The sequence below is a fragment of the Epinephelus fuscoguttatus genome, linkage group LG3 (genome assembly GCF_011397635.1).
Source record: "Epinephelus fuscoguttatus linkage group LG3, E.fuscoguttatus.final_Chr_v1".
NCBI lineage: Eukaryota > Metazoa > Chordata > Actinopteri > Perciformes > Serranidae > Epinephelus > Epinephelus fuscoguttatus.
The window spans coordinates 45,893,869-46,038,047 of NC_064754.1; the positions used below are offsets into that span (position 1 = coordinate 45,893,869).

Consider the following 144,179-nt stretch of genomic DNA (forward strand, 5'->3'; position numbering starts at 1 on the left):
TACTACATACTATATACTACATTTTGGCAATATCAGTACATACTACTAGTATTGTATGCGGTTTCGGATACAGCCTTTCTGTTGAAACGTCTGTTGTGTACTGGTGCTGCCATCTAAGCTGGTTGATTAAACTTACTAAAAGGACATTTGAGAGTGCTGGCGTTTCTCCCTTTTTCACTGTTTTTGGCCGTGCACCTCACAAGGTGTATTTATTTTGAGAGTTGTGCAAACTTCCCTGCTCTGCCGCGTTTGGGAGGAGCCAAACATCACCGGAAGGACCCGAGTAGTCCTGAGGGAACACGAGGACAACAGAACGGCCCGAAAGGCAGCTGGGCTGGTGACACACCTGTGGAGTGCCTCAAACTTGCTCTACAGTTATGACAGCGTTAAGCGGAGTATCGTCATAAATAGCCTACCCTTTTGCCCGGACATGTCCACTTTTCACGTCCCGTCTGGGGCGTCTGGGGTGGTTTATAAACTGATGATAATGTCCGGTTTTCCGTGTGTTTGTGTGTGCGTGTGTTAGAGTGCGGCACGGGCAGCATATTTCTGTCCGAACCTGAACCGAACCTGAATATTATTTAATGACCAAAGCACTGAGTTTGTGTCACACAGTGGTTACAGGCTATTTAATAGGCCGGGCGTGCGCCGTGGGTGCTCAGCTGTGGAGAGGGAGACCTCCGTGTTTGAGACGGGAGCGGGAGGCGCGAGGTCCGACGCTTCTAGCGAGAGGAGAGGGAGAAATAAAACAAAATAAGATAAAATAGGAAAAACCTCTCTCTCTCTTTTATTTAATTTTCAGCGTTTAATCAAGGTGGAGGCGGGCGGCTGGAGGTCCGAGACTTCCAGAGAGGAGAGAGGTAGAAACAAACAGCCAATGTGTGTCTGTGTGTGTTATGTTCAGGTGTTGTCACGTAAGTAACAGTGCCCAGGCAATAAACAGGACAGACAATAGGATTTTATTTGTTTTTACATTACATTTTCACTGAAAGCTGACCGAATCTGACCTGAACCCGAATACAATGTATAGCTACATTTCTGACCAAACCCGGCCCAACCCGTCGGGTACCATCGGGCTCGGATCGCCAGTCTAGTGTGTGTATGTGTGTCCCCTATCTATTGGGGCCTATCTGAATTTCTGTCTTTGAGAGATATTATTTTGTAATATAACTGAATTTTCTATCCATACATATCAATTTTAAATATATTGAAATTATAAGGCATCTTTGAGTAAACTGCGAGTATCATTTAAGTAGGCTATGTCGTGGCCGAGTGTCCTCTTTTTTGGAAATCAAAATATGGTCACCCTAACTATAATACTAATTCCTGTTCCACATGCATTTCGTGGTGGCCATGGGTTTGATGTGATAGGTCAGAGGGTGTCCATTTAATCAGGCCTACATGTACATTAAGACATATCTGACATGATTTCACTAAATCCAACATAGAGCCAAAATCCAGTGTCTCAGCTATGTTCCCCCTCATCTTGTGATTCCTCTCTGGTATTTTCCATGTGAGTGTCTTTGAGGCCATCAGAAGGCGAAGGCAGTGGGAAGGGTGGTTGGCTGTCAGGTGATTGACTGGGTGATTGTGAACCCGTTGGCGACCCTGGTGTTGCAAGGTTCACATCTCGGCTGCTCTTCCGCCTAATATGAGCTCTTAAACTTCTCCCTGGCACCATCAGTAGCCCTCCTCCTTCCTCTACCAGACCGTCAAACAGTGCTCCCAGACTCTGTCGTATTCTCACGCTGAAGTTTGGGCAGCTGAAGGCGTACAGAATGGGGTTCAACACAGGATTCAAGAACGCAAAGGTTGTGGCCAAGGGCAGCCCCACCTCCACCAAATGGAGATATTCGGGCCAGTATTGTGCTGTTACCTCAATGATGCAGAAGATGTGATAGGGAGCCCAGCACAGTACAAATGCTGCAATCACAAATGTTACCATTCTGGTGAAGCTCTGGGACAGCTGACTGTGATTGGTGTGATTAGGGGTAGTAGGGGACGAGGTAGCAGGTGTCATGGATAAACATGGCCCGGAGGCCAGAGGCTTGAGAAAGATATTAGTGGTTTTTGTGGTTGTGGGTGTATTTATAGCTCCTGATGCCCCATCTTTGTTTGACACAATCAGTGCATCAGTGAGCCTGCCAGCACTCTGCTTCCTCCTCCTGCTCCTGTTCCTCAGGCTGAAAACAAGTTGGATGTAGCTTCCTGCAATCACCACCAGGGGGAACAGGAATGCCAGCAGCAACTTGGAGATGGCTGTTGCTGCCTGCCTTACTTTACAATCTCTCTCCAGAGAGGATGAATACAAGGCAAAATTATGATAGCACAGTTTCCTCCCATCCAGTTTCTCAGTCACTGAGCGAAACATGAAGTAAGGTAATGTATTAATTGCTGCCCACAGCCAACCCAACACACACACCTTCCATGCTCCTGCTACTGAGCGGTGATTCTGGCTCCACACTGGCTTTGCCGCCAGAAGGCAGCGGTCCAGTGAAATGGCTGCCAGTAGGAAGGCTGACACAAACATGTTCACAAAGAAGATGGAAGCCTGTATTTTGCAAAGTAGGCTGCCGAGCTCCCAGCTGTGTGAGGAGGAAAGGTAGAAGGTGAAGAGGGGCAGCGTCAGGGTTGCAAGGAAGTCAGACATGGCCAGGTTGAGCACCCACACGGAGGCCACTGTGCGGCGCTGCAAGCGAAAACCAACCACCCAGAGGACAAGGGCATTCTCCAAAATTCCCAGGCAGGAGACCAGACCGTGGATGCAAACCACCACCAAATTGGCCTGTGTGTTATTGTTGAGTTTGTGCTCCTTCATCATCTGCAGCAGGGGACAGAACAGCTGTCCCTCTGTGACGGCTGAGGTGGGGGTCATATCTGACATTTTTGCTCTGACAGAAAAAAGACAGACAAGAAGAGAATGGAGAGTGATCAAAATCAGTCAGGGTTTGGAGGTTCTGGTGCACACATGCTTGTTCTTGTTTGAAAGCTGTTATCTTCTGTGCTGGTGTCTGTCTATGCATGCTGAGTGGATAAGATTTGCAACAACAGTGGTGGTGTTGATGATGGTGGTGATGATGATATGACCTATAGACATGTCTTTGTCAGTAGGCAGCTGATAAATCAGCACTCCCTTTCCTCATATACAGTGACTTAATGTAATGAGTTCTGTAATTGTCTGACTTGTTAATCTTTACTGATCAATTACAAATCTACTGTGCTGCTAAGGAAACAAAATAAAACCTTATCATATGCAATTAAGGTGATAAATGTTACAGCTCAAGTTACACTGCGCATGTGCAATCCCCCCATGTTTGAGCCCGTGTCTCAGCCTTCTCTTGAATAGCCTGCTGTGCGTCAACCTCGCCGCCATCTTGGGGAGGTCACGGCTGGCTGGCTAGTACTGTTGTGTATGGAGATAGCCTAAGTCTTCAGCAAACTTGGCATGCTCACTCAAAAGTCTCAAAGTGTAATTGGGTGCCGGTTCAAAAAATTATAGCAAAGCAGAAAAACCCAACAGTACTCACTAATAAGTATAATACTTTTTAATATAGTGGATTGCACAGCAGCAGTCTGTGGTTTGTGGGCATGTGTCCCTTTTAACAGAAACCAACTGATTCAGATTAACATTAAAAACAATTCAAATATGGATCATTCATAAATGCAACCTCAGTGATACATCGAATAGTCTAAATATAATAAAAAAAATAGAATAATAGAAAATCTTGAAGCACAAAATACAATACAAAATCAAAAGATAGCGCAAAAGTTTCTTATATATTTTTTATATTATGTATGTATATATATATATATATATATACATATATATGTGTGTGTGTGTATGTACATATATATATGTACATATATATATATATATATATATATATATATATATATATATATATATATGTACATATATATATATATATATATATATATATGCAGAGAGTGCCTTAAAAAAAACCCAAAAAGACAGGCAGGCCAGAGCAGACCAGGCCACCGGGGAACTCCTCCGTTCTCCTGTGGTCCAGTCCAGGCATGTTCTCTGGAAACTCAGAGATTTACAGTACACTGTCCCTTTGATGTAAGAAACATGTCAAATTCTGTTCCTGTGGTCTAACCACATACCAGCTTGGGCAACTTAACTTACTTGGGTAATACAGTCAGCGTGTGCTTTAGAACCAACTGAGACCAGCATGCTGTTGTCAGGTTTAGTGTTTATCTATGTGTCTCTATCAATCTCTCTTTCATTGAGATAAGCACTCTCTACGTCTCCTCCTGGACTACCAGGACACATAAATGAACTGAAAAGGAAAGTAAAAATCAAACCTTATTTGTCAAGATGCTGTTTTTTAACTTCAACTCTATCTCCCTTAATGGATAGCAGTCATGATGAAAAGCCTATCAGCACAGACTGTATCCACAGCAGTGTACTTATGTAACTGCAGCCATTATACCATCAAACCAAAGTTTGCCTGTCACCGAAGAGAAAAAAAAAACAGTAAGCATGGAGCTGGCGGCAGTGGAAGCACTTGGTTGTAGGTTGCACTGTTTCTTTTTTTAAATTCCTGAAAGACCTGTTAGCTTTGAGCTTGTGTGTTGAAACACACAGCTCTGAATAACAAAGGAATCTTGCTCTCCTGTTAGGGAGGGTAACCTTTGGCAGTGGAGGGCTTTAAATGACAGTTAGTTTGGCTGATAACAGTTGAGGGTGTATCACTTACAGTAGCCTAGTTTGTCAGCTATGCTAACACAGGCTAACATTAGCAGAACTAATACAGAGATGTTTGTCTATTGTGTCATCAAGCCTAACCCAACTGCACAAATATGTATTGTTTTGCAGTGGCACAGAGTGTGCAAATAAAAAACCAAACTGGCAGCAAACCAGCCAATAAAAATCCCCGGAAAATGTGCAACAGAGAACTAATAAGCAAATGTGTAAGAAACTACATTAAACACTTTTAAGTGAACAACCAAACCAAAAAGGAAGACCTCAAAAAATAAGCATTTTTTCTGTTTCCACTGTGAAAAGTTGTGGATGGTACCAAGGGAACAGTTCCTCACCATCCCCATTATTGGTCACCCCTCTGGTGGGGTACCTAGCACACAGATCTGGTACTAAAAGGTGGAGCTAGAAACACTGCAGTCCGTTGATTTGTCAATAGAGAATGATCACTCTTGCCCAGGGCTGAGGTGTGGCTGGTTGTGAAGCTTTTGTACCCACTGTTCATACTGTGCCAAGTCTTACATACATTAGTAAACTGTAACTATAAAATTAAGGGATGTTTCGCTGCCTCAATCTAGCAACAGCTGTTAGTCTGAGAAAAAAATAACTTAATTCACTGGGCCGATTGCCAGCAACCTTAAAGGAGCTATATGTAAGAAATCTAAAGCAAATAGTCATAAAATCCTCCTAATATGTCACAGAGACTAAGGAATAATGTTCATATAACATACTGATCTCACCGACAACAATAGTACAGCCAGAATATTTGCATCTAAAAAATTTTTTTGCAGTCTGCAAATCATGTTTATGTTTTGAATTTGTGTTTTGGCCTTTTGCGCCACCCACCGCCGTCTACCAGTCACGCAGTCAGTAGAGTCTCAGCATCAGTTAAAGTTACGACTGAACTACAGCAGCATGGCAAGCAGCATTAGCAGTGTCCTGGTACATAGCATTAGCAGTCTCCTCCGCTGTATCCCGGCAGCAGCATTAGCAGTGTCCTGGTACATAGCATTAGAAACCGGCTCCTCCTCAGCTGTATCCCGGCAGCAGCGTTAGCAGCAGAGAAGCCAGACTTGCTCGAACGGTCCGCTGGAAAAAGATCAAGGACGCGGTGACGCGGCCCTGCCATGGTAGCCACCCGTGGGCAAACAAATCAGTCTCCAGCATGCCGCTGTCCAGCAATCTCGAATCTGTAGGGGAGTTGGGGCGGACAAGAATCGCGGCAGTATTTTGAATTTGAGTGCAGTAACTGTTTTGGCCACATTCTTACATACAGCGCCTTTAAAGGCTGAACGCTTACTTGTAATGTTACTCAATGCATGAGCTGACAACGTGAATCCATCAGCACAACTTCAATTTCAATATGACAACTTTGATCATTCCATTCGTTTTTATTGTCTTCATGGGATGACACACTTTTAGTAATGAGTAGATCCTCAAGCATTTAAAAATATATATTAATTTCGACTGGATTATGTGAACTGCATTTATTCTAATCCTCACAATAAACAAGGTGCATATTTAGTTTAGTTTAGTTTATTAGTTTATAGTATCGTGGACAGTCCCAATTAATTGACTGTAGAAATAACAGTAAAAAGAGCAGCTTTAGCCAACATGGCTAATATCCAGCTGTAGTCCCCAGCCTGACAATAGGCACCCTAAAAAGAACAGTACATTACAGCACATTCATTAAAAAAAGAGAGAGTTAAGAGTGAAGAGAAAAAGATAGATCAATAAAGATAAAAAAGAACAGTAAAACATCAATACAGTCATGCAGAGACAGCACATATAACATAACCAAGACATACAGAAGTAGCACATGCTTCCATCTGTGTCACCAGTGATGAGGAAATACAGTGAGTGCTGGATGGTTGTAACATTTGAATGTTTTAGTAGTGAGTATGTGTGTGTGAGAATAGTAAGCCGATGACTGTTGAAAAATAACTCCGCTGTGCGTCAGGGTTCCATTCCCCTGTCGGGAGTTATTTTTCAACAGTTACCGGCTCACTAGACATTATCCCTTACGTGTCTACGGTTGTTTGTACTGATACTGTACATATTGGTATAATTTACTGTGAGTTGTTTGTACTGGTACTGTGCATTCTGGTATAATTATTTGCATTACTATTTGTTTTTTTCTTCAGATAAAACTGATAATTGTTGCTCAGTCTCTTTACTCATTTATTTAGTAGAGTGTCCACACACTTTCTCATTCTACATACACATAGAGGTATACTGGTGGCTTTACAGCCTACATTTTATAGATTATCTCTGATCCCCACGGTCAGTTTGGTCGTTGCGACAGTGCGACACAACACCACTGATGCTAGGTGGCGTCAAGCTAAAAAAACCCCGAATCCTATCTGTTGCCTCTTTAAAGTCAATGGGTTTATTGAATGGATTTTTGGTTAGGTGCCTGAAACAAGGTCTGTGGTTAACTCAAGTTTAAGAGACTTTCATGTTTTGTTCTACAACGTAAAATACACCAGTAAATACCCCATTCGTGAACTTTGAAGCTTCTATGTGTCTTAAAAAAGGCAATAGCTAACAAGTGGCTAAATGATACGACAGAATTTCCTCACACTAACTTGTGCTGAACATGTCTTTACAGTCTTGTTATGGTGATGATGTTATGCTATGTGTCCGTAGGGTAGTTCTAGCCTATCGTTAGCTTTTTACTTCTGGTGATTGCATTTAGGCTACAATAATCATGAAAGTGGTGTTCATTTGTGAAAATTATTTGGTGGACCAAATATGTAGTATCATACATGTCTGTTTGTCACAGATCTTATTTTCTGGCAATAATCAAAAATCCAATGGAAAAATGCCATAGGCTTTTTAAGGAAGGAACCAGTGTGATGATAACTTCCGTGTTGGCCTACAGAAAAATGTCATCCTTGGTGGACTCTATATCTGGGCTGGACTAAACCATTTTGCACCTCTACAGAGTGAGAGGGGCCTCAGAGAGCTTACACTATTCTTTATACAAAGTATAGTCTGTCATCTGATTTTTCAGCCATTTCTAAAGTAGTTATGGCACTAATTACTTAGAAATACCAAAATCTGTAAACAATACCAAACTTTCCTCTGCTGGACTCCTCACCATCCCCACCTTACGCCTCAGTACCACGGGTGCCCGAGCCTTCAGCTGCTCTGCACTCAGACTCTGGAACTCACTTCCCACACATAAGACAGTCAGACTCCATCACATCATTCAAATCCCAACTCAAAACCCACCTGTTCAAACTGACATAATTCACTCTAAAGGCCCGAACATACTCGGGCGGAACGTATGCGGAACGGACTCTGCGAGGAATGTCCGAAGTCATTTGGGCTTTCATAGTCGAGCGCACTTCCGCGTTGTAGTTTCCTGTAAAAATGCCTGTGAAAAATCCCCGCGATGTGAAAAATACATGCCGAGCAGTCACTGGTGCGCGGAGCGGAGTCCGTGTGGTCGTAAAATCTGAGTTTTGCGCGCACAGGGCTTGCGGATGTCCGCAGGCTTTTGTTTTCAAGAAAATATTCATGTGGAGAAAAAAACAAACACACAAACAAAAAACTCAAGTGTGTGCAAACTTCTATAACTCAATGACAGAAGCATTGGAGAATGTTGGAGAAAACAACTTCAGACAATCACCTTTCAGAGACCAAGCATGACCCTGTACACTTGGAGTTGCAGACATGCTTTGAGTCCATGTGGACCTCCGCGGAGTCCGTTCCGCGTACGTTCCGCCCGAGTATGTTCGGGCCTTAACTGGACACTGTGCACTACACTTGTTCTTATGTTGATGTTTTGTTTTAATGATTTCTTACTGATCTTTTATCTTCTATGCTCTGTACAGTGACCTTGGGTGACTTGAAAGGCGCCTCCAAATAAAATGTATTATTTTCATTTGAGGCTTTTCAAGGGCCCCCCTCCTACTGGGACCCTGGGTAATCAGTCCCACTTTCCCCCTGACACCCCTTTTCTGAGCAGTTTCTTGACATTATACCATGTTTCCACCAAACACTTTCTTTATGGGACCACTGGAACCAAAAGTAACCCTTCAGATATGGTACCTAGACCCTAGGTCATTTCGGGGTTTTAGGACTCATTCCTGGCAGACGCTATAGGATTCATCTCTAAACACAGCCAGAGCTAAGTGATGCTCATGAGGCTGTTGGAGCACCAACACACACTATCATGTCTTTCCCCCAAAAAAGGCAAATCCCTTTTCCAAAAAAGAAAACAAAGAAAGAAAGGAAAGCAAACTGACTTTGTAGGAAAAATTCAAATGGTTTGTGATAGAGACATGGATCAAGTGAGGTAGCTTGGGGGGCCCACTGAGACTGCTTATGCATGGGGCCCAGAATTTGGCACTACACCACTGGCTCAGAAAATATGATGTAACACAAAGAGAGCAGTGGAGCTTAGTTCAGAGTCTGTGACCTAGAAGGAATTTTGATTTCCACTGCTTTTTCCCACTGATCTTTTTCGGTTGTAAGTTCTTATTATTCGTACCACTGCAGAACATATTTTCAGGTGATTAAAACCTCTTAACAATCTGACGGCATGGCCGCTGGTTGGTCCAGTGACTGATGCTTCTTATAGCCAGTGAACTTCTCAGCTGTAAGATGTGCATTTTTTTTTCAGCATAGACTGTTATAAATGCACAGAAATGATAAACAGATGGCTCTTTTCTGTCTCACAGAAAAACTCAGATTTTCTTATTTAGATTTTCTAGAAGTGTTTTTATATACATTAAGGTCCTAAATAGACATTATGTCTCGATTGTTGTGTTTTTCACTCTAACTCACACATTCAGTACATTGTTTAATCCTCCTTTTTAATAAAGGCGCCTGGACAAAACCTTAGAAAGTGATATTATTATCTGCTTTCATGCTATGATCCCTTTCCTGTTCCTATTCATCTGCAGGCTTTTGTTTTCAAGAAAATATTCATGTGGAGAAAAAAACAAACACACAAACAAAAAACTCTAGTGTGTGCAAACTTCTATAACTCAATGACAGAAGCATTGGAGAATGTTGGAGAAAACAACTTCAGACGATCACCTTTCAGAGACCAAGCATGACCCTGTACACTTGGAGTTGCAGACATGTCATCATTTTAGAAGGAAAATCTGCCTATTCAGATGTAGTGTTTCTATTGTGTTCTTGCATGATGCCATGGTCACACACTCAGCCACATCCCCTTATACTGACTGCCTTGATGAGGTAAACACAGCACTGTGTCTGCACATGAACACAGACATGTGAGTAAATATATCCATGACACATCACTGATGTCATCGCTCTCCCCCTCAACTGGAAACTGCATATATGGTCACTAATCAGAGGAGTTTTTCGTACTTCCTCTGCTTTTCCATGCTAAAGATTTTTAGTCCCTCTTGATACGTCAACATTGTGGGCGTATATTTGTCTCCATATTTTTTTCCTCCCTGCCTCTTGTCTGGCACCTCCCAGAGGTTGATACCATAAACTAAATAGTACTTTTTAGGCAGGAAGAGATTGCTAATAAAGATTATATTTCCGTGATCATGGAGTTGTGTATAAATTCTCACTGGGCTGACTTAAAGGGGAACACCACCTAATTTAGAATTCCAGTATGTTATTTCCATGGCCTGGGAAAGTTAAATCAGTATTTGTGAACATGAGCTACTCTTTGTCAAAGCCATATAAGGAAGTCTCAAACTTGTGATATCATCAAGTATTAAGTCTGGAGCTGCTCCATAGACATTGACTGGAGACTGATTTTGTGGATCCGAGGAATGTTTGTTTTCTTTTTTTATACCCAAATGATCTTTATTCTTCTGTAGTGTTCTCAGTTCTGAAACAGAAAACGTACCCATATAGACCAAATCACAATGTTTATTTGTAACAATTTGTGGGCAGAAAATCCTTGTGTTGTGTACTCAGTAGCTACTCAGCAAACACTGTCTCAGTTAGTTTGATTTTAGCCTCCTAAAAAGGACCACCAATGAAAAAAAAAATCTTTATTTTCACCACTTGCTGTCAGATAGTCTTTTCTAACTGGGAATTGAAGCCGTTATATCAAAGCCACCAGACTCCACTGACACAGCAGGAGCCAGAGTGTGTATTTAACCTTGTTGTTTATTATTTGGTTAGGCTGCACACATTCGTTTGGTCACTTTCACTTTCAGTAGTTGTAATTGGCACAGGGGTGTGGTTTTCATTTTACCTGTATATTCACTGGCGTGGCGACTCTTAGACAAAGATGGTGAGATTTTGGCTCTGATATTTTCTGTTTAACGTAATATCACATAACATAATATTTCATTTTATCTCATTTTGCCTTAGTCGTCCCAGTCGTTTGTTTAATATACCACCATAAAACACATCTCTGGACTTCAACTGCCAGTTGTCTACCTGGAAGTGATTGTTGTTAGCACATCACAGTGATTAGGTCTATAACATTCCCCTCAGTGCTCAGTGTCATCTATAATATTTTTTTCCCAATTCATTGTCTATGGAGCAGCTCCAAACTTTATACTCGATGATATCACAGATCTGAGTTTTAGCACACTAGTTTTTAGATTGGGGAAAAAGTTGTTCATGTTTACTAATATTTTTGGACTGTCGTAGACCACAGGAATAACATGTACAAATTTAGAAAGTAGGTGAAGTTCTCCTTTATGTGCCTGGAGAGAGTGTATACACCTGTAGCAGTGCCCTGTCAGGTTTTGTACTAAATCTCTATGTCTCTACTTGTGTCTGACACTCTAACTACTCCTTATGAGTTGCTTTACTATTTGGTGGCCTTTGAAATGTAATATAGGCCATCAACTGGCATTTTATTAGGCACACGTGCCACATATTTACTCTACCCTCAATGGTATTTGAGGTGGTCAAAATATTAGAAACACAGCACAGCAATACAATACAATACAATAGCAACATAAAATACAACAGTTCAACTTAAAACAGTTTCAACAACAAACCAAACAGTATAGGATTTATGGCAGGGCTCTATTATTAGACTGCATATATGTTCAAGTAGGTGTACATAAACTGACACCAGAGTGTATATACACATCAATAAATGATTCTAGTTAGCCAGTGATATCAGCCAGTCTGATCATAAATTCCTAATGCGAGATATATTCAGAGATTACCAGTGAGACAGGTGGTGACAAGAGACAGTATCTTATGAGAATCTAGTCTACATAAAAAACAAACAATCAAACAAAACAAAACAAACAGAGCTGTTTGTGTTGTAGAGCTGTAAATCACATACCCTGCTAGCACCTTTTGAACGGAAATAAGCACCACATATGACTATGTACAATACTCCCATGTTTGAATTACATGATATGAAACTAAAATATAATAGAAAAAAATATACCTACTGTGGGAGTTTTAGAACAGCATGGAAAAAAAGTAGATCTGCGACACACGTTAGGTTATATTCACAGAGCAGAAAGACTCAAAATGCTCTGCCCTGTCCTGCTCCTCTTCGCCTTGCTGTCACTGACAGTCATCCCTCCAGTTCCTGTCACTTTTTAGGCTCTGCTGTTATGGACACACACACACACACACACACACACACACACACACACACACACACACACACACATTCCTCCCTTTGCCCCACCCTATGAAGACAAGATATCTGATAAGTGAGGGAGCATGTGAACATGGATTGATTTGACTGAAATTTGCATCCAGACAGATATTTGGGAAACAGAGAGAGTGTCATTGGGAATTTGCATATGTGAAAGAGACAGTTGTAACCCAGAGTGATATATGATATCTGGATTATGACATTGTCTGTTCTACATGACTGATCACCACGCCTCGGCTGGACTTGTGTGAACAAGTTCCCCTGAGTGGGCTGTAGTTTCCATGATGATTCACTGCATCAGCACAAGGTATGTCAATCTATATACTGACACATCTTCACCCTGATATCCTCTGTGCAGTTAACACAACAGTCATAATCCATGTTTAACTACAACATTCAAATAGGACTTATTTAAAAAAGACTTACTTGTCACAGCAGCACAAGGTGTTGCAAAGGTCTCTGTCACCATCTAGTGGTGAACATTACTCAACACATTTTATAAAGGGATAGTTTGCATTTTTTAAGTGGTGTATGAGGTACTAATGCAGAAACAGGATGGAGTTGTGGATGGGGGTCAGCAACAAAATGTATTTTAGCCACGTAAAAAAACACCCACCTAAAATATCAACCTTTTAATCAGACAGCCTGTTCAGATGGGCACAGGCTTCAGTTCCTCATCTATGTCCCCGTCAAAGCCACCAGACTCCACTGGCATAAACAAAGTAACTGATCAAGGCAGTGCTGGATCAGCAGCTCCTTTGTTTAGCAATGTTAAATCACTGTTTTCCTAAGTGGAATCTGGCTTCAATCATTTTCCCGTTGGAAATCACTGTCTGACAAGATAAAGCAGTGAAAATACTCCAAATACAACATAAACTTAAACTGATAAAATTATAATGTTTTTTAGGTGGGACTTTAGTTAGGTGGCTAACATACATTTTGTTGCTGACCCCTCTACAGCAGTACATTACTAAGCTTCCTTGTCAAACTCCAGCCTGCTTCTCCAAATTGAGGGCGTGCAGACTGACATCTACTGTATGTAATACGCTGACTGTGGATAAGAACCCCATACAACTTCACTTTAAAAAAGTATGAACTATTCCTTTAATGTGCCTGTTTGGTGCACTTCCACAGCGGAGATCAAAAATGTTGAGAGATGACAAACCATACTGTTAATTGGTGGAAGTTTTGTTTTGTTTTGTTTTGTGTTATGTTTTTACATATGCAAATTAACATAGTAGTTGTGGTCTTTATGTAAGTGTATGTAAGTTTAGTCCATCAGTCAGTCTATGCAACCATAGGTAATTTGTCACTTCAAGGATAAAATGATACCTAAAAACACCCAGGACATAAATTGTGTCACATGCACCATTGACAGATGATGAAATCAGCAGCAATTTCCCAGACAGAGGTGCACACACATTTTGGTGACTGATTACAGGATTTTATGTAGCTACTCCTCATCTCATTGATTGCAGCTTTAAAAATGCAAATGGTTATTAATTGTTTTGTTATCTGTCCAAGGCATACCCAAAGTAAACTGAAAGCTGTACCTGTTCTATTTTTTGTGCATGTACATGCATGATCTCATCTGGAAGGTAACAGATGTTCTTTCTTTAACAGTCAGAATCACTGTAGGTGCTTCTGTTATTGAGTTATGTAAGTTTCAACACACTCAATTAAAAGGTTCTTTGTTATCTTCACCTGAATATTTTGCTGTTGCAGATGACTAGAACTAGGACAAATTAGCTGGAAAACATAAGGGGATCAAATCATGAATCCTCACTTTGTCTAAATTCAGAGTAGATAACAATATCACAGAAAATACATTTTACATGTTTTTTTTAAGGTTTTGTCCAAGCGCTTTTCAAAAAAAGAGGGTAAAACAATTAACTGAATCTGTGATTATGAAAGAAAAACTAATGACAGACACTGATAGAAATATCTATTCAGGATCAAAAACACTTTTAGAAAATCTAAATGAATAACAAAGACTGAAGAGCCATCTTATTTCTGTACATTTATAAACAAAAAATGTATATAAAAAAAAAAAAATACTCAAAATGCACATCTCCCCAGCAAGGAGAGTCATCAGCTATAAGAAGCATCAGTCATCAGAAAAACTGGCGGGCTGTCAGATTGTTAAAACACCATCCTGTTTGAATGGACTGGCTTGATTATTATTTGTTTGAGAGAGAGAGAGAGAGAGAGAGAGAGAGAGAGAGAGAGAGATCAACTGCTGTGTGAGCTAGACTGACTTTAAAGCCACCATTACTGTGTATTTAAATGTTAATTTTAATACTTAATATGAGTTTAGAAAAGACATGTTCTCGAAATCTACCAAATGCAGGGACCCAAGTGAGCTCAAAGAGGGGTGAAGTACTACATCCACTCAAGAGTGAAGTGTCTGTGTTGTGGAGTTGTCTGCTAGCCTAGCTTAGCCTGCTAGCTAGCCTACTGGCTAGCTGCTCCCCACCTGGTCATCTTACCTATTGCCAGGTGCCGTGTGCTGTGTAACTCCAGGTGGTAACGCCATAAGCTGCGAGCTGTCTTTTGCTTGCTGTCTGGGATTCCTGTGCCTGCTTGGTTGGACCACTGGCTAACTCCAAATGCCACCAAAGCCAAAAGTGGAGTTAAAACCAGATGAAGAATATGTCCTGCTCGCACAGGTAAACAAGCTACTCCAACAACAGAAAAAGATGTTCACTGTGCTACTATAGCAACAACAAGATAACTTTAAAGGCTTTGTAAAAATCATCATGGACTCAACAAACACAAGACTGGATGTGATATTGAAAGAAGTTCAGGTGATCAAAACAAGCATCCAATTTACACAGAAGGAAGTCGACCACATCAAAACGGACAAAGCAAAACATACAGAACATTGCGATGCGATGCAGTCCAACATCATGAAGATGTGACAGTCTAATCTCTGTAACGGATGAGATGGAATATTTTGAGGGACAATCAAGAAGAAACAACCTGGTCATCAAGAAAGCGTGGAGGTGCTTTGGCTACAAATACATCTGCCTCATTTAAAGCCAATATTGGTTGGCTGTTGTTACAGACCACGAAGTGCCAATAATATTTATCTCAGTAAAATCTGTGACATGTTAGACTATCCACCTTATTTTCAAACACGGAAGTAAATAGTGATCAACTTCCGTGTTTTTGTGCGTGACTTCCGGTCGGCCGCTTTCCCTCATGCTTTTCCCTTACCGGAGCTCTCCAGTGTACCAGCAGAGAACCTGCAGAACCGAATCAGCAAGAAAACATGCTGGGCTAAGCCTCTCTACCTGAGCAGCTGAAGCTGCGGCTCGCACCCTCGACACACAGACGGTGCTTCTGCATGCCAGCCAAACGTGTGCTCAACTGTGAGAAATAAATATGTGAGGTGTACACTGCTTCTCTATCTTTTTTTCCCTTTTCTTTCTGTCAGCGACATACACTCCTAACACAGGACGGGTTGTTTTAATTGACTTACTTGATCATTAAGCCATAGTGATGCGCAGATCGGCTCTGATAGCACCCGAATCAGCATGTACGCATCAACCATCCAGCCGTTACAACATGATTAAGCTAGCAAAGCAGTTTTGTGTTGCTGTGTGTGGTATTTATTCAGTTTTGGGAAAACTGAATAAATAGAAAGCATCAGTGGCTGCAGCTGACAGGGACAGCTAACAGCAGCAGCAAAGCTAACATCAGGATCGTCATCTGTTTAAAGCCTCCCATTGTTGGATACGACATGAAACTACTCCAGTTAGCTCAATCATGTTGTAACTAAGACATCCGCTGGAAAAAAAAAAATTTTTCACAGACCATTTATTGAGTTATTACAGACACTGCTAACGGCTAACAGCTAACGGTTAGCCCAGCTAATCTACGATAACCATGTTATTAATTACACACAGAGAAAATACTAATGTTTGTTCAGTCATTGTGTTTATAGACTTTACAAACATCAGATTAGTCTAAACGGTGACATAGTGACGTGAAAAATGTGATATATACATATATAGAGCTAAACTCAGCAAGGTAAACAACAAGGCGATTCCCATTTACACAGTGGTAAGAGTGCTGGACCGGAAGTGTCTCACAAAAAAACAGAAGCTGGCTGCGTTCTGTTTTGTCTCCATGTTTCCGTGAGGATAAAAATTGTAAATTTAAATTGACAGAGTAAACATAAGTGAGGTGGAAAATAGAGGATAAGGACTTAACCAAAATTAACCACCAGGTGTTGATGGACTTGACGGGAATCTTCTTAAACTGGGCGCAGACTCTGTGCTCCAGCTATTTGTCATATTATTAATTTAAGTTTCAGTGCCTTTGTCCACAAGAATGGAAAAGAGCCAAGATAATTTTCTGGATCAAATAGTCGTCCTATTAGTCTATTGCCTGTGTTCAGTAAAATTATGGAATGCATATGAACAAATTCAAATCTATCTGTTCATAAATAGTTTGGTTGCAGATTTCCAGCATGCTTACAGAGAAGGCCACTCAACAGCTACAGCTCTGACTCAAATGACTGATGACTGGCTTAGGGAAATAGAAGGAAAGAAAATAGTTGGTGCTGTTCTGTTTGATTTCTCAGCAGCATTTGATATCATCATAAATTATTAGAGAAAAAAACTGGAATGCTATGGCTTTGATGAGTCTGCTTTATCTTGGTTTGAGAGTTATTTAAATAACAGGACACAAACTTTTTTCTTTAATGGCAGTGTGGTGTGCCCCAGGGGAGCTGCCTTGGATCTTTACTGTACAATATTTTTTACCAATGATTTACCATTCGTCTTAAATAAAGCTAAAATAGCAATGTTTGCGGATGATTCAACAATATACCTGTTCGCACTCACAACCAATAAGTTAGATACTGTTCTAAATGTTGAGTTGCAATCAGTAGTTGAATGGGTTTAAAGAAATAAACCGGTTCTGAATATATCAAAGACTAATAGCATGGTACATGGCTCTAACCACACCATCAATACAAATCCAAAGTTAAACCTCAGAATAATGATGTGTTTATTAATCAAGTGCATAAAACCAAGCTTCTGGGCATCATCATAGACAACAAATTATCATGGACAAAACATATAAATAAGATAACTGCTAAAACAGGATGTGTGATCTCTGCGATCAGAAGACGTGCGACATTTTTAACACCAAGAGGCAGAAAACAAGTCACTCAGGCCTTAACATTGTCAAACCTTGACTACTGCCCAGCAGTCTGGTCTAATGCCACAGCAGAAATGATGAAGGAATTACAAATGATACAGAATAGAGCAGCACGCATAGCACTCCGTTGTAATTATAGAATTAATGTGGTTACAATGCATGAGTCTGAATTGGGTATTTGTAAAGGATAGATTGCTTTAGTCATTATTACTATTTATTAGTAAAGTCTCTGTCATGCAAATTCTGTTAATTTTATATCAGAACTCATCTTTCAGTACAGAAAAACATAATTACATAACTAGACATGCTACTTCAGGGAATTTCACTCCACCGAAAGTCAAGACAAATACTATCAAACGAACAGTCATGTACAGAGGGATGTATGAATGGAACTCACTCCCCAGACACATTACACAGAAAAACAGTAAAACTAGATTTAAATTATTGCTAAAACAGCATCTTTTTAATAGATACAACTAAACGTGTAGGAGCCAGTTATAATGAACATAATAAACATGCTGTGTATATATATATATATATATATATATATATGTATGTGTGTGTGTGTATATGTGTGTGTGTGTGTGTATATATATATATATATATATATATATATATACACATATATATGTGTGTGTGTATATGCTATTATTATTATTATTATTACAGCCTGGGATAAAATTCTGACAGTGTCAGAAATTTGGGATGATCATCTCACTGTGTGACTGCTGTTACGACCTACGTCTACTAACCAACCAACAGAAATGCAGCATGAAATGACACACTGGCGCTAAAAACAGACGGATAACAGCTTGCCATGGAGGCAAAACACACTCAAGGAAATGTGTGGGATTCCAGCAAAGAGGAAAACCTTGTGGTTGTGGCAGCAGAGGCCTTGCCTGTATGATGTGTCCTCCAGCTCTTACCATGACTGCGTAAAGAAGGAAGAAGCATGGAAGGAAATAGTGGTGGAGTTGCAGCTGCCAGGTGAGAAACCTAGCAGCTAGCAAACACACACACACACACACACACACACACACACACACACAGACACAGACACACCACAGTATATAGTGCCCACAAAACTATTTAATAATGTGACCCTCTATGCTGTGCTTCACAGTTGGAGAGGTAATAACCTGTGCAGCATCCTTGCGCACTCAGTATGGGAAGCTGTTGCATCGTACGTCATAGCCTGTGATTCAGTAGGCGCTGTCAACGTACAGTCTGCATACATCAAACTCGACATCATACCCAAGTTTGCAAGGGCGTAGGTTTGATTTTCACACTGGTAGGGACATAAAAGTGCTCCATGGCGGCAACCTGTACGTTGATGATTTTTTTAATGCAATTGCACGTCATGTGAAACTGATCACTGCTTTATAATGCATATTTAGACATCTACACTAAATACAAGAATGTCTTGGTTAATGTATTCTCTAATGTTATCAGTTACATGAATATACACTGATAACTTCACCACATCTGTCCGTATGTGCTTCCCAGGGTAAACTATAATAATAACAATAACAGGGCTTAACTTCAGTACCAGCCTGCGGTCTGCAGTTGGGTTGGTAATAGTGATCCAAATTGATATTGATATCGGGTAAAAACATATATTATTATGCATGAATCAATATTTTTACTTACCCCTAGTCACAATGCTGAATCTCACTATCAACATATATCCTTCATGATTCAATCTCACCTGTGAGGCTCTTGTCTCTCCTCTATCTCCCGTCTCTCTTCCATTTCCTTCTGTCTCTCTTCCTGCCTCTCCTCCTCCATCTCCTCCAGTCTCTCTCCTACTTGTCATCTGACAAAAAATATATTGACACAAGACATGTGAACAGTGGGACAATCTGAGATGCAACAGTCACAGATTTTGATTGTTGTAGCCTGAGGAAAACATACTGTATGTTACAATTGTGTAATTCATTAAAGAACATCTGAATGTATATAGGCTAAAGAACAGCCATAATGTCATAGGGTTGTCAACGAATATTCTAAATTCGAATTTAAATTCAAATTTGAAAAAAAATGGACCTTCGAATGTGAAAATTGATATTCGATTGTGGAGAAAAACAAGAAAAAAAAAAAAACACCACCGCAGCTGTCCTCTTTGCGAGTGGCCGTTGGCATCAGACGCGCATTTCTCCAGCCTGGTCGACAAGTGGTTCTGCTCCCAGCTGTTGTCTCCGTCACCCGGCTTGACACATTCGCTCGCGGCTCACGCAGAAAATAGACCAGACTCCGAAACGATCGCTGCAGGGCGCGAGCTGGTCATGGTCCGGCGCTTCGAGGCTATTCGCAGCGCTTCCGCAGGCCCCCAAGAGTACCTTGCTGCAGTCAAGATGGCCGACTAGGGCGCCGCCATACATCCAATCCATGCCGGAAGTCACAACCGGAAGTTGGTTAATCGCCGCTCGATCCCGGAAATATGACCGAGCTAAAACAAAAATAAAAGCTTAAAAAAACACGTACGTTTACACATAAAATAATTTTATGCATTTTGTGCAGTTACATGTTTATCTGGCCGACAAGGCGCCGCCCCATACATCCAATCCATGCCGGAAGTCACAACCGGAAGTTGGTTAATCGCCGCTCGATCCCAGAAATATGACTGAGCTGAAACAAAAATAAAAGCTTAAAAAACACATACGTTTACACGTAACATAATTTTATGCATTTTGTGCAGTTACATGTTTATCGTAACGGTATAAGTGACTAGTTAATTGTCTCGCCACGACTTTATAGGCTACTGTAAAACTCAGAAGTTAGTTAAAAGCCTACAATAATATCACTAAGTTATAATGCTAACGTTTCATGGATTTAACTTTAATATCAACGTTATGAATACGAATGTAAATATTATGTTTGTGTGGTGGTGGCCACACACACACACACACACACACACACACACACACACACACACACACACACACACATTCACAATAGGACTGAAGAATAACTAAAGTTAAATTAACTGAATTTTCAGATTAAATAAACTGAGATTTAATAAAAAATGAGAATTTACACAACCAAATAAACAGCACTTTCAGATTAGGCTGCAGTTGCAACATGCACACATGGTCACAACAAATGTCATACTTTCACATTAGCATATGGTTAATATTAATTTATGTTAACAGTAAAAAAGAAGGCACTGTAAATCATTGGTGGTACAGTGTAAGGGTTGTACTGCCCAGACATTATGCATTAATCATATGATCCTTCCTTTATCTCCTGGATCACAGATTACCTGAGAGGAAGCGCACAGTATGTCAGGTTGGGGAACTGTGCTTCTGGGACATTAATGAGCAGCACGGGGGCTCAACAGGAGACTGTCCTGGCTCCATTCCTGTTCACACTGTACACAGCAGACTTCAAATACAACTCTGAGTCCTGCCACATCCAGAAATACTCGGACGACACTGCCATTGTGGCATGTATCAGGAATGGGCAGGAATCTGAATACATGGAACTGATAAAAGACTTCAGTGACTGGAGTCACAAGATCTGTCTCCTACTGAACACCTCAAAGTCCAAGGAAATGATTATAGATTTCTGCGGGTCCTATCACCCTCTTCAGCCAGTGAATACCTGTGGGATGGACATCAAGGTGGTGCCAAGTCATAAGTATCTAGGTGTACACCTGGATAATAATTTGGACTGGTACCTACACATAGACGCTCTCTACAAAAGGGGCAGAGCCGCCTCTTTTCTTAAGGAAGCTCAGATCTCTTGACATCTGTAGTAAGATGCTGCAGATGTTTTATCAGTCTGTGGTGGCAAGTGTGTTGTTTTATGCTGCAGTCTGCTGGGGAGGAAGGAAAATTGTTGTAGATTCATGGTGTATTAATCTGCCTCTGCTACAAATATCATTCAAACACTGTGCAGACACAGCTCCCCACACCCCGTTTGTTCAAAGGCACAGAACAGCAGCTTAGAGAAATGACTTCAATCCTGCTGGTTGTATTTTCATCCACCAGGGATCTTCAGGGATGGCGGGGACATCATGGGCAACACAATGGCGCCAGACATTTGTTACTGCAACAGAACAGGCATTTCCTGGGTCTAGAGATGTGTTCATTATCCAGTTTAGCTATTAAATGAATGCAATAATTATATTTTCCTATTGTCAGTCTTCTGTTAATTCTATTTTATTTCTGGAATCCAATAAAACACAATATTACACTATCATACTGGCAATAATAACTTCACTTGGAGTTCTCTTTTTTGTAAACAACGTCTTTACTGAGTTCAATCATGTCACAGCAGCTCAAGCTGTACAGATAGGAAGGAGAAAGTGACAGTAGGATACTTATAAAATTAAGCTAAAAATCAGAACATTTGTATATACATATCAGAATCAAAGATATACAAATATAACAAATATAAAATATTAAGTACTAAATGGGCAGGGCTATACACACAAGACTACTTACAGTATATACACCTTTCACTTGTACATATATATGGGAGAGATATGGATATATGTGCAGGATAATTGTGTACAGAGTTGTACAATACACACATGGTGTGTAACATTAAGAATAAAAATACTAAGCAATGTACATACTAAGCCATGTAAGCAATGTAAACTATGTTTACATTTACGGATTGCACAGAATATTAGCAGCGAGATTTTACAGTGCGATACACAGTGAAATAAATATTGCATAGAGATAAAAACAGTGTAAACATACAGTATTGCACGAGGTAGGGAAGTAGAGTTATACAACAGACATAACAGTGCTACATTAAGTCGTGCACATGTGTAGAAATGTTTGCAGGCTGCAAGTATACCTGATGAAGGTCGTTCAGACCGAAACGTCGTTTATTCAATAAATCAAGACAAAGCGAGACAGTGTGCGGGAGTCTCCCTAATTGTTCTTCGAGTTGAATTTTCCTCCGACGCACCTGTCACACACTCAGGTGTGCACAGATTTTTTTTTTTTTTTTGATGTTTTGATGAACATACCCTTGAAATGCACTGCATTTGCCTCATGATTCGCCAAGTGCCTCTGGATGACACTTTCGTTTTTGGTAGTGAATCTGGGGCAGAGAGGACACGCAAACACAGATGGCGACACGGTTGTGCACTTCAGCCTGTTTCAATTATAGAAGGGTGCATCTGGAAGAAAAGAATATATCAGAATCAGAATCAGAATCAAAAATACTTTACTGATCCCCGGGGGGAAATTGTTAGTGTTACAGTTGCTCCTATTCAACAAAGACTGTAGTATAATATATAACATATAGAAATATAAAATGTACAACACAATAGAATATATGCAACAATATACACAGCAGTGGCAGACATACTAGTGTAAAAAAAAAAACAAAGTGTCGTTGCCATGGTGACATGATTGAAGGATGGATGAGGATGAGGAGGGATAATAATAATAGCATGTGAAAACTCCTTTGGCAAATAACACGGCCTGAGTCCAACAGCCAACAGTTCTATGTCCGGTCCGGGCAACAGATATGTTCCTTGATGGTAATAATAAAGTGACCAGGATCACACGAACTATATATACATATATATATATATATATATATATATATATATATATATATATATATATACATATATATATTTTGCACCCTGAGGTATTTTATTTGTATATAGTATGTAAATATAGAAACTGTGTAAATATGTGGGTCTGCCAATAATTTATTCTTTTTTTTGTAAAGGGTCCTAACAGTCCTACAGTAGTGCCAGGGGCAAGGTATGAGAATGCCTCCTTATTATCAACCATTGTTTGCATGTCTGTAGCCTGAGATTTAACACGTGCTCTGTTAAATTTACAGGTAAAGTGCTGATTGCCGTTCTGACCTACTATTATATTTGGATTTTGTTTTTAGTAGTTGGAGTACATGGCTAACTTATAACTCTGTTTTTTTGTTGTAGTGCTGCAGCTGGTGTTGGCCTGTGGTCACAGGAGCAGCTGGTGCAGTGGGAGTTCACCTGTCGATTTGTGGTGTTATCCTTTAAGGTTTGCTGTGGCACTGGTATTAATTTGGGTGTGTTTCTGTTGGGGTAAAGAGGGTTTATTTTGTTTTCTAGTTTTGGCATTTAATTATTTCTTGTTTTGTTCACATATAGTACACTGCCAGTGCACCAGCCTGCTGACCGGTGTGCCACCACCACCTGCAGCGAAATATTTGACTTTTTTTTTAACTTTTTTAAATTGATGTTAGCGACCCTCCACCATAATAAAACAGCCTGTTACGGCATTTTGACCCACACTGACTGTTTGTATCTATTTATACACACACATACATATATATGTAAGAAATAAATATGCGCGTGTGTGTGTATAGGGTAATACACACACCAAAAACGCTGAAAAAATTGCCATACGACTTTGCGTACTTTCTTTGGCTAAACTAACGTTAGCCCAGACCATCGAGTCAAGCGGAGAAACAGCCTTTACGAGACATGACACTCTAATTCTTCGATGCATCGCATTTGTAAATAGCACGAATTACATCTTAGAAACCATACCACACTCGTTGGGTGATAATTAAAAGATTATTTTTCTTACCGTTCTCTCGTTCTCTGAACACAACCCGCTAATCAGTATGGCCGCGGAATAAGCAAAAAATTACACGAAGAAGAAACTTCCGCTTGGGACTTTCCAACTTTCCGGTATAGACTAGATATATGGCGGCGCCCTAGTCGGCCATCTTGACTGCAGTTGGGTCCCTCTCTCCGCAGGCGGTGTGGCCACGGTTTTTTTTTTTTTTTTTCTCTCTTTATTTAACCATTAGAAAAAGGATAATGTACAACATAACAAGGCAAATATCAATTATTTAACATCTTTCAAAATGCAAAGAACAGAACATCAGAGATACAAAACACAAAGACAGCAAACAAAACAAAAAGAGTACCAAATTGAGTAAATCATAAATTAATCATTACTGAGTATAATGCAAAAAATAATAAATAAATAAATAAAAAAATTAATAATAATAATAAATAAAATGATGTAAGATGTAATAAGGCTGAATGGCAAATTTAAAATATTTATTCATTGCCAATTAGTCTACAGAGGTCTTTTGCATGTTTGGAGTTTATACTTTTAAGGGACTTGGTGTAAAGTTGAATTTCATTATAGTAGCCAATAAAGATGGGTGGGGTTTTAATAAATTTAGCTTTGTGAATAAAAAATTTTGCTAAAATAAGTAAAACATTTATCATGAGGTCCAATTTTGTATCTTTTAATGACACTCCAAAAATAATACTCTTGTGATCTAAAACAGGCATTGTTGTGGTTTTCCTGCTTAACCATTCACTAAATTGTTTCCAGAATAACTGTGTATGAGAGCATGAAATAAAAAGATGCTCTGTTGTTTCAATATCACCATTGCAGAAAACACACACATTGTTCTCAAAACCAAATCTTAGTCTTAGAAATTCACTGGAAGGGTAGAAATCATTCATTATTTTGTAGTGGATTTCTTTTGATTTGGGTGGAACTGGGTATTTAAAGAACTTTGTCCTCAATTTGGATACCACTGATTGGTCAAACAGATTCAAAATACTATTTCTAGACGATTGGGCAGGGTATAATTCGTTTGTTAAGATGGATCGTATGAATTTGTTTGAACATCTTTTGTCAAGAAAATGAAATTCATTAATAAAAAGTGTGGGAAGATGGGATGGGGACTGAGAATGCAATAATGTATTTTTTGCTAAAACAAGAAATGCTTTGGGTATGGCCTTGATAAGACAATTAAATTCTGTGAGGTTGCAGTTAAAACTGAATTTATAACAAAGCTCATGATAGGCAAGTATATTTCCATTTGTGTCTAATATGTCCATTATGCACCAAATATTTCTGTCCATCCAGTTCCTATAAAAAAAGGATTTTCTTTTGTGGAGTATGTATCTGTTGTTCCACAATGGTGTATTGTGAGGTGTAAAATTGTGGTTGTAAAATAATTTCCAAAAAAGTAAAACCTGTCAGAGAGGGGGGGCGAGCGAGAGGTCCGCGGTCGTTTATAACGTAATGTTATAGATAATTGTTTTATGTGTTTTAATGTGTAGGTATGTAAATGTTTTTAAAGACGTTTATGTTGAAATAAAAATACCTACAAGTAGTTATGTTTCCTTGTATTAATACACATACAAGTATGTTTCCTTGTATTAGTTTGCCCTCTTGTGGACATAATGCGGAAAAAAAATATTCGAATGGTTCGAACCTATGAGTTATTTTTAGAAGGAATATTCGAACGTCATTTTTGAGCAATTTTGACAGCCCTATAATGTCAACACAAGTTAGTCAGCTTCATCATGTTAAACATAAATAAAATAAATCAACAAAAATGTAAATGCTCCAAAATCATTATAATACAACTGTGTGCAAAATGTTGCACTTACACCAAATATCTATTACATACATATGACAGTGTTGGTGTTTTTACTGGGAGCAGTGGATCTCTATTCTCCTAAGTGTCTCCTTCACACACCATGGATGCTGAAGACTGTCACTGAAGGAGCTATTATTCATAGCCTTTACACTTTATTTATTCAGACTGTTTCTTATGGGGTGCCATTTGTAAAGTGTCTCACGATGAAAATAACATCAACATTTTGCCACATTTAGCTTCAAACAATGTTTAAAAAAGTATTGTGATTTTTTTAACATCACCTTTTACCACATTTACAGCAATATTTGTTAACTTAGAAATATATTAAATAGTTAAATCTAAATATTAAATGTGGCACCTAAATGTTAAATGTTAAATCTAAATATTAAATCTAAATCTAAATCTAAATCTAAATGTTAAATCTAAATATTAAATCTAAATCTAAATGCTAAATCTAAATCTAAATATTAAATCTAAATCTAAATGCTAAATCTAAATCTAAATGTTAAATCTAAATGCTAAATATAAATCTAAATATTAAATCTAAATCTAAATGCTAAATCTAAATCTAAATATTAAATCTAAATCTAAATGCTAAATCTAAATCTAAATGTTAAATCTAAATATTAAATCTAAATCTAAATGCTAAATCTAAATCTAAATGTTAAATCTAAATGCTAAATATAAATATAAATATAAATGTTAAATCTAAATATTAAATCTAAATCTAAATCTAAATGTTAAATCTAAATGTTCTGGGTGAAACTAAATATTTAGCTAATATGCAAATTCACACTGCCGGTCACCAGAAGTACCAAAATAAAAGCTCGAGATGGTCAGACTGTTTATAGAATCAAATAGCAATTAAAACCAACTTATCGGAAATGGACACTTGAACATACATTAGCGTGATAATAACTACCTAAAATAACAAGAAACGTGTTTGGAGAAATTTTATTTGACGTGTACTTTGAGTTCTTAGTGTCCCTTCGGAGGGATTAACAACCTAAGCTAAACTAACAACCGTCAGTTCTTAGCCCCGTTAGCAGTGTCTGTAATGACTCATTAACTCTTAAACGGTCCGTGAAAAAAATATTTTTTCCAGCGGATGTCTTAGTTACAACATGATTGAGCTAGCAAAGCAGTTTTGTGTTGCGATGTGTGGTATTTATTCAGTTTTGGGAAATCACGATGTCTAGAAAGCACCAGTGGCTGCAGCAGCAGCAAAGCTAACAGGACGTCATCTGTTAAATGTCTCCCATTGTCGGATACGACATGAAACTACTCCAGTTAGCTCAATCATGTTGTAACTAAGACATCCGCTGGACAAAATATTTTCTTCCCGGACCGTTTAGTTTTTGTGAGTAATTACAGACACCGCTAATGGGGCTAACAGCTAACAGTTAGCCCCGCTAATCGACGATAACCATGTTATTAATTTCAGACCGTGATAGTAATGTTTGTTCAGTCATAGTGTTTATAGGCTTTACAAACACCAGATTAGTCTAAACGGTGATACAGTGACGTGAAAAACGTGAGATGTGCATATATATATGTAGCTAAACTCCGCTGGTTTTCTACCCGGAAGTATTTGTAAACAACAAGGTGATTCCCTCAGAAGGGACACTAACAACTCAAAGTACACATCAAATAAAATTTCTCCAAACACGTTTCTTGTTATTTTAGGTAGTTATTATCACGCTAATGTATGTTCAAGTGTCCATTTCCCCCGATAAGTTGGTTTTAATTCGTTATTTGATTCTATAAACAGTCTGACCATCTCGAGCTTTTATTTTGGTACTTCCGGTGACCGGCAGTGTGAATTTGCATATTAGCTAAATATTTAGTTTCACCCAAAACATTTAGATTTAACATTTAGATTTAGATTTAGATTTAATATTTAGATTTAACATTTATATTTATATTTATATTTAGCATTTAGATTTAACATTTAGATTTAGATTTAGATTTAATATTTAGATTTAGATTTAGCATTTAGATTTAGATTTAATATTTAGATTTAACATTTAGATTTAGATTTAGATTTAGCATTTAGATTTAGATTTAATATTTAGATTTAACATTTAACATTTAGGTGCCACATTTAATATTTAGATTTAACTATTTAATATATTTCTAAGTTAACAAATATTGCTGTAAATGTGGTAAAAGGTGACGTTAAAAAAATCACAATACTTTTTTAAACATTGTTTGAAGCTAAATGTGGCAAAATGTTGATGTTATTTTCAGCGTGAGACACTTTACAAACGGCACCCCATAGTTTCTATCATGTCATCTTACTACAAACATTAATGTGAACTGTGTCATCACTACATGACATCTATGATTGCTGATGGAGCATGTGAAGTGGAATTTCATGTTCTCTGGCTTATAATATTGATCTAATAGTTGCCAAACTTAGCTCAGCTAGTATTAGCTCGTTAGCATCTCATTGACTAGCAAATAGTTGCCAAGGAACGCCATTCAGTTAGCCTAACATCAACAGGTGTTGGCAGAAAATACAATTTTTTTAGCTTATTTACTGAAACAACCGACTCACCGTTCACACTCGGCACTCCGGTGTGGAGCGCTAACGGTGGCGCGCGTGTATGTTTTGTTCCTTCACGAACTGCCATGAGCTGTACGGTGACGCGCACCCACAAAGTCAGTGGAGAGAGCGGCGCTAGGGAGGACCAATCACACGTTCCCAAAATAACGGTAGAGCCAATCGATGAGCAATACGAGATTGGAGGCGGGACGTATGGTCGACACCAACTATTGTTAACCCTTTGTGTACCATATTGAGTGGACGCCGACAGCCAGTGTTTATACTGGTAGTGGTCTCACTCACCAGACCTTTCTCAAGAAAAGAAAGGTCTGGCTGGGCCGACTCTCACTTTAAGATTGGACAAAAAAAATGCCCCGGCTTTTTTTTTTTATTTCTTTCAGCCAATCACAATCGTTCTTGGCGGTGCCACAGCAACGGTGCGCTTGCAAAAATATTGCCAGGGGGAAACAGGTTTTGGTGTAACACGCCCACAAAAATATCGCCTACAGGACGCAAGCCATGGCAGAAAAATGGCTACATCCCCGCAAGATCAAACACCGCAAAAGTTAGTAAAGGACGTTTGTCAACTATGTGACACAAGTCACAACAAGTTGTGGGGACTGTGAAAACTGCTACACAACCAGAGGTGGTAGGGTGGGACTTCAGCTGGCTCATTCCGCCCAATGAGAGGCTGATCTATGCAGTGAACTTCCGTCCACTCAGACTATATTGGTAGGGACAATACAGAAGGGGCTGAGTAGGGACGTGTCCGTACCATCCCTACCCAATCCTACGCCTGTGCAAGTTTGATAGATCCATGTGGCACAGTGTAGCTGCACTAAACTTATAAGCTTGCTAAAATCTTACAGTCTGTAGGAAGTTTTAGAGACTTCTCCTGGCTCTGATTGGTTGTTTTCATCCAGGCGTGGTGGATTCTTGTAAATGTCATTACGTCCCGACCAGTAGCCAGAGGACCCTGATTGTTTCACAGATTATCTGTCTCATGCACTAGTACTACTGTCAGGATATAGTATCAGTTTCAGCAAATCTGACAAAAAGTTAATTAATATAATAGTTACCTATTGAACCCATCCATCCATCCATCTTCTAACCACTTCATCCTCTTGAGGGTCGCGGGGGGGCTGGAGCCTATCCCAGCTGACATCGGGCGAGAGGCAGGGTACACCCTGGACAGGTCGCCAGACTATCACAGGGCTGACACATAGAGACAGACAACCATTCACGCTCACATTCACACCTACGGACAATTTAGAGTTACCAATTAACCTAGTCCCCAATCTGCATGTCTTTGGACTGTGGGAGGAAGCCGGAGTGCCCGGAGAGAACCCACGCTGACACGGGGGGAACATGCAAACTCCGCACAGAAGGGCTCCCACGCCCGGGATCGAACTGGCAACCCTCTTGCTGTGAGGGAACCCTCTCGAACCTTTAAAGCTAATTTAACTTACTTGTGCTACAGCTTTGCAAAAATCTTTAAAAATGTTTTGACATGAAGTAAAGTATACAAGCCATAGTATGTTAACTCAGCACAAAGAAGCAGAGGGAAACAACACCGTTCAAAAACGCCACCTTGGTCTTAAAGTGACATGATTTATATTATTATTTTGCAAACAGGTCACCAATAACCAGCTGGATTTTTTCAGACTGAAGAATCTGTGCAAAGATGATATTTTAACTGTCAGGACTTAATGTTGTAGCCAGAAATCTGTCTGCCAAAAAGTAAGCTGTCTGTGTTAATGCACAGTGAACTGTGTGTTTTTATAAAATACAATTTGTAAGTGAGGCTTCTTTGGAGTTGTTGAAGGCCATCTTTGACATAGTGAAGCTAATGCTGGCTGCCGCTGCTTTCATTCTTTCACTTCGAAGTCTGTATTGGTTATAGCTTTTTTTCTCCTTAAACTCTGAGTAAGGCAGCAAATAAGAAAATGTCCCTTTATTGTCATTTCTACTCTTGGCTTCTGTTTGCTTTTGCCTTTGCTCTTTCATCTTCTGCTTATTTCCCCCTCTTCTCTACATGTTTCTGTTCACATATCAGTTCCTTTCCAACCTCAATGTGCTCTGCCATTCCTTTCCACCCTGTAAGCTCTTTGGACTCTCAGATCTGGGAGGAGATTGAATTGGTTTCTGTAGATGTCAACAGATTTTTGAGGCAGGGCATCTTCCAGGAATGTTATAGGAAACTACACCTTCTGGGCAGCTGCAGTAAAACGCCTCCTGCCCTGTCCAGATACGTGGCTGCACCTGGGCACACTACCATGACTTGTCTTATACAAAGGCAAAGAGTTTACCTGAGAACTGGGAGTGCTTGAGTACATTAATTATAGAGGATTCAGTCAGTACAAATGCGACATGAGTCATCTAACTACCTTCTATAAGCGCCATACTTTCATTTTGTGTTGACTTTGTTTGAAATGTTATTTTTTAAATAGAATGACAATGTTCATGCATTTAATGAATATTGTAACTGAAACTATAAAGCTTTCTCAGTGAAATGATTCATAAGGCTCAGATGCATCAGGTTGTGTTTCAACATTTACCATTAAAAATCTGGAACCTCAAATTACATTTGTGGCTCTATGTGTTATACCGGCAAATAAGCTAGAGTGATTTCAAAGAACAGTAACAAATTAATTTTACATCAGTCAGCTGACACCTGGCCTCCTAGTCCATTTTGAAACATGTACTGTACATCGACAACCACAGATAATAAACTCATAATAATAAACTTTATATAGCACCTTTCAAAACATAGTTACAAAGTGCTTTAATTTGAAGAAATTCCCTCAATTTGGTCTTGTGATATTACATTCTTGAGAATGGGACAAAGGGACAAACAATCCAAAAACATCATGCAACAGATGGCCACGGCCATCTGTTGCATGGAGGCATAAAAAGTGGGCTTAAAAGTGATTTAAAAGATGAGGCAGGGTTTGTGGCCTTCTCGGGCAAGTCATTCCAAAGTCTAGAAGCTCTGACCACAAAGGCTCTATCACCTTTGAGAATTAATCTGGACATGGGAACAACAAGGAGCGTCACATCTGAGGATCTCAGGGTGCGAAAAGGGACCTAGGGCAATACCAGATCAGATAAGTAATTCAGAGTGAGGCTTCTCGGGGCTTTGTAAGTAATCAATAATACCTTAAAATCTGTTCTTAAAGCAACAGGTAGTAAGAAAGTCATGTTTTCAAGACAAATCCTGGCAGCAGAATTTTGGATAAGCTGAAGGCAGGAGAGAGAATTTTTAACTGATGCCAGAGACTAAGGAACTACAGTAGTCTCACTGAGTAGTCATGAAGGCATGGATCACAGTTTCCAGATTTTTGGTGGAAAGAAATGGTCTAATCTTTGACATGTTTCTGAGATGATGAAAGCAGGATTGAACCATTGATTTGACATGTTTGTCTAAGGTTTTGATTGAAAGCAATACCAAGATTTCTGCAATGCTAACGCCGTTTGATATTTGGGAGTTTGCACTATCTTGACCTATGATCACAATTTCTGCTTTATCAGCATTTAGCTTCAGGACATTTTATGACATCCACTTGTAGAAGTCATGAAAGCAGTTTAGCAGGTTGACAGTGTTGTGGTAGTTGTTTGCAGGGTCACAGCTCAGATAGATTTGAGTATCGTATACATAGAAATAGAAACTGATATACCTACATATAAGGTGGCTGGGAGGGAGCATGTTTATAGAAAAGAGAATTGGACTCCGCACCGAGCCATAGTGGACACCTGTTGCAGCTGACCTGGCATTTGTGGTCTGTGTTAAGTGCACTGCCACAGTTCCACCAATACCTATCCAGGATTCCAGGCGGTCTTAGAGGATATCATGGTCAGTGGTATTGAATGGTGTGCTTAGCAGGACAACACTATGTGCCACATAGAAGTGGTATGTATCACGTGAAAGCTGGAGACTGAAGATTAATTTGAGATACAGCTCAACACTGTGTCAGGTTTCTCTTGTCATAAATCGGTAATAAACTTTGCATTCAGATATTGAAGGTTTAAGGCCCTGGTGCACTTAGGCCATGGTCAGCTGACAGTCAGTGTTGGGCTGTCGATAAATGTCTGTCGCCCTAGTTGGTGCAGTGTGTCCTGCACTGTTGCCCCTCGCCAGCTATTTTTTTCTTTTGGTCAATTTCAGCATGTTGAATCAGCATCGGCGGAGCCCCTTGGTGAATAAAATCACTCTGATTGTTAGTTCAGTTGAGCACACAAGAAGAGAAATGAAAGTGAGCAAGGTTAAAAAAAAAGGCTCAAATCAAGTGGGAATGAGACCAAATCAAACTTGTTACATAAGGTAAGATTGTTTTTCTTTTCAGAAATTCAGCTCTTTAACAGAAGCATTTCATTTCCCTGGAGAATGGTAAATGTGCTCTGTTCTTTCAGTTGGACTGTCTTGTTAGTGTGCTGGTCGGACCAATGGGCAGTTCCCAACTCGGGTCAAGACAGTCTTGCAGTTTCCCTTTCTGAATGACTCAAACAGATGACTGCCATGTGCTGGTGTGGAGAGTTATTCCCTGTCCCACAGGTGCAATATGTACATGCTGGTTGGTCATCTACTGTAGTCTTTGTGATGTGTTTATGTGCTACTTTTTGGCAAAGACACAGCAACTTGAGGCGACGTAATGGGGTGTTTGTCATTGCTAGCTCTCTAAAGTCTGTTTGGTGTCTCTGGGCCTTTAGAGTTTATAGGTGCTTAGAGCATAATGATAAAAGTGTATGACAGCCATTCATGTGCTCAATTAAGTCTCACAAGTTGTTGCAATAATTTGGGGGTTAATACCATTTGTGACAAAGTTTTGGTACTAAATTTAAGCATGGTTTACACCTCGAGAATTGATGAAAAATGGTCAAAATTCCTTCAAAATACCACATTAGGACAGAAAGATCTTAAGAAACACCACAGTAAAATCCATGCTGTGATTTGGGATCAAAAACTTTTGATATTTGGAGATTTCTGAGAAATGCATTTTTCGGCAATTGAATGGCGAGCACTTCTGTTCTGTAAACTGCTGAGAAACCTCCTTATTGACAATATACCTACCTATCCTCTGAATGTGCAGGGTCACTAGATTGTAGCTAGTTCTTAAGTTTTTGACTGTACTTTGACTGTACCCATTTGTTATTGAGCTATACTGGGAATATATTTCAGCAAGTGAGGAAAGAAGTGGATGAGTACATGCTGAAAGTCTCAACAAATGTAATCAGAATGAGGTGGTGGTGGACAAAATGTATTTCATATATGTTTTGGGTTTTTTTAACCTAATTTTGATGCATCACCTTGTTTTTCAGACATTATGCAGTTCACTCTTTATTGCTGTTGTTTTTAATGTTACAGGTGTGGCAAGCAATGATGTCAAAAAGGTGAGTAAACCATTTAATGGCATATTTATTATCATTTTACTGTTATTATGTTTTAAAAGTCTGACAGTAAAGATAACAAATCTGAGAAAATGTCAGACTCTGACCTTAGAGCAGTAAGGACTATGAACCATCCCAGAAAGGACTTCTCGTGTTGAAAGCAAGTGAAAACTGTGTTACTTAAAGTCTAACCTCCAGTCCTCCACCTCTAACTGGACGGGCTGAAAGAATTTATCAAGTAATTTCTTAACTTGCCCCACCTTTGTTTGAGCCGTCCCAGCTAAAGTCTTTACATTCACAATGTGGTTGTTTTATGGTATTGTTCATTTATAATTATTTCAGTGTGTGTCACTGCACTGAGTTATAGTAAAGCAGTTCCTCAAGGTCTGACCACATTTAATGGTGTTTCAATAATGATATGTTGTGCAGTGAAATCAGATTACAGCTGCATAAGACTAAAAATGACATATTGAGGAAGATGGGGCGCGCACACACACACACACACACACACACACACACACACCTGGTCTTTTTCAAGTCCCCACCCTCTACCATGTAGAAATTACTGTATATATTCAGCCAAAGCACAGTGGTGGGGCTGCACAAAACACTTAAAGAGTCACTGGAGTCATCATTACAGCTGAGAAACATCAAGGTATGATTGTATTTTGAAGTTCAGTTTTGGTCATTTAATCCTCAAGGTGTTGACAACTGTTTTTCACATTGCTTTAGACATGTTGAAGTCTCTGAAACATTTAAAACCATATATTTTAAAAAACAGACATTTAAAAAACTTTTTCATAATATTACAACAATAATAAGTATAAATATAGAATGAGCAGTGTCTTTAATCAGAGTGTGTATTTCTTCTGAAGGGAAAAAATGAATCTGTATTTACTAAGCAGCATACCAGTTTCAAGATATATTGATATTGATATAAAAATTGATGGTTATCGTACCATCTACATTTGCTTATCTATGGTATTGAAAAAATAATGCAACTGGACAGAATTTACCCTTTATTTAGTTATTTTCTGAGAGAAGACACATACTTTCATTAACAAAATGGCTTTGATTTTCAATTATAGTAATACAATGTTTGTTCAACCAACAATAGCCTGTGATACTGAGAAACTGTGACTGTGATTTTCTGAGAGAGTTGTAGTAATGTGAAAATCTCATTTCGTTGCAACCCTATGGAGTACTTGTCTGACATCATTCAAATAGTTATGTAAATATATCCACATTTCCAGAAACATTTGGTGATATGAGTATCCAAAATAAGAACACAAAGCCACATATGGGATGTATATGGAAGAAAAGGTGTTTCATAAGTCTTGTAAACGTGTGGAAAAGTTTCATACCTGTGTGAAAAAGTTTTGTATGCTTGCATTCAAATCCATGAATTTGTAAAAAATATTTGAACAAATGCATTTTATTTTTGAATCTGTACAGAGATCCGTAGCTGTGCATGACATTTTGTGAACAAATGAAAAAGATTTGCACAATTATGAAAATATTTTGCAGAAGTGAATCAAATTTTTACAGTTACAAAGTTTTTTTACAGTTACAGATCAAATTTTCACAGGTACAAAAAAAATTCACAGGTATGCATCAAATTTTCACAGGTACAAGCAAGTTTCAAAGGTGCAAAACAGTAAACACAGAACTGAAGCTGTGTGTGTCAAAACCTAAGTCCTACAGTTAGGTACAAATCAAATCTGCAAGTACAAGTAGTTTTGACTTTAATTTGACATGTTCCTGTGAATAGCCAATCAGGATGCTGAGATTGACATATCATTTGACTATCCAATCAGGAATATAGTTTTACCATCCAATCACAGAGCCAGGAGGGCGGGCCTTCTATGCTGGGTAGTATACTTGTCAGGCTTTTTTACATATTGTGAATGGATGGTTTATAAATAACTAATACTTTAAGAATGTAGGCTAGTTTTACTTCTTTACACTAAAAGAAGGGGAAAAATTGGAATGTGTTATTTATTGGTTAATATTAAATAGATTGACCAGACTGGCTAACATCTGATCAAATTGGGCAGTATGTGGCCCATGAACTAAAATTACTTTAGACATCCATGGTGTATGTCATAAAAAAAAAAAAAGGACAGAACAATTCATTGTGAAATCCCCATATTGCAGACATTAGAATTGCATTCAGGTAAAATCATTCAAACTTTTACTGTGACTGACAAACACCGTAACAAGTAGACATCCAGTTTGGTTTTTTGCTGTGAATTCTTGTTGATCTGTTTGTTATTTGTTTTACATATTATGACCTTTGTGTCCCTGTTTTTGTGTTTTTTAATGACCTGAGGTCTTTTTAACATCGTGCTGGAGGACTGCAGTTGAAAATTAGCCTTTGGCTAACACCGACACATTTACAGCAATGTTCATTAATGTGCACTGTCCTCTAAATAAATAAATAAATAAATAAAAATAAATAGATAATGGTTTTATTACTTTGTTCATAACTGACTGTACAGAGTTTAGTGTGTTGTAAAGTCCTAACAGTGTATCTTATTGGAGAGACAACAAAACTGAGTGAGTTAGTTTTAGTGCATTACAAAATGTCAGAATGCAGGAACTAACATTTCTTGCTGGATGTTGAAGGCAGAAGTAAATTTTAGGGTATGCTGTCTGTGAAAATGTGCTTAAAGATATTCTAGAATGTTGATTCAGTTCCTAGGTTGATTACAGACTGTCAAGTGTCTGAAGGGAAATTACAATGTCACACGACAACATTGGAAGAGCTAAATGAAAAACTTTACATAGGTGAGGTGAAAATAAGAAAAAAGCAAGCTGTAGGATTTTGACAAATATAAACATGAACCCCATGTCAGGTATCTTTCTACACAGGTATGGAACATACAAGTATGCATGCACAGGGTATAGTCATTTAGTCAGGGTTTAGTCATTTATGAAGTCATGTACAGGGACATAAAAAAACAAATACAATGCAGAAAGTAAAATGTAAATAGCAGATGTGAAAAAAATTCAATTTATTGAATTAAATGTAAACTGTACATTAAATTATCATGATGTGTCTGACAAGGGTTAACTGCATGGAAATGGGTATGGAGACATAGGTTGGCCTTTACAAGCACAGTATCCTATGTAAAAACTGAATTTGAATTTAAATCATAAATATTCATACTACCTGCATGAAACAATGCACTGTAAACAAGTATATACTGTACAAAACTGTTGTTCATGTCAGCCATAGAAGGCCCGCCCTCCTGGCTCTGTGATTGTATGGTGTATATATATATATAGATAGATAGATAGATAGATATAGATATATAGATATATAGATAGATAGATAGATAGATATATCTATATATATATATATAGATATAGATATATATATAAATTCTTTTCATATTTAATATTTTTCCTCATTTCCTCTTATTTGTTGTTTTTTTTCTTTGTGATGGTGATATTTTTGAATTACAAGTCCTTTGCTGTCATTTATCATTTAACCAACATGATAATTGATATCTAATATTTTTTTCTTTTCCTACAGATTGATCATGACTTCAGTGCTGAGCATAGCTCTGCTGACTTTAGTCCTATTAGGGCCCACAGTGGCCTTTGTCCCCATTGGAGGTGGGGCATCCACTCATGTCAGCATTACAGGGACGGCTCTATTGCAGAAGGTGACAGAGACATGTCGGGCAGTGGCTGAGGCAGCTGGTCATGAGTTCAAACCCACGGTAGGATGGAAGATAACAAGACAGCACAAACACACACACACAGTCAGACACAACAACCATAAAAACTCACCATGCACAATACTCTCACATTCACCAACATTTTAACCCATTTTAATACATAGCCTTTGACCTCTGACTACAGGGTTCATCTCCTGAAGAGCTGGTCCAGGCCTGTCTAGGTCCCACAGCAACAGGAGAAGTGTCTGGTGCCAAGTTTCACTCTGCTCTTCAACAAATCTATACCCAGAATGGACTGGTAGACCGCGACTTTGTCAACAGGTTGGATACAAGATACCAAGCAAAACTGTTATCTAAAAGCAATAAAATAACAGGATGGTGTGTGTTGCTAAGATTTTGATTTCAGATGCTCTTAAACTTGTGAAAATTCTGTCAGTGCTCAACACCACTTCAACTCAGAGGCCTTTCTGGGGGGACGTGGCCTAATCATGGAGGGTATGGCTGCAATTAAGGCTAACATTCGAAAGGAGAACTTCCAGGCTGCCAGGGAAACACTAGGCAGAGTCCTTCACACACTACAGGTGAGAGGAGTGGAGAGAAACAGCTAGGCATAGGAAGGTTAAAGGGCAACAAACAGGTATATAGTGTATATACTGGATGAAAGAATGATAAGCTTAGAGGAGGCAGACTGAGCCAGAAAGGAGAAAGGCTTCTATGATCTGTATAATTACTGAACATGAAATCATAACTCTTTGTGTGTAGGGGTAAAAAGGTGTAAATATGTGTGTTTCCATTTACTGTCAGGACTTCTACAGCCACAGTAACTGGGTGGAGCTGGGATACACAGAGCCATACATCAACCTCATACGCCCAGACCTTCCTCTGGAAAACCTGGCAGGTGTGTGTGTCTTTGTGTGTGTCTGTGTCATACATATAGGAATATGCATATATTTCTGAGGGTTAGGTAACATATGATGAGAAACTATATCCATATAACTGTATGTAAACCTTTACCTGGGACTCTGGGAGCACACCTATAGGCCAAAGAGCAGTGTGTTGTTTTGGCCACAGACCATTTACCACCAGCGTGGAACAGGTTCCATTCTGATTCATGTACCAAATTTTAAACAGTTTGGAGCATTCTGATCAAAAATAAATTGGTTTGGAATCCAAGAAGTTGGTTTCCAGCTGCAGCCAAAAAAATAGAAGGTGTTCTTTGACCTGAAATGCAAATCATGACGACGTCATGTCACATTCTACAGGATAGGAAGAGAGGTGGAGCCTTGCACTATTATGTGCACTATTATGTGCAAGGCTCCACCTCTCCTAACCTGTAGAATGTGCAAAGGAAGCGCACTGGGCTTAGAAGCAAATTTTTGTAGTGGCCAAATAGTGGAAATACAACTACCGAGTCTGTCACGTGATGCCATTGAGCCAAAAACACTTTTCCTATAGACTAACATTGTGAAAGAGATGTCTGTAAATCAGTGGATACATTTTTTAAGCATTACAACCCTTATGAAATGAATAATTCAACCATCATGATTTAATACATACAGACTGAGAACATTTGGAAAGCCTAAAAGAACCACTAGATTAAATCATTCTATCCCCATTCAAGTTAGTGGAACGCTAAACCTAAAATATGTGGCTGGAAGTCTCTAGTGTGCCTGCTGTATGGGGCAGATGATGTGGAAGCAGCACAGATGATCTGGGTAATTTCATACAATGGAAATTGAGCTTTTTTGGCTTCAGCTCCACAGAGCAACTTTCATAGGAATGAACAGGGTCCCGCCTCCAATGCTGTATCCAGGTCTCTTAATACATCTACATATTCTACATCCTCCAGGGTTTCCAGCAAATTTATTTATTTGTGGCAGCCCACCATGATTAAAACATTTGCCGCCACAAATAGATTTTCTATTTTTGGAGCTGGACCGTTTATTAGGAGCACTATTAGAATACATAAACGTAGAATAAACGTGGGTGGCAGTAGCTCAGTCCATAGGGACTTGGGTTGGGAACTGGAGGGTCGGCTGTTTGAGTCCCCTGTCCGGACCAAATATGGAGCATGGACTGGTGGCCAGTTCACCTCCTGGGCACTGCCGGGTGCCCTTGAGCAAGGCACTGAACCCCCAACCGCTCGGGGGGCCTGACCAAGGCAGCCCCCTCACTCTGACATCTCTCCACTTAGTGCATGTATAGGTCCTGTTTGTACATGTGTGTGTCTTTCAGACCTGTGTGTAATTGACATGCAAGAGTGAAAACATTGAATTTCCCCTCAGGGGGATTAATAAAGTAGTCTAAAAAGTCTAAAACTTTGCATTCACTTGCAGCAGCTGCTCCTCTCTTCCATTGATCTGATCTGATCAGCTCTGAACAGATTGAAATGAGCCCATGTGCATCTCGTATGCCTTTTGCTTGTGTAGATGTCGATACCGCCACCTGCAGTGACTGTGCCAGTGGAACATGCCCCAATTCCATCCTCCCCAACATCTTGAAGGAAAAGAAACTCACATCAGGCTACATGGGAATCTTCTCTGCTGCCAAGCCCAAAGGTATCAGTGACAAACATGTCTGCAAACCATATTCAAATACTGTTTCCACTGGAGCCTGTGCATCATGTTTTAATGCCCTCAAGGAGAAAACAAACTTTCACAGCTAGTTTATATAAGACTTTTATACATGACTTGACAAACACACCATGATGGAAGGAAAACAGACAAAACTAAAAGATAATTTACTCACTCCATAATATTATTTAAAACAGGTTAAGCAAATAATATATAAGTTTGCTAAAAATGATCATTTATATAAGAGACCACATATAGAATGAAGTCAATAATTAATTGCAAACAGGAGGAGGAGGAGCCCAGTCCTACAACCTAAAGTAACAGTTTGGCATTTTGGTAGTTATACTTATTATTTCTCTCAGATGTGAGAGTGGTGTCAATCCTCTTATCTACTTTTATCTACTTTAAATTATTCCTTCAGTGGCCTACAAATCTAGATATTAACCAAAAACACACATCACCTCTATAACTCAGTTGACATTCATATGTAAAAAGTCTACCCAGAAAAACAAACTTCAGTACATAACAAACACAACCCCACCATAGATATCAATTTGACCTATGTCTGAGTTGGACCCCCTCCCCTCTGCCCTGTGCCAGGTAAATGTAGCCATGGAGGTGCAGGTGACCTGACCAGTGCAGTTAATCCTCGCGGTGGCATCAGCAAAGATGAGCGCCGCTCCGACAACATGGCCCTTCACAACGCCGCTGTGAATGCAGCCACGGCCGCCAGCCTCCAACTGCTGCAAGACATCCGGTTAGCTGCTGGGGACAATGACTTTCTCAGGTATGACGTTCAGAAACGAAAAATATCTCTATCTCCATTTCATCCTGAATATCAAATCTGTACTTTATAATTTCACTGTCCGGACTAAGAATAATGATTAGGTTTATCTAACCTTTAAGTCTTGCACTTCTCTTTTTTTCTCACAGAATGATGGGGATTGCCCGCTCATCCGTCGTGTGCTTTGTTATTGACACCACTGGCAGTATGTCAGATGACATCGATGAAGCCAGGGCGGTTGTTTACAAAATCATTGACAGCAAAAAAGGAACACAGGATGAGCCATCCGAGTACATTCTGGTGCCTTTCAATGACCCGAGTATGAACTCTTCTACTTAATCATTGATCATGTCTATAAAAACCATCAGTGATGTTAGACTCCTGGTGATGTCATAAGGCCATAGAATGTTAAAAATGTAATGCTTCCCTGTATAGTTATAAAACTAGTTATGTATAAGTGTAACATCTTACGTAAAGTAGATACAGCAAACTGTGATGCATGCATCTGTCATATGCATAGTAGTTCTGTAGGATGACAAATGGTTAAAAAAAAATTCAGTCCGAAATCCTGTAAGCCCGGGTTAGTCTTTGTGTTTAGCTCATAGACTGTATGTAAAGATGGATGAAGCATCTTCACTGGGCCCGCAGGAGGTGTACCAGGCTTTAAAGCCAATATTCATAGTGGCCAAACAGTGGAATTGCAACTCCCAAGTCCATCATGTGATGCCATTGAGCCCAAAAAGACTTTTCCCATAGACTTATATTTGGAAAGAGAAGTCTGTAAATCAGTTGATAAATTGTTTTGAGTGTCACAACCCCCACGAAATGACTTGTTTCACTATCAGGGTTTAATCCATTCAGACTGAAAACAGGAGCTGCAAGATTAAATCATTTTATTCCATTCAAGTTAGCAGAGTGCTAAATCGGAAGCAGACAGCTCGGCCAGCAGAAGTCTTTGGTGCGCTTGCTCTATGGGCCCGTTGATGCAGAAGCAGCGCTGATCATCCAGGCACTGTCATACAGTGAAAAACGAGCACTATTGGCTTCATGCGTCACTGAGTAATTTCCATAGGAATTAACTGATTCCCAAGTTCGATGCTGCATCCCAGTCTCTTCACCCACTTTTCAAAAACGAAGCCAAAATATTTTGGATACGGCCGCTGCCATCTTGCACCGGTGACATCATTTGGAGTCAGATTCTCCATAGTGTTGAGTTTCTGCCCAAACAACCATCCGACCAATTGTGAGCTGCACCCCTGGTTACGAGCACGCTGATTGGCACACATAGCTGTTGATCATGACACCAAAGCCCATCTCAGTCAGGAACACTTTAGTCAAAGAAAACTTTATTTCCATTTGCAGTATTATATTTGGCAGTATGGCTCTGTTCTGTGGCCTCTATGCCTTTCCTCATGCCTGTGCAGAAGGCCTCTTTCACGGGTCTACATGGAAAGCATAAGGTGGAGAGAGCACCTCTCTGTCCTTCCACATGCCTGCCTGGAAAGCCTTAAGGCAGAGGAAGCAGCAAAAGTAGGCAGGCCAGAGCAGTTTAAATGGGGCACCCTGAATGAGATTCCCCAATTAGTTGCATAGAAAGGAATCGTGTGATCCATTAGCTGACTCCCTTCCATCAGTCAGCTCCTCCATTAGTTGACTGGGCTACTTGAGATCAACTGATGTGGCTGGGATGTGAGCTGAGCTTGACATTGTGTCCTGCCTGAACTAATGCTATGCTCAATTTTTATAGCATCAAATTACCAATAAAAAACAAACTTATCTGAAAAACAAACACTTGAACATAAAGCAATGTGATAAGAACTACCTAAAATGACAGAAATCATCTCTGGGAAAGAATTATTTTACATGTTCGTTTGTTAGTTTGGCTTATGTCCCATCCTCCCAATACAGAGGGGTTGTCTTTATGACCTTCACTTTTGGGGAGGTGTCATGTCATTTATATTGTTTATACAGTCTATAGTTTAGCCCCTTACCTGTGCTTTATATGTAGAGTTTGGACCGATGATCAGGACAACTGACCCTGATAAGATGAAAAGAGAAATCTCCAAGCTCACTGCAACAGGAGGGGGTGATATTCCTGAGATGTGCCTGTCAGGACTTCAGGTAGTAGAACTGTGATATTGTCTAACCAGGGTGTTTGTTGTCTGGGGGAAACCTTTCCAGATATTTCTGTTGATCCTTTAAAGAATATGGTGATTGAGAGTGAACTGACTAAGTTCATTATTTTATTTCTCCAGTTGGCTCTCACTGGTGCCCCTGCCTCCTCCCACATCTATGTTTTCACTGATGCTACAGCCAAAGACATTGCCCTCAAGGACACTATTGTCGCTCTCATCAGGAGCACCAAATCAACGGTAAATACAAATACTGACTGACACACAAAGCTTTGCTATGTTCATTCATTTTACTAAGCCTAAGTGAATTGAAATTGGGATATACAGTGCGTTACAATCCCCATACTATCATACTATATAGTATGTCAGAAAAAGATTTAATATGTCCCAATATATAATATGTCCTCTGCACAGCGGACAATACATCACAACAACTGAGCCACAAACAGATGACAGCTTGACATCTCATTGACAGCTCACTGACAGCTGTTTGACACCTGTCTGAAGTCGCAATGACAGATGACAGTGCATTAAAGTAACTAATGACCAGCTGAATAGTAATAATAAGAATATTCATTGTTTAAGTGAACAAAATAATCATAAATATTACAAACAACAACAGGACATAACTGTAAAAATAACAGACAGAGAAATGCAGATGTAATTTCGCCTATGCAAATATAATATGTGCAAATCTACAGTCTGTAGTTAAACTACATTCACTGCAAAGTAACAACAGCAGAGCTCTCCGGGTTGATCTCCATCTCTGGCATTTCGGTAAGTGGCGTTTTATTTCTAAGGTGACAGATATAAAAGCAAGGGTGTCAAAGTTCAGAGCGTAATGTTATGAGAAAGTAGTATGTCCCGATTGTGTGCATACTGCGTACAGTAGAACATCATTTTTAAGGGCAGCTGCAGTACCTACTAAATGTAAAAAGATAAAGTATGCAATTTGGAACGCACCCATAATCTCCAAATCAAATGACCACAACAGGTATCATTCTTCATGACCGGGGCCAGTAGGAGGCGCCGTCGTTCCCTCAGAGCCGGCTCTTTTGAAGACTACAAGAGTTTGGCTTTGGCCTCTGGAGGTCAGGCCATCCAGGTGTCTAAGAAGCAGTTACCTCAGGCCACAGACGTCATTCTTGACACCTCCACTTCAGCTCTGGTAAGACTGTGACATTCTGTGCTATCTGATGCATGTAACAGGTCTTCAGTGGTTGGCGCAGTTTGAAAAGTAAAGCAGTAAATCATCATGCTCTCCTTGTTCTCCCCTCTCCCTCAGGTGACAGTTGTTCAGCGAGCAAGAAACCCTGGGAAGCAGGAGACCTTCCCCTTTATGTTGGATGAATCTCTGAAAAATATCACCATCTACATCACAGGGACATCCATTGCTTTCACACTGACAAGCCCTGCAGGTATCTCACCATTCCAGTTTAAGGCAGTAGAAATGTTTGAGACTCATTTGGAGTCCTTTTTCTTGCTGAGAGTATCACTGTGTTACATATTTATGACCAGTGTATGCATGTTAACATTCCAGGTGTGAGCCAGAGCCACAGTGAGGCCAGCGGTAAACTGGGGACCATACAGATAGTAGGAAACCTGAGGAGAATTCGTCTCCACGCTGACAACCAGGCAGGCACCTGGAAGATCAACATCAACTCCAACCAACCATACACACTTAAAGTCACAGGTCAGATAGACACTGTTCATTATACATGCTCTTTCTGTACACAAGCCCTGTTGAATTTGCGTATACACTTTATTTATAGATTATAGGAATAGTTCAACATTGTAAGAGATATGCTTATTTGTTTTTGTGCCAAGAGTAAGATGAAATGATCAATACCACATTCAAGTCCATGTGGTATATATAAGGCAACAACAGGCAAGCTGCTCAGCTAAGCATAAAGACTGGAATGGGGGAAATAGCCAACACATTCTCAACCAACATGCTCTCATTCCAAGTCCTCACATATCAACCAACCAACACTGGGACGTCATCAAAAACACATGGTTAGGTGTAGAAAAAATCATTATGGTTTGGCTCTACATTCATACAGGAAGCGAACACCAGGCCCCTGGGTGAAAGTCAGGGGTTTGTTGGACCCATCCACCACCCCTCACACCTGCCATATAGGGACTTTCAACCTGACTCCGTCCAGCAGCGTACCCTAACACCACAAAATGTTATGGCCAGCTGCGTAACAAATTGGCGCCGCTAGTCAGCATATCATACTGTTGCAAAAGGTGGCTTCTGGCATCAGGTGTCTGACACCAAAATCACTGAAAAAGTGGCAGTATTCGATGACTTTGGAATGAGAATGGACTGGTAATGAACACCCAAGCAACAGTCACTCCACTAGATATAGCACTCGTCAGTGCCCTGGATAAACGTTCACCACCACCCTTACTGCATTCACCACCACCCCTCCCGCCCACCCAATAGGGACTTTCTAGCTCCTGTTATTACGTTGTTACCCACAGCATTTCAAACTGATGCCTTCCTGTGGCATATCATATGGCTGCAACAGGCAGCGTCTGGCCACATTATGAATTCAATTCAATTCAGTTCAATTTTATCTATAAAGCCCAATATCACAAATCACAATTTGCCTCACAGGGCTTTACAGCATACGACATCCCTCTGGCCTTTGGACCCTCACAGCGGATAAGGAAATACTCCCCAAAATAAACCCTTTAACGGGGAAAAAATGGTAGAAACCTCAGGGAGAGCAACTGAGGAGGGATCCCTCTTCCAGGACGGACAGACGTGCAATAGATGTCGTACAGAACAGATCAGCATAATAAATTTGCAGCAATCCATATGACAAAATGATACATAAAGAGAGGGAGAGACAGAGGGAGAAACTGACACAGAGAGAGACCGAGAGAGACAGCGACGCAGGGCAGACAGTAATGACAATAGTTACAATAACATTCATTTTAGTAATAATAATAATAATAATAATAATAATATCAGTAATTATGGTACCATATGCTTAAGTATATATTACTATATAATAATATATGTATGTCATAATAATAATCATATGTGTATAATAATATTAGAAGAATGACTACTAATAGTAGCAGTAATTGGAGGCATCAGGCAGGACCACGGCAGCAGCACAAGCACGACCCACGATCCAGGCATAGAATGTATAGAAGTATGTATAGAAGTCTTTATTGTCATTGTGGCAGAGCAAACAACGAAATTGGAGATGCAACTCCGCTTGGTGCATAGTAAGCATAGCTGCAATATGAGGGAACCTGTGAGACAGTGGAGCACAAATGTTCTGGAGAGGAGGCCGAGTTAATGACATGCAGTAGAGCCGAATTGGGAAATGCAGAAACAGGACACATATGTTCAAATCAAGAATAACCAACTTTTCAGAAACTAAGGAGAGAGAGAGAGAGAGAGAGAGAGGGAGAGAAGGTGCTTGGTGTATTATAGGAGATGTATTATAGGAGGTCCCCCAGCAGACTAGGCCTATGTCAGCCTAACTAGGGGCTGGTCCAAGACAAGCCTGAGCCAGCCCTAACTATAAGCTTTATCAAAAAGGAAAGTCTAATCTTAAATGTGGAGACAGTGTCTGCCTCCCAGATCGAAATAGAGAGATGGTTCCACAGAAGAGGAGCCTGATAGCTGAAGGCTCTGGCTCCTGTTCTACTATTGGAGACTTTAGGGACCACGAGTAACCCTGCATTTTCAGAGCGCAGTGTTCTGGTGGGATAATGGAGTACTATGAGCTCTCTAAGATATGGCGAAGCCTGACCATTTAGAGCTTTGTAAGTGGGGAGAAGGATGTTAAATTCAGTGCTGAATTTTACAGGGAGCCAGTGCAGAGAAGCTAAAACAGGAGAAATATGATCTCGTTTTTTTTTAAGTTCCTGTCAGTACATGTGCCATCACGTTCTGGATCAGTTGGAGAGTTTTATAAGACTTATTAGAGCAACTTGATAATCCCTCTGTTTATCCTACTGCCATGACAGATGCTGTCTGGCCAACTGGCGGCATATCATAACACAGAAAAAAAATGCCTTCTGGCCACGTTACAAACTGACGCTGCCCAATGGTGTATCATATCACTGCGAAAGGCAGCTTTTGGCATCGTTTCTGACGCCGAAATCACTGACAAAGCAGCAGTATCTGACAACTTTTGAATGAGAATAGGCTGCCTGACTCAGCCCCACCCTGAGATTGCAAACTTAAGAAAGTTACTGCTCGCTGTCAAAAATGTGTCCACCACATGAGCCCTTGTGAAACCGCTTATTGTAGTTTTTAAACTCTGATGTTTGTACTGACTGTTTTCCCCTCTGTCCAGTCTCTGTGCTAAGCTATTAACTAATCAGATATGAGCAGTCACTTCATATTTACTGAGCAGAAAGTGCTATTGATCTTCTCATGTCACTTTCAGCAAGAAATCAATTACAAGTATAGGATTATGTTTTTTGATCAGTAGCATAGTTTGTATTCATTTTCATTGCTTTTTGGTCCAGGCTATTCTGCTTCTATTGTCAAAATAATTGAGCATGAATTATTACACAGCTGTTGGCCAAACCTTGTAAAGACTTGTATGTATATTTACTGTAATTGTGCTTATGTTTCCAGGTCAGAGTACTATTACATTCATCTATGACTTTGTGGAAAGCTTCAAGGGACCTCACCCAGGTTACGCAGTACTCAGTGGGCGTCCACAAGCAGGTACAGTACCTGCAATAAAGCAATTTTACTGTTTAACAACAGTAGCACCTCATGAACTGTACTTGTACAGGCTCAAAGTAATTATAACCAATGATAAATATGAAGGTGTAGAATTCCTGTTGGACCTTTTGAGATGTTTGGTAGCAGGGATTTATATCTTTGAATGCATCCATTTCCAAAACTATCCTTTGTTAGAGTTAAATCAGTCAATTGCTTTTGCTATGAAAATGAATTTTCCTCGTGTTCTTCCCCCTACCTTACTTCCTCACTTCTCTCTTCTGAAAACCCAGGCCACCCAGCCACCCTGATGCTCTCATTAATGGGTAGGAAAGGTCCATCCTCCATCACCATAGGACATGTTGCCCTGGTAACTGTGTCTGGTCCTGAGACTGTTAGAAATGGCACAACAACTGACCTCGGCAACGGAGACATGCTGGTGACTGTTGATGCAGTCCCTGAGGGGGAGTTTGTGGTCATCCTGAAAGGGACTGACAAAGTGTCAGACAGTGAATTTCAGAGGCAGTCTACCACCCAGATGTCCGTCTCCAAAGTGAATATCCAGGTCGGTCTCTTCACGTCCTTCTCACAACATTTGTTTCTATATTTGATTTAAAATAAGACAAAAGAAAGGTAACATGTTTATAGCATGTAAAAACAATATCACTCTTCTTCACCTGTTGTCTTCCTTTGCTCTTCACTCCCATTTCCCTCTAGGCTGTGGTAAGCAGCAGTGTGGAGCCAGGAAAAACCTTCAAGCTCCCCTTCAGTGTCATGACCCAGGGCTCTGGTGGTCAATACTCCATCAGCGCCAGAAATGATAGAAACTTCCCCATGTCCTACCCAGACAAGTAAGGGGAAGCAGCTAAAACCACTTCTTTTGTTAAACATGCTTATCAATACTGACATGTCTCTAAAGGCCTTAGCACACTGAGTCAGTTTTTTCAGATGCGTTTTTTTAACTGTAAAAAAAAAAATAATGCACAGACACCTTGCACACTGAGTCTGATGTGTTTTTTGTTTTTTGTTTTTTTTGTTCTATGTGTTGTGAAAATTCGCAATGAGACAAAAAGATTAGACATTTCCTCTCTTCTCCACTGGAGTTATGTATCCGTCACCACTCCTTTGCCCTCATCATCGTCCACCTGAATGTTTTTTTTAAAGATATTTTTTGGGGCATTTTTAGTCTTTTATTTGACAGGACAGACAAGCGTGAAGGGGGGAGAGAGGGAGTGACATGCAGCAAAGGGCCACAGGCTGGAGTAAAACCCAGGCCGCTGCGGCAACAGCCTTGTACATGGGGCGCCTGCTCTACCACTAAGCCACCGACGCCCCGTCCACCTGAATGTTACTATCTGACCTGTTTAATGTGAGCTATCTGAGTTAAGATGGCTGTGAACCTCCTCAAGCTTCTTAATATTTCAATTAAAATGCCGGGATTATTCACAGTAATAGTTCCTGTAGTCATAGAGTGTACTGTATCGTTCTCTCTTCCCTTGACAGGCTCTCCTTGACAACTGGACAATATACTAATGCTACTATGACCATTACACCACCTGCCAAGACACCATCGGGCACTGATGTCACACTGACTGTTGAAGCCAAGTCGTCCAGTGGTGTTGACTCCAATTATGTCGTTTTGAGATTCTCTGTTGTTACCAAGGTAAACAGATGCATTCAGGATTACACAGTTGAGAGTGAAAAAAGAAAGATGGATAATACAATTGCACACTTCTTCAAAAGGTATACAAGTAGGATACAGATCTCCCTTGCTGTGAGCCTGTGATTTATAATATATTTCTCACCTTTCTCTTCCTGTTCTCTGTCCAGATTACTGATTTTGTTCAGCCTTTGTGTGAAGTGTTAAGCGTGCTGTCTGATGATTGCCCTAAAGACTTGTCTCAGTGTGGACCTTTCCAGTGGGAGCTCATGGCCAACCTTACAGATGGAAACGGCACCGGGATAGAGCGCGTTTCCCTTCGACAGGGCAGTGGAAACCTCACAACCACCTCCTTGAGTGCTCCTATCATTCAGGCCAACTATACTGCCTCCTGCTGCTCCCAGATTGTTGAGTTTGTAGCTGTAGATAAAGTTGGAAATGTGGGCAGGTGCCATCATTCTATTGTACCTTCTTCTGGCCCTCCTGCCTTAACCCTGTCACTGCCACTGTGGTTGTGCCTGCTGGTATCTGCCTTAGTAACAAGGTTCTAATGGGTCTAGGAAAGGTTGCTCACCTATCTTATGTCTGTCAGGTATTGGATACACCCTTTACCATTGTTAATCATTTAAAATGAATGTCTTAATGGTGATGGTCATCTCATCACTGATTAGGAGATGGATGATAATTTGCATTTAAGTTGTCTGAAATAAAATATTTATGATTTTAAAAAAAAGTGCATGGTTGAAAATGTTTCTGATGTTGTAATGTGTCAGTTTTGCTGGCAATAATCGTCTTTGGTGCTGATAATCTGAGCACAAAGCAAGAAAACAAATTCCTTTTTAAAATCACATTTAAACACATTAAACAAAAAAATATGCATATACAATAAATCATCTTCTATGGAGACATTTTTACATCATGTAATAAAAATGCAAGTTGTTGCTCAAGGCAAACCAAAGGCTCCTTTATTTTCAGTGTAGTACATATTACATTTGGCATGACTTGGTAGGTTTTGTTAACATTGCAGATAGATAGATAGATAGATAGATAGATAGATAGACTTTCTCTTGGAGGAATAAAATTAAACAATGATGTGCTAAAACAATGTAGGGGTCAAGCCTAATTCGCAGCAGTTTTTATGCCTCCACGTCGGCAAAAGCTGTAGCCGGAATATTTAATTCAAAACTTTTTTTCAGTTGTTGTCTTTACTTCATTACTCCACTTACTCTTAAGTATGATCCAGAAATACACACTTACATGCTGCTTGAAGAGGCTCTTCCCAGTCACAGCTGTCTGTTGGGGACAAGCACATTGCTTGCATCTCTGGAGAGACCTTGGTTAAAAAAATGGCCTGAATAATTAAAGAAACGTAATATCAAACAAAATAACAATAACCAAAAAAAACCCCAATACTGCAAGGTATTAAATCATAAGCTCAAATCATGGCTCAAAAAAATCTTACTTTAATTAAATACTGGTCAAATTGTGCGCAGAATCAAAATAGTGAAGACTGTATGTCTATTAACTCTATTTTCCAGACACACCCAATTTATGTAACTGCAAGATGTTTAGGGACCCGACTATACAGAATTAATTTAAAAAAAATGGCACTGCTCCTTTCTCCCTCACCACAATTTAGCATAAATTTGGAGCGTTATTTGGCCCCCTTTCTGAGAAAATAGCTCAACACAGTTGATGTCAACAAATGCCTTTGGTCCTCTAGTTTAATATGATACCCGTGTCTTCACTGTAGCTTTAAAAGTGACCCGATACAGCACACTTCATTTGCTAACATTAGTCTGCCTCACCTCTCACCATCACAACCACCATCATCACCACCCTGACTTTTAGGAGCCCCTGAGTTCTGCTGTGGCATCCTGACTTTGCTAGTCAGGCACCAGTCCACCTCACATCTGTGCTTGTGAATGCTCTACATCGCGCATCTGACCCCCTCTGTCAAATAGACTGCACCATTTCACAGTACGTGCGTGGGGTGGGAGTATCAGATGGCACAATGAAATACAGTTATTGTGTAAATACATATAACTTGTATTGTCAGTGATATGTCAGTAACTAGATTGTTGTACTAGAGCCAGTTTAAACCAGATCTTTTCATGCTAACTTACATGTTTTAAAGGCATCTGCATATTTTGAACATAATAGAGCTCAATCAATCAATCAATCAATCAATCAATCAATCAATCAATTTTATTTATAAAGTCCAGTATCACAAATCACAATATGCCTCAGAGGGCTTTGCGAATTAAAATTGTAATTTCTAATAATGACAAGCAATATTTATGGGCATTCCTTATTTACACAAGCACTATGAGCAGTCAGAAGCAGGTGTAGATTTTGTTAGTGCCTAGGGAAAGATTAGATAACCTATTGATGAATGCCGAAATACACATATATTTCCTTCTGCTAACAGTTAACACACAAATTCATCCAGCTCACGTTTCATGAATGAGACCTAATATCTCAAGAACACCTTAAGGGAATTTCTTCAAATTTGCCACAAACATCCACTTGGACAGAAGAATACAGTAATTGAAATTTGGTGGTGGAAGGTCAAAGGTCAAGGTCAGTGTGACCTCACAAAAGATGTTTTTGGCTATAACTCAAGTATTCTTATGCTAATTAAGACAAAACTTCACACAAATGTCCAATAGGCTAAAATGAAATGATAACATTTTAGATCCAAAAGGTCAAAGGTTAGCTTCACTGTGACATCACAATGTTCTGCATAAAACACTTTCTGGCCCTTACTCAACATCATATCTCAGGAACAAAAGTGGAGACATTTGGTCAGATACTTAATTGGTGACTCTAATCTTGAAACTGTGCTGACTGTATAGATCTTCTGTGTGAACCATCCATGTTTTCACAGACATGGAAAACTAGCTGTAAGAGAAACCTGGCTGGTGCACTGAAGCATACAACCGTGAGGCAGTAATTCTAATTACTAAGATAAAATCTTGCGTAGAAGTGTTCTGGAAAAACAAGTCATCAACATTCCATTAATTTCCACTGTACTAGAATGGTGGTAGAAATATCAAGAATGTATTTTGTGTGACTTTGAGGGAAACAACCTTGACTTCTGATTGAGCTACCAACAACCAATAATATTCTTAAGATATGAGCCTAACTTTATTAGCAGTTATTGACAGCAAGTTTAACACATTAACTGCAGGACGTCATTCTACGTTGATCTAAAACTAATCACAGCTGTGTCACAAGTCTACGTGACAAAGCATGGGCGGAAATGTTTGTACACTTACCACAGTTAAAGGCATAGTGCGCCCAAAAATGAAAATTCAGCCATTATCTACCCACCCAAATGCCGAGGGAGGCTCTGGTGAAGTTTTAGAGTCCTCGAAACACTTGTGGAGATCCGAGGGGGGAGTGGGTAGCAGCACAACTGCACACCTAATGGCTGACGGCGCCCCAGATTAAAACGTCCAAGAACACTTATTTGAAACCACAAAATATCTCCATACTGCTCATCCTTAGTGATCCAAGTGTCCTGAAGCCCCAACATAAAAAGCTGTTTTGAAAAATGTCATTTGAACTCTGTTTTTAGCCTCATTGTAGCCTGCTGCTCTAACTGCCCGCGAGGCCAGTGAAAGCACGTGAACACATGAAGGCGGTGCCCATGTCTCACAGTCTCACATAAGCGCACACATGTCAGCTCAGTGTACAGGGAGGCAGTTAGAGCTACAGGCTACAATTCTGTGTTCTTGGATGTTTTAATCTGGGGCGCCATCAGCCATTAGGTGTGCAGTTGTGCTGCTACCCACTCCCCCCTCCCCAAGTGTTGTGAGGACTCTAAAACTTCACCAGAGCCTCCCTTGGCATGAGGGTGAATAGATAATGGCTGAATTTTCATTTTTGGGTGCACTATCCCTTTAAGATATCCTGAGAAATTAACTGTGAAAATAGTACTGATTCTATACGTGTTGTCAAATCACATTAATAATCTGAAATGAAAATATTTTTACTGAAGGAAAGACACAATTGACCAATATTTGCCAAAATAATTTGAAACAAAAAATCACTGTCAAAAAAAAGGTGGACAGCAGGGAGTTAGTTTGACAACGCTACATTTATTACCCGTTTTCTCAAATGACAGGGCCAAGAAAATATACAACTTCACTTAATAGCAATCAAATAAATGTTAACTCAAAATATGTACAATTTCTCAAATGAGATTTTAGAATTCGCACAGAATGGTCTGCAGCAACAATTGTTTAGATGTAGCCAACACATTGAAAAATGGAACCAAGCTTTGACCATGTCCTTCAGAGGGGGGGAAAAGACCTATCAAAGCAATAAAATTTGTAATACAGCACACTTATTGCCATTTTGTTACATCAGTGAAAAGCAATGCTATGAAAGAAATAGAAACATCAAAAATTTACACTGTATTCAAATTATTGACATTTTTACAGTTAAATAATACAAGTCAACTAATTTTCACACTGGAACAGTTTAAAGCGTCACAGTTATGTCTTGTGAACACTGAAAAAAGGGAATCATGACATATTTGTTTACTGATATTAGATACAGGCCATTTTGATTTTGGTAGCTATAGAACTAAGGAAAAAAGTCAATAAATGGTTGAACTTTCTAAAGTAATATAACAGCAGCAGATTTTGATGATACTCTTACATTGTGGGTTACTATGATAAACCAACAGAATAAAATGTAAGACAGTTAAAATGTCTAAAACAGATGTTCTATGTACATAAATAAAGACTTCAGGTTCGTGTCAGATTACCTTGCAGTTTTCACTACGAATACAAAATCTATTACAGCCTGTGGCTGTGTGCACAACGAAACTGCATCTAATATTTGTGTCAAAATGTTTGGATGCACAATGTTTTTGTTTTAATGGTTCTGACGTTCTCAGTCTTGCCAATCAAAAAAATAATAAAGAATTATTAGTTTTATCTAAAATTTGCATTTACCATGTGAGGGGAAAAACTTTTACAAGTGTGTATTCTCAGCCACCAACCAAAGTTGAAGACACTGTCAGAGATCATCATTGTCATTCATCTCCCCACTTTTCTCTACCCTGTAAAGAGTGCATATTACCTTAAAGAAAAATGTTTTAAAGATTTGTTCAACATTAAGAAAATGCTCTTATTTGTGTACATGCTGAGAGTTACCGCTCTCACAGCTGTGCTTTAAATCTGGAGCTGGAGCCCAAAGACAGTTTAGCTTAGCAAGACTGTGAGCAAAGGGAAACTGCAAGCCTAGCTCTTTCCAAAGCCTCTAAAGCTCTTTAACACATTCGCAATTTACACAAAGCTTTAGAGGTGCTGCTTCCAGTCTTTTACACAGCGCTATTTACCATCTTGCTTCAGCTCCTTATTTAACGCACAGACATGACGCTGATATCTATCTTCTTCGATCAAACTCTCAGCAAGAAAGCCTGAAAGACTGTCTGTCTTTTTGTCCTTTGTATATCTCAAGAACCGTTCATCCGATCTACTTCACATTTGGCAGGTAATTTGCTGGGTGCCCAAGTACATGCATTGTCAACTTGGGTGTGATTTGGACATAAAACATGTTCGATATTAATAAACTTTAAATAAACAAGCAAACAAGAGGTCTGAGGCTCTGTGCAGAGGCAGGGGCGGGGGCAGGGCTTCATGGATGTGCCGAGTCGAGCACGTCTTGCTGAGTGTATTTCCCAGGTGTTTCTGACCGCGAATAACCGTGATCCTTGGTGTGTTTTTCTTTGCCAAACAAACTTATAGCACCAGTAATTTTCCTGCTGCTAAATATATTCATGCTCTATTTTATAACCGCTGTGGTTATGTCAAAACTACTGAGTAAGACACCTATGTGGAAAATAATACCACAGCTTTGTGTATTTCACCCATGATTCTGTCCGTGAGTAGCTGCAACTTGGGTGCATTTTTCAGGGGTGGATTTAGGGATTTGGAGCCCCAGGGAAACACGGTCTTGCTCTACTCTACACCCTTACTCTAACTTGGAATGTTGGTAGTGGCAGTGGTATAAGTACTCCAAACTTTTTTTCTGGAAGTAAATCTTTTAATACCCCACAGTAACTCTTACATTCACATTATAACTCAAAGTGAAAAGTGAAAGAGAGGCCTTATCGGTGATGTACTAACATTGACGTCTGTTAATGGTGGAGGTTTCAATTCTAATAATAATACTTATGAATAATACCAGTGAACAATAATACTTTGTATTTAAAAGGTCCAGTGTGCAGGATTTAGGGGGATATAGTGGCAGAAATTAAATACAAGTAGTTTTTTTAGTGTATAATCACCTGAAATAAGAATTCTTATGTTCTGTTATCTCAGAATGAACTGTTTTTAATCTACATAGGGAGCAGGTAATCATCTACAGAGCTCCCCATGTTGCACCACCATGTTTCAATAGTAGACCAGAGTGAACAAAACCAAACACTGGCTCTATATAGGGACATTTGCATTTTCCCATCCGCCACCTTGATCAACAGCCACTCCGAGAGCGTCGGATAAACGGTTGTTTTTTTTTAAACCTGAAACTGGTTTATTCAGTGTTTTTACCTGTTTAAAACAGCTGGTCCGATTGTTTTGGAAGAGGAAGAGACCTCTACAGATAATGTAGGTCCTGGTAAAAACCTCCTTAACGTTTGGATCAGAAATAAGGTGAGCACATATTAGGTTTTCGGAGAAAATTGGTGAGCAAATATTTACAGGTGCTGGGCAAGCGGGCCGTCTGCATAATACCGAACGGGGTATGAGAAACTCATTTGTAACCCGAAACTGCTTTATTTGGCTCCTGATACAAAACCTTGTTAACAATGAACTCTGAAGAAATTCTAGTCAGGAGAAGTTTTAGCTAGTTGCAATCTTCAATCCTCACCGCTACATGCCACTAAATCCTCATAATTCTTACACACTGTTCCTTTAATTGATATACTCTGAATTTGCAACGTAAACGGTAACATGTCTCTGACAACTTTAAGTAGTATTACAATGTTTTCCTCTGAAGTAGAAGTACAGAGGAAAACATTGTTATAAGTGCTTTGAGGGCTTTTTGTGTGTTTTCTTGGGGTGCATTATGTCAGAAAAGCAACTTAATTTTTCTCATTTCTAAATCTCATAATAAATCCATGGCTGTTTTGGGCTCAGGAACGTCACTCAGTATCCGAGGAAGCACAGTGTCGAGTGGGATGCTGTTTGGATGAGCGGTTCTCGAGAAAGCTGCCAGCAGCAATACTACAGGCCACGTAATAGTCCCGTCTGAACAGGCATGTTATGAAAGGGCATTGCAATATTTTCCTTTAATGAGGAACTATTCCTTTAAGCCTTTATAAAATACAACATAAAGAAATCCTCTGATTAACACAGCAGCGAAAAAGATTGCAATTCTCCGTTGTGTTTGTTTTACAAATATATTACAAAGAAGAGAAGAAAGAGAAAAGGAACCCTTCTGCACTGTGTATTCACATAATATACCTCTCTTTATAAAAGACATTAATGTTCTCAGCGGAACAGGGTGGCCTCTTAGATGTCTCTCACTGGATTTTATGTACATTCCTAACATGCTTTTTCAGGTGACCTGACTGTGTGAAATGCTTGGGGCAGTGTGGGCAGGAATGTGGTTTCTCCCCTGTGTGGATATACTTGTGCCTTTTCAGATTATTGAAGTCTAAAAATCCTTTCTCACAGAATGGGCACCAGTGTCTCTTCTCCCCATTATGCCACCTTAAATGCACATTTAGTTCTACCCTCCTTGCAAATTTCTTTTCACAGAGGTTGCAATGGAATGGTTTCTCTCCTGTGTGCATGCGTATGTGGGCTTCAACATCTCGTCTTGTAAAGAACCCCTTGTTACAGATCTGGCAGATAAAAGGTTTAATCCTGCTGTGCACCATCTGGAGGTGTTTGGTGAGGCTAAAACTATAGACAAAGCCCTTCCCACACTGTTGACAGATATGGATCCTACCATTGCGATGCACCCGCCCATGCCGTTTCAGACCTTTTGAATCTGGGAAGCTCTTACCACAGAGCGTGCACGAGAAAGGTCGGCGACCTCTGTGGAGACTAACGTGGCTTTCCAGGGCTGCGATGCTGCTGAGGACACGACCGCACTCCCCACACTGGTTTTTGAGGAGACGCCTTCCAATGACTGATAAAGGCTGTAACGGTGATACAACAGGTGGTGCTCTGACAGGTATGGGGAAGAGGGAAACACTTGGGGGGTAAACTGCTGTATGACTTTGGGATTTTGGTGAGTCTACCTCTTTCGTTGGAGGTAAAAATGAGGACCTCTTTCCCCCTGCAGGAGGTGTTTTACTTGCTACAACTGTAGGAGGAATCCACACAGCTTTAGCTGTACATTTTCTCACAGCCTCACAGCTAGCACTGTTCTCTGCTGTCTCACTTATTTTAGATCCATTCTGCAATTTTGATTGACTAGAATTTTGCACTGTAGCTATTGTTTTGTCTTTTGCTGCTTTTGTTAATTTCGTAGCATTCACCCCTCTAGAATTCTTTTTAGGACCTGCATCATCGTGAATTAATCTGGGTTTCTTAGCAGGAGTTGACTCCCCTGTCTTTCTAGGACTGTTACCATCTTCGGCCAATTTAAGCCAAAAAACACTTGAAGAACTAGTTTCACTCGTGGCTTTTTTAGCACTAGCATCATCAATTGTTATGTTATACATAGGACTGAAGGAAGTGGATTCCCTTTTAATCTCCTGTGTGACAGAAACATCTTTAGGTAAGGTACATCTCCTACGACAGAAAGAAGTTGATTCGTTGCTAGACACTTCGGGGCTCGTACCTTTTTTACTTAAAGTAGACGTCCTTGGATTAACAGCAGTAGATTTAGTCTTTTTAGGACTAGTACCACTAGTCCTCTTAGGGCTCACAGAAGTGGTTTTAGTACTTTTAGGGCTTGCACCAGTTTTTGGGCTAGCACCATCTCTAGGTGAAGTACTCCTCCTAGGATGCAGAGAAATGTTTTTGGTCTTTTTAGGGCTAGCACTTACTTTAGTTGAGCTAGACTGCCTTGAACACACAGAAGTGGATTTTTTATTTTTAAGGCTGTCCCTGTCTTTCGTTGAGCTCGACCTCCCTGGACTCACAGGATTGGATTTTTTATTTTTAGGGCTGTCCCTGTCTTTAGTTGAGTTAGACCTCCTTGGACTTACAGAGGTAAACTTTTTATTTTTAGGACTGTCCCTTTCTTTAGACGAGCTAGACCTTCTTGGACTCACAGAGGTGGATTTTTTAGTTTTGGAGCCTACACCATGTCTACCTGAACTACTCCTCCGAGAACTGACAGAAGTGGATTCACTAGTAGGCTTATACCTCCTAGGACTGACAGAAGTTGGTTCACCAACAGTCCTCTTGGGTCTAAGACCTTGTTTACATGGTCCAGATTTCCTAGGACTAATGGAAATTGGGTCATTGGATGTCATTTTTACTGATGTAACATCTTCAGCTCCTGTTTTTTTTGGGTTGATAGGGATAGGTTCTCTAGCTGTGTTTTCATCATTTGGACTGTCATTCGCTAATCTAGTTTGCTTCAGTTGTACAGTGGGGTTCTCTGTTTCTGTGTGCAGCTCTGGATTTGTTTCAGTTCTTCTAGCTTGCGCATGAGTTCTGAGATGACTTCGGAGTCGGGCCACAAGGGTATTTTTCTGTAACCTTTCCTTGTAATTGGGGCTGGTCACCAAACAAGAAGCTGTGGCATCTACAGAATCATTAGAGGAGGCCTATAACAAAAAGGAAAGAGGAAAAATAAATTAAGTCATAAATACATGCAGAGCAATCACAAAGCAGCGTTTCCCATAGAAGTAGACTGTATTTGTTGTGGTATTTGATGGGGGTTGCATTACCAAAATACCTTTTTGGGGTCTTGCGTAACAGGTGACACTGCCAGCTGTGCCAGGAACTGGGCTTTAGTCATCTGTAAATGAGGGTCACATGTGTCCTTGTTGGTGATGGACGTCAGATGTATGGGAGGGTCATTTGGTAATGCACAATCTTGCACTGAAACGTTGTCCAAATGAGGTTCACCATCTGTACCAGATACATCTGGAGGTTCAGTCAAGCTGACTGAGTTGGCTATTCCTGAGTTCTCAAAGACTGGTACTGACACCTTGGGTGGTGTAGATGGCCTGCTGTTCGGTGACTCTTCCAAATTACTGCTGTTTTCAGAGGGCAATGATGCCTTCTTTTGAGTATCATTTGGCTCTGACATCTGAGAGGTATTTACAGACAGAGCAACAGATGTTCCTTTTAAATTGGGACAAATGCCAGTGGTTGATATGACTACAGGCAAAGGTTTCTCTTGTGCAGTACCTTCTTTCAAATTGGATTGTGTTTCAGAAGATCCATCTGTAGGCAGTTCTGAAACCAAGACTGCTTCTTTGGCTGATACTGGAAATGGGAGCCTGGTTAATCTGACCACAGCAGAAAGGTTTTGTTGAGTGGTCATTGGAGACACTAGCTCAACTGACATGTTCACACTGGAAAAAGTTTCTGTTGGCGTTTCAGAAACAGAAGCAGTTTGTCTGGGAGATTCCAAGTTGTCCAATGCATTCGGTCTCTTTAGAGTTGATATTGTGGCTATTTCATCTGAAGTGGTTTGTGTATCCACAGCATTGCCTAACTCCTGTGATAAAGAAATCAACTGTGGCGATGACACCGAAAGAGGAGCTGATTTGGTGGACTCCTGCTTTGCTGTCAAAACAATGGCCTGTGACTGATGTTTCCTTGACGCCACAGCTGACACCTGCCTTGGAATTATAATTGTAATTTTTGGTTGTGATATAGTCCCAGACTGCGGGTCTGTTGAGGTGGCTGTGGACTGTGAAGTGACAACAGGAAGAGATTTCCTGGATGTAACGTACAGTTTTTTTGGATGACCAGAGGAAAGGGAAGGTGTTCCTAGAGGCAAACCTGCAGCTGTAGAGCATTGAGGTATACTATTTTTCTGTGAAGCAACAACTTTTGAGACAACAGTAGGAAGCTGGGTTGGAGACAGCGGTGCTATTTTCTGAGGTATTAATGAGGACACTGATCTTGGCATGACAAGTATTTTATGAGATACTGCCTCACCCAGTTTGCTGGGTGCTTTCTCTGATGTTACCGGAGGATAGGGAGGGTGCTGCTTAGGAGACTGCATACTTGTTTGAGCTGCAGCAGTTGATGTAGCAGTATTAGATGGAGTGACAGTGTGCTGTTGTTTTGGTATGACACCCTTAATGTGGGCCTGAGATTCACTGTTTTGAGTGGCATCTGCAGTAGTGGGAACGGCACCATGTTTCTCCATTGTCGATTGTCTTGTTGTGGGCAGCTCTGTTATGGATAGATTGCTGTCAACTTTATGAATCTCAACAGGAAGCTGTGTCTGTGGCTCAGCTGGGACTTCATCCACAGTTGGTAACGTGCCCACATGGGGAAGAGGTGCTGCCATTTTTTGTGAAGAGGAGAATGTATTTTGACCTGTTGACTGATTCATGGCTTCAACTAATAGCATTGCATCCTGAAGAGTTACAGAGGTGCGGCGTTCTCTGGACTGAACTATTGGAGTGTTAATTGTCTCAGTTGCCAATGAGACTTCAGTGGACTGAGCTTGAAATGCTCCTTCTTCTATTTCCATTGAAAGTTGTTGAGATTCGGATATTTTTTCCTTTTCATAGGAACACCTTCTTCTCAAAGATGCCACTGAAACAGCTGGATAACCAATTTCTTTCACTGGCTCTTGCAGACATTTAGATTTCTTTGGTGGCCGTCCCCTTCTACGTCGTACTGAAGACTCAGGCTGAGGAAGAGCCTCACCTTCTGCCACCCCACTTTTTAATTTTTCACATGCATTTCCTTTGTTAAGTGGTGTAGGTTGTGCCAACTGTTCCTCTGTAGACTGCGCATCTGCATTTTCTTGCAGAGTGACTTCAGCTTGTTCATTTACTGACATTTTGTCCTCTCTTTGACACTGTTTGGCGACCACTGATGGTTGCTCTTTTTCAAGGGGTTCAACCTCTGATTGATGCTGAGCAACCACCAATCTGTGTTTTTCAGATGCTACAAGTTCTCCCTCTGTTTCTGACATCTTCTGACTGATTCCAGACTCTTCTTCCATGTTGCCTGTTAATGCAGTGAGTGAGATGACTACTGAATGCTCTAGTTCGGTCGATTGGTTTTGGGTTCCTTGTAAACTGCTATCCATTCCCAAAGAGGGTAGTTTCATGGCCACTCTCGTCTCTTCATCTTTTTGAGGTAAGGGTATTTCTCTAGTTGAACATTCCTTGTTAACAAAAGGCCCTTCATTTTCGGTTCCATAAGCAGAGGCCTGTGTTGAATCTAGACACAGTGACAGAGATGTGACAGAGAAAACATGGCAAGAAATAAAAAGGTGAAAATGGTGAATGGTAATCCTCAACAAGTTTTGTGAATTTTAGATGATATAACTTTAGTTGAGTAAATAAAAAAATCCTCACCTGCTTTATCACTCAAGACTAGCCCACAGACCACAGGGGGCTCATCTTCCTCTTGCTTCAGAACATACTGTGGAGAAGAATCGCCATAAGCGTCCTGCAGAGGGATGACAAAACTTTAAATTTCAAGAGGACTTACATCGGAAAATAAGTGTGTTCATAGCTAAGATACACACGCACCTCCTGTTTGACAAGTAGAAAGGCCATTTGAGTAGTTCCCTCTCCATAGGTGTGGTCCTGCAAACTGTACTCCAACCCCTCATAACTGCAACGTTGCGCTTGGTTTTGAAATGGTGAGTGGCTTAGCGGCTGACATTGCTCCACCAGCATCGTGCGGAAAGGAACAAGGTCTGTAAACGTGAACACACAAAAGTTTTTTTTAAGGACAGACAAAAAAAAAAAAACAAAAAAAAAAAACCCAAAACAAAACAGAAAAGGTTATAACTAAATCCCCAAATGCTATTTGGTCAGATTCCTGGTAAGTACAGTGAAAAGAAGCCTGCTAATCTACGAAGAACCAACTTGCCTGGTCTCTGGTAACGCAGTCCAAAAGGATCTGACAACAAAAGCCAGGAGCCAAACTTATGAGTGATACATACCACATGCATGTTGGGATATGAACATGCATCAACACATAGCAAAAAAAACTGCTAGAAACTTGATGAATTAGCAAAATAATTTTGTTTACACAAAACATCAGGGTTCTAAATTAATACCAACCAGGCGCCAAATGTGGCAGATTTTCCTTATGACGGGTAAAGCGGGATTTATACTTGTGCTGCAGACCCTACACCAAAGCCAACGCTGTAGCCCACGCCAATGTAAGCATTTATACTTGTGCTGTGGTGTGTCTGTGTCACTCTGCTGTTACACCTCCAAAACACTAGTCGGCAACAGGGTTTCTGTGAAGTACTGTAAAGTTTAGTTGATTCAAAACACACCCAAAACACACATTAGACAAAGCGTAATAAAGACAATTTCAAACATAAGTACACAAACTAGCTTCACTATAACTCGCAGTATTCACACACAAAGCACTTGTCTTTATGTGGAACATTTTCCCCACAAATACAACATGCTAATGTTATTAGCACAAACCTATGGCATTTTACATCATATAAATTAGCCTAGCTCTCTTCATATGAAACCAGGGACAGCAGCAACATTTAAAAAAGGTAACATTACAAAATTCAACTCTATTACAACTCACAAGGTTCACTGACAAAACAACTGTCTTACACAAAACACTTTTTCCAAACAAATATAACGTGCTAACTAGTGCTGCACGATTAATCTAATTGCAACTGCAATCGCGATGTCAGGCTGTGCGATTACATAACCGCATAAAAGGCTGCCATTTGTGATTTAATGTAAATAAATGTTAACGTGTATGCCTGTGAACATGACTACCTCTCCTGTAGTGTGTGGAGTTTGTTGACATTACGCCCACAAGCCATCCTGGTGCGTGCAGCACGTACGGTCAGGTGACCAGCCGGCGTGCAGCTGTGACCAACATAAATGCTGAAGAGGAGCATGAACATGACCATGAACAGGTTGAGTTGGTGGTGAAAAAAACCCCAACGTCTATTACATGGCGATACTTTGGAGTCAGGTACGGCGAGGTTGAACAGTAAGACGTGCTGTGTAAAAGTTTAAAAGTTAAAGTCGCCACGTCCCGCGGCAACACGACCAATCTATATCAGCACTTGAAACGGCACAGAGAAAAGTAGGAAGAGTGCATGGGAGAGAAAGCTAAGCCATGTAACGTTAAAGACAAAGAGACAACTGAAAGCCACCAGAGCCTCATAAAACAACATCCAAGCACAGTTACGCAAACATTTGTAAGTGTCACAGGGAAATCACAGACTCCATAACAAACTATATAATAACAAATGAAAAACTGAGCAACTTTGCTCGGGTTCGTCCCACTTGACATGCTGCTGTGTTGTGTTACGGCCTATTCACTTGCTGGAATTTGTCATTTACGTGACAATGCCTGAACGCAACACAGGCAACTGAGTGTGTGTGTACGGTGCTGCGCTGCTGTGCGAGCAGCCTGTTTGACTGTGTGTAACAGCAGTCTGTTGATGGTTATTTACACTGTCCATAACAACAACTATGTCAGGTCAGGTCAGTGCCCCCCTAATATAATGTAGGGGAAACACTGAATCAAGCAAGAAGACTCATGATACCATTTATTTATTACACTGTAATCACAAATCGCAAATAGCGATGAGCGGAGATTTCCTTTGCTCATATGAAGCCAGGATAAATCCCGAAGTATATATCCCTGAAGATGATTACACACAGGACTTAAAATGCTATTTTTGTGGAGGCTTTATTATGTACACAATTTATTGTTTGTTATCTGTGAAATTTAAGTAAATTAAAGCTTTGTTTCCACTGAGGAAAATGGTTTCAGCTTACAGAAATAAACAGGAGGTCTACATTACCGCAGCATGTAGTTACATTTCTGGGGAGATGCACATCAAGCTATGGTGTAGGCTACGGTGACAGTTTTTATGTCAGAACATCAATGAACACCACTGACCACCCGGTGAGTTTCATAGCTTTGAAAACGAACGTTTAGGGTGGTTTTAGGACAGGTTCACACATGGCCATAGGCAGTAGTGTTAAGCCAGGCAGGGGAAAGCCAAATTCTCAGAAAATGAGCAATCGTCACTCTTTTGGTCTTAGCCACTCTATTTCATCATAAACAACCCAGAAATGGGGCTCAAAGTGCAAAATACCGGACTTCTCCTTTAAAAAACATAGCTTGTCTCCGCCCATCACTCTCCCCCTCTGCTGCCAAAACTCATCCATACCTTCATCACATCCAGAACTGACTACTGTAACAGCATTCTTTATGGTAGGTACATCATCCAAAGCTGTAAAGAAACTGTAATACATCCAGAACTCTGCTGCTCATCTGCTCATCCATTCCCACTCTCGCAAAAGGGATTTTATTCCCCTGTTTGAAAATATGCAGCCGTACATGAAAAATTATATAAAATAAATAGCAGAGCTGTACATTAAAATTTTTGCACATAGCACCAAACACATAAACTAGCAGCCCTGGAATGCACGCAGCATGTGCAACATATAGACCAATGTCACAGTGTACACAAATTAACAGACAGATTAAACAGAGTAGCAGCTCTGGGTCTCTCTTAGTGTTGATGGAGAAACTGTGAGTGAGTGGGGCGGAGCTGTGCATAGACTGTGAGAGAGGAGAAATGAACACTGGAATGCGTTATGAAATGCAACTTGACCCTATATCAGCATAAATGATGTTGTCTAAATTTATATCTTGCTTGAAAATGTATCGACATATCGCACAGTCGTTCTATTGCCAAGCTGTAGTAGTCATGTGAAACATGTTTTCATAAAAGGTCATAAACCACAACAGATGTTTTTGAAAGTAGATTCATGTAGGGTGAGGTCAGGTTTAGGGTTGCAATGGCATGAGATTTTTACAGTATGATAACCATCTCGGAAATATCATGGTGTCGTGTTATTAAAGAATTTATATTATTATCAGTCAGAATGACCCTTAAAGGGATGAAAATGGAAGGGTTACTGGTTGGACAAACTTTTTATTATCATAACTGAAACCATTTTGAAGTATGTGTACAAAGTATCCCCCTTTGAATATGATAATAAAGGGAAGATTCTCCGTCCAGTTGTTTTGTTTTGTTTTTTTTTTCAAAATATTGTAGATAAGCAAGTGTACATCGTGTGATAACCATCACACCATCAAATTTTAAATCACAGTATACTTTATATTGCTGCAACCCTAGTCAGGTAATTTGGGACACTGGGATAAAATGGGACAAATAAGGTTTTTACATCGTGAGTTCTCTCAATATTAACAACTAGCCACCAAACATGTTACTGCATTGTTAGTACAAATGTCCTTTATATGAAACAAAAGTTTTTATTGGTCTGAGACAAATAATATGCACAGAGCAAAGAGTCAAAAAAGTCACTGGTCCCAGAACTTCAAAGGAAAGCTATGTGGCATGTTGACTTTCTTTTTCTGGTAATAACAGTGCTGCAGTTCAAATAACAACAGTATAACAACACATTTGGTTGTAGGATGTTGTATTTTAATAAAAGATCGACTTATAATCAAATACACTTTAATTTTTCATGGGAAATGGTTTTGAGAGTTTGCTTAATGCACTCAGGTAAAATGAGACAAAAAATAGGTGAAAGTGACATTTTTTTCTGAATTGAAACAAGTATGTCTTTACTTAAAAAACGTCAAAGATGATGTATTGAGCCCATGTCAGCAAAAGTAGTCCAGAATTACCCATAACTGTTGCACACATACATGTCCACAGTAGACAATATGGAATAAAGGAAGCAGACAAGAAAAGAACAGGAAAGGTGATGGTAGAAAAGTCAATTCAAGTAATAAGTCAAAATGTCACTGAATGTACCATGTAAAGCGAATAACGTTGCTGTTTGTCTTCTCTATAGTACTGTACACAACCGGTCACAGACTGCCATTGTCGTTTGAACACGCTGTTACCAGTCCAGTAGCGAGGATAGCATTGTATGGTTTCCCTCCCATTTTGGATCCCACGCTTCCGATAAGACTGAGCTAAGCTAACGTTACTGACACATCCATAGAAAAGACCTGCCATATGTATACCACATAACGGGAACAAACTCATCATTTTGGCTTAACAATCATATAGCATATCAAACAATTCTATTGGGTAGGATAACCAAGCTTATGGTGGGTAACGGGCATCACAACTCACCACACTGAACAGCTCGGTCACGTCTCTCACTGCCGCCGTTCGGCCATGCAACAGACTCACTTTCTCGGCTGACAACAGTCGGCTGGTTTCCCGCATTCTCAAGTTGGCTGCATCTTGTTTTAAGGTCCTCGTTCTCCCTCTTGATTCTAGAGATTTCTGCTTTCAGCTCATCGACCATAGTTTCAAAAAGTTTGGTGGTCTCAGCGATTGCAGCCTTGAGCATGCTCTCCATAACGGAGGAGTACTTTGTCTGAAAATCATCCGCTGACATTTTGGTATTATTAACCCTTCGTCCAAGTTCCAGTATGAGTCCACTTTCGATGCTACGTTTATCGTAATGTTATTAAAAAACACGGTATTGGGATATGGTTCAACATGGCTCCTTCCCGTAGACCGAAGCGCTGCTTTGTGTGACGCACTTTAGCGGAAGGAGGGAGTTGAGCACATATCCGGTGATTCACTTCTATGCTAAACTGTGTGTTTTGTAACGTTATATAGTCCGTTTGAACGGAATCAATAACCTAGCACATGTGTCAGCGATTAATTAACATTAACGATTTATGTACCAATCTCGACGAGGAAGCGTCATTCTTTAACTGAGACCCATAATGCTGAAATGACTAAGTTTGTCCTAACTCAGGAGCCGTAGTTTTAATCTCGGAAGTGCGGTTGTTTACGGAATCAAACGGAAATGCGAAAGCTCAGCGGAATTTGTAACGTAAAGTTATAGCTTTGAAATTGACTTACTTTTGCTACTAAACTTACTTTGCACTAAACAGAAACTATATGTGCTTTAAATGTGGTATTTTCCCCCCACAGTCACTTATCGTAACGTAACGTTAGAGGTCTGAATCAGTAACGTTAACTCTGTATCACAACTAGTGCAGCAAGCTAGTTAGCTAACGTTGGCATTACTCGAATCTACAGTTTGTTTGTCACTGGGTTTGGTGTGATGGAAGTAACTAAATGGTAACTGTTGACCACCCACACACGTTTACAACCTGTTCACCGTTACCCAGACAGAAAACCGAGTTTAGCGACATTGGCACATCTAGTTTAGAGAGACTGACGTTAGCTGTGCTCGCCAGCTGCCACTCCTCTACAGTCTCTGAAGTGCCAGCCGGAAGGTGCCTGCTCTCCTGTTTACTGAAAATAAAGGACTGTTATCACACACCCTTGGCGAAATGGCTGAATCTATAGTAAAGTTTCAGTCACAGCTTTCTGGTGTCATGGAGACGGTCTTTAAAGCTGCCATGTATGAGATCACCCGGTTGGTGGAGGACAGTTTTTTGGAAGAGGTGACACGGTGCAGGGAGCAGGTCGAGTCTCTGAAGAGGCGACTGAAATGGTCGGAGAGTCGCCGTAAAGAGAAAGAGGGAGACAGGAGGGGCAGATGTACTGACTGCGGACGGGTCGGGCCGTCCGGTGAGGACAGCGCCACAGGTGAATCTGTCTGGTGTTACTCACCTAGGCTGTTTTTAGACACTGTTAATTTCCTATATTAATTTTGTCACATGGATGGCTAAATGCACACACGTTGTTATAAATGATTCACAAAAAAACTACTTGATCACCTAACCCGAGCTCTTAAAAAGGTAGAAATCATAGATGGGAAAGGTCTTTGCTAATTATGTGTCAAAAAAAATTGGCTGCAAATGAACTGATAATAGATTGAGTCCACAAAAGTGCTCTGCAACAGCTTTAAAGCTGCACAGATCAATGTTTTTATATTGTCAATTAATCAAAAACCATGTGGAATGTGAAGAAGTTGCTGTTAATGACAATTACTCCAACTCTTCAGGTCTCCTCAGCTCCACAGAATATTTTATGTCTTTTAACATCACTGTTTAGTTCACATTCCCCGCTCTTACCTGCTTTGGCTTCAGCAGCAGCAGCAGGCAACTGTTCAGAAAAAAAAACACATATAAACCCGCCATAATCTACCTATTCTGCACCAAACATTCATGGTGAACTTAGTGGAGCATTTAGCAGTTTAAGAGTCAGATATTTCTTTCAATACTTTGTTGAGACCATATAGTGCAGCCGGAAACATGACTCCAAATGAATGCTGATGTTGGTCTCTGATTGCGGCATGTGTATATATGGTGTGTTCCATTTGTATTGGGAAGTCGGAATTTTTGAGTTCCCAGTCGGAATGCCAACTGCAACACCCCCTAAAGTTGGATTACCGGCTAGGAAAGTTGGAGGAACCTCACCAACCCCAACCTAAAAATCCTAATCCATGGCTCCTCCATGCATTTACTATAACAGTCATACACACAATGCTGTCCAACTTTTATCTGTGGACATGTCACTACAATGTTTGTTTACAGCAAAATGTGTTTTTGTCAACCGGTATTGCTAACAATGGTTAACCTGGCTTGAACTGGTATCGTTAATAACATCTTTGTTTTGTGACGTGTTGTGCTGGAATGGGATCAGCCCCAATTCCATCCTCCAATTTCCATCGCAGAAGCAAAAGAAGCATGATCAGTGTGAGATGTAACACACCAATGTTTGCCTCTAATGTGACATACAACATGTGCGTCGGCAGCGTGTTATTAACAATAACAATGGCATAACATGTCAGTAACAAACATTTACCATCCCTGTTATATGGCGGCTGATCTTGTCCTCTGCTCGGAGGTAAAGGAGCTCCTGGGCCTCATTGTTTTCCCAATTTGCGTACATTTTCGCCCACACTTCTTCTTCTTAGAGTTAGCTGCTAACTGCTATCCGATACTTTTTAAATCTCTTGCAGTGGATGGCATGCATAACATGTCAAAACATCACACCTGTGCCACCCAGAATCCCGTCCTGCTGACTGTCCCATTTATACTGACTTCACGTCAGCATTGTTACTACCGCTGATGCTGGCTTAAAGGCGAGACAACTCTGTCACCCCATTCTGCGATTATACCTATTATACAGAATGGTGAGGAGGCATAACGGAGTGAAAGTCCTCCTCTTAGCTCTGTTTTTGGTCTCTACCATGTCTTTTTTGCTGCTAAATGTTCCATAATGTTCACCGGCTAGTTGCTAACTTTGTCTACTATTTGGTGCAGGTAGTGTATAGTAGGTTCTTTGAGGTATATGCTAATTACAGCTGCCTGTTGTGGTCAAAAAATATGCTTTAAGAGTGGTGAGAGTGAACCAAAACAGTGAAGCTGCCAGCTCAAAAACCAAAACAATGAGATGCAAGTCAATATAAAGCTGTGTAGAGCTGAGGGGAGTTGCAGATAGTTTTTTTTTAGTTCATCATTGTGAGCGACCTCTTTCACATAACACATAGTTATAACATTCATAGTTATTACAAACATATTATATATATTATAGCTGTTTTAAGTATCTTAAATTGTTAGGCCACCTGGGTGGAGTATGACCCATTAAAGTTTCACCCATCTGAGACTTGCTAAATTCTGGAAGTGCAAACAGTAATGTTCGTACTATTTTATTTTTAAAAAGTAAAATGTTTCCTATCCTCTGCTACAGATAAAAGTCTTAAACAGGAGAGTGTGCTGCAGGAGATAAATGGCTCTCACAGCACCAATGGAGAGACACCTCGTCATGACATGGAAGAGGTAGGACCAGAGGCCCACAGTGCCATAAAGGCATCGCAGGTAGAGAACCGTTTGTTACACTGTTTGAGCTTCAGTAAATGAGGTTTCAGTGTTTAAAATGTGTTTTATTGGCACATTTGATGGCAATATCCTGGTTCTACATGTCTCATGACTTTAGTAATCTTAGTAGGGCGGCCACGATTAGTCGATTAATCGATGACTAATCGACTATTAAAGTAATCGGTGACTATTTTAGTAGTCAACTAATCGGTTTGAGTCATTTTTCATAGAAAAGTACTATAAAAATACCCCAAAATACTCTTAATGCAGCTTCTTACGTTCAGATATTGGCAGCTTTACACACTCTCCCATGACGGTGAACTAAAACCCTTTGGCGTGAGTACGAAACAAGACATTAGATGACGTAATTTTGGGGTTTGGGCAAGACAGACCGACATTTTTCAACATTTTAACATATTTTTCGATGAAATGATTAGTCGACTAATCGAAGAAATAATCGACAGATTAGTCGACAATGAAAATAATTGTTAGTGGCAGCCCTAAATCTTAGTAAAGAATCCTAGTGTTTTGTGTAAATTGTAAATGTTGTAGCATTTAATCAGACCTGCCTGTTGATCTAATACTAACCTTATGGGTACTCTTGAGCTAAGTGGAGTTAAAGCTCCTGTAATAATGTTGTTTCTGCTTGTCTGCCAGTCTCAAGGTGTACAGGCTGAAAAACTGGATAGACTGCTCAAGGAGGAAACCCTGCGGATCACTCCAAAAACTAATGACTCCCAAGAGAGATGGGGAGTCAGTTTGGATGGTCAGTCTCTTCATGAATGCATAGATTGAGAAAAGTTATTTTAAGCATATTAATATCATGTGAATTTTTTACTCACAAGTATATAGCCATTTCTGCAGGACTGGTTTATAGGAAAGTTATACACCAGATGATACACTGTGTCACCACTGGCTTCAAAGTCATTATTTTCAGGGTTTATATGGTAATTGTGATATTGTCTTCCCCATACCCATAACTGTTTAAAAATCTTTTCCTCCTCTAATTGGCCAGACACAGAGGTATCAGGTCTGCCAGGGCCCAGTAAAGGTAGCAGTGACCCGAAGATCCCAAAGTGCCAAGTGAACTGGGAAGCTGGCTATGACCAGAGGCGAGAATCAGGCCAAGATGGACATTCAGTTGACCCATCTGAACCACTTTTCCAGGGCAGGTATGGTATAGAAGATCTGGGAGGTTTTGGCAAGACTGGCTATGAAGACTCCAATATGATAGATATGGGTAACTTGGATGAGTTACAAGGATCACCGTCCCACCTGGATGAGGATCTGAGTTACATGGGGCACTATGAGGGGGATGTGGAATCACCAGAAGGAGCCAATCGTCAAGTTTACCAATCGGCTGCCACACGGAATAGAAGGAGCGTGGTCGGTTCACCTACTAACTCGCCCACAAGGACGAACATTGATGTCAGTGGAGAGCTCAGCTGTTTATTGATCAATGAAGAAGGGTATCTACAAGACCCGAGTATCTTGTACTCTGAACATGTGTCCAATGATTCAGGTGGTAGGTTGAACTTCAGAGGTCAGGGCATTCGCATTGACCCATCTGTGGACAGCACAGGGGGTGTGTATGGGCCTTCAGATGCATACAGTGATACCGTAAACTTGGGAGAGAAGTTGCAGCATCAGACAGGAGGGAGAGGAGGGAGGAGACACACCTGTAACCAGTGCTCCATGTCCTTCCCTGATTCGGCCTCACTAAAGGCCCACAAGCAGACACACAAAGGCATAGGACAAGTGCCACCGTACTCCTGCACGCAGTGCGGAAAGACCTTCACTCAAGCGTGTAACCTCAAAGTCCACCAGAGGATTCACTCGGGACAGGGGCTCCACCTATGCAGCCACTGTGGTAAAGGCTTCCCTTCTTTCTCTGACCTAAAGACACACAAGTGTGGCCAAACAGGTGACAAACCTTATTGCTGCACTGTATGTGGGAACAAGTTCAGCCGTCTCTGGAATCTGAAGTTGCACCGGAGAATTCACACACAGGAAAAACCTCATCAGTGTACCATGTGTGATAAGAGCTTCACACGAGCTGACATATTGAAAGTTCACCAGCGCACCCACACAGGGGAACGACCATATTGTTGCACTGTGTGTGGCCTCAGCTTCAAACGCCTGGATCATCTGAAATCACATCAACGCAAACACATATAAAGCTTGGGAAGTTTAAGGGGAGAGCATCTGAGAATTTAAGATTGTTTATTGTATGAAAAGATTTAAACATGAATGTTGTTACTCATAAGCCATGGATGTTTTTTTTCTTCTCTTCAATACCTTTGATTTTATTAAAACACTATATAGGACAAAGATAGAATATATGTTTCTTGTCTTTGATGAATTATGTCTTACTTGTACCCATTTATTGCTACATATTTTGTTACTGCAAAAATGACTAAGTAAAAAAGACGTCTGTTAATGGTTTCTCAGTATATATGGTTCGAATGGTGTTTGACATTTTCTTGCAAAGGGCAGATAGGGAGAATCATAAGAGATGCAAATTAAGAAAAGAGGCCAAGCCAGCACTGAGCCCTCCTGTTGCAGATGAGAGGTGTGACATTAAAGACACATCAGGGTAGCATGATCAAAGGTTTGGGAGATAACAAGGGAAATCTTTGTAGGGTCGTTAAATTAGAGACTTCTCTTGATGACATTGCAGTGGTTTCTCTTTTTTTCAGTACAGAGTTGATCAGAAACCCAACTTTGTTATGAGATGGATAGGAGGTGGTTGAAAGGAGACAATGCAGTTTGGATAGAAGCCAGAGGATGTCAGAGAAGTATCTTTGTATCTAATTGGCCCTCATCTCAGAAGAAGGATCAATTAGGTGTCAGACACTTTTTGCTGAAAGAGGAGAAGAGGGAGATCAAGGAAATGAAAAAGGAACATACCTGTGGTGAGAAACATCCTAGAATTCAGAGTGGGTTAACCAGTAAACATAAAACTTACTTTTGCTGTTTGGAATCTTACCAAACGCAATAACTGGTAAGCTAAATGCATTTGATGAATTTATCCAAGGGGGATAATAAAATACAACATTTTTACATACATTGGTGGAAATAAGTCTTCAACACATCAACATTTTTTCATTAAACATATTTCCAGTGCAGTTATTCACATAGAATTTACACCAGACATTGATATTTGACATTGATATACTTACTGATATAGATCTATTTGGAGACCAATAACCAGGAAATCAAATATTTAGATAAAAGTCATCAGTAAGCATCACATAATGTGTGTTTCTTAGTCTGGTGGAAGGATTTTTCAGTCAAAGTTGGAACCACAAAGATATGATGGGTTTTAGTGTGATTTGCCATGCCCGCCCCATTGACTCCCATAGAACTGACACTGAGGTTTGGCTTCTCAAACGCTGTCACTGAAATCATGATCTTTCCTCCTTTTATATTTTCCTTGGTGGATGGCAACAGATTCTTCTCAAGAAATTCCTAGTACATGACTCCATCTTAATATTTGCAGGAAAGTTAGATTTCTGTGTCTCCTGGCCACATTATGGGCAACAGTGTGGCATGTCATGTTTGGAGAAGAAATGCTTCTGCATCTGACCTTAAAAATACCACACCTATAGTGAAGTTTGGAGGTGGAAGCATCATGGTATGGGGCTGTTTCTCTTCTCCTGGTACCAGAGACCAAACTATCAAAGGGATGTTGAGTGGAGCCATGTAGCGGAAAATTCTTGAGAAGAATCTGTTGCCATCCACCAGGACAGTGAGGTTGAGATGCAGGTGGACCTTCCAGCAGGACAAAGATCCAAAACATACAGCAAAGAAGACTCTCAGCTGGTTCCAGACAAAGAAAATAAAGGTGTTTGAATGGCCCAGTCAATCAGCAGTCTTAAACCTGATAGAACATTTGTGGAAGAAGCTGAAGCTCAAGATTCACCAGCAGTTCCTCCAGAGTCCTTTAGATTTAAAGACTGTCTGAACAATGTTCCCCAGTCTAAACACTGTGAGAGATTAATTTCTTCATACAGGGACCATCTTAATAAGCTGCATTGCAAACAAAAGCTCCTCCAACAAATATTAAATAGATTGTTTAATACTTTTTCCCGGTGTTTTTCCACTTTATTGCACCTCGCTTTCTTAATGGATTGTAATGTTATGATTTCTTTATTTTTTATAGTTTTACTGAGTGAATATCAATGTCTGATGTAAATGTCATGAAAATAGCTGCTTTGGAAATGTATTAAATGAAAAAAATGTTGACGTGTTGAATAATTATTTCCTATAAGCTATATCAAAATGTAGGAGCCCAGTTTTGATGTGGAAGTATCAGATAAATTTAGTATCAAAAACCTGTGTGGAAATGAAGGTGAATAATATAATCAGTGTAATGTAATTAAGATTTTAGTAATGTACTGAAGTAGCCTACAATTTTGAGGTATTTGTACTTTACTTGAGTATTTCCATTTTATGCTACTTTAGTCATCTACCCTACTACTTTTTAGAGGTAAATATTGTACTTTTTACTCCACTACATTTATTTAACTTAAATCACTTGTTAGTTTAATAATATTTTGTATCAATAATCTAAATTTGCAAATAGGTCATAATATATTGTTCTAGGCTAACCCCCAAGCAGTTTGTGGAGTAAATAAAATTAACTCCACGTCTACCAGCTGTAACATTTAAGTGATGAGTACATTTATGCATCAATAATTATAATCCAATAATATAATAGTATGTATTTTTCTGAAATGGGCCATTCTGCATAATAAGTACTTTTACTTTTGGTACTTTTAGTATATTTTGATGCTAACGCTTTTGTACTTTTACTTAAAGGTCCCATATTCTGATCATATTCAGGTTCATTCTTCTATTTTGGGTTTCTACTACAACATGTTTACATACTTTAATGTTCAGAGACCACATTATTTTTCTCATACTGTCTGCTTGAATAAACCTGTAATCATCCTCTGTCAGGCCCAGACTGCACATGGGGAGAACTGGGACTATTCCCGAAGCGCCGGCCTGTGATCGGACTGCTGGCCTGCCTGTCATTTTTTTCCCAACAGGCAGGCCAGGCCAATGCAATCAGAGGCCAGCGCGTGATGCGAGGAGAGGGATGAGGCGTGTGAGGTTGAGCCACTTGTCAGTTGTCAAAAGACAGGACGTGATTGGTTTGTTTCAATATACACCCGCCCCAACAGTCCTACATTGTAAACACAGCCAGCATGGTGAGGAGGGGGTTTGTCAACTCGCATCTTGTGTGTCTGTGTAGGAGCCCACTGGCGCTGAGACGTAAGGGAAAGTGGTCGAGTTAATTTCAATGGATCCCAACTCAAATCTGGGTGAAAAAAAAGAGAAAAGGTGGTGCCGAAAGAGAGAGTGACAAAAAAAGAAAGGCACGCGAGGACGACGGGGCCAAATGCTAAAATTGCCAGATTTATTCAGGGCCCCCATCATGGTAAAAACACACGATGCTTCTGAAAACATGCAGGTCCAGTGACCCCCAGGGGTCCTTGAGGCCAGACTGATGAATGGACCCTATCAGAGAGAGTTAAATTAACACTGAGGATTGGATTTTACAATTACAGTGTAGAAATGTAGGCCCTTGAAATTCAAAAGTTTTGAAGTTAAAATAAGGATTGAGATTTGAAATTCACGGACCTACTAGCCACATTTTCACTACTTTTGAGATGATTTATTTGTGCAACAAATGGGATATAATCATTTCTTTTTCCTATATGAATACAAGGGCAAATCAAGTAAGAAATTCACTGTTATACTGTATAAAGTTTAAACTATAGTGTATGCAAAAAAACTATAATTCTATGTTTGCTATGTAAAGGTGGAGGAAGTGTTGGTACCAGTCCTGCTGATGCTTCAGAAGGAGAGTCCAGTGCAGGGCAATTGGCAGAAGGTACAGAAAAAATGTCTACAGAAGGGCATGTCATTGGTGGTACATAAACTTGAGTTATTTGCATATTCCTTGGGATTACATTACACGAATGCTATTTATTCATTCATTATTATTAATCACCAGCCTGTAACAAGTTGCAGGCACATGAACACCAGGCACTGGCAATTGACATAAATGGCTCTCTCATGTAGTTGTAATAATAGCCTTCTTGGCACTACAGCTTTATTCTATAAAGTGTAAGTGAATTTTCTGTCTGTTGCCTTACTGTTATGTACCCCAGCCCAAACATAAAAGCTACTGTATATTCCACCCTTGGATTTAGGTTGGGGTTCACTAGGGTTCCCCCTCATAGTTGATTAATTGTTTGGTTTGGACATAATTGGCTTCATGGATTATGCTATATTGGATTAGGCTATATTGTACTTTATGAGATAGCTGTGCAATATAGCCTACAATATTGTACTGTATATTGTAGGCTATATTGCACAGATTTGCAAATCTGTACCTATGAGAAATTAAACATATTGACTTTTATCTATAATCAAACGAACTTTTTGACTTTTTCAACTGTCAGTGTGCTTAGCTGGTTGTGTTGTATTTTTTTTGTTCCTGCAGCTGTATGCTTGTTTTGGTTGGTGTGATATCTGATGTTTTGGTTCACTACTTGGAATGTGTTATACGTGTCTGTCTGCACGTGTGTCTGCGTGTGCTTGTAATAAGCTGCAGGCTTGTTAACATAATATATTATAAGACAAACGGCAGTTGATATTCTGCATGACTCTTCTTATGTATAGCTGTAATCTTGGCACTACTTGTTATGTAAAAGCTTTATTCTCGATTAAAACCATTTCCTCGGCACTTCGTAAACATCCATCTATAGCCTACCCATGCATCCTCCCTGGACCCTGTAGTTGTTCCTGGACAAAGTCAATGACACGGTCTAAATCTGCATAGTCCCTCCGTCGGCTAAGCCTGTTGTCCTTAAGTATGCGCAGCAAATAATTCCTGCTGATAACAATCCCATATCTACCTGCAAGAGCAGCAAGAATTTTCACTGTAAGACATTCCGAGATGAAAACAAAACTTGATTAGCTCAGTTCTCTTCATTATATGCTGGCTGTGTGCATCGGAAGTCGTTAGAGATGCATATGAGTTCATAGTAAATGATCTTGTGCGCACAAGATAAAAAAATACCACCTTTTGGGACTTTAGGGGCTCTGTATTTATCCAAGTAAAATATAAAAAATACTTTGTCCACTAGTGAAAATTGTATATAGCCTATATGTAACATTCTGTCTCCATATAAAACACCAGCACGAATACCTTCAACGAGATAAAAACAATTTAACAATATTCATTCACTTTACAATAAAGCATTATAGGAACGCGTGCATCTATGGGGCCATAATGTGTTGTACAAATGCTAAAACGCATTACTTTGAAACAATGACCTGAAGTTACAGCTGACTGCTTGGCGCAGCCTATTGGTTTCACTTTATTGAAACGCGTTTTGTAATTCCTAGACCTCAGGTAAGGCCACCGTACTACGTTGTGTATGACGTCACGAGCAAAAACAGGGACCACAAGCGCTAGCTCAGTTAGATGCTTAGTGCACACGAATTTGCTTTGCTGAACAGTCGTTACCCGCTGAATCCTTAAACACCAGTTTAAATAGATTAATACGCCAGGCTCGACTATGGTTACTATAATTCGTGGCTGTGTACGGTTCGTTGACGGTTTGACGCCCTTAAATGTGCTTAGCATATCAATGCTAACGTTAAGCTAAGGAGTAATATTAGCTGGCCAGGTGACAACTTCAATTGACATGAAGGCAGCTTGTGTCAATAAATAGGTCGCTGTGCGTCGGTAGTCCAGCCCTTTAATGTTAATAAGTGAATGAATAGCTGCTTATTACCTGAAATACCCACAACAACAACAACAACAACAACAACAACAACAAGCGGATGTATAGTTGGATAATGGTGTAACGTTGACGTTACAGCCTAACAACCTGTGGTCGCGTTAGCATTTTAAATCGGACTCCTTCTCCCCCTTTGTTACTTTGATTTTATTTTCACGAACACAAGGAATTCATTTTTAAAACCCGCGGCCCTGACTGACCATCATGTCGGACCTGGACACCCTCATTGTAACTTTCCAGACCCAGCTCTCGGATGTGATGGAGACAGTGGTAAAGACAGCCATGTATGAGGTGACCAGGTTAGTGGAGGACGGATTCCTGGAGGAGGTTCAGCGCAGGAACCAGGAGGTGGAGTCCCTGAGGAGGCAGCTGCAATGGGCAGAGAAAAAATTAAGTGACCAAGGGGGGAGAGAAGGAGGGAAAACTGGGAGGTGTGTGGACTGTGCCAAGGATGATGTTGATCTGTCCAGTAACACTGTAGAAGACAGGCCCAAAGAACAGCGAGATGGTAAGAACAAACAGAAAGATCATTAATATAGCGACACAAACACTCTGTATTATGTTCTGCTACTTGAGCACTATTTTTTTCCAGACATTTTGGGGGTCTGTGGAGTGAAACAAGAGGGTGACTCTGTGGAAAAGTGGGCTATAAGTCGCACACAAGAATACATACCAGAGTCAACTCAGACAGCAGACAATCCCACATCCACTCACAGCCCAGAGAGGGAATCACAGGAATGTCTCAGAGCAGAGGTACTCTCAGTGTTGTTGTGAGAGGCTGTATGCATATTTTTTTCCTAATAGGAACATTCTGCACAGAGCATTCAACTAATAAATCAAAATGTAACCATATTCTCTGATGTCTTCTCTGTGATATTCAGACACCAGAAGATGATGTAATGTCAGCGTTGAGTGTCAAGGAAGAAGTGAATAAGCTGTCTTTTTCTTCTGTGCACTGGAGTGATACCCTCGATGGTGAGTATTGTGTCAACAAGGTCCATTGTTTCATTGTTTTCTCTACATATTAAGTTTGGGAAAAAATATATCTTTATCTCTCTCTGTCTTTATATATGTATATATGCATTCTGGATAGAGACCTCAGATGTTGTACCTGGAATCTGCTGGAGCCACTCTCCCCGTTTGTGTGTCACAGCCCTGAGTGCTCCGATTACTACTGGCACCACTGTTGCCTTTAGTACCCATTTCTTTTCTAGCTCCTCTTTCAGCCCTTGGTACTTTTCAAGGTTCTCGTGATTCTTCTTTCTTATGTTGCTGTTGCACATGACAACCCACACCAGGAAGTCAACAAAAGCACATGGCAACTTCACCCTTGTCTAGATAAGGATCTCATAATTACAAGATCTTATGTCATTATTATGAGATAAGTTGTCAGTTTTTTTTTTTTAATGTCAGTGAATGCATTGCGCTTCCGTAAAAATATACAACATTTCTTATTTTCTGTAATAAATGCAATTAGTTTATCAATCCTTTGAAACAGGCTGATTAAAAAATAAAATAAAATCAGTGAAAATAAAATACTTACTTTTCAGGCTCTGGACAAGGAGTGTCTCGATAATCCAAAATAGACGATAACCGTGATATTTAAAATTATACAACAGTTAGTTCCGATCGAGTAATTTGATTGGACGAGAGGCATTCCGTGAGTGCTGATATAGAGTATAACATCACTGGGACTTGTAACAGTAAAATCACTCCGCTCACAGGTGTTATAAATATAAATACAACCGTTAATTAACCAACTGTCACACTCGCTACATTGACGCATACGGGCACTATAGCGTTACACCAAGAAGATGGATATTTTCCCCAAAATTACATTTGAATTAAATTATGAGTGGTCGTCAGGAGAGGACGAGGAAAAGGAAAGCCAGGACTCTTCTGTGCAGACCTCCAGGTGTGTTTGTGTAACATCAGCTGACCTGGACAAACTGGAGAGGAGCAAAAATTAAGCGAACACGGTCAGGAATTATCAATGATCATCTGATGAGGTACTGATGAGGATGAGGGAGAGTGGAAGCTGAATCCCGCCGTGCCGACATCCAGGTTTGCCAACGTTTCATCAGCCGAACTGGACGAAGTTACACAGCTGCAGATCAATGTAAATACAAAGTAGGCTAGCTTGTGAGTTCCTGGCGTGTATGCTGTGTTGCCTGGCAACAGACTGGGGGAGCTTTTTTTTTTTTTTTTTGCAGAGCTACGTAACATACTTAAATAATTTATTTCATCACCTTTTGTTAACATTTCCTTACTCAGCATTGCTGTTTAAGCTGTTGTTGAACTGTTGTATAAAAGCAATATCACACTCGAGGTCGTGACGTTGTACTGTATATCGTCATGGCTGTGACTAGGTTGGCCTCGTGCCTACGAACAAATCACAGCCGTGACGATACACAGTGCAACATCACTCCCTCTTGTGGGATTTTGCTTAAATGAAATACTGATATTATGTTAATACACATATGATAACATTGTATAAATAATTCAGCACTTAAATTGTTTCCGTTTCTTTAAGTTCTCACTTTGTGTCCCTCCCTTAACACTCCCTTTTTTACTATCCATTAAAGGGATAGTCCAGATTTTTTGAAGTGGATTCGTATGGTTTACTTGTCTATAGTTAGTGGACTACCTACAGTAGATGTCAGTTGGCACGCTCTCAGTTTGGAGAAGCAGGCTGGAGTCCAACACAGAAGCTAAGCAATGTACAAAAAGGAACGGGGTCATCAACAAAATGTATTTTTTAGCGTAAGTATATTCTATATTGAGAGTATTTTCACTACTTTAGTTTTCCGTCAGACAGCCTGTACTGATGGAAAAGCTGCTAACTGCTTCAGTTCCTCATCTGTGCTCTCATCAAAGCCACCAGACAACACTGACAGAAACAGTCATTTTAGTTTGCTGAACATGGGAGCTGCTGGTCTACCACTGCTTTGATCAGTTAGTTAGTTTGTATTATTGTGTGACCTCAGTGAATCCAAATTGACACTTTTAAACAACAAGTGACACAGTAACACAAAATAACTGCTTGAGGCAGTGGTAGACCAGCAGCTCCTGTGTTCAGGGATGTTAAGTCACAGTTTTTCTCAATGGAGTCTGAAATTTGAGAGAGCCATATCAGCTTCAGTTTCCATTTAGAAATTACTGTCTGACATTAAGATGAAGCAGTGAAAATATTCTAAATATAGCATACACTTAAATGGATATTGATTTTTATTTATTTATTTTTTTTTCTCTTAAGGTGGCTAAAATACATTTTATTGCTGACCCCTCTACAGCAGTACATTGTTTAGCTTCCATGTTGAACTCCAGCCTAATTGTCCAAACTGGGGGCGTGCTGACTGACATCTTCTGTATGTACTATACTGTTTATGGAGTAGTATCACATACAACCCTTATTTCAAAAAATCTTAACTATGCCTCTAAGTGTAAATTATATTTTTGTATGTTTTTGTACAGTTATGGTTTCATGTAATTCATTTGCCAAAACAGAGACAAAAGGCACAGTAAACAAAGTTAAAGGTGAATTTGACTGATAGCATTATTTTTATGCCTCTGCACTGGCGATAACTGTGGCCAGAGGAATTAGGTTTTCAGGTCGTCCGTCCGTCCGTCCGTCCGTCACATTCATGTGACTGCGATATCCCAAGAACACCTTGAGGGAATTTCTTAAAGCAGCTGTGCAGAACTTTATGTTTTTGTTGATTATAGTGCCCCCTTTGGTCAAAGCGGTATGACACCCACAGCCTGGTGGTGTAAAATTCCGACTGCAGCCGGCAGTTACCACATGCATTTGTTTTGGAGAGCGAGAGGAAAATCATAAATGTTCTGGTGTAGCTCTGAATTTCTTATAAACTGAGGAAAACTGCCTGCTGTATATTTGTGTTCATGGTCACAGTCACAGGTAATTTTGTGGCGTTTGTTGTAACGTTACTAGACAAAAGCGGTTCACATCAGCTAACGTTACATTTAGCTTGCTTATAACCAGGGCTGCCCTTGACCAAATTGGGGCCCTAAGTGAAATTTTATTTGGAGGCCCCCCAATTATTATTATTATTATCATTATTATTATCATTTTTATTATTATTATTATTATGTACAGACTACAGTCCTAAGAAAACATACTAATTCAGGATCAAACAGACTGATATTTCAAACTTTACATTCAAGTTTAGTTCCCTCTGTCAACAAATGCATCAGTTACACATTCATTTCATCAGTATTTCTGTCTCCTCAAAAGCTGACTGTTATGAATTAAATTCACCAACAGATGGCGACATTTACCTCCATAAAAATAGTCCAAAACTTATATTAACAACATAAATTCAAAATATATATATATATAAGTCATATAAGTCATATATCAATATATATGACCACCAACTGGTCATTTTACCACTCCTTTTCATCAGAGGTGAATGCATAGGGCGTTAACAAGACATTCAATAAATGTTAATCAGGGCCGCTGGGGGAAAAAAAAAAAATCCAGTCTAGACAGAGACTGGAGACAGAGATTCCTATCTAATGAGTAGCAGTTCAGGTGTTTGTGCCACAAAGTTTTATTTCAACACACCCACCTTCAAGTGAAGCACGAGCTTCCTCTTGTTTTGCCTTTCTACGCACAGCGTGTTTAGGCAGGGGCGGCCCTGCTTATGACTTCGATGTTGTCATACAGTATATTTAAGTGAAACAACGTCTAACAAGTCGCGGTATATTCTCTAAATAAAAACAAAAATTACATACCTGTCGATTAGGAAAAGGGCCAACTCGGGATCAGTTTTAAAACCTTTCAGATCTCTCAGCTCTCTCCACTTGGTGAATGCCCGACCAAGGTTTACATGCGTTTGGGCTCGAGCCCGATCGCTGTCCCGTTTAGCCTTCTTCTGTTCTTGTGTTCTTTTTCTTTAAGATGATGCTCCTTCTTTATCCGCCATGACATCGAAAGTACAACCAAGTCCTTATAGATACATCTGGTAAAACTGTTATGTGTTCAGCAATCCCCGTTGCGTACAGCTCACTCGAAGAACACTCTCTTTAAACACGGCTCCTTCTTCTTCTGTGGTTTAATGGCTGCGGGCCGCTGCGGGCGTACAGACTTAATTCCGCCTCCGGGTGCCATATTCTGGTTTGCTGACTTCCACTGTGTCCGACCCGACCGAGGCTACGCTAGATAGCCATATAGAGAAAGGCCTTTTTGTCGCTGTTGGGTTCAAATAAATATGCAGATCTTCAAGGGGGGGTGATACGAACTCCGCACAGCTGCTTTAAAATTTGGTGCAAATGTCCACTTGAACTCAACAATGAACTGATTAGATTTTGGTAGTCAAAAGTCACTGTGACCTCGTCTGTCTCATTCTCGTGAATGCAGTATCTCAATTACACCTTAAGGGAACTTCTCCAACTATGACACAAATGTCCAATCGGAGTGAAGAATAAACTGATTAGAATTTGTTGGTCAAAGGTCAGCGTGACCTCACAAAACATGTTTTTGGCTATACCTCAAGAATTCATACGCTAATTGTGACGAAACTTCACACAAATGTCTAATAGTATAAAATAATGAAGTGATGACATTTTCTATCCAAAAGGTCAAAGGTCAGCTTCACTGTGACATTGTTATGTTTTGCATAAAACTTTTCTGGCCATTACTTAACGCCTTATCTTAGGAACAGGAGGGGAGAAATTTGGTCAGTTACTGAATTGGTGACACTTACCTTAAAATTGTGCTGATTGTGTAGATCTTTTGTGCTTCCAGGAGAAGATGTGCGTGAAGCATCCATGTTTTCACAGACAAGGATATAAACTGTAAGAGAAACAGTAAGAGAAACACAGACATACTGTACAACCACAGGGCAACAATTCTGTTTTTTTTTTTTTTTAATCTTTAGATATTGCAATAATATGGTTATTGGGAACTCTTGTGGCCACAATAACCAAACCAAAATCTGATATCATGTCAGCCCTACTTTGGACCAAAAATACAGCAACCAACTTGCTACTCTGGTAACAGTTTGCCAGTGGAAAAAGGCAGCTGAATTCATTGATATAACCCCTGTTTCCGTTCATTGTGTAGGTAAAGCAGTACCTGAATCTCACAGTGCTGCTGAGATGACTGAAGCACAACCAAATCGGGCTCAAGAGAACCGTGAGGAATTACTGAGGGATGTTATTAAGCAAGACCCACAGATCTCTGCTGCATATGTCTTTCCTGAAGACCAGAAGGAAACACACATGGCCACAGATCCATCTTTAGAGGGGGACAGTGGTTGGGCTGGCCTGACCGTCACAACAGCTGGATTGCTGCAGAATCACTGCCTTGCAACAGAAAAGGACTGCGATCCATCCAAAACTAGAGGTCCTCTGAGGCAAACAGAACACGAGCTGTGTAACTCTGTCACAGCAGATGTTGATGTTCTGGTTACTCCAAGTAGAGATCACATTTCATCCTCAGCGTCCTCACAGGCAAGACTGCAAAACAGTGATGCGCTGGGTGTGACCATCAAGCAGGAAGTGATTGTCGATTCTGATGGGTGTGTGGAAAACCTGCCTAAAGAAAAGAAAATAACAAAGTCTGCGATGGCATTTTTGTCATGTTCAGTTAAACAGCACAGGTTGAGTTCAGAAGCACTCAAGCAGAATCACATTTCCCACAAAGCCACTGTACAGGAGGTTATGAAGCTGCATTCCAAAGTTGGTACAGGTCTCAGACTGCAAGCTGCTATACAGCACCTCCACCGACCAATGAAAAAGCCCTCTCACACACTTTCCAACAGTACCACCACAACACTGTCTGTAGCTCACTCTCAGGTTGTACATTTAAATCCCCTTAACAGAACTCCGCCCACATCTAAAGCCGCGCCACCCCCTCCACTCTCAATCCAGCGAGCTCACCTGGGAGACAGACAAACCACAGCACATCACCGAACCAGTGCTCCATGGGTCAGCATCAAATCCCATCAGTCTGCAAACTCTCATCACACAGGCCCCTTACCCCACCCAGACTCTCCCCCTCTTGCTGGCCCCAGGCATCTCCTGCGCTGTGGCCAGTGTGGGAAGTGCTTTCCCCACCCCAGCAACCTGAAGGCCCACCTGCAGACCCACACAGGTGAGCGGCCTTTCTGCTGCTCCCTCTGTGGTCGCAGCTTCACCAAGCTGAGCAACCTCAAGGCCCACCGACGGGTCCACACTGGAGAGAGACCGTACTGCTGCTTGGCTTGTGGCAAACGCTTCACCCAAAAATGTAACCTGAAACGCCACCAGAGGATCCATCTGGATGTATGATGATGGACAACTTGTGATAAAAGGACAAGTTTGGTGTGTTTGTTTCGTGTTGATTAGGATGCTACAGTGTCTTCCTTTGCAATGTTTGAAATTGCAAAAATTGTTTCTTGTGTACTCGTCTCTCAAAGTGATTGTCCCGAGTAATTTTTTGCATTCTAGAAAGATTCATCCAGTACCTTGTTGTAGTTATTAAAGGATGAAAAGAAGTGTATTGTGAATCATGCACAGAGATAGGTCAATTGTCAATTGGTCAATAAACATTTATTCTGTTAATACAAGTCAAATTATTCATGCCTTTGAGGAAAATCACACTCGCTGTCTCTGACTATGGATCAGGGCATGTATTTATCAGCCTGCTGAGAGTCACTTTAGACTGATGAAAGATACAAGTAAAAAGTCTTTACTTCTGCTGAAACTCACAAACCCACTTAAAGGGGAACTTCACCCATTTTTTAAAAATGTATACATCTTTTCCTGTGGTTTAAGACAAAAAATATGAGTGGAAGTGAACAACTCTCTCCAAAACCCCAAAACTAGAGTGCTGAAACTCAAATCTGTGTATGTGACATTAGTGAAAATGTAATTATTGAGTTAGTCTGATTAAAACCAGACTTTTTTTGTGTGTAATGCAGTGATAACAGAGTAAGTGAAAACAGTTGTAAAGACATATAAACAGTAAGGAAAGAAGATACAAAAAGTGATAAAGAGACCTACAATAAAAATAAGAGCAACTAAATACATCAGAACAAAATAAAACAATATAAAGCAAACAAGGAGTAGAGCACAGGCTGAAACTGATTGGTATACAGGTGAAAACAAGTATAATGCAAAACTGTATGAAAAGGTGTGTGTGTGCGTGTCTTTGTGTAGGAGTATTCGATGAGTTGATTTTTCCAGAGTGTGATGGAGATTCTGTTCCTTGTTTACCAATTCATGAGGATAGTTTTCTTGGTGATGGTTAGGGCAATGGAGAGTATTCTGCTGGATGTATTGTTGAGGTTTATGGTGGATATGTTGCCAAAGTTTGGGCTGCTGCACAGACAATAAATGAACGATGTTATAGGACAGTGGTTCCCAACTGGTCCAGCCACAAGGTCCAGATTTCTCCTTAAATCATTCGTTCAAGGTCCACACAGTTTAATATATTCGGTGTCATACTTGCATTTGGCCATGTTGTCAAGCTAGTTTGTCAAGAAGCCGTCCACTACTCACTCACTTTACAGCAGGAACACCACTTCAAAATAGAAGGCCTTTGCCGTACATTCCCTGTACTTTAAAAGAAAGTGTGTTTTTTCGAAACTTGACACATTTGTGAATCACATGCGGTCCATTCAGAATGAACCCACGACCCACCAGTTGGGAACCACTATTATAGGTAACAGTGAGAGCACCCAGAGGATTGTTCAGAGTATATGGGTACATTTCTTTGTTTTACAACTGAGAACATTATAATATAATTAAGCTCATTTGGGTATAAAACAAGAAAAACATTCTGTGGGTCCATTAAATCAATCTCCTATTTATTGTCTATGGAGCAGCTCAAGACTTTATACCCTGTGACATCACAAGCTTGAGACCTGAGGCTCGCACATAGTTTCCCCATTGAGTAGAGCTCTGGAGGTCTCTAAAGTTGGTTCAGAGTAGATTTATTTTATCTTTGTGTATTTATATCTGATAAATAAATTAGAATGCTGTGAATTGCTAATTGCCACTGTACATATTAAGGATAAAAAATGTGATTTTAAAACCAAAACAAATACACAGCTTATTTAACAGGTAAACCACATGACAAAAAACAACAACAAAAAAGAAAACACACCTGCAATAGTCAATGATTGGCTCTTCTTACTCTGAGCGAAGCCGACATGTGGTTCATCTTGTTAGCTCATAAGGGTTGCCCTTACACTTAACTGTGTGTAGGGGGAAGTAGCTTTATACATGTGTTTTATTCTTCACACTCAGCAAAGAACTGTTTTACTCCTGACTTGTCTCTTAACTGTAATTTTCAAAACTTTGGAAAATACAAGCCCAGGTCATGTAAATCTAGAATTCACCACAAAACATAACTTGAAGGCAGTTTTGCCTCCAGCTGAAGGTCTGTGTGGTTTGCTGTAAGACTGGTGTAAACTGAACCTTTTGAAGAATTGACAGCATGCAGATGATGCTTCATGAGTGATGGCTCAATTTATATTCTGACTGAGAAAAATAATTGTTGACTAACCCTCCAAGACCTGCTGGGCCGCCGGCGATCCCGGCCAACATTCCTGTGTTTCAGACACTGTAGAGGGCTGAGTTTTAAAGCTACAGTGATGATACTGGTATCATATGAAACTCAAAGTCCTGAAGACATGTCATGCTAGCTTCTCAGACAGTGGGCAATTTAACACTCCACTACGCAGAACGCAGGGTTACTCGTGGTCCCTAAAGTCTCCAAAAGTAGATCAGGAGCCAGAGCCTTTAGCTATCAGGCTCCTCTCCTGTGGAATCATCTTCCTGTTACGGTCCGGGAGGCAGACACCGTCTCCACATTTAAGACTAGACTTAAGACTTTCCTCTTTGATAAAGCTTATAGTTAGGGCTGGCTCAGGCTTGCCCTGTACCAGCCCTTAGTTAGGCTGACTTAGGCCTAGTCTGCCGGAGGACCCCTCTATAATACACCGGGCCCCTTCTCTCCTTCTCTCTCTCTCTCTCTCTCTCTCTCTCTCTCTCTCGTATCCTATTACTGCATCTAGCTAACTCGGCCATTCTGGATGTCACTAACTCGGCTTCTTCTCCGGAGCCTTTGTGCTCCACTGTCTCTCAGATTAACTCATACCGCAGCAGTGCCTGGACAGCGTGACGTGTGTGGTTGTGCTGCTGCCGTGGTCCCGCCAGATGCCTCCTGCTGCTGCTGCCATCATTAGTCATTAGTCATACTTCTTCTGTTATTATACACATATGATTATTGTCACACATGTATACTGCCAGGTATTAATACATACTTTCAACATATTGTACCGCAGTAGCCAGAACTATAACTATAATATTATTACTTTCATTAATGTTGTTGTAAGCTACTGTCATTACCTGCATCTCTCTCTCTCTCTCTCTCTCTGTCTCATTGTGTCATATGGATTACTGTTAATTTATTATGCTGATCTGTTCTGTACGACATCTATTGCACGTCTGTCCGTCCTGGAAGAGGGATCCCTCCTCAGTTGCTCTTCCTGAGGTTTCTACCGTTTTTTTCCCTGTTAAAGGGTTTTTTTGGGGGAGTTTTTCCTTATCCGCTGCGAGGGTCTTAAGGACAGAGGGATGTCGTATGCTGTAAAGCCCTGTGAGGCAAATTGTGATTTGTGATATTGGGCTTTATAAATAAAATTGATTGATTGATTGATTGATGCTAGGCTAAGTGTTGGTGAGGGAAAATCTGGCATGGCCATTAGGGGTCCCTTGACCTCTTACCTCAAGATATCTGAAAGAAAATAGGTTCTATTGGTTCCCAGGAGTCTCTCCGTTACAGTCATGCCCACTTTATGCTGGTGCCATGCAGTTTTTTTTGCATGTAGTACAAATGTGTCATTTTTGCCTATTTTTAAAATATTTCTGCATACCGGGATGCATAAACAGTCTTTGAATTGCATAAATTGGGTCTGACTGAAAAGCTGAGACTCCAGCAGATTCAATGAGCCCAGTTTTGTTCATGTGTGATAATGTCAGTCCCCATAGCAGCTATTTTATTGCAGACATTTTTTAAATGGACAACACTGTACAAAATAACCTATAGTAACCTCTAGGATAATCACAGCCATTAAACTTCATAGCTACAAACTAGAGACCTTGCACATTCAGCGGATGTTTGGCTTTCATAGGTATATTCACAATAACAGGGTTTGTCAGCAGTTTCCAGAACAGAAGTGCTTGTCATCCAATTGCCAAAAAATGCAGGTCTTACAGATATCTCCAAATGTCAAAAGATGGATTTTACTGTGGTGTTCGTCAAGATCAATTCTGAAGGGGAAAACATACTTAAATTTAGCAACAAATCTGTGTAACAAATTATATTAAACCAAAAATTGCTGTGACAATTTATGAGACATAATACACTCTAAATCTTAAAAATTTCAATAGGCCCGCACCAAAACAAAATGTTTATGACAGTATCAGTCATGACTAGAAAAGGTTGACACAGTGCTGAACTGCATCTCAAAGTAACCTTCAGGGGGTATTCCATCAACGTAGCTAAGCTGTCCACGCTAAAGTGTAATCTTAGAGGCCGTTTACACGTTGCCGGCTATTTTCATAAACGGACATTTCACCGTCTCCGTTTTCAAAAAGATCTTCGTTTACACTTACCCGTGTATATATACACAAGAGCACGCCAAACCTGTAGGTGGCAGTGTAACAAGAAGCTCAAGCCTTCCATGTATCCATTGTCACCATAGCAACATAGGTCGCACTTTTGACACAGGCGCAAGTTCCAGCTCATACTGTGACGTCAGCTGCCTATAACTCCGTTTATCTCAGTTTATCTCAGTTTACATGCAAATGCGCAACCGGAGTTTTCCAAAATCTCCACTCTGGCCGGAGTTTTTAGAAAGACTCGTTTTCAGCGGAGAAATCTCCGTTTGCGTGTAAACGAAGGGCACAAATGAAGGAAGATGTCTCAGTTTATCAAAATCACCGTGTACCGTTTACACGGCCTAAGAGGCCTCTAAGAGGCCGTTTACACGTACACGGTGATTTTGATAAACTGAGACATCTTCCTTCGTTTGTGCCCTTCGTTTACACGCAAACGGAGATTTCTCCTCTGAAAAAGAGTCTTTCTAAAAACTCCGGCCGAGATTTTGGAAAACTCCGGTTGCACGTTTGCATGTAAACTGAGATAAACGGAGTTTTGTGATGCAGGCTGCAAAATCTGATGCAGAGGGGGAGGGAATATCACCTACTTGGCGGAGGTCTGCACTCTCTGAGTGCTTTTATAGTTATAGTTTTGTTTTTATTAGTTTGATTTTGACTTTATTGTTGTAAGTGTTTTTTTAATAACCTTATTTTTCTTACATTTTAATTTGTTTTTTAATAGTTAATGTTTTTTTGATTAATTATGTTATATTTTATGATCTAGCCTACATATTATTTTATCATTTCATGACAGTTGTGAGTGTGTAAAAGCACTGGCAGAACTGTCTTTTAGGTGTCTATTGAACATTTTTTGATCATAGATGGAGCTGATCCTCACCTTAATCCTATTACAGACCAGAATTGCCTGGCAGCATAAATTACCATGGTTACTGGCTGGGATTCAGGTTAACCACCTTGATGGAACGGAGTTGTGGCTCAGGCTGATGGAACAGAAACTGGAATTTAGCTTGATGTATCAGGTTTAGCCAGAACCCTGGTTTCCATGGTTAATGATGTGAGGCTAATCTTAGCCACTTTGATGGAACAGAACTCTGGCTCACATTAGCCAGACTTGGTCATTTAAACCTGGATTTGCATTTAGCCTGCTTGATGAAATACCTCCCAGGTTCCAGCATTCAGGCGATGTATATCACTTCTATATGGCATCTACTGTTGACCTGCTTTCCCCATATAGATCCCCTGTCCCCCAGACAAAGACACAATTTAGTCTATGTGGGTCTCAGAGGGTTAAATACAACTCTTTTAGCAAAGTAACAAAAGCTTCTCCAAAAATACCTCACTGTCAAGTTTTACAGCAATATTGCTGTACCTTAATTGACCACTTGGTGTCAGCCTTTCACCTAACTGTGCAAAGACCAGGACCAGAGCAGATTGTCAGATGACATTTGTCCCTTTTGTCTGGATGCAAGTGTATTAATAGAAGAGAGAATAGACTACTCTAAAGAAAACCCTTCTATTTTAATAACAATTCATGGTGTCAAGTGTCTGTAGACACTGTTTTTGTCTATCTGTGTGCCCAAGCCTGCGTGTGTGTGTGTGTGTGTGTGTGTGTGTGCATTACATATCTCATGTTCAGGATTAAGCTTGATGTGTTGTATCTGTAGTTAGAGTAAGAGCAGCACTGTGCAGGTGGTATAACCGATAACATTTTAATCTTATTTTCAAGGTGAGGAAAAAGCTAGCAGAGGCTAAACCTCTCTCTCAGTGTGTGTGTGTGTGTGTGTGTGTGTGTGTGTGTGTGTGTGTGTGTGTGTGTGTGTGTGTGTGTGTGTGTGTGTGTGTGTGTGTGATAGAGAGAGAGAGAGACAGACAGACAGACAGAGACATAGAGACAGACAGAGAGAGAGAGAGACAGACAGAGAGACAGACAGAGAGAGAGACAGAGAGAGAGAGAGAGAGAATGTGGATTAAAGCAGCGCCTCTGTTCTAGATGATATCTTTTCTTTTTGATGTTTGAACCCAATAACAAGAGAAGTTATCTATAAAGAGCAATTGAGAAATATCTACTTAGCTGAATCTGCCGTGAGCATAAAATATGTGTGAGGGGGTTATGAAAGCAGCTTGCTGGTCCTCAGTTGAATGTGTGGGTGTGTACAGTATATATAAACACACTCCTGCATGATAGCCAGCATACACCTTGTGTCCGTGTATTTCAGACCTCCTCTTCTCTTTAGCTTCCCCAGTTGGTCTCATGTCTTGCATGACAAAGCCCTATAGCAATTATATAGCAGCTGTAATAATTATGATAGGAGGTCAGATGATGTTAGACCAGAGCAGGTCAGGAGGTCAGGGTGGATGGATGAGTCAACTAAACATTGAACTTTAAACCAAGAGACCACTGTTTATTTCTCATCTCTGACCGACACTCAGCACTTTCTGTAGGCAGTTCCCTAACCTTAACTGCTTATTTATGATTGCAACCATGACAATGATGGTTCCCTACCTTTACCCTCTGAGACCCACATGGACTAGTTTTTGCCTCTGTTTGGGGGGATAGCAGATCAACAGTATATGCCACATAGAAGTGGTTTACATCACTGGAAAGCTGTAAGCTGATGATTAACTTGAGATACAGCTCAGTACTGTCTTACAGGTTTTTCTAATCATAAATCTATAATAAATGTACAAATAAACATTGTATTTTGGTTAGGGCCTATTCAAGTTTCAAAGGTTTAGAGTGTATAGGGGCTTAGAACACTATGTTTTCCTTGCTCACAGGTTTTCTCCAGGTTCTCTGGCTTCCTCCCAAAGTCCAAAGACATGCAGGTTTGGTTAATTGGTGACTCTAAATTGGCCGTTGGGTGTTAATGTGAGCGTGAATGGTTGTCTGTCTCTATGTGTCAGCCCTGTGTACTCCACCTCTCAACACATGTCAACTGGGATAAGCTCCAGCCAGCCTGCGACCCCTAGAGGATGAGCTGTTATGGAAAATGAATAAATGGTCTCACTACAATGGAATGGCTGCTGTGGGGAATGACATCGTCACACAAGAGTAAAACTGGGCTCATTGAGAGTCTCAGCTTTCCCATCAGACCCAATTTATGCAATTCCAAGACTGTTTATGGATCCCAGTGTGCCGATATATTTAAAAAAAAAAAAAAAAAAAAGATGAAAATGGCACATTTCTACTGCGTGCAAAAAAGACTGTATGGCACCAGTATAAAGTGGGCGTGTCTGTAAAAGGGAGACTTTTTTGAACCCATGGAACCTATTTTCATTCCGATATCTTGAAGTGAGAGGTCAATGGACCTCTGTGAAAATGGCAATGCCAGTTTTTCCCTCACCAAGATTTCTTTAGTCTTTTATTCTTTAGTCTTTATTTCGAGCATGGTCATGGATATGAAGCATGAGACAACAATGAAAAAAAGATAACAATAATAATAATAAATAACGCAATAGATAAAGAAATAAAGAAAACAAAACAAAAAAGAACAAAACAAAATAATGAGTCCAACATGCTCGAAAAGGAGTAGGAAGAAGTAAAAAACTTATTTAATCCTACCCCATCCCTATTTTGTTATTATTATAATTTTTATCATAGTGAATTCGTTCTATACATGCATACAGGCATATTTAAATATATAGATGGTTAGATATGTGGGTATCTACATATTATGATTTATTAAACCAAGTTTTATATAGATATCAATATAGTGACATAGTAATAGTGGATAGTAAATAGAAATAAAATAGTAATGGTATAGCTATAATGGTAATAGTAAATTCATTCATTTATAATTTTTTTTTTTCTTTTTTCCTTTTTTTCCTTTGCGCCTTGACGTAGCCGAGAATACAAGGACAGGCAAAAGGTATACATATATATATCTCCATATCTACCTACACATATACGTAATAAAAGAAAAGAAAAAAAAAAAGAAAAAACCATAAATATCCATATATATATATATATATATATACATACATACATACACATACACACATACATACATACATATATACATATATATACATACATACACACATACATACATATACACATATATATTATTATTATTTCCTCTCTTTCCTATATTTTGTAAAGACCATTTGCTTATATTTGTTTTTAAACTGTTTGATGCCTGGACATTGCTTTAAATCCTCACTGAGTCTGTTCCATAGTCGTACTCCGTTGTTTGTTATGCAAAATCTTTTCATTGTAGTTCGACATCTCTGAGTCTTAAAGTTTAGTTTTTCCCTTAAATCATACCTCCTCTCTTTCCTGGAACATTTTTTGTAGGTGACCCGGTAATAAGTTGTTTCTGGCTTTGTACAGAAATTGTGCTGTTTGGAATTCTATAATATCATAAAGTTTTATTATTCTAGATTTGATGAATAGTGGATTGGTGTGTTCTATGTAACTAACATTATTAATTATTCTAATGGCTCTTTTTTGTAGTATAAATAACGGCTCTAGTGAGTTTTTATATGTATTGCCCCACACCTCTGAACAGTATTGTAAGTACGGTAAGATGAGTGAATTGAACAGAATGTGCAGTGATTTGTGATCCAGAAAATACCTTACTTTGGCCATTACAGAGATGCTTCTGGATATTTTGGTGCAGATGTGTTTAATGTGAGGTTTCCAGCAAATTTTGTCATTTATCATCACTCCAAGGAATTTAATTTCATGTACAGTTTCTATATCTACGCCCTCTATCTGTACTTGTGCTTGATGATTTATTTTTCTATTGCCGAATATCATTATCTTCGTCTTGCTTAAATTTAGTGATAGTTTGTTTTTCAACCAGTATTTAATCTTGATAAATTCTGAAGTGATGATGTCCAAAAGTTGCTGTAGATTCTCACCTGATCCCAATATATTTGTATCATCTGCAAATAAAATGAATTTGAGTATTTGTGATATGTTACATATGTCATTGATATAAATGATGAATAATTTAGGACCCAGCACTGATCCCTGTGGAACACCACACACAATGTCCAAGCATCTTGATTGGTATTCTCCCATTTTCACAAACTGCCTCCTGTTTTTCAGATAACTTCTCACCCACTGTAGTGCCGTCCCCCTGATCCCGTATTTTTCTAGTTTACTGAATAGTATATCATGATTTATTGTATCGAATGCTTTTTTTAGATCAATGAATACCCCAACAGCGTATCTCCTATTATCTATGGCGTTTGTGGTTTCTTCTATTAGTTTGACCAGAGCTTGTGATGTTGACCGGTTACTTCTGAATCCATATTGATTGTCATTGAGTAAGCTATTCTTCTCTATAAAGCTGTCTAATCTGTTAGTGAAAACTTTTTCCAAAATTTTTGAGAATTGTGGGAGAAGTGAAACAGGTCTGTAGTTTGTGAAATGGTGTTTGTCGCCAGCTTTATACAGGGGAACAACTTTAGCTATTTTCATATTGTTAGGAAATTGACCTGTTTGTAGTGACAAATTAAAGATGTGCCTTAGTGGTTTGGAAATCCCATTAATTACCCTTTTTACTATTATCATGTCTATTTCATTATAATCAGTGGATGACTTGCTCTTACATTCATTCACAATATTTATTATCTCCTTTTCTTCTACAGGCATAAGAAACATTGTCTTTGAATTTCTGGCTATTAGATTATCATTGGATGTCACTGGATCTTGAATTTCCTCTGATAGTTTTGGCCCAATATTTACAAAAAACTCATTGAATTTATTAACTATATCATTCATGTTATTTATAATTTTGTTATTTTCCATAAAATACCTTGGATACTGTATCTGTCTTGATTTGTTTCTTATTATTGAGTTTAGTGTATTCCATATGCACTTTATGTTATGCTTATTTTCTCTAGTAACCTATTATAATAATCCTTTTTACAGTTTCTCATGATATTTGTTAACTTATTTTTATATATTTTATACTTATTTTCAGTTTCCTTAGTTCTGTGTTTTATGAATTCTCTATATAGTGTGTTTTTCTTTTTACATGCATTATGCAATCCTTTTGACATCCATTGATTATCTTTATACTTTTGTTTTCTACAGTATTGTTTAATTGGACAATTTTTATCGTACAGATTTTTAAACACTCTCAGAAATTCATCATATGCTTTATCAGTATCATTTTCTTTATATATCGAATCCCAATCATTTTTTACTAAATCATTTTTAAGTGCCTCGATGGTTTCCTCTGTCCTGACCCATCTGTACAGTGGTATCTTTTCTTGTTTGATTTTCATGTGGTTGTCATTATAGACTATAAAAACTGGAAGGTGGTCACTGATGTCATTTACTAATAACCCACTTACTGTATCATTATTTATTTCATTTGTAAATATGTTATCAATTAAGGTTGCACAGTGTGATGTAATTCGGCTGGGTCTAGTAATTTTGGGGTATAGGCCAATACTGTATAGTGTATTAATAAATTCATTAGTCATCTTATGATTATTTGGATTCAACAGATCGATGTTGAAGTCGCCACCAATAAACATGACTTTGTGATTTGTTACTGTAAAGTGTTCCTCCATCCAGTTTTTAAATGTGTCTATATTTGACCCTGGTTTTCTATATATACAACTTACAATAATATTTTTCATTTTTTCTCTACTTATTTCTATTGTTATACATTCGAGTACATTGTCCACCACAGTTGACATATTTTCAATAACCTTATACTTATAATTCGTATCCACATACATAGCTACACCACCACCATTTTTGTTTCTCCTATTAATACACATTAGCTCATATCCTTCAAGTCCAAAATCCATGTCCCTTTCATTGTTAATCCATGTTTCTGATATTAGAATTATATTAAAACGATGTGTGAACTGACTTAAATAGTCCTTGATATTATGGAAGTTGGCATACAAGCTTCTGCTGTTAAAGTGTATTATTGAGAACTTGTTTTCATTCTTGAAAGTTCTGTTATACTGCTCGTCTGAGTAGTAATGGCAATCATTGTTAATGTTCACAAAAAAGTTGTTTTCAGGATCAATATCATTTAATGTCTTGTGACTTGTTGTTTCTTTAATGGAGTTTAAATCCGCATAGTCCAGTCTGTTTGGTAATTGTTGCAATTCAGCATGCGTAAGAGTTGTGTGGAGTGTCATATGTAGTGTTGTTGTTCAACATACCCTTTGTCCATAATCTTGTGGTTATTTTGGTGTACTGGTGCGTGCATGAACGATCAGTTTGTCGTAGCGCAGGTAGGCAATGTCCCCCTTCTCTCTGGCAGCTCTCAGCTCCGGCATCAGGTCTTTCCTTTTTTGTCTGACAGCATCCGTGAAGTCCTCGTTGATAAAGATTTTTGTTCCTCTGAGAGACTTTGCGCGTTGTAATATGGCTTCTCTGTCCTTGTACCTGAGGAGTTTTACAGCAATGGGCCTCGGTCTGTCACCTCCACCGGGTTTCCCTGTGCGGTGCGCCCTCTCCACCTCCACCTTGTGCTGCAGCTGTAGTTTCTCCTTCAGGATTTCCATAATCTTTTTCTCTGTGTCTGCCCAGGTTTCTCCAGGTGATTCTGCTACACCATTAAATACAAGATTATTCCTTCTGGACTGTCCCTCTAGATATTCCACCTTGTCTGTGACAGTCAACAAACTGTCACAGATTTTGTAAATATCTGCTTGTAGTGCATCACCTCGTACCGCCTGTTTGCTCATCTCATTTAGCCCTGCATTGGAGCATTATATAGCCCCCTTCCTGAGAAGCTAGCATGACATGTCATCACTACTGTAGCTTTAAAACTCAGCCCTCTATAGCCTCTGAAAGGCAAGAATGTTGGCTGGGATCACTGGTGGCCCAGGGGGGTCTCAGAGGGTTAACAAAGTAATTATTTAACCCAGGTTTTCCTAACCTCAACAAAAAGCTAAATTTAACCCCAGCTATGATCTTTCCAAAATGTAACCAGTGTTGTCATGTTATAAAACAGGTTCAAAACAGTTTTGAAAGGCACAAATCAGATCAGAAAATGCTGAAAGGGCATGGACAGAAATTTGAATACGGAGGCTCAATCACACTTTCAAAAACTTGTGGGCAGGTGCTTTGGAGGAAAAAGTCCACAGTTATAAGAAGAGAGTTCCTGCACGCTGTCTTGTAATTTGCAAAAACCCTTATCAAGCAAACAGCATTTGGGTTGTTAGACCTTCATCATTAAGTAACATTTGAAACATCTGAAATCATATAGATAATGCCTGCTCAGGTGAGGTCAGTCAGAGGCCATGAGCTGAAATCACAATCTGCCCCACAGTCACAGTCAGTGTATATGGTATTTAGCCTAATAGAAGGCATTAATAAACAAATTGAATAATGTAATTATTATAACAATCTATACAAAAACTTGTCCAACAAGTCATCAAGGAGGAAGAAGGATCTATCATAGCAGATACTATTCAAGAAGTGATATATTACAGTATCATCTCTCTCTTAAAAGTAAGACTTCCCTCCCCTCAGAAAAAATAAAAATGACAATATCCTAATAATTTTTGTACAGTCTGTAAATGACCTACATGTAGTACATCTTCAATCCCCCATACATCCAGTATATTCCTTCAAAATCAAGACTTGATTTGGCTTTGCCCTCAGATCTCCCACTGATTTTTAATATATATAATTGTAATGTGTGCATCTCAGCACTGTCTAGTAGTCTTTACCCACTGCCTTTCATTAAAGAGGCCGTTAACATCTTCCAGAGCTGGGATAGACTAAGGAAAATGAGATGAAGCCCAGACAAGATGGAAAGCAGACAGAAGATGTCAAAGGATAATGCCACTTTCTTTTTTTCTTTTTTCTTTTTTAATTTACAGGGCAATCAATAGTATTAGCAGTGCATGATTGGAAAATAATGTCTCTTCATTTTTGAATTGATGGCTACACTTTAAAAGACACTATCTAGCGAGGTTTCTTCTTTTCTCTTCTGTGTCAAGTCATTCCAATATTAAATTCAGGGCTTAACAGGCTATGGAGTGCACTGTGGAAGATTTATGCCAAATGTTGCAAAGCTAGTGTGCCTTATTCATAACACCTTCATATTTCATAAAAGCAGTTCAGGCAGTAGAAATTGAACTTTGATACGTTCTTCATTTTAACTTTTATTCCCATTTGCTGTAAGTCCACTAAATCCATTAAGAGGGGGGCTTAAGTCCTTGAGCTCCACCTCCTTTGTACTGTGTACGACAGAATAAGTGCAGCAAGGAAGCCAGCACTACTTTCCTTGTTTCTTCAACGATTAAAAGGGACTTTTTTCACAAACATTTAGACAACACCCAACAGTGAGCTCCTTTCTGCTTTCATAGAGACATATTTTCTCAACAAGAAGGTGGAGTTCAGGTACTATGATTGGTCAGTAAAGACACATTTTGACACCCTTTGTTTTCGTGAGACGTTAAGTAATGTGGATGTGTTTCTCATCATCAAATTTTTAAAGTCTACGCAAAGTGGCTTCAGTATGGGGCATCGTGGATTTTCAATTCATTTGTCTCTTGCCCAGTTTTAGCTGGAATAGGCTCCAAACTGGATCAATTCCTGCTTAAAGGACAGGGACTACTTTGTGTCTATAAATGATTATACATCTGAGCATACAAAAATGATATGTGAAGTTCCTCTAGAAACCTGTCTAACATCTACATGCCTCCATTGGCTCAGACTAGGGAAAATAAATATATTACCATATTTATGCAGATGATGCACAAATTTACATAACCATATAACCGGGGGCAATGGTCCACTGAACAAATCAACAATTGGATATGCCAGTTTTCTTCAATTAAACAAAGAAAATACTGAGGTAATTGTTTTTGGAGCTAAGAAGGGATGATTAAAAGTAAGTGCTTAGCTTCAATTGACAACGCTAAAAACCACAGACTTGGTGGAGAAATCTTGGTGTAGTCATGGACTCAGACCTGAATTTCAAAAGCCATGTTAAGAAAATGACAAAGTGCACTTACTATCACCTTAAGAACATATAGACATCTTATTCTATTTTAGCTTTTTATTTTCTGTTCTCTAGCTCTTTAATGGTATTTTTAAATTGTGTTTAAATGTCCTTTTATAATATGTTTCTTTTGCACCTTGTTTCGATGCATTTAATGTTTTATGTAAAGCACCTTGAATTGCCTTGTTGCCATAATGTACTATATAAATAATCTTGCCTTGCCTTCACTTTCAAAGGTGTCATTCTTCTTCAAAGAAGAAGACCTATAAAAGTGAAAGCAAGCTTTTTGTCCATGGTCTTCTTCTGTTTACTTGTCTTTATACATTGTTGTTGGCAACACAGCAAGCAATGGTTGACACCTGTTAGAGACTCCTCTTGGCTCTAAATGGTAGTTTTCATTCAGGCATGTTGGATTCTTACAAATGCCATTAGCAGCAGTAGTCAAAGAGACCTGATTTTTTCACAGATTATCTGTCTCATGTACTACTATCTGGATATAGTGACAGTGACAGCAAATATGTTACTTACTGGACCTTTAAAGGGGACATTCATCATTATCATTTCAATATTCCAAGCAATTAATGGAATTTCATTATTATATTATTAAAGGGCCGTTATTTATTATTCCCTCTGTATTTTCATATTTTAACTTTTGATCCACTAGTAATAAGCAAAAAGAGCTGCGCACTTAACATCAGTCCAAAAACTTCTTAATTCTGGTGCGGTAGTCAGAGATGAAAGTCAAAAAATGGAAAAGGTGTGCGAGTCCTTTTCCATTTTTTTAACTTTTGATCCACTCCCGTTTGCCTTGATAAAGTTAATGCATCGTGTCGTCATTTCAAACTCAACACTTCCTGTATCCATTTCAAATTAAAAGCCCCTTATAACTTTTGTTGAGAGAATCCCTTCATTCTCTAAATACGCTTTTAATGGGAAATATTTGTAGGAACTTGCTGTGGAGGATTCAGTGACTTGTATGTTTGTGTACGGTACTTCAAATGTAGCTCCTGCCATCTGGTGGCACTTTTTTACATTACTACAATAGAATTTTGGCTGGCACATGAACAGACACAGTGACTGAAATAATAGTAAAAGTAATAAAAATATGACAAGAATAACCCAATGACATTACACACGTCGTGAAAGACGACCACGGATAATTGGTGTGGTTTAAGTTTTTTGATGTTTTTGTGTAATGTAATGTACCCCTGGCTCCTTTATTTATTTCCTGTTTACATGTGCTATACGGATTATTGTTGATTTCATACTTCTCTTAAACTCCCTGTAATCCCTATCGGCCAAGTCACGGCACGATTTTATGGCTCCACAATTGCGTAATATGACACAGTGACTGTCAGAACAGACAGAAATGTCATGTAGTGTAAACCAGGCATTAGTGGCTTTCAGGAGAACTCATGGTAGTAAGATAAAATACATTGTGAATATGTTCCCTTGACACAAATAAGCACTCCTTTCCTGTTCTCAGCGAACAGGATTGAAAGTGGCCACTTGACATTGGGACTTATTTATGGAAAATGAATTTATTTCTATGTCTAAGCACATGTGTGCATGTGTGTGTGGTGTGTGTGTGTGTGTGTGTGTGTGTGTGTGTGTGCGTGTGAGTGTGTTGAAAAAGAGAGAAAGGGAGGGGAAAGAGAACAGTCAAGCATACCAGTAGGGTTCACACTGTCATTGTCAATGGACAGCCATGCACATCTTTCAACTTTGTGTGTGTGTGTGTGTGTGTGTGTGTGTGTGTGTGTAATAATAGCTGTGCTGGACTCTCTTCCCTGCCAGTGTCACAGTTTGAAGCTTGTTTGTCCTTCAAGTCTGGCAGAAGCTTCTGAAATCACATAACCTGTCTTGCTGTGTGTAAGTGTACCTACAGTGGACAAACAGAATCACAAAAATCCACTTTTCAAACCATAAAACCTAGATATTCCTCGCCTGCTCACATAACGACTAAGAATGTATTGTAGCAGTAATTTGAAATGCCTTACGTGTCTGATTTATTAGACACTTATTTCTCCCGAAAGGACCTTCTGACTACGGTGACAACAACGGTAGCCGTTGTGTACCAAAAAGCTATGATAACATTGATGAAACCATGTCATCCGATACTTCATGGAGTATTCATTCAGGCTCCTGCTTCGGGAATAGTCCCGGTTCTCCCTATGTGCAGTGTGGGCCTGAGTCTTAGCATGAATTAAGTCAAATAATATGTCCTTGAGACAAAAATTATAGGCTACATTACAGTTAGCAGACGTAAGAGTGTCACTTACCACCGCTGTCTATGCGCTATAGGCCTACAAAGAAAACCACTGATGGAGGTAGTGAGTATACAACCCTTATTCCATCAATCCTGCACCAACGAGGCTAGTGTGTTTTTCTTCTGATATGCTGCCTATGGCACTGAATCACATAGGCTAACCAAGCCAATGAAAAAAGTTAGCTCTAGGCTAATTTAGGCAGTAAAGTTTACCTACCTGTTGAGAAGAAAGCAGGAAACTTCAGTGTCCCTGTTAAAACCTTTCTCCTTCAGCAGGTCTTTCCACCTGGGAAAGGCTACGCCAATTTTGACCCTTGTTGTTTGAATTCACCGGTCACTTTGCCTCTTTGATTTCTTGGCCACGAGGATTCCGTCTCCCGTGATGCTGCATATGCATGATCCTGCATCCTCTATTTTCAAGATGACAGAATGTTATGGAACCCCCCCCCAAACGACTTACCCGTCCAATGTCCAAACAAATCCAAAATTCTCCTTTTACGAGAATAAGCCAGATTATTTGTGGAGGTAATGGTACACCAATAATGACATATTTATGAAGGCAGACATTGATTTTTGCCAATAAACAACTGAAAATGCTACACAACATCCCTTTAAATATTGTATCAACATATATCTTTATATAGGAATTTAGAAAACAGGCTGTATAGCTGCTATTACATATTTTGTTACTGTCAACATATCCCAGAGTCTAATATTTTTTTTCCTCTGTGCTATAGTGTGCTTGTTGCCCAAAAACTGATAAAAAAAGATATCAGTGAGTCAAACCACTGGACTGAACGATATGTTCCTTCATCATGATGAACATTAGCCCTGCAGCTTATTTTGACTGAGTTCAACCTACACCATCCTGCTGCCATAAATATCTACTTATGCACAAAAGGTATAACTCCTCAGCCAAAAATAGATCCCAACAAATGCACTGTTTTCTCTTTCAGTTATATTTGCTAAAAACTAAAGTGCCCAGCTGTTTAGGAAATTACTTCTCCTTTATTTTTATTTTTTTTTAGAAATGAAATTTTAAAATTGTCTGTCTTTAAAGATTTACGTCTTCATTTGGACTGAGTAAGCTCAAGGCTGAGAGCCACAGACATGCCTGAGAGATGGACCAACACACTGGTGGTTTTGGTCTTTTTGTTGATGTACCAGTCTTATCTTATAGACCTGCACTATTCAATATTTATATGTGGATCAAAGTGAAAAGAGTGAACCTTTTGGGGCTTCTGGGTGGTCTGCCAGGTCCTGCCAGTTACCAACACTGCTTGGTTGGTAATTGATCCTTGATTTGGTAGTGTTGGACTGATGTAATCTTTGACCAGCTGACAGAACAGCTTTAGTCCACCTTGGTATCATGGGATATTATTCTTCAATAATGAAAAACCCTCTTAATCATATAGACCATGCTCCCAGTATATATTGCAATTACTATCTAGCGAGGTGTCTTTTAATTTATTTATTTATTTTTTCACAAGCCGTCATATTTTTTTACTTACTTACTTCAAATGAGGCATCTCCGTGCACTGGGCTTAGATGTAAGTAGTTTTCCACTCCCAGCTTTGCCATATATGAAAATTTTTGAAAGTTCCTACACACTGCTGGAGAGATTGTGGATCAGTTCTGCTGTCATGAGGCAGTAATTTTGTGACAGACCATAGGTCCTCCTTGCTGATGCAGTTGTCATGGACACAATATTTACACATGTAAAAAGTCCCCCTCCACAGTGAATCACAGTGCAGTATTACTAATCAATTCCCGGCAGCTTGGGCATTGCCCACTTTTGCTCTTTAGAACTTTGATGTTGCTTTGAAAACCTCCTTGGTCCAGACAGTGATTTTCTGTGTTTGTCAGTTCTCACTGCTGTTTAACCTAATTTAAGTTGGCTATGTCAGTGCCTTTGTAAATGTGAGTCTGTTTCTTCAAAGTCCCTTTTCATGTTGTGTTTTCATCATGTTGTCCACCCTTTATAGATCATCCCTTGATCTTTCTTGTTTTTCTCTCTTAGTCTTCATTTGTGCAGCCCCTCCTCTCCCACCTCCCTTGTTTCGTACAACCAGTTTTCTCACCCTCATCTCTTTGACCCTCTCCCACCACTGTCATCCACCCACATCACACCATTGCTCTGGATATCCACAGTGTGAACAATTATTGCTCAGCGCGTAGTGGGGGAGGGCTCAACATGTTAATCAATGCATTTATTGTCACTGAGTTACAATATAACACACAAGCACACACTTTTCCTGTGGTGCACTGTTTTCAGCCGGGCTTAGGATTACTCATGTTGAGCTGGTAGCAGCAGCACTAAGAGGATGTGAAACATTGAAAAGTGCCACTCTGACTTGTCATTTCCCCTCATTTAGCTGTAGGCACATATCCACCCACACTCCCAGAAGACAGCAGCTCCTGTCGCCACTGCCATCAGGCAGCAGTTTTATTATTCTGTTTAACTACTTTCTCTGTCGTCTTGTCAGGAAGCTGAAAATGTGTGTCTCCATTTACACAGCATTGAGTGATTTTTAAGTTTATTTACGTTTATAAAGTGCACTTAATTCTTGTCTTTGTTTGTAGAGGGATTGAGCGTGCGTGTGTGCACATGCATATTTCCACACTTGAGTTTTTTATTTAACCAGAAAACTTCTGATTTTTTTGGCATTTACATTTCTTCTTTCCTTTTGGGCCCTTACAACAAATATCTGTTTTTTTTTTCCCGACTCACCACACAGTTTTTATTGAGCCTCTGTCAAGTGGTTGAGTGTGGAAGACCGGAACTGCCGAAATTAAAAAAAGCTTGAGCAGGAAATCTGTGCAAGCAACATGGTATCTGAGTGTGAGCACACAGTTTGAGCAGAAACAGAGTAGATCTAAGTGCAAGCAGAGGCTATTTGAGTGAGAGCGCAGGGTTTTGAAGGACAATATCACAAAATCTGAATGTGAAATCAATAAATAATGCTCTCAAACTGATATACCACTCTCTTGAATAAAGATAGGGATAAAGCTCCAAGCTCCGTACGGCCCCAGCCATCACAGTCCTCTGAGGTTTCCCCTAGCTGGCTGTGGGGAGCAAGGCATGTATAGTCGATCTACGTACTCAGGTGTCGATCAACCAATAGGCGAAAAGTTCACCCCATGACACACTTTGGACAGCCCCCTCATTTGCATTTACATTTCTTCATGTGGCAGGGTAAGAAAAGTAAATGCAAATGAGGGGGGTGTCCAAAGTGTGTCACCCCTATGACACACTTTGGACACCCCCCTCATTTGCATTTACTTTGCTTCATGCCTTTCTGCATGCATGAAGAAATGTAAATGTGAAAAGAATTCAGGAAGGAATGTAAATGTATAAATTGTATTAAATGTCTGAAGGACTGTAAATGTATAAAGAATGAGTGAAGAAAAGTAAATGTTAAAATGTATGTAGGAATGTAAATGTACAAAGAATGTGTGAGGGAATGTAAATGTAAAAAGAAAAGATGCATTTTATCAGTTAATTAATGCCTACATTTTGGTGCAATTTAATGGCATATGAATTTATTTATTGACTCATTTATTTATTCATGTATTTATTTTTAATTTTGGCAGTTCCGGTCCTCCATAGTTGAGATGTCTATTTATGGTAGACATTCATCTCTACAATGTTGATCTCCAGTTTATCACTTTGTATTCTATGGCAATATTCAACTTTTCTTAAAATGTTAAAACATTAGCAATACTACATTAACCATAAATTTACCATAATCATTGCTACAAACTGGTGGAACATGTTTTGGAGTGTAAGTGTCTCGTCCCAACTCGTCAAATTCTGCTGATTTGTCGGTGGACCTAAACGTCAAAATATCATGTGTAGGTACCCTCCCGCATCTGTTTTGAATGTTCACAGACATAATCTCAATTGACGCTTGTTTCACTGCGCATTGTGTCTTTCCAAAATACATTTACTTTTTCACAGGAAATGTACAGTACATGCACGTTTATTTCCTTAAGTTTAGGCAACAAAAGTCCCTGGTAAGGTTTAGATAAAAATATCATGGTTTAGTTAAATAAAAGTAGCTTCGGTTCTTAAAAATGTCATGTCACATCACGTGACATACATCATGTGACATACGTTACTACTGTAGCATGCTACAAATACTAGCACACTACGCTGTTTCAATCAGGAGAGACTCGTTTTTATGGTAAAAGAATATTTATTAACGTGAATGTATGAATAAGAATGTGGAAAGTCTTTGGCAATTAGACCCTGTATGATTTAAGGAGGGTGATGAATCCATAGTCGAATAGGGAACCCACCCGGGGGTCTAGATGCTGGTGGTGGTAGAGATGGTGAAGATGAGATGAGAGGAAGATGGAGAAGTGCTGATGATCTGGATGAGAGGAGGAATGAGTCTTTGAGAGCTTGTCCTGGACTCTGGATACAATGGCTGGAGGTGAACGGAGGGTGCGAAGATTCTGCCTAAAATGATGGCTGGCATCAGCAGAAGAGAGCAGATTTAAGATTTTGCAGTAGCATCCTGATTGGCTGAGAGATTGTGGCAAAATGTGATTGGATAACTAGAGGAGTGAACACCCATAGTCAGCTGATTAGACGGAGTACTGAGAGTGGGATGGAGAGAAATATGAAAGGATATGCACAGAGAAGACCTTCCTGATTGAACTTATGCTGAGCTTCATTTAAAAAAAAAAACCCTGGCTGTGTATCACCGGTGCATTGGTGTGTGACACTGACATCCACTGACAAAACAACAGTATTTCAGTTGTTGCTGGTGGTGTCAGAAATAGCTGCCGCCCAGTGCATATTATACTGCTGCAAAAGGTGCCTGTGCACATCAGTATCTGATGCTGAAAATCATTGCCAAAGCGATGGTATTTGATGAGTTGGGAGTGAGAACAGGCTTTGAGTTAAATGTTGGCGGCAGATATGATGTTTTTACCATTTTTACTTTTTTAGTTTAGCACATTGGCATTCTAGCATTTGCCAGTTGGCACTGAACACAATGTAGAGTTGAGGCTGATGGGAAAGTATTTGGCCATAAATCAAAGTATTGGACAAATTGGAATTGTAAAAATGTATGCAGCAAATTTCGAGGATCACCAAAGTCCTGAGAATTCATCCACTGCGGTTCATAAAGGTCTGCACAAAATTTTATAGCAACAACAGTTGCTGAGATATTTCAACATGTTCCCATCCCAAGTCGTCACATATCTCCGCTTTGTTAGTGGCCTTTCATGTCTACATATCACGTACTAGGTATCCTCCTGCATCTGCTGTTGACGCTCCAGGATGCTGCAACCAATGCCCAGACTTCAACAAAAGCATGTGGTTATGTTTAGGCAACAAAAGCATTTGATTAGATTTAGGCAACAAAACAGGCGTTTAGGGTTAAGGCAACAGAAGCACATGGCAACCAATGCCGAGACATCCTCAAAAGCACATGGATAGGATTAGGCAACAAAAGCACATGGTTAGATTTAGGCAACAAAATCATGTGGTTGGTTTGGGCAACAAAACACATGATTAAGTTTAGGCAACAAAACACATTAGGTTTAGACAACAACACACATGGTTAGGTTTAGGCAACAAAACACGTAGTTAGGTTTAGGCAACAAAAGCACATGATTAGATTTAGGCAACAAAACACATGGTTAGGGTTAGGCAGCAGAACATGTTGTTAGGTTTAGGCAACAATACACATGGTTTGGTTTAAGCAACAAAACGTGTTGTTAGGTTTAGGCAACACGATTAGGTTTAGGCACAAATATACATGGTTTGGTTTAGGCAACAAAACATGTTGTTAGGTTTAGGGAACAATACACATGGTTTGGTTTAAGCAACAAAACATGTTGTTAGGTTTTGGCAACAAAAGGACCTGGGTAGGTTTAGAAAAAAACATCATGGTTTGGCTCTACATTTATACAGGAAGCAAACACTGACCTCCAGGGTGAAAGAATGGCATTTGTTGGACCAGCAGCGGTTCAACCTGACGCTGTCCAGCAGTGTATTGTAATGCCGCGACAGGTGCCGCTGGTCACATTATGAGCTAATGCTGCTTGTCCGAGTATCATACTGCCATGACATGTGCTGTCATAACACCACGTATGGTTTGGTCCTGTCACATTACAAACTGATGCCGCGTCAGGTGTCTGATGCCAAAATCACTGACAAAGCATTTCGATGACTTCGAAATGAAAATGGGCTAGATATTTCAGTCTAGACTCAGGTAGATGAACCGATTTTTTACAAAGTCATCAGACTTTTTTGGGGGGGGGATTAATTTACATCATTCTATTTAGGCCATGCACACTCTGAAACTAAATTTGAAAAAATAAATAAATAAATAAATATATATATATACGTATATATATATATATATATATATATTTACTTATGAAAACCCACCTGGACACATGCCAAGAGTCATTTATCTGCTGCTAACTTCCTGGAAAAAGAAAACCACCATTTAGATGTGAAAACCACAGTGCACCCTTTAGCCTTTAATGTCCCCATCACTTTTATTGAACTGAAATCTCTTGGAACATTCATCATAGCTGCCAAAATCCATGAGAAAAGAGGGAGCTGACAAAAAATGTTGATTCATTCATTCATTGGAGTGGCCTTCAGTTATTACTGTGTGCTCAGAGCAATAAACTACAGCCTGGTAATATACAGACTTTTCCCCTGGGTCTGGCTCTCAGGCTATATACATTCTGTCCCATCTTCTCATGTGAGTCTGTTGGAGCATTATGCAGGAGAACTGCAGACACTACTCAGGGCTGAAATAGAAACCCACCTCTACATATTTCACATGAAAAATCATTTATACTTTCACTTACACTTAATATTTTCCTAAACTGATGCAATAATTGAGCATCAATGAAATCAGAAAAGCACTGCATTCTTCGTGATAAACATAAAAAAGAGGAAACATTAGCCTATCAGGTGTTTAATTATGAAATTGAAAGATGTGGAGGGTTGGCTTCATCCACTGCTCATTTTTATGTTTTTCAGCAAACCCTCTTTCTTGTCCGACGCACACACACACTGCACCACGAATCAAAAACACACTGACTTTAGAGGTTCAATCAGCAGCGAGATTGCTGCTAAATCCCCAAACTGCCATTTGAAAATTTCGTCAGTGCTTCTTGAGTGCTGCACCAGAAATTCTCCGTGTCACGCTCCTGAACAATCATTACTTTTGAAGAGAGTGGGGACAGAGGTCATTAAAAGTTTATACCACTGAAAGCAAACACAATAAACGTGGCCTTTAACAGGTCGCTGAGAGAGATTGAATAGCTATTGCTCATTAAAACCCTCTCTAACTGTTACTGTTGAGTCACAGTGATACACTTGCAAGAATATAGCATTCCCTGACAGTCTGATTATCCTCCACTGTTCAGATAAAACATGAGAAACTGAACACTTCCTTCATGTGAGTCAATGTCTGTACATTAAAATGTGTTCTTGAAATACTTTTGATCCCCGAGTGCTTTCACAGGCTGCCAATGACACAATTCATGTGAGTAATGGCTGCATTCACTAGGGGTCAGTGTTGCTCCACTGAAATGTCTGAGACCACTGGCCTTCTCCACTTTATATTGATTGAGCGTGTGTGTATGTGTGTGTGTGTGTGTGTGTGTGTGTGTGTGTGTGTGTGTGTGTGTGTGTGTGTTTGTGTATGTGTGAGTGAGTGTCATTTGGAGTAAACCTTGTCAACATAAATTGACATGACACACACATGCACTCATACAGACACAGACACACAGACACACACACAGACACACACACACACACACACACACACACACACCTCAGCTTTTTTCATTCTTGCTCAAGAGGGAGCAGAGCAGATGGAATGAATCCCTACAATATTTCTCTCTTATTTTCAGTGTGTTTGGGCACAAGAAACCTTTTGTAAGAAACACGTAGGATAAACTATATGTGTGAACATGTCCCTATGTGTGGTGTCTGTGTCAGTCAGAATGATTTAGACTGCTTCAGCTGCATAATATTCATCTGCAGTCAGGCTAAAAGTACTGTCTCTCTCTATCTCTCTCTCTCTCTCTCTCTCTCTTTCTCTCTCTCTTTGTCTGTCTCCTGCTTTCTCTGTCTTTTCCCTCTTACCAGACCTTATTAGATGGCTTGTTGTGGGAGCCAAGAAGGACAAAATCCAAGGCTACATTTCATCTCCCTGGCTAAGCCAGCTGCCACTATCTGGACAAACTATTGACTGTCTCCGAGCTAGCAGACAGAGGTCTGTCTCTCAATGTACTGAGGGAGTGTGATAGAGAGAGGAAGACAGAGGCTGGAGATGGAGGAGGAGAGGCAGATTGGATTAGCTGAGTCGCAGTTATTCCATTACCTCTCAGTGTACACACACACACACACACGTAACTCCCCACACTGTGTTTGATCGACAATTTTCCTTGCTGAACACAAATGAAAAAGAGGAGAGGAGGAAAAAAGTGAAATGGTGAGAAAATTGATTGAGAAGCCGCTCCTTTAATTGCATTCTGAACGCTGGATCTGGAAGCTCTGTGAGCTCTGTAAGCACTGGAATTAAAAGTATCCTGGGATGTCCTCTGATGATTCTGTCTTCTGAGTAGCTTAGCAGCATAATATTTAATAACCCCTGAGTAAACACTGGGAGGAATTGCTCAATAAATAATTGAAGGGAAATTTATAAATAATTTTCCTCTTAATCTACTCCAGTGCACTGCCACCAGGTCCCCGAAGTGATGCTCATCCCTCTGGACAGTCAGCGGTTTTAGCTTGCCGCCTCATGGGGGCACTCTGGTTATACTGAAGAAACCACTTCCTCAGGACTACCAAATGAAAATAGATAAATAAATAAATGTGCTATTCACAAAAAAATAGTATGCTTCTAAGAAACAGGCCCTAACCCTCTATTAAAATCCTGTTTTTGAGAAGACTACTTTTGTTATCAGGGCTGTCTCAGATTTCTGGGCGTTTTCAGGAAATGAGAGAGGATTTGTGCTCCCCAAGCAGCTGCAGAGCTCTACAACCTGCTCCTGGGTCTTTACAAAATGGCAGGCAGTATATTGAGGCAGGTCAGTTTGACTTTGGACTTGGATTGAGGTGTCCATCATGTGCTCTAATCCACAAATCACAATTAAGTAGTGATATTACACCTACTGTGCCTTTCCTCCCTCCATCCCTTCCATTTTTTCTTGTTATCCTGCTATCCTTTTTTTCCCCCATTTCCCCTCCCTGCCTTCTCTCTCTCACTCCCTCCATGCTTCAGCCAGTAGTAGCCCTGTATACGATTAACAACTTTTGCTAATGAGAATGAGTGGGGGCTCATTATTCATTATATCATTAACATTTCATCGGTTGTCACTTTTTGTGTGACCACAACATCAGTGTTCTTTGCCATGCAGTCTCCCACAAGGCTAGGGTTAGCTTTGTGCTCCTGATGGAAATGTTTAGAGTTCAAATTGTGGCTTTAGAGATCAGCTGGAGAATAATAACTCGGAGAATTCTGAGATTCTGAGATTCCCTTGTAGTTGCTGATCACTGATATGGTCTAAGTGGAGCTTCAGAGTGCCTTTGGTTGCATCATCTCAACTGTCTCTGGCTTCTTTGTCTTTCCCCTCTCCTTTTCTCTCACTAGTCTCTTTCACACTGCCTGGGCCAAAATATCTTGCCATTATGCTGCCTCGCTTTGCCGTGCTGTAGGTGAAGTGAGATTGTGAAACAGAGGGACAGAGTTGCCTTTAATCTGCTGCAGGAGGTTACAGTGCTGAAAGGGGGAGTGATATTTTCACGACGTGTCATGTGTGTGATCCACCGTTGGAGATTTAAAAAGTAGCTGTTAGCAGTTAGCAGCTAACTCAAAATGGAGGAACAGCAGCTGTAAATGTCAGCAAATTGGGACAACAATGTGGTCCTCCTTATGCTCTGGGTAGAAGCCGAGCTTAACCACTATATAACTGAGAAGGCAAATGACTGTTATTGCCATGTTGATGCTATTGTTTCAGACAGCATTGTCGATGTGTATATCACACTAGAGGCCGACACTGTTGAGTGACATGTAACGCCTGTCATGCTTGTTTTGATTCTACAATGCCGGCATGCTGTCTAAAATCACACACTGGAGCAGCATGATGCTGCCATGGTTTGGTTCTGTGTAAAATGCAAAGGAGGTATAAAGAAGGGACTTTGTGATTCTCTATATCATGATCTCTGTTTAAAAAGTGCTACTGTCTTCCTTCCTCTCTATCTGTCCCATGATCTTTCTCTAGTTTATGGAGCTACATTTGCTTCTTTATTATTCAATCAAACAGAGTAGGTTTTGCAATCAAAAAACAGATTTGAGAGCAAAAGTATCAATATTGCAATCAAAAAATGTTTTATTGCAAGTAAAAAATGATTGATTAAAAAATGCAAATCCTAAAGTTTTGCTTGCGAGTCATTTTTTTTTAGTTTGCAAGTCAAAAAGTTTTGCCAGTAAAAAGTTGAACCTGGTGGGCGGGGCCTAAACTGAAAGCTGTAAGACACGTCTTCATTGGCCAGTCTCAATCGGAATGACAGCTTGCAAAGCAATTTTTTTTTCTTCTTCTCTCGGTTGGCGGATTGCAAACGATTTAAAGGTGCATACCGTCACCTACTGTACAAGAGTGTGCAACATCATGTCATTTAGCCGTTTCTTAAATTTTACTATCTTTACAGATACCATACAGATATCCCCATTCAATTTAATGCATAACTGATTTGAGTAAAGGCACGAGAGCAAATCTGGGTATATGGTTGGTTCTTCAGTTGCACCTAGAGTAAAATCACTGTTTGTTTTCATTTATTCTTTCAGGTGGGTAAATGTCACCTAAGCACCTTCAGATTTTAGTAGTGTACCCTTAATGGATAATTTGTTTATATAGTTTGTATTGTGCTTCGTGGTATTGTTTGAGGGAACTGTAACGTAAGGTAACTGTATACGAGTGGATGCAACCGTCACTAATGCTAGCGTAGTTCCTCAGGGATTTAAGCTGTTATTACTTTCATTTTGACAATGACCTGTGACAACACATTAGCTAAGGTTGTAAGGACTGTAACTGTTGGTAGCTGTTGTTGATTTTATTTAAATATGTTGAATTATAATTTTATGGGTTACTGTTTGTCGGACGATTGAGCTAAGCTAACTGACGCTAATGTCAGCTGTCACTTGTTGCCATAGCAATGGTAAACATTCACATACAGGTTAAGTGCAGAGTGCAGAATCAAGCTTCATTGTAAATATAGTTAAGATACGTTAGATAAGTTAGGATGTGGTATTTTAGCAGTTAGTGAACTTTTAGAAAAGAGCTATTTACCATCGCTGTGACATCAAACAATGGAGACAGGTAATAAAATACTGTTGTTATCCTATCTACACGCAACCGCTGGCACCGGAGTCTTCCAAAAACTTCACCCTGGACTCCGGTTTCAAAGAAACATGGTTTCAGGGGCCCAAAAGGCCCAAAAGTGCGGTTGTGTGTGGCCAAACAGCCAAATCTCATAGAATAATACACAGTTTCAGAAGTACACCGGTCCGTGTGGACTAGGCCTAATAATAGCAATGTTTTATTTGAACTGGTGCATGTAGATTGCTTTTGTTTGGCCAGGGCAGAACTATTCAACGGCGTAACAGTCAGTACTGTCGTCATCCATCAGCGTAGGCCCCACCCATTAAGTGCAGTTGAACTTGCAAGCAAAACTTTAACTCGCAAGCAAAGAGGACTGATCTGCAAGCAAAAGTTTTTAACTCGCAAGCAAAGATTTATAAGCAAAATGATCATACGTTTTTACTTACAAACTTGATTTTTGATTGCAGTTCAAGAAATATGCTCTCAAAACAGTTTCATATGAATCCAACAAAAAGACACAAAAATACCTCCATACTAGTTCCCCATCCCTCTTCTCCCCTTAATCTATCTCCCTCCTCCTCCACCTCCCTAACCCTCATCTGTCTCAAAGTTGCTCTATAAATCGTACAGAGTCCAAACAGTGGAGGATGTAGGAGATGCTGACAGGGAGAGGGAGGGAAGGCAGGACAGATCCTCCCTCCATCCGTCATCAGTGGAGAAAAAGGGGGGGGGCATGAACATGAATGTAACAGGAGGAAGGGACAAAGTGAGAGAGAGACACAGATACTGCATGGAGAGGGTTGAGAGGGGAAATGAAAGGGAGTGAGCAGCCGCCCAACACAGTCATCAACTCCCTTCCATCCATCATGTGCCTCGGCCCAAAGGCTGCCACAGCTTCATCAGCATCAGCTCTTTGTACATTATGTGCATGTGTGCTCATGTGCACATTCACATGCAGGTTCATAAATATTTGTTTTTAAAAGTGGGTGCAAGAGTGTAGATGTGTATTGTGTGTATGAGCCATTGATTAGACTATGTGCTTTACTTGTACATATGAAAACTCCTTTTGTAAAAATTGCAGTCAATAGGAATAATAGAAGAACATTTAATCTTATTATCTTAATACATCAAAGACCCGGTCTCACTCCCAGCTCGTCAAGTACCGACGCTTGGTCAGTGGTCACAGAAGCAACATGTACATACCGGGAGATGGCGGTTTTTTTTGACGCCATGGGCAAATACCATAATATAAAGAGCGAGAAAGTCCAAACAGTGTGGGCAGGAGGGGAGTTCGATGAGTTAAACAAACTCCTGACTTGCACCCTGGAGCCCGCTGTTTGTGCTCCATGTGAAAACCAAGAGTCAGCCAAGTTATTTTAATAACAATGCATGGATCTTTTCCATCCATGCATTGTTGTGGAGTAGGTTCAAAAGCCAGGCCACCTGCCCTCAAGTGAGTAGTAGTGATGTCTCGCCAACCACAGCCGGGCGACTGAGACTTTAATTGCTTGCAACAACTGGTTGTGATGGTCAGTGCTCAGGATCACACCTTATTTGATTGTTAATATTCACCTATATTAGCAAACTGAGATGAGGATTTTCCCCTTCTTGTCTAAATACCGGCTGGTCATTGATCTCTGTATCCAGGGTGGTGCCCCGGAAATTTAATTTCTCAATTCATTACAATTAGTAATTAATACTCAATAACCAACTTGCCTTTAGCAAATCTCTACATTTTTGGAGTGCCCGTGTGAGGCTATCTTCAACCAGCTTTGAAGCAATAATTGTGTAAAATAATCCAAAACTGAAGTTTTAAAGAAAATTCTGCTTTTCTTCAAAGATTGCATTTCTGTGTAGCTGCCAAGCGTGGCCAGTCGTGCTCTGTGAACTGCTGCAGTGTGTATTAGTGGTTAGTGTTTTACTACCGTTGTGCTTATTTTAAGGATCTGGTATTTTTGGCTTTGAGGTAACTAGCCCTTTAACATAGCTATTGCTCTTGAGAGGTGCTAAACCCACCTCATTAACATCTGAATAAGATAGGTTGCAGTGCAGAGCAATTAGCTTAACACCTACATGCTGTAGGAGTGTAAGTCAGAGGTACAGCTCTCACCTGTGCATTAACAGCACAAATTCAGCATCACTCTCACAGTTCAGTAAGCTTATTGAACCCACGGTGTGCAAATCTACTTCATAGCATTGAGTAGCCAGAGCCCCCATGCGACAGGAGCTGAAGCTCCTCAGGAGTCAGGCGACCCAGCCCTGCAGGATGTGGTCGCCAGACTTATCTGTCTCTCCATAGATGAGAGAGACCGCCTTAATAGCTATAACATCAAAACCTGTGTAGACAAACTCAGGGAGCTTATAAGCTATGTAAACAGAACTGGAAAGCCTCAGCACACCATTCTGGACGTTTTGGGCCAGATCACTGCTATACCAGCGTAAGGCTGAGTTGCAGGCTGTAGAGGCCCAAGAACAGCTTGCTCAGCTGCAACGTGACAATTCCCGCCTGTGACAGGAGGTCCAGGCCAGGGTAGACGCAGCCCCTGACTCACAAGAGGAAGGTGCGCAAAAGCAACAAGTTGAAGAGTCTTTGCAGTCACTTATCGAGGCAGCCCAGCAAGAGTCATCAGATGGTGCCTCTGAGTACGAGTCAGAACCTCCTGCTGATGACATGGAGACCAGCCGGCTGCGATTGGAACTCGCAAACGAGACGCTTCACTTCTTCGGAGGCTTGAAGCTGCCCAGTCGGTTGGGCCACCCTCACCGAGGGCCTCAGTGACCTTGGTCAGGGATCAACACAGACTTGAAGCTGCCCAGTCAGTTGGGCATGACACAGCTGACCAACCAGCAGCTGTGTCTGGGAGCAGAACAGCTCCTAGAAGTGCCGCTGATCTCATCACAGTGGACAGCTATTCCACACCCCATGCCTCTCGCTTAGTGAACCCAAGGTTCCCGGTTGTAGAGAGTGCACCTCAGTCCATCTTGAGCCGCACCACCTTGCGCTTCGATGACACAGTGACTCCATTCTGGGGTGATGAGATTTATCCTCAAGCTCCACGTGGTGCAGGTAACTATGGACAGGCGTTCACAGGGGACCTTCAACCCCCACATGCGTCATGCCCTCAGCGCCACAGAAGCACCAGAGACATTTCCTCGGATGACTCAGATGGCCCATGCCCACCACGGGGCCATGGCCTGGGAACTCATCAACTTGAGTGCCTCACTAGGGACATAGAATGATTCGACTTGAGCAACAGAGACACAAATGTTGATGACTATCTTCGAGAGGTCGAGTGCTGTCTCACCTCTATTCTTACCTGCCTCATCCCTCATCCCGTGAGAAACTCAAACTTATCTGGAAATCCACGACCAGAAGTGTCCATGTGTTCATGGAGTCACTCCCACCGGGGACCAGAGACTGCTACTCAGCTCTCTGCCAAGCTCTGAGGGATGAGTATTCCCTGTTCACAGACCCCGCCTCTGCTGCCTTTGCCATCACTCAAAGGAAGCAAGAGTCTCCAAAGGAGTACTATCGGTGCCTTAGAGTCGCATACTTTCAAGGCCGCAATGCACCAGGACTAGAGGAGGAACATGGTTTCAAGTCCCTGTTTCTGCACAACCTCCATGAGACAGTGCGATACGACGTTGCAGTGTATTGCAGGACCAGGAATCTCCCTATGCAGGAGATGCGGAGGTATGTACAGATGGAATGAGAGATTCGCGTGCGCCCGGCAAAGAAGCCTGAGAGCGACACCAGAGTCCTGGGGATCCAAGCAGCGGAAGATGTAGACTTGGCGCTTGAAGGCAACAAGATGCCTCATGCCAAGACTGCTACCCAATATGCATCAAAGACAGAGCCTTATCATTGCCACACTTTTTCTGCTGCTAAGCGGCGATATACACCGGTGGCCCTGGCCCAGCTTCTCCAACCTGTTCCGCCAACATCAGCAGTACTACAGAGTGCAACTTCCTGGTATCTCAGGTATGTGATTTATCTACAGATTCTTGCACTACATATGAGAGCATATTCCAACCTAACGGGTTACCTTCTATCCTTGGTCTGCTGGACGGGGAGATCGGGCTGGAAGAACTCAGACCACAACTCGGGGCAACTGAGTCGGCCACCAGAGTTGACATCCACCGGTGGATTTCCACACCCAAGCCAAATACATCGGGGGAAAAGTGACCGTGGCGGCTTGTCTTTGCTGGACTCACGGACACCTGGGCCACCTCATCAACGCCATTATATCCATAAAAGTTCCAGGCAAAGGTCTGCCTATCACCAGCCAAACAACTCGCCTGAACTTCAAAGCCTTCAAACTCCTTGGTCCACCGTCGCCTGCCAGACGCATCATCAGAGCACTGTCACTGTTTCTATATGTAACACGAGATCTGCATGCACCAGGCGAAGAAACACCGCAAGATCTCTGCATTCCCAGCTCGACAGGCGAAGAGTAAATTTTAAGGTACTAAGACTTTTGCAGAAGTCCATCCCCGCTCCCCCTTCTCCACCTCCCCCATCAACGATCAAACTAGAACTTTTAAATGCAAATTCTATAGGAAATAAAGTCTCCCTCATACACCATCACATTATTGAAAAGGATTTAGATTTTTTCTGCACTACAGAGTCCTGGCACCAGCCTAACATTTTTGTTGTTTTAAATGAAACATGGCCATCTTTACAGCTACTTAGAGCAAGCACGCAGCCATAAGCGCTGTGGTGGTCTAGCTGTGGTGGCCAGAACTGGAGCTGTCCCCCATCCCTTTGGCGCCAAAATCCTCATTTGAATGCCTTGCTCCCCCCACACACACACACACACACAAACCCAAGTCAGAATTTTTCTCACAGTTCCACGACCTCCTCACTTCCCTCTGCACTACCTCAGATAATGTTCTAATTCTTGGAGATAAACATTCATGTCGACAACCCCTCCTGTCACTCTAGTAATAATAGGACACACACTAGACCTAGTCATCACCAACATGGTTCCCATCAACAATCTGCATGTTTACAGTTTGGGGGTGTCTGATCACAACATTATCTCAATGGAGCTGCTGTTCCCCTACCCCTGCCCCAAGCCCAAGCACCAAATTCAATACAGGAATCTGAAAAGCATTAACCCAGACGCCCTCACCCAGGATCTCCAGCACATCTTCTCTGGCTCTGCTGACTTTCAGTGGACTTTTACAACACATCGCTGAGTTGCCTTCTTGATCTCCATGCCCCCCTCAAAACCCGGACGGTCACCTTCCTGCACTCAGCCCCTTGGTATACCAGTGAGTTGCGGAAGATGAGGACAGCTGGGTGTGCCCTTGAGAGGCGCTATGTGGCCTAAGGGCTGACTGTCCACAAACGAGCCTACAGAGAACACCAGAAGGCTTACGCTAAGTCCCTCAGGGCTGCACGGACACAATTCTACTCCAACATCATAAACAAAAGCACTAGAAACTCCAAGCAACTTTTCTCCACTGTAAACCATCTGCTCCAACCCCAAATTCTACAACACACAGAGGCCACAGAAAAGAGGTGCAATGATTTCATCACCTTTTTCAGGGAGAGGGTGAACAACAACCGCTCTCACCTCTGTAGCTCCCCCGCCTCACCTGTTTGGGTTGTGGAACCACAGCCTGGGGTTACTATACCTCTATGCTGCTTCTCCACCATTACACAGAAAGATGTTGAGACCCTGGTGAAATTCAACCTCCCTGTTCTAAGCCCCCTTATCACCAAGATCATCTACCACTCCCTCCAAGCCGGCCATGTCCATCTCTCCTGAAACCTGCTGTGATCAGACCACTTCTCAAAAAACCCACCCTAGATTCTAATGTCTTCTCAAACTACTGGCCTATTACCAACCTCCCTTTCATCTCCAAAGTATTAGAAAAAGCAGTTGCTGCCCAACTCCAGAACCATCTCAAACAAAACAATCTGTTCGAAAAATTCCAGTCTGGCTTCCGCCCTGGCCATAGCACAGAAACGGCTCTGGTCAGGGTCACCAAAGACCTCCTGATGACATCAGACACTGGCTCTACATCCCTCCTCATCCTCCTGGACCTTACAGCAGCATTCGACACCATAGATCACAACATCCTCATCCACCGTTTGCACTCCACCATCGGCATCTCTGACTCCACTAACAACTGGTTCACTTCATATCTCACCAGCAGAATGGAGCATGTTGCAATCGGAAAGGCAAGATCTCTCACCCATAATGTCACACGTGGTGTCCCCCAAAGTTCGGTGTTGGGTCCCACCCTGTTCACGCTCCACACAATTCCCATAGGCCACATCATCAGTAGGCATTGTATCTCCTTCCACTGCTATACTGATGACACGCAGCTGTATCTCAGCACAAAACCCACTCCCTCTACACCCCTGCCACTATCCACACTGACTTCCTGCCTGGAGGAGATAGAGGTATGGATGAAGCTAAATTTCTTACAGCTAAATGTCAAAGACAGACGTTATCCAGTTTGGCACACTGCACCAGGTCCAGTCATCCACCATCACCAGCATCACTTTCTCCGACCAAAACACCCCCTCTCCACATCCGTTTTTAACCTGGGCATTAGAATGGACCCCCGCCTCACCTTTGAGACCCATATCAAACACCTGTGCAAGACACCCTTCTTTCACCTCTGGAACATCGCCAAACTCCGTCCCATGCTCACCCTTGCAGATGCAGGAAAGCTCATCCATGCCTTTGTCTCCTCTAGGTTGGATTACTGTAGTGCACTCCTCATCAGGATCCCTAGCTACAGCCTTCAGCAGTTCCAGTACATTCAGAACAGTGCTGCTAAGGATCCTGATGAGGGTGCGCAAACATAACCACATCAGCCCCATCCTTAAGTCACTTCACTGGCTCCCCCCACCTCAAGGAACTCCTTACCCCTCAGACCAATACATGCACCCTCCGCTCCTCCACTGCACACTTCCCCCAACCACCCAGGTTTAACCTAAAAGGCATGTGGGCCTTCTGCTCGGCGGCTCCCAGGCTGTGGAATGCCCTCCCTGACCACCTCAGGGCACCACAGTCTGTGGATACTTTTAAGAAAGGTCTAAAAACTCACCTCTTCAACAAAGCTTTCCGCTGACCTCTTTTTTTCATGTCACTTTTATCCTTATATATCCCATATACTGATGTAATGCTTTGATCATGTGTATTTTTCTTTTGTATAATTTTTGAGTGCCTTGAGGTCTCAGGGCATGAGGTCAGAAATGAAGGAGCTGATTCGAGTTTGCCTGGCAGAAGCAGTTAGACAACGGGACCTGCCCAGATATTCCACCTCACATCACGACTCCCAAAAGGAGTCAGACACCAAGCCTCCGTCAGCGTGACTAGACTAGGCACCTTCCCCCTCCACAGCCAAAGTTTACTTTGGCTGTTGGGGAAGGGGACCACGGGAGATCAAGGGAGTCCTTAAAGTGGGCACTCCCTGTTTCACTGACTCCCCTTTTTTGGCTTTCTTGGGTGACCTTGTCTGCAAGGGCAACACCTGATGCATATATACCTCTGTAGTGATAGGGGGGTGTGTCAGCATCCTCGCCCTGCTTGACTCTGGGTCTGAGATAAGCTTGATGAGTTCTGACATGTTTAAAGAGGTTGCTAGAGCAATGCTCTCCCTCAGCAAACCCCTCCAGATGGAAACCAAAAGCCTATTATGGTAGGTTCGCGTCCCAACGTGAATATTGAATAGGTGACAAAGTCTTCTATTTCAGGTTTTCAGGTTTCCTCCCCAGCTGGTCGGGCCGTTTGAAATCGTGGGGAGGTGCAGGTTAGGCTACGGTGTAGGTTATGGCGTAGGCTCTACGTCAACGTGGAGCCTACACCGTAGCTACGGCGTCGATTCAGTGCAGAACTATAAAATGCGTGTTAGTTGTGGATCAGCCTGCTGCCTTTAAATGTCGTCACTCAAGACAAGCTATCATCAGTTAATGACACACCTTCAACATGAAGCCCTGTTGTAATGGAGACGCAAATCCCTGCTGTGCTGGACTGATGGCACAAATCAAATCAAGCCAAGACACCCCATGACTGTCGAAAAGAGGTAGGTATGGTGTGCCAGTATGTGTAGCGTAGTATGCTACTGACGTATGACATGTGACTTCACATTACGTTAGTAACAAATGTACCCTTTTTTAGGCCAAACCATGATTTTTTTTTTCTAAACCCAACCATGTGCTTTTAGCCCTGTTTCCACCAAGCACAACGGTATGGTTCAATTAAAGTCAATACGTTTTTGTCCCATTTCCACTGTGAAAAGTTGTGGATGGTACCAACGGAACCATTCTGTACTGTTCCCATTTTTGGCACCCCTTCTGTTGGGGTACCTAGCACACAGATCTTGTACTAAAAGGTGGAGCTGTGAACACTGCAGTCTGTTGATTGGTCAATAGCAGATGGGCACTCTGCTCAGGGCTGCGCTATGGCTGGTTTTGAAGCTCATGTAACCTCTGTTCGTACAGTGGAGAGTTTTATTAGTAAACTGTAACTATAAAATGAAATGATGTTTTGCAGCAGCTATAGTCACAGAAAAAAATAACTTCATTCACTGGGCTGACTGCTGGCAACTTTTAAGGTGGAACATTAACTTCGAATGCTACTCGATGCATTAGCCGACAATGTGATCAATCAACACACCATGACAACTTTGACCATTACTTTTCATCTTTATATGACATACACCTTTTGTATGAGTGGATCTTCAAGCATTTAGGCAGCATTGGGGCAGCAGTGGCTCAGCCCATAGGGACTTGGGTTGGGAACCGGAAGGTCACCGGTTCGAGTCCCCGTCCGGACCAAAATATGGAGCGTGGACTGGTGGCTGGAGAGGTGCCAGTTCACCTCCTGGGCACTGCAGAGGTGCCCTTGAGCAAGGCACCGAACCCCCCAACCGCTCGGGGCGCCTGACCAAAGGGCAGCCCCCTCACTCTGACATCTCTCCACTTTGTGCATGTATAGGTCCTGTTTGTACATGTGTGTGTATTTGGACCTGTGTGTAATTGACAAGCAAGAGTGAAAACATTGAATTTCCCCTCAGGGGGATTAATAAAGTAAATAAAATAAATTTATATTAATTTCGACCGGTTTATGTCAACAGCATTTATTCTAATCCTCACTCGGAGAAAAAAAGACAGTGTCGCGGAGTGTTATTTCTTGGGCAACACAAAACCCCTGAGCTTGCCAGAGAAGGACTGAATGCACAAACCCGCTATTCTTAAATATCCCATGGAGAGAGACTCTCCCTGGAGCCTGTTTTACTTTGTTCTGAGCCTATGTACAAACCCGTTCTGCAGACAATAAACGAGGTACAGACTCCTCTCTGTGTCACCGGTAATGAGGAAATACAGTGAGTGCTGGATGTAGCAGTGAGTGACAATAACCCCGCCCATATTTAAGGGTACTGTTTGTGTTGGAAACGCTAGGGTGTAGGTACCATGTCTGCAGGGTTACTTTTGGTTTCACAGGTACCATACTGAAAGTGTTTGGTGGAAATGAAGCTTTTGTTAACTAAACCTTGAAAAGTAAACCTAACTGTTTTACCTTTGTAACCTGAGTGCAACCTTCCCCTTGAAAAAAGGAATTTGTGCTGCTGGTCCTGGGTTATAGTATTTACAGTATCTAAATCTGGGGTTCTCTAAAATATCAAAGACCCCAGATATAAAACTCTGTCCCATTTCATTTCCCTTAAAAAACAAAAAACAAATTCTCTTTGCAACAAACCTTCAACTCAGTTATAACAGAGGATAAAATAAACACAAACAAATATATGACCAACATTTCAGTAAATTAGGAAATAGTGTTGAACTCTCATTGCTTTACACGTAAATGAAATGTATCCTCTGTTAGACCAAAAAAAGCTCTTATTTGCAGTTATCAATTCTTTTCTTTGACATTCACTTAAAGTTCCCTAAAAGGCATTGGTCTTATTTGGTCTTGAGTTTCCATACGTTTAAATGTTCCTTTAATGTTATTTGTCAACTTTGAGTTTCCTCATGACATCATTTTTTTAAACAATATTTTTATTAAAGAGGCAACAGATAGGATTTGTTCTTTTTTTTTTAGCTTGGCGCCACCTAGTGTCAGTGGTGTTGCCCGCACCGTTGCAACGACCAGATTGACTGTGGGGATCAGAGATAATCAATAAAATGTAGGCTGTAAAGCCACCAATATAGCTCTATGTACTGTATATGTAGAATGAGAAGGTGTGTGGATACCATACTAAATAAATGAGTAAAGAGACCGAGCAACAATTATCAGATTTATCTGAAGAAAAAAACAAATAGTAATGGAAATAATTACACTAGAATGCACAGTACCAGTACAAACAACTCACAGTAAATTATACCAATATGTACAGTATCAGTACAAACAACCGTAGACACGTAACTGTGCATTCACACCAAAAGCGTCATGAGCATCATAAGCGGCTGGCAGCCATTCATTTTCAATGTACGCTTGCTACGAGGGGCGTCTGGAGCGTTGGCAACAGCGAGCAGCGCGATGCCAGCGACCGGAGCGTCACTGTGAAGTTGAGAGAAGCTCAAATTTATGGCCAGTGACCGACATGATCTCCCTGCTCTCCAGGACAGCTTGGGAGAGCTGTGTGGACTAACGTTAACTGATTTTGATGCTCCTCAGTCTAAGGCCGTTGCAGTGAAAAGTCCAGTGTTCACTTAGCTGGGCATAACTTCCAACATCCAACCAGCCATCCAACATTCGCTACCCGGTCCCTGGTTGTGGCGATTTGCGATGTTGGCCAGCTAGGAATTAACTAGTAGCCAGTACAGTACAGTCCTCTCTCGTCTAGCTAACATTTAGCCGTGTTACTTACTGATCCATTAGAAAAAAAAGCTAGCTGGACATCAGTTTTGAAACTTCTTTGGTCACGGAGCTCCCTCCATGTCTTGAACGCCTGACTGAGGTTTACTCTTGGTTTTCCTCTTCTTTTATCACTCTCCTTTTTGTGCATCCTCGCCTCCTCAGACAGAGGAGCTTGTATTCTTTTGCTCGGCCGTTTTTCACTTGTCTCCAAACTTTGTCCGTCTGCCATTGTGCTTGTGACTCAACTATCTCATGCCCAACTTCTCATAAGGACTAGTCTCGCCACCAGACAATCAGAGATATCCGCCTTCTGATAGTCTGGGGATACTCCTTTCTAAAGTGTGTTTAACACACCGGCGAAAACGGCCGGCAGCAAAGCAACGCCTCTTGCATTTTTGAAAAGGAAACGCCTTCTCGGAAATGTGCGCTCCCCCTTTTCTCGTCCGCAAGGAAACAAACACACAGAGAGCTTGAAAATGGATGCTGAGAGATTAAGCTCCGTTTTATCAAACGTGTGCTCATCCGTGAAGAAAATATTTTTTCCAGTGGATGTCTTAGTTACAACATGATTGAGGTAACTGGAGTAGTTTCATGTCATATCCGACAACGGGATGCTTTTAACAGATGACGTCCTGATGTTAGCTTTGCTGTTGCTCTTAGCTGTCCCTGTCAGCTGCAGCCACTGATGCTTTCTAGACATCGTAATTTCCCAAAACTGAATAAATATCACACATAGCAACACAAAACTGCTTTGCTAGCTCAATCATGTTGTAACTAAGTTATCCGCTGGAAAAAATATTTTTTTCACGGACCGTTTAATGAGTAATTACCTATTACAGACACCGCTAATGGCTAAGAAATAGTTATGTTTGTTCAATCATTGTGTTTATAGACTTTACAAACATCGGATTAGTCTAAACGGTGATACAGTGATGTGAAAAATGTGATATATATATATGTAGAGATATATATCTATATCTGTATATATATATATATATATATATATATATATTTAGGGCGGCACGGTGGTGTGGTGGTTAGCACTCTCGCCTCAGAGCAAGAGGGTTGCCGGTTCGATCCCGGTCGTGGGAGCCCTTCTGTGCGGAGTTTGCATGTTCTCCCCATGTCAGCGTGGGTTCTCTCCGGGCACTCCGGCTTCCTCCCACAGTCCAAAGACATGCAGATTGGGGACTAGGTTAATTGATAACTCTAAACTGTCCGTAGGTGTGAATGTGAGTGTGAATGGTTGTTTGTCTCTATGTGTCAGCCCTGTGATAGTCTGGCGACCTGTCCAGGGTGTACCCTGCCTCTCGCCCAATGTCAGCTGGGATAGGCTCCAGCCCCCCCGCGACCCTCAAGAGCATGAAGCGGTTAGAAGATGAATGAATATATATATATATATATATTTAATATATACTATATCCCCTCAAACAGTCACACATTCACACAGACAAAAAATAAAATGAAATAGAAAAATAAAAATAAATGAAATGAAATGAAATGAAAATAAACAATGACAACAGACATCAAACTAATGAAATAAAATAAGATAAATAAACAAAATAAAATAAAAGCTAGGATCATTACATAACTTTACTTTGCTTTATTACTTTTTCATTTCGTTGGTCAAGAAGGACATAAATGAGTCCCAGATACAAACAAACTTTTTCTGTTTACCTTTAACAATGTATGTCAATCTCTCCAGTCCGAGACAAGTCATCAGCTCCCTCTTCCATATTGCCAGTGATGGTGGCAGTGATAAGTCTTAAGGTATATTCCAAGTATACAGATTGTTGGCATCAAAGGAATATTACACTTGACCATCCGTGATGAACATTTAACTACATTTTCTCAAAATACCAGAATCTTAGGGCATTCCCATAAGCAGTAAATCAAAGTTCCCTTTTCATTCAGGCATTTAACACAAACATCAGGAATGTGGGGGAGATATGGTGAAGTTTAACAGGGGTTATGTAAACCCTCATTAACCACTTATACTGAAGCAATTTTTATCTTGTGTTAATTTAATTTTTTTGAGCCTTTTTACCTGCCATTTCCCAATATTTTTCACTATCTTCTTGTGTGTCTGTTCTCCAAGCATTTAATCTAGCTGATGCTGATTCTGTTGAATACTTTGCTAAAAGGTTATAGAATCTAGATATATGTTTCCTACCATCCAAATTATTAAGCACAGTTCCCTCAATAACTGATAGCGGGGGTGTGGCCATGTCTTATATTTTGATGCTATAAAACTTCTTAATTGCAAATATTTGAAAAAATGTTTTTGGGGAACTTGATATCTATGACGGAGTTACTCAAATGTGAGAATGATAGCCTCAAAATAAAGGTCCAAAACCATCCCAATTCCTTTGTCTGCCCATAATTTGAATCCCCCATCCAATTTACCAGGTTTGAATTGTCCACATACACACACTACGTCAACATTTATTGTACATACACTCATTTGCTTTTAACAGCATTTTAAACACGCACAAACCAAAAGCAGAAACTGTACATTTCCTGTGAAAGTGGAAATTTATTTTGAAAAGAGACAATGCATGTAATGAATGTAAATTGAAATACCCTCTCAGAATGTCCAAAAATGATGCTGGAAGGTACCCACAGCATCATATTTTGACAAAGCATTAGTATTTAATTAGTTGGGATGAGAATGTGTTGACATCAAGGCTCTTCTCTGGTTCGGCTGCATGTAATATTCACAAAATATGATAGGGGGAGTAATGAAAAATTCATGTATAAATAAAGTGGCTTTTTCCATGCATGTGATCTTTGCAGTTAGTGATTACCGAAACTTTTGAACACAAAGACATTAAAAAAATAAATGACAAATGCATGCTGGTGACTGGAGCCTATCAAAGCAAAATGAGGGACTGTGGAGACAGACAAACACATGCAGCAGTTTCAAACTTCTCCCAGGAGGAAACTGATGTTTTGGTCCGGGAGGTCTGCTCGCAGTGTCCGAATATACGGAACTGCGAGCAGACCTCCACGGGCTGATGATGCAAAGGTAGCCTGGGAGGAGGTCACCACAATTGTAAATCGATGTTGCGTTTCTGTTGTGCGAGCGTGCGCTCTCTCTTTCTCTCTCGCAGTCTCACTCTGTTTCTTTTCTTTTGACTTCTAAGATGACAGATGCTGAATATATACTCCCTATCTGATGCTGTGGCTGTTTGTGGCTGGCTGAGAGGGATGTGAACCCATTAGTTTGCAGCTGTGTTAATCAAATCAGGTTGGGTTTCCATTACGCGTGTCAGAGGTGCCAAACGTTGCCAATCCCCTTTGATCTGACATCAGATGTGACGGGACAGTCGATATAGAGATACATTTATGTGCTGATTGCAGATAGTTGCAATGAATAGTGGTTTTTTTGGGTGTTTATTGCATCGTTAATGTGCCTGACATTCTGGAGACCTGCCTGTGAGGTTTTGGTGACGTGTGCGCACTGTCCGCCGGTCAGCCAAACTTCGGCTTACACCAGCTGCGCTCCCCCTGCGCTGACAGTAGAGCTGGTTTCAGCTGGCGAGCTTTTAGCGCACCTTCGGTGAAGCCTTTTGGCACGAAACTGTCACTGTGCCAAGCTGGACTGTCGACACCACCCCCTGCTGCGCCACCACACCCATCTCAGCGCACCTCGGTCTGCCAAACTACCAAACTGAGGGCGCCTCGGGTTGCGCTAGCTCTGTGCGGGGTTCGCCACCCTGCGCCAACCTGCGCTGCGCCGGGAAACTAGAGCCCAATGTGTTAGGCAGTCATTTTCCACTTGATATGTATGTCTCCAACTGAAAAGCTTATCATCAGAACTATCTCTTTCACAGCACCACAGTTTTTATTTTGTATGAGGGGAATTTTCATCAATTTAATTTGAAAGTTATTGAAAATTATTTTAGTCTAACAATGACTAGAAGCAAATTTACAAACCCTTAAACGAATAATGACAGGCCTTGAAAAATTGTAGTCATCTTGCCATATTGATCCCCCTTATTTTTTTTGCTGGAGCCAACTATCTGTACTGCACTGTTCTTTAGGGCAACTAATGCTGGTCTTAAACTTTGCAAGAGATTTCACTGTCACAGACAAATTTCAAATGTGAGAATAAGAAGTAGATGTAGAGATATGAGTCTGTTTATTTATGATCGTTTTATTTCAGCTTAGTGTGACTTCCCCATTTACATTTTATTAAGGCTTAAAGTGACACTGACATTGACCTGCTCTGTGTCCGCAGTCTTAGTGTCACCAGACTCCAACATCCCCACGCCTTGATCCGGGTTCATTCCCACTGTGGGTGAGTCGGCCCCATCTGATACCCCACCAGCTGTAAGAATGTTGTAATCTAAGCCTTAACATGGGGCAGCATTTGTTGGGACCCGATCTCGTAACAGATCTCAAATTAAAATCGCTGTTGGAAATGATTAATAATTATTTATAATAATTATAAATTATGTTAAATTGTGCAACTTAGTTTACATTAAATCAGCTTTTGGGGCACCATTCCCGAAAAAGGGAAAAACGATAGCCAGTTGATGATACCAGTCTCATAAAGTTTACTTAACTGTCAATTTGGAATTTTGATTAATAATCAAATTAATAACCATAACCAAAATGACCATATTAATAGTAAAGGTTGAAGAATTTTAGAGTTCTTGACATAGCTGAGGTTGAATAGTGAATAGTCATTCAGAGAGAGAGAGAGAGAGAGAGAGAGAGAGAGAGAGAAGGTGGGTGTGTGAAACAAAGGAGCCTAATAAACAAAATGGCTGACAACAGGAAACTACAAGATGGCCAAATTAAAGATGGCTTCAGATCAGGCTAGGTTTTGCCTGACTGTGTGATCAGGCCAATTTGTAAGTTGGTCTGTGTGTGCAATATGTGTTGCAAAGGGTCTGGGTTAGTACAGGGGATGTTTAGTTGCATGCAAGACTCTGTCTGAGTAATGCATCAGCAAACTAAGATCACTTAGCTCTGGTGAAGCTAACTAACCAATAACCTAACGGCAAACAATCACAACAATAACTCGATAAAAGCATTAGATCACAACTGACAAAGTTAAACACTCTTGCTTAGCCTGTACAACTGTAATAATACTATGCCCAGTTGTTCCATGACCAATCCTCGAATGGATGGAGGGAAGAGTTGCTTTGTGTTGTGCTGCTTTTGTTAGCCGGCACGTGAAGGCTGGAAAGAGGTGTGGTTCCAGAAGCAGTCTTTGCTGTGTCCTTGTTCGGAAGGTGCAGAGCCGCAGAGGTCAGTCGCTCGGGGTCCTTACAGAGTTAGATGTTGGGGTGCTAACTCAACTTGGTTCTCCTTGTTGCTGGTCTAATATTACAAAAGCTATCTTGGTGCTGAAAATGTTTTAGGAAAAGATTTTAAGTGTCATAATGAACCAGAAGTATAAGTGTCATATCACAGCACAATATCAAATACCAGTCAATTCAATTCAGTTCAATTCAATTCAATTGTATCATTATTTGTCACATGGAATTAAACAGAGTACGACTCCAGTGAAATGTGATCCCATGAGATCCATTAACTTGTGCACTCTAATTTAGTCCTTTTTTTAACGTCTTCTTACATTGTTGGCTATTGCTTTATAATTGTCCATGTTTCCAGAAGGTTCTGGTAATTAATGATTTCTGGTTGTGAAATGATTTAACTGTCCACACATCCTGACCTCAAGAAGAGAGCCACATGGTCGCTCATCTTGAACACAGACAGATGCAGCTACCTCTGAATGGTGTATTACCAAAGCAGGAACAGGAAACCACCTCACATTCCCACCATCACACCAGTCCTTATTTACTGTAAAGCACATGCCTCCTCTTCGTCTCTCACCAGAGTCCTCTGCTCTGTCAGATCAGCATACAGCAAAGAGTCACCTAAATGGTGCTGTCCAGGATTTAGCCATTTCGGTAAATCAAAGGATATTACAGTTCCTAATATACTGTTAGAAAATGATGCTGCAGGCAGGTCATCCAGTTTATTTTCCAGCACTTGTACAATGGCCAGCAGGATGCTATTTCAGTTGATGTCCATTTCTTCTCCATGTTTTCATCTTTGTTTACTGATGTTTATATTTGAAAACCTCAAACTGACTAGCTAGCAATGAGCCAGTTAGATGTCGGCAGAAGGAGAGTTTAGATACTGGTGAGCTGATGTCCACATCTTGATAAGTGACTCTCAGCCACATGGCAACACTGTCCAAAGTCATCCACAAAAAGCACCACCAAGACTTGCAAAATAGACATAAGAGCCTAAATATAGCACAAATTTAGCGGAGCTGACATAGTGGAAGCTGGAAATATCCGCGCTTGCGTCATGATTGTCACTATTTCTGCAGTTGAAGGGTCCAACCAAATTTGCTTTAGTCCATCCAAATTGAAATTCTGGTGCAGTGCCTGCTTTGGACAGAGCCAGGCTAACTGAGCCCCCCTGCTTTCAGTTGAAATGTTAAGATAAGCTAATTGACTGCTGGCTCTGGCTTCATACTTAACAGACAAATATAAGAGTGGTATTGATTACCTCATCTAACTCCCGGCAAGTAGCCAATAACAATGCCAGATTAGTCCATAAAATACCCCCAATGGCATGTGAAATGGCACTCTAGCCTTACTCTCTTTAATCAAGCAAAGCACAATGATTCTGTGTCACTTTTGTAGGGGCGACATTGGATTTGCCAGTCTGGTGGCTTCGGTCACTCATTTGAGACAACAGTAATTGCATTGTAGGTGTATTTTTAATAAAAAAGTGCAATAAAAAGTGTGTGTAAATTAGTATATATTTGTCTTCATATTAAACTATTGTAAGCAGCTGAAGATTATATTTGAAATATATTAGAATAAAGCCCTTGCGATGTGAAAAATAACACCCACCCAGGCACAAATGTTTTAAAAACACGCTGACATTTCCATACAAACTGTGCTCTACTCAGCTTAACCTTTTTGTTTCTTTTTATTGCATCTCACAGCTCTGCCACCTCATTTCTTCCTCTCTCTGGTTGCCTTTGGCATCATTCTGCTAATTGTGCTTTAAGAGCACGGTCTAATTGTGCATAAAGAAATCTGGGCTGGAAGAATTTTAGTACTTGTTTATTATTCAGCCAAACACCAAAACAGTGGCTAATGCTTTCATTCACACCCCATTGTAGGTGGTGGTCATTGCAAGGGTTGATAAATATGATACTTTAAGCAAACAGGCTCACTTTTATTTTTTATTTTGTATTTGGCTCGATGTGACCTCAGATAATTTTCATTTGGCTTAATAAGGCCTCTTGATTCCAGTGAAAAATATCTATATCCTCTCCAAATCTCATGATTGATATTTAGTATGAATGCCCTTTTGCAAGTCCTCTCTGCTTCTTTATATTTGCTGCCTGCTCCAGCCTCTTCTCCACCGTTTTTCAGAGTCAACAAAAAGCTGCACAGCCAAACTCTACATAAGACTCTATCTGCTCCTCCTGCACACCCTCCTCCTCCTCTTCTTAGGAAAGGGCAAATGAATGATACTCACTGTATCGACACAAAACTTTTCCCTTGCTCTCTTCTCCCCTCCTCTTTGCTAATGAGCAATGCTAGCTCTATTGACCTACTTGTGGACTTAAAGGAAATCCAATCACAAATGGCTCAGGTCGCTTTCTTCCCACTTTGGGAGATTAAAAGATTCAATTCTCCCTGCCTATCCACACTCATCGTCATCTTTTCTCCTTCCTCTACTTTTGTCCATCTGCTCCGCCGCCTGCCCCTCCCCTGAACCCCCCACCCCCCACCCCTCACCCCCCATACACACACACACTTCTGAACTAAGTTTTCAGGCTCTTTTACAAACTTGCTCTTTGTCTTTCCCATTCAGACGCGAGGAGAGCAGAGGAAAGGTAAGTAGTCGTGCAGATAATTATCAGCAGGAGACAAGTGTGTTATCAGGACACAATGGAGCTGGTGGTGTAATCTAGTCGGCTGCAGAAGGACAATGAATCATTGGCTGCAATGCATCTGAAGTGCACAGTTACACACAGAAACACCCACACATACACACACAACTGCAAATATGCTCATAAAGTCACAAACCCAATTTTCACTTATATTCTCACTTCACTCACCTGTGATACACAAAAATGCATGTATCTGAACTTCATCAAGTTATCAGAAAGACTGTGTGCTAACCACCAGTATCCAATCCAAACACACACGCACACACACACGCGCGCACACTCACACACATACACACACACACACACACACACACACACACACACACACACACACACACACACACACACACATACACAGAGCACAGAGCACAGACCCCATGCTGTGCCTTAAATGGCAGCAGGGTGCTGCACAACTGTTTGCTTTGCCTATTGCCAGGCTGTTTGTTTGGCTTCATGCATACTGCGCAGTAATAGAACACAGTGACCCAGGCTCCAAAGGGGGTCTGCTAACAAACAGACTGCACTGTGAAAACATGGGCTCTCTGTGGGGTATATGCGATATTCAGATGGTATACATGCAGATTATATGCTTGTGTAGGTGTGCAGACAAGATGAAAGCGTGCTTGGTGCCATCAAGTTGCCCATTACACATATTGGTATGTTGAATCACTTTTGAAACCAGTGACCTTAAAGAAGTCAGAGATGCAAACAGCTCGCTTTTCGGCGACTCTTGCTTTTTTCATGTCAATTTGGGTGACTTCTGGGAATCGTGTAGATCCGATGAGTTTTTTTGGGGGCAGAGGGGTTGCGTTGGCATGGATGTGGAAGAGTCTGGTTAATAATTCCACTAACACAAATGAAATGAGCAGATGGCAATGCTGCGTGCAAAACAACTGTGTAGTGTGTGCGCAAGCGTGAACCACTTGTTTTCATTTGGATGATGTGCTGCTGGATCAAAGATCATAGAGCAGGCAGGGTTGTCAGGTCCGCTTATAAGCCGCGACTTTGGGCTTCTTTTTTTGTAATTCGCTTACAAATATTGGTAGTCGCGGGTTGTGGTTTTTTGGGCTTGTTTCTAAAGTGGAGTTGCTTATTTGGGCTTGCTCTCTAAACGTCGCCTTTCTCTATATATATCTGTCTAATGAGTTATTTAAACGCATGATAGTATGTCGGACTGCAGGATGTTTTCACAGCTCCGCTCCCTCCACCCCTCTCCTTCTCTGCATACACATAGGTGACGGTCAGTCAGTGAGACTTCACATTTAAATTGGGTGATTAATGGAGGTCCTTTAACTATTTCGCTAACAAGTGGGCAAAATATGTAAAGAATACAATAAAGCTTTGTTGAAAGAGGAGGATTAAAAGATTTGACTTCAAGAGGGGGACGATTCAAAGGCAGTGTGCAGATTCAGATTCTGTGTGAAATATGTACTCATGATTCAGATCTTGTTCAGCATACCAGCACTGTTACAGTGAAAGTAGAATGGCTCGATATATGCAACTTCTTTACTTTTATTTTCATTCATTCATTTATTCTTTCCACGTTTTTGGTTGGCTAGTTGGTTTGGTGGAGTTTAAGGGCAGTAAATATGATGTATTTGTAAAGTAATTTTGAAATGGTTGCCTATGAAATGCTGATAAGTCCATGCATATACTGCATCCTCTATGCAGCGGGCAGCACGGTGGTGTGGTGTTTAGCACTGTTGCCTCACAGCAAGAGGGTTCCCGGTTCGATCCCGGGTGTGGGAGCCCTTCTGTGCGGAGTTTGCATGTTCTCCCCGTGTCAGCGTGGGTTCTCTCCGGGCACTCCGGCTTCCTCCCACAGTCCAAAGACATGCAGATTGGGGACTAGGTTACTTGATAACTCTAAATTGTCCGTAGGTGTGAATGTGAGTGTGAATGGTTGTCTGTCTCTATGTGTCAGCCCTGTGATAGTCTGGCGACCTGTCCTGGGTGCACCCTGCCTCTTACCCAGTGTCAGCTGGGATAGGCTCCAGCCCCCCACCCCCCACCCTCCCCCAACCCCCCCCGTGACGTTTTTTGTTTTTATAACACCCACAGAAACTGTGACAGGATAACAAATGCATCATTGATTCACAAGGTAATGAAAACAGTAGAATCATTGTGATGCGCTTTAAGGTGTCCTGACACAGAATACACCAAACAGCAGAATAAACACCCTATTTGTCCATTACTGTACTTCCATAGATTAGGTGTACATCATCTGAAGCCAGATGATAGCCCCATTTCCACCAAATACTTTTGGTGTAGTACCTTTGGAACCAAAAATAACCTTTCAGACATGGTACCAAGATCCATTTAGTGTTTCCATTGCAAACAGTACTGCAAGTCTTCCCCTTGTTTATCGTCCACAGAACGAGGTTGCTGACATTTTTGCACAAAATAGAACAGGCTGCAGTGAGAATCTCTCTTGATGGGATATTTAAAGAGGACCTATTATGCTTTTTGGGGGTTTCCCTCTTCTTTAGTGTGTTACATAGCATTTTTCTGCCTCTATAAGGTCTGCTAAGTAAAAACAGACACACATCACCTGACCTGCCTGAAAGAACTCTTTTGAATTTCCCGCCTTTACTTGCGCAAAGTTATTTCATAACAGTGTACGAATTAGCAATGCACACAGTGCCCGCCTGCCAGCCACTGAGCAGCACCGCTGTTGAGGAGACGCCAAGTCTAGGAGACACTACTTTCTTCATTGTGACCAAAAATTACCCTTGTTTGGACTGCCAAAGGGCGAAGGAATAAAGAATATGCAGTTGGAATTTGTTTTTAATACAATTCTTCCACAATACAACCCGGACATTTAATTGTGTTCCCTCTATTTTCCTGAGGACTGCTTCACAAACCAGCAACAGATCACTGCTGGATTTTCACTGCAGTTACTGCTGAAAGACAAGGCAGTTCCCTTTGTATACTTTTTGAGTTGTGAATTTGTTGTGTGAAAAAAAAAGGAAGCTGCTACTAGACCTGGGGTCGAATTAATACCTATTTATTTGTCAAAATGTGTGGCTGCACGAGTATGATTGTGAATAAGGTTTTGAGGAGGACCTCTTATGCTTTCTCGCTTTTCTTTTGTGTTTTACATAGCATTATAGCTGTTGGTTTCAGCTAACTGGCTAACCAATGTTATTGTTTTGAAATGCTTTTGCTACTCAGCGTACAGTAAGTTAAACTACAAGTCTCAGTGGGATGAATTTAAGGATTGAACTGTGGAGAATCTACCAGAGCTTACAATGTGCACCATGCTCAGATTCCAGGATACTGGATGCCAAACAGACCCTCCACAAACCGTCTCAGTGGGCAGAGTCTGTGGCATCTCAAAAGATGGTAGTGATCAGCACACACCTGTACAGAGCTACTTCACAACATCCTGTCCCTTCCTGTGACCTGGGGGAGACACACGCCGTCCCCTCTCTTACCAAATGCTTCTGTGTGATAAAACTGAAATGTATGTGAGATTGTTGGTTGTTTTGCTCTGTCCTAACATAATCATGTTTTTTATCTGAATGATACTTTTCTTTAACCCTGTAAAACAAAAGATTGATGAGTTGCAGAATTCAATTTCAATTTCAACTGTTAACCCCTCCTTTAACATGGAGCCATACTGCCATCTTGTGGTGGAGTTAAGAAGAGTTCCCGTGAGGAAGTCAACTTTGTAGTTTGAATGAAGATATACTTGGGGATTATTAATCAACATATTTGCATGAATATGTGCTTTCTTAATTTTGTTTTTCATTTTATATTGCCACTATGAGTTAGTCTAGTGTGTGTGTATTTGACGTAGCCTAGTTGATACCACGGCATAATAATTGTATTTTCATTTAATGTTAATCTGTATTTTTAATTGGATGTTAAGAATCAATTTTGACCATAATGGGAAGAGTATGTGTCCATCGTGCATAACATATCAAAGTATATCAAGTTTAGATCATTAAGACATAGCAGGGAGAGCGTTTGCTCATTGCCAATACGTTGCCGAGACGTTGGCCTTTAATCGAAAATGACCACCACACAATGTTCAAACGATCAATAAAAAGCTGCGCTCAGTGGGCGCTCCTTCTATATTAATATTCATATGCTTCGTTAAGTATGACCTCTATTCATGTAGGTCGGACCTTTCAAGCTACAAATATTTCACCATCCAATGTGAGAAATCAATGCTAACATTCAAAAATAGCTGACTGTTACCCTATTTTGTGTGTAAGTGTGCACAATGAAGAGACAAAAGTCAATTTGAGAAACTTTATTTTCAAATCTCCACAAACAATATCTGATGGCCAGTCCGCTTCTCCTGACAGCCTGCAAGAGACAGAAAAGACGATAAGCACATAACTTCAAGAAACAAATCCCAACTTCACCACTATATTTTTTGTTTGTTTGTTTTTTTGTTTTAGCATTTTAGCTGTCTCTTAGCCAGATTGAAGGCTTTGGGTCCAACATAACGGGATCCATTAACTCCGCTCAACAATCAGTCCTTCATCTCAGAAAAACAGTGGTTTCAAAACTGCGCTATTACCTGTAGCCAGCGGGTCAGTTTGCTTTGCGGAGGAGGAGACCTCGACTGATAAATTGCCCATAAAATCATATTAACAACATACCGAAGGCATCCTTAAACTTCACTATGAGTGGATCCCAAGTCTCGAGCCCTGCCCGGGACCACGGGTGGGAGCTTCCACTTTTAACCCAAAATGAGTGCTCATGATAACCAGATAAGCAGACAACATCAACCAGGGAAAATAAAATGAAAACACCACAGTTGTAGCATGTTAGCTAACATGAGCTTAACTAGCTAACAGCTAACAAAAGATAACATTAGCTGGTGGGGACCTGTGCTAAGCTATATACACCCAGTCGTGCCTCACTTGTCATTTGTTAAAATCTGAATTGGACATGTGAAGGCTTTACTTCTCTGCATGCTTTTTGTTCTTCAAACAAAGAGAGCTATTTGACACCCATCTCCAGGATGTCCCACCTCACACCTCAGTGAGACAGAAGTCTCAAAACTTGATTGGACAGGACTTTTACAGTGGCATGTGACTCTGTGATGTCACAGGCATCAGGTCTGCTCCCTTCAGACTTTTTCTTTTTTCTGCTGGGCCTGGAACAGCCCAGATGCTCTCTTGCTCGAGAGATGCTGAGCAGCACACACCACCTCTGACCAACTCAGAGGCCATTGCCCCAAACCACTAAAGGGAGGGCAATTGCTCACAGACTCTCTTTTTTCCTGGACCATGACTTGCCCACGCTCAAGACAGAAGCAAATCTGAACCAGAGAAGTTAGATTTGCAAGCACAAGGTTTGCAACTAGCTTTCTAGCAACAAGGAGAACCAAGTGAGTTAGCACCCAGTATCTAACTCTGCAAAGACTCCTGAGCGACCAGCTTCCTTGGAGTTTCACCTTTGGAACAAAGGACACAACAAAGATTGCACCTGGAACCACAGCTCTTTCCCCCCTTTCTGTCATTGAGTTATTGTTGTGATTGTTTGCAGTTAGGTCATAGGTTCGTTGGCTTCACCAAAGCTAAGTGTTTAGTTTGCTAATACTGTTCACAGACAGATTCTTGCACACAACTAAACAGTCTCTGCACTAATCCAGACCGTTTGCAACACAAATCACATTCACATAGACTCATTAAATAGGCTTTCAACAGAGCTACACCCACACTGTCTTTCTCTCTCTCTCTCTCTCTCTCTCTCTCTCTCTCTCTCTCTCTGTCTCTCTCTCTCTCACACACACACACACACACACACACACACACACACACACACACACACACACACACCAAGGTTGTATATAGTTTGTTAGTTAGAATTTGTTTGTTTGGTTTTGCTTTGCTACTTTATGAATAAATATAACTTTGGAATCATACCTGCTGTCTGTTTAATGTTGCACAAGGGTGAATGAGTGGTCAACCTCTGCTGTGTAAAGAACTCCGAAATCCTTCAGGCTTTGCTGTTAATTGTGGTTATGGTTATTATTAAATTATTAATCAAATTTCCAAATAATAGTGTAGCTTATTTTATGAGACTGATATCTTTAACTGGTTATCATTTTCCCTTTCCGGGAATGGTGCCCCACGAGGTGATTTAATGTTAATTAAGTCACATTATTTAACATAATTATAAATTTTTATTAATAAATATCAATTATTTCCGATAGCCAATTTACAACATTAATGGTGTCCCCTTGGTGAGGCCTAATATTGTTGTTCCCAACATAATTGGTGCCTTTGTGTTACGCCCTAATGTACATTCCCTTCATAATTGGTGCCTTTGTGTTACGCCCTAATGTACATTCCCTTCATAATTGGTGCCTTTGTGTTACGCCCTAATGTACATTCCCTTCATAATTGGTGCCTTCATGTGATGCCTAATTTATGTTCCCTACATTTCCAACTTCATTCAGTCAGAGGACAGACATACAGTTGTTACCATAAGTTACAGTTATATAACAGTATATTATAACAATAATAATAGAAACATGACTACTTTATATTATATGTATATATTAATATATAATAGTATATGTATGTAATAATAACAATCATATGTGTATAACAATAGCAGAAGTATGACTGACACATTAGCAATAGCTAGCATTAGGCAGGACCATGGCAGCAGCACAACCACCACCCATGTGAAGCTGCCAGACAAGAAAGCATGAGAGCTCTGGGGAAGAAGTTAGTAACATGCATTACTGGGACATGAATGTTTGCAAATGGAGAGAGAGAGATAAAGAGAGAAGGTCAGTGTAACAGTGCGGCAGCCTAGGCCTACGTATATCAGCCTAACCAGGAGCTGGTCCAAGGCAAGCCTGAGGCAGCCCTAAGCTTTATCAAAGAGTAAAGTCTTAAGTCTAGTCTTAAATGTGGAGATGGTGTCTGCCTCCCAGATTGAAACAGGAAGATGATTCCACAGAAGAGGAGCCTGATAGCTGAAGGCTATGGCTACCTTTCTACTTTTGGAGACTTTAGGTGCCACAAGTAACCCTTCATTCTCGGATGAATTTTGTCTCTGATAGTTAGAATGTGTCATTAAAGAAACTCATAAAGTCCTTAATACTGACGGCTAAAGGAATACAAGGCTCAATGGAGCTGTGACTCTATCAGCCTGACTAAAGTGCTGAAAAGAAACCAGGGATTGTTCTCATTATCTTCTATTAATGTTGAGTAATAGGTTGCTCTGGCATTGCGGAGGGCCTGTTAACATGCTTATGTTTATATACTACATTACATTATATACTGGTAGCTCTATACAACTGTCTGTATAAAGGTTTCACTTAAAAAGATGAAGTGGAAGGGTCTTATTGTGAAAGTAACAGGAAATGTCAATGTTGTGATGCCTGCAGTGAGTTGTTAGCATGGCCGTTGCCAATTAAGAAGCTGTTGAATCACCTTAGAAAATTGTTTTCTTGACGACTAACAGGCCTTCCTACACATTTTAAGACTGTCTTGCCAGACTAAACGAGATTCTTCCAGATGGTTAAACACCAGTTCCTTTCAAAATTTCATTATATTTGTTTTAACTTGTGGGTTTGTGAGTTAAACCACATAGCTAACTTTCTTTGTTTTATTATCTTCTTTTTAAGAGATGAAACAGAGTCAAGTATCAGTAAGCATGAAAGACTATCAACAAGATATTCAGTTTAGAAGAGACTAAAGTTAGTGTGAGAGATCTCTGTCACATTGAGACCTGTGTTAATTTTGACACCTACTTTAGATTTAGTCTTAGTCTTGAGACAAAGTCCTGAGACAAAAATGTTTATTAGTTTAGTTTATAGTTTATCACGTTTGTCATTTTTACACACACACACACACACACACACACACACACACACACACACACACACACACACACACACACACACAGAGCACAGAGCACAGACCCCATGCTGTGCCTTAAAAGGCAGCAGGGTGCTGAGCTACTGTTTGCCTTGCCAATTGTTTGTTTGGCTTCATGCATACTGTGCAGTATTAGAACATAGTGACCAAGGCTCCAAAGGGGGTCTGCTAACAAACAGACTGCACTGCGAAAACATGGGCTCTCTGTGGGGTATATGCGATATTCAGATGGTATACATGCAGATTATATGCTTGTGTAGGTGTGCAGACAAGATGAAAGCGTGCTTGGTGCCAACAAGTTGCCCATTACACATATTAGTATGTTAAATCAGTTTTGACACTGCAACACATTCTCACTCTGACCTCGTTGCATACTGACATGCTTGGTCTTGGACTTTCTACGTCCACATATGATGTGCAAGGTACCCTGGGTACGTTGGTTGCTGACGTTCTGGGTCACTTTGTCAACTTTGTCAACACTTCCATTTTCACAGGAAATTTAACATTTACATACAGTCTCTTTCAAAATAAAGGCACTACATCAATACAACACCGCAAAATGAAGTTTTTTTTCCCCTTGAACAACAAACACACATGGTTAGGTTTAGGAAACAAAAGCAAGTGGTTAGGTTTAGGAAAAAAAGAACAGGGTTTGACTTTAGAATCTTATGCGATGCAAATACAGCTCTCTTGGGTGAAAGTCAGTGTTTGCTGGACCCACCCACCCCACTTCATTCACCACTTTAACTTTTGTCCTTGTCCCGCTGCGTTTCCCCCGGATGCCGCTAGGCACTGTTAAACTATATTGGCAACTGGCCGCATATCATGCCCATGTCAAAGGATGCCTTTTTAGTTGGTTTTCCCAAGCGCCAGATTTTGACGACTTTGGAGTGAGACCGGGCTCGATAGTGATGGTGCTCCAGTGTAACTGTTTTTGCTGGCTAATGAAACAGCCTGGCGCAGACTATTTACTGGAGTTTACCTGCCTTTCAATGTCCAATAGTCCACCTCTAACATTTTTGTCATGTCTAATCTCTTCAACAAATATGAAACATAAATTTTGTCTTAGATTTTATTGACAAGATCTATTTTTAGCTTGTCATCATCTTGTTTTCATTATGGAAATATTTTCATCATAGTTTGCATCAGTGAAATTAACACTAATTAAGACATGGCCTATTATGTTTTCAATATTGATGCCATATGTCAGAACAAGATCAAGGCTGTGGTTAAAACAGTGAGTGGGTTTTTGTTAAATCTGACTGAAGCCAGTCTAATAATGAGATAGTACTGATGCTGTCATTATCGACATCCACATGAATATTAAATTCACCTACAATGATAACTTTATCTGATTTAGGGACTAAACTTAATAAAAAACTCTCAGAATTCAGATAAAAATTCAGAATACAGACCAGGAGTGTGGCACGCTATAACAAATAGGATTGGCTGTAAAGTTTTCAAAGTTGGGTGTTAAAGACTAGGGACAAGGCTTTCAAAGAAATTACAATTTAGTTTAGTTTTAGGGTTGATTAATAAGCTAAAGTCAAAAATGGCTGAAACTCTCCCTCCTCAGCAACTGCCTTAAGGAATGTATTATTATGACTGGGAGGAGTGGATGCATTTTGACCAACATGTTCATCACAACACAAACAGGTTTCAGTAAGACAAAATAAATTAATATGATTATCTGATATTAAATCGTTTACTAACAAAGCTTTAGATGCTTTAGTCCACATTTAACTCTAGGTTAGGGTTAGGGTTTTCTTGTTCTTTAGGAGAGGAAATGTTCATGTCCAACTCCTCTTTGTAAGGCTTTTTGGCCTGTATAGTAACTGTGTCAGAGCTGGAAGCAATCAAAAATGAGAGGTAGAGGAGGAAAGAAACACACGTGAAAAATGACTTTTTTTATTTGATGGTGTTTTGTCCTTCTTCTCCACATTTATCTGTCTGCATGCTCATGCAAGGCAGCTGCAATAGTGAATGGATTTTTAAACACAGGAAAAAAATCAACTAACCCTTTAGCAAGATGAGTAAGACAACAACAATTGGAGGGTGAGATGTGTAAACCAAAAGAAAACAAAGGGAATCTGGGAAAGTGTTTATCTACAGACTACAAGTCTGGGTCTGAAAGAGGGAAAGGCTGTAAATGAATGTGCAACAAGCACAATCACCGTAATTCAGAATAATCAAGCGACTATAAGTCATCTGCAGTAAGAACTGATCAGAACTAAGTCTCCAGTGTTACTGACTGGCTCAAGGCTGGCAACAAAAGGGAGGTCACACACAGATATATCAATCAAAAGTTAATTTATTTAACTCAAACAAATAAGCACAGTAACTAACTGATGGCTTGTGTAAGTAGGCAGGGTATCAGTCATGTTAGGTGTGTGTGGATGAGTGAACGGTGAAGGACGGGCCAACTTACGAGAGAATTGCCGCCTGACTAGCCGCGGCTTCCCTCCCACGTCACTGTTTACATCACACGCTGAGCTACACGTTTTGTTACTTGCTCACGCCCCCCATTGCCGCACTCCCCGATTTTTCTTTTATACTGCAAATTTGCACAATTCCTATCAAAAAAGGACATGTGTGACCAAAAGGGAGGTCCTTTTAGCCCTCTGCAGGCCCCACCCAAAAGGGCGAGTACCAGCAGGCACTCCCTCCCAGCTCTGCCTACCAGCCGACACCCAGTAACTGCAAGAGAGAGAGAGCACAGTCAGACATGGGTAGGGAGACTGAACAAGGTCGTCACAACAGGTATAAGACGCTCTGAAGTGGCTGAGAAGACAAAAACATACAATGTCATTTTCACCTCACCTAACCCTCTCAATTTGCTCAGACTTGCACTGGACCCTCTTATTTTTATAGCTGGACTCAAAAAGTGAATACCATCAATAACTTGTGTCAGACTCAAGAGCTTCACGTCTCACCCTTTTGACAAGAATCCTTCCTTTGGCAAATTAGTGGCAGAGACAGCTAAATAAATTAGATTCATGTGGAAAATCCCACCGCGCCTCTGCTTGCTGCTGCTCTCTCTAAGCTGAAGAGAAAAAGAAAAAAACAGAAAAAGTAACACATTCCTTCCCTGTCCTCTCTTCTTAATCATCTTCCATTTTTTCCACCACTGGACTGTGAGGTTGAACAGCTTAAGTGCATTGTGCTTCCCAATTGAACTGCCTGTTCTCAACTGTTGTGTCCTTTGTGACCCCTGAAATCTGCATGGGAATAATTCAACAAGATGCTGGTACTTTTTAAAGCCTGTTGTGAACATTCCATTTTACCATATTCCAAAGATCAAATACATTTGATTATAGTCAACACCGTAATGTAAATACATGAGCCCCCTGCCCCTAGCCGCTAACACCAAGTGGGCCCCTTCCCTGCAGCTCTGAGCAGGTGAATTTTTACATCTTTAATAGTAAGGATACTTATCATTTCAAATGCACAATGAAATTTAACAGACCACTTTAGAACACTCGCCATGGGTTGTTGTATTGAGTAACTGCTGGAGCTTTATAACTTTACAAACAATACAATGTCGCAACCGCTGTCAAGCTGTGAGAGGCACACTGGGCTCTCCCTCACCTGATGCCGATGCTGTGAGAGGCACACTGGGCTCTCCCTCACCTGACACTGAAGCTGGTGGAGGCACACCAGGCTCTCCATCACCTGATGCTGAAGCTGCAGGGTTCACAGTTGTCTCCATCTGATGGTAACACCACTGCCTCATCTGCAATGTATTATCTCTGTTGATCACTTTCTTTACAATCAGGTAGGCTTGTTTCATCCTCATCAATCTTCCTGTTTCCGCCAAAATCTTCCTGACTGGCTCTGACATACATAAAAAAGAAATCTCTGGACTAGCAAAGATTTTTTTAACTATTAATTTTACTTTACACCAAAATGACTGAATATGAATCATATTATATCATATTTTTAAAATTTTTATCATAATAGTTGTTGACAGGCAGGGCCCGGTCTGCTTAGACTGGCCCCCTGCGTGTTGGGGTTTGCAAGGGTATACTTTATGTATGTAGCTTCATTTTTATGTACTGTATGATCGTAAGAGAACCCAGAATGATGCGCTAACACTGTGGTCCATTCTATTGACAGTCGATGCTTTGTCACAGATTGTCTTTGTGCTTTGGGGCAGTTTGGGTGTACACAGTCAGGTGGCTTCTGGATTGCATCTCTGTTCTTTGCTCATCAAGCTGTGACCTACTGTGTCTGCACTACCATGAGACAGGGACAGCTTTACTTCATTTAACCATCTTTACATATTTAACCAGTCACCACCA

General features: G+C 40.5%; 5 protein-coding genes across 9 annotated transcripts; 3 read left to right on the top strand and 2 right to left on the bottom strand.

The window, feature by feature from the left end:
* Window positions 1-944: 944 nt before the first annotated feature.
* LOC125886571 (prostaglandin D2 receptor 2) lies at window positions 945-19,841 on the bottom strand. Of its 4 annotated transcripts, none has more exons than XM_049572887.1 (3): window positions 19,586-19,841; window positions 19,189-19,296; window positions 945-2,891 (listed from the first exon to the last, which is right to left on the bottom strand). In XM_049572887.1, the coding sequence occupies exons 2-3, from the start codon at window positions 19,266-19,268 to the stop codon at window positions 1,466-1,468; spliced, it is 1,506 nt and encodes a 501-aa protein (XP_049428844.1). In that variant the 5' UTR covers window positions 19,269-19,296; window positions 19,586-19,841; the 3' UTR covers window positions 945-1,465. The 4 variants fall into 4 exon arrangements, with proteins under 4 accessions (XP_049428844.1, XP_049428843.1, XP_049428846.1 ...); XM_049572886.1 differs by having other exon boundaries at window positions 19,527-19,841; XM_049572889.1 differs by lacking the exons at window positions 19,189-19,296; window positions 19,586-19,841 and adding an exon at window positions 12,090-12,337.
* A 17,502-nt stretch (window positions 19,842-37,343) lies between these two features.
* Window positions 37,344-49,889, top strand: vwa11 (von Willebrand factor A domain containing 11). Its single transcript, XM_049572825.1, has 17 exons — window positions 37,344-37,526; window positions 37,669-37,805; window positions 37,921-38,065; window positions 38,289-38,382; window positions 39,914-40,042; window positions 40,658-40,844; window positions 40,991-41,160; window positions 42,850-42,962; window positions 43,097-43,213; window positions 43,968-44,141; window positions 44,259-44,391; window positions 44,514-44,666; window positions 47,589-47,681; window positions 47,972-48,243; window positions 48,396-48,529; window positions 49,182-49,341; window positions 49,509-49,889. The coding sequence occupies exons 1-17, from the start codon at window positions 37,344-37,346 to the stop codon at window positions 49,887-49,889; spliced, it is 2,775 nt and encodes a 924-aa protein (XP_049428782.1).
* Window positions 49,890-53,433: 3,544 nt separating this feature from the next.
* On the bottom strand, window positions 53,434-67,005 carry LOC125886530 (uncharacterized). The gene is made up of 5 exons (XM_049572792.1): window positions 66,589-67,005; window positions 61,997-62,166; window positions 61,820-61,913; window positions 59,221-61,682; window positions 53,434-59,089 (listed from the first exon to the last, which is right to left on the bottom strand). The coding sequence occupies exons 1-5, from the start codon at window positions 66,857-66,859 to the stop codon at window positions 56,882-56,884; spliced, it is 5,205 nt and encodes a 1,734-aa protein (XP_049428749.1). The 5' UTR covers window positions 66,860-67,005; the 3' UTR covers window positions 53,434-56,881.
* Window positions 67,006-67,254: 249 nt separating this feature from the next.
* si:ch73-109d9.2 (uncharacterized protein LOC565042 homolog) lies at window positions 67,255-74,456 on the top strand. Of its 2 annotated transcripts, none has more exons than XM_049572872.1 (4): window positions 67,255-68,031; window positions 70,081-70,208; window positions 70,866-70,974; window positions 71,224-74,456. In XM_049572872.1, exons 1-4 carry the CDS (start codon window positions 67,773-67,775, stop codon window positions 72,384-72,386), a joined length of 1,659 nt encoding a protein of 552 aa, XP_049428829.1. In that variant the 5' UTR covers window positions 67,255-67,772; the 3' UTR covers window positions 72,387-74,456. The 2 variants fall into 2 exon arrangements, with proteins under 2 accessions (XP_049428829.1, XP_049428830.1); XM_049572873.1 differs by having other exon boundaries at window positions 70,081-70,169.
* Window positions 74,457-77,403: 2,947 nt separating this feature from the next.
* On the top strand, window positions 77,404-89,094 carry si:ch73-109d9.3 (uncharacterized). The gene is made up of 4 exons (XM_049572852.1): window positions 77,404-78,542; window positions 78,627-78,787; window positions 78,916-79,009; window positions 84,123-89,094. Exons 1-4 carry the CDS (start codon window positions 78,239-78,241, stop codon window positions 85,328-85,330), a joined length of 1,767 nt encoding a protein of 588 aa, XP_049428809.1. The 5' UTR covers window positions 77,404-78,238; the 3' UTR covers window positions 85,331-89,094.
* Window positions 89,095-144,179: the final 55,085 nt, after the last annotated feature.

What these genes read in the sequence shown, in the direction of transcription:
- si:ch73-109d9.2 (XM_049572872.1), top strand. Translation starts at nt 67,773, where the DNA reads ATGGCTGAATCTATAGTAAAGTTTCAGTCACAGCTTTCTGGTGTCATG. An exon ending in CGGTGAGGACAGCGCCACAG is followed by an intron (nt 68,032 to 70,080) that starts GTGAATCTGTCT and finishes CCTCTGCTACAG; the next exon opens with ATAAAAGTCTTAAACAGGAG. An exon ending in ATGGGGAGTCAGTTTGGATG is followed by an intron (nt 70,975 to 71,223) that starts GTCAGTCTCTTC and finishes CTAATTGGCCAG; the next exon opens with ACACAGAGGTATCAGGTCTG.
- LOC125886530 (XM_049572792.1), bottom strand. Translation starts at nt 66,859, where the DNA reads ATGTCAGCGGATGATTTTCAGACAAAGTACTCCTCCGTTATGGAGAGC. An exon ending in TTCTACTTGTCAAACAGGAG is followed by an intron (nt 61,914 to 61,996) that starts GTGCGTGTGTAT and finishes ATCCCTCTGCAG; the next exon opens with GACGCTTATGGCGATTCTTC. An exon ending in AGTCTTGAGTGATAAAGCAG is followed by an intron (nt 61,683 to 61,819) that starts GTGAGGATTTTT and finishes CACTGTGTCTAG; the next exon opens with ATTCAACACAGGCCTCTGCT.
- si:ch73-109d9.3 (XM_049572852.1), top strand. Translation starts at nt 78,239, where the DNA reads ATGTCGGACCTGGACACCCTCATTGTAACTTTCCAGACCCAGCTCTCG. An exon ending in AGGAATGTCTCAGAGCAGAG is followed by an intron (nt 78,788 to 78,915) that starts GTACTCTCAGTG and finishes TGTGATATTCAG; the next exon opens with ACACCAGAAGATGATGTAAT. An exon ending in CTGGAGTGATACCCTCGATG is followed by an intron (nt 79,010 to 84,122) that starts GTGAGTATTGTG and finishes TTCATTGTGTAG; the next exon opens with GTAAAGCAGTACCTGAATCT.
- vwa11 (XM_049572825.1), top strand. Translation starts at nt 37,344, where the DNA reads ATGACTTCAGTGCTGAGCATAGCTCTGCTGACTTTAGTCCTATTAGGG. An exon ending in GAGTCCTTCACACACTACAG is followed by an intron (nt 38,066 to 38,288) that starts GTGAGAGGAGTG and finishes ATTTACTGTCAG; the next exon opens with GACTTCTACAGCCACAGTAA. An exon ending in GGTGCCTTTCAATGACCCGA is followed by an intron (nt 41,161 to 42,849) that starts GTATGAACTCTT and finishes CTTTATATGTAG; the next exon opens with AGTTTGGACCGATGATCAGG.
- LOC125886571 (XM_049572887.1), bottom strand. Translation starts at nt 19,268, where the DNA reads ATGGAGGAGGAGAGGCAGGAAGAGAGACAGAAGGAAATGGAAGAGAGA. An exon ending in GAGAGACAAGAGCCTCACAG is followed by an intron (nt 2,892 to 19,188) that starts GTGAGATTGAAT and finishes TTTTTCTGTCAG; the next exon opens with AGCAAAAATGTCAGATATGA.